This window comes from Rhipicephalus sanguineus, chromosome 6 (genome assembly GCF_013339695.2).
Source record: "Rhipicephalus sanguineus isolate Rsan-2018 chromosome 6, BIME_Rsan_1.4, whole genome shotgun sequence".
Lineage (NCBI taxonomy): Eukaryota > Metazoa > Arthropoda > Arachnida > Ixodida > Ixodidae > Rhipicephalus > Rhipicephalus sanguineus.
Window position 1 is genome coordinate 175,448,288 of NC_051181.1, and position 124,615 is coordinate 175,572,902.

Genomic DNA, 124,615 nt, shown 5'->3' on the forward strand with positions numbered 1-124,615 from the left:
CCACAGACCAACGGCCTCACCGAGCGTCTAAATAAGACCATCGCCGACATGCTGGCCATGTACGTCGACGTCGAACACAAGACGTGGGACGCCATACTTCCGTACGTGACCTTCGCGTACAACACGGCCGTACAGGAAACGACGCAGATGACACCATACAAGTTGGTCTACGGACGGAGCCCGGCAACGACGCTCGACGCCATGCTACCAAACGTGACCGACGAGGAAAACATCGACGTGACCACCTACCTACAGCGCGCCGAAGAAGCACGACAGCTCGCCCGCCTACGGATCAAGAACCAGCAGACGACTGGCAGCCGCCGCTACAACCTTCGACGACGCCACATGGAATACCAACCCGGTGACCGTGTATGGGTATGGACGCCAATACGCCGACGAGGACTTAGTGAGAAGCTTCTTCGACGATACTTCGGACCGTACAGGGTACTTCGACGCCTCGGCGCACTCGACTATGAAGTTGTCCCTGACGGCATTACGAACTCTCAGCGGCGCCGTGCGCGACCTGAAGTCGTCCATGTCGTGCGCCTTAAGCCGTTTTTTGCGCGTTAGCGAGCCTTGGGACTCTATTTTTTCCTTCGTTATTGTAATTTATTTGTGTATGTACTTGTTTTTTTTCTCTTCTATGTTCTTTCACAAGCATCGGGACGCTGCTTTTTCAGAGGGGGGCAATGCCACGCCCACTTCTTGTCTTGTTTTGATGTATTCTGGTTTGACCGGCAGGGACGGTTATCAACGCTCGACGCTGTCCGCGAAGTAGTGTTCTAGAAGCGTCGCGATTGTAGTAGATCGGTTTGTTATGATTGCGCCCCGCACGCGAATGTTCCAACTTTGACTAGAGATTACGCCGCCACCAGCGATATTGCTGGAAAGTTCGATAGCGCCTGTATAAAAGCCGACGCGCGTGACCGCTTGTCAGTTGATCGACGGTCGACGTTCTGTCCGCCGCTATCAGCGTATTGCTGTAGTTTGACTATCAGTTTCTCGGCCACAAGTTCGGCCAAATAAAGAGTTTCATCTCGGACGTGTTCACTGCTGCCTTCGTCGACGTCACGACTACGTGACAGTATGGTTGAACCCCCCCGAAAAAAATTTCTGGCTACGCCGCTGTTGTAAAACGACAGGAAAGGAAAATGCGTGCCGCTTTTCAAGCAGGCAAAGATCATCGGCCGTGCAAAAGAAAGGAAGGCACGGGAAATAATCGTAGCCTTGCATATTATACGATACGGGCCTGATAAGTGTATCAGTGAAGCTTCGTTACACCTTTACAAGAAAGAAGTTGAATTTCTTGTTTGTTAAGTTGTCATACACGATGCACGGTTATGTTTGATGGAGTGCATGCACTTTGCTGTTGAGGGAGAGAGGCGTGATCCAAATAAATCAGTTGTTAGTCTGCAAATGTAACTTAGCAACGTTGCTTGTTGGGCGAGTTGGAACGAGTCAGTCATAACGTAGTTCAGTGCAAAAAACAGGCAACAGACGAGTAAGAGGACAAGGACACAGCGCATTCTTCCAACTGAAGTTTATTGGATTGGAACGCATGTATATATACACACAGGGAAAGCAAGAAAAGATAAAAGAAAAAAGAAAAAAAAAGAAAAAAGAAGAAACAGGAAGTAAAAAGCGAAAGGTGAAAAGAAGAAAAGTGTCGAAAAGTGCGTTCCAATCCAATAAACTTTAGTTGGAAGAATGCGCTGTGTCCTTGTCCTCTACTCGTCTGTTGCCTGTTTTTTGCGCTGAACTACGTTATGACTGTTAGTCTGCGCTGGTCCCGTCCACTTCTTTCTTATTGTGGCCTGTATGTAGGCGCAATTTTATGTTTTCCAAGTCTTACCAACTAGCCCCCTACCGTATGCTTCTTGAGTTCGTTTCTTCTACATGGGGCTCTCTTCTATGTCAGCTTTCCTTCGAGGAGCAATGCGCTTTGTGTACCAGCCTTATCACTGCTACGACGTTCGAGGCAAGATTCCTGGACTATTCCCTAAGAAAGAATGTGCGCCCTCCCAGTGTTTCCGGACACTTCGACTTTCTGGGTTGCTCGGAAGGTCACTGGAAACGGATGGCGAAGATTCTCAGAAGCAAGCTTTGGAGGCACGTTTGCCTGCTGCAGGACTGACTGCAACTTGTATGCTTCAGTTGGAAGGGGGCGGGACTGACTGGATTCAAGCTACTGAAAGATTACAAGGCGCTGGCCGGGGCAATCACACAGTTCCTGTGGAACAGGTGTCGGCCGAACCTGCCAAAGGACCCCAAGAAGCAGGTTCGTGTGGTTCCTGTTCTTCTTGGAAGGGTGGTTGTCCCACCGGATGTTGATGAAGTTCCAAAGAGGGGTCCGAAGTTCAGCCTTGAAGTGTCGCTTAATAAACACAAGCTCCTGGCTTCAGCACATAGGATCGCTGACAAGGTGCAGGGAGAAGAGAGAGAGCAATGTTTATTGGACGGTATCGATGCCGTGCGCAATGCCTACAGAGAAGAAAAAAAGGACGGCACCTCTGTGCTGAAAAGAGGCGCGAGCTGCCTTAATGTTTCCGGGCTCGCCCTTATGACGGCTGATAAAGAAGGCGGAGTCATGGTGCTGCCACAGAAGTTTGACGAGAAAGCCTTGTTAGCTATAGGAACTTTAGCCCCGCTGACATGAAGCCAACGAAGGCTAAAGCGAAGAAAGTGTGAAGTCCAGAGCAACAAGGTTCCCGTACTCAAAGTGTTCTTTAGTGCCAAGAGCCACAAGGTGGAGTGTCCTTCCCGCGCTGTTGTCACGGAAAGAGGAACTTGGCAAGTAGCGGTCGGCCGATACCTGCAACAACATCTGAAGACCTTGTCCCCTGAAGATCCTTAGAAGAACAGCAGCTCGGACAACATGGTAGAAAACTTCAGAGATCAACTACCAAGTGTAAACTGTGGCTTCTGAATTGACATTGAGGAACTGTTTTATTCTGTTCCCCATGACAAGTTGTTCTTGGCGGTCTGCAACTGCACTGAACGTTAGAGGGTTGTTGCTTTTCAGAACGCGTGTGGGATCTCTGTTGAGGGATTTCTGGAATTGCTGAACCTGTATCTTTCTTCTACGATTGTTGGCTTTCAGGACAAGTTCTATGTCCAACAACGAGGCATGCGTGTACATGGCATCGAGAGATGAAAATTGAGAGGAGGTACACGGCATCGAAATTTTGTAAGAGACACTTCCAGTTTGCGAGTGGGACACCATTTATTATCCAAAGGAAAAGAAAGATGACAGTATTCTTGACATGGTAATTTAATTTTCATGGAATCCTGAAGCAAGGAATATTTGCAGAATCTGGATTCAGTAATAAGAGCTGTGTCAGGTACAGTGGACATCACAGTACCATCTAGGCACCACCGCGCCAGAGCATCAGCCGTCTCGTTTATAAATATGTCCCGATGACCTGGCACCCGTACCATCCGCACTGTACACAAGTTTTCAGGGATTATGAGTAAATGCATTTAAAATAGAGGACTCGGAAGGAGAAGCTGAAGTGAGAGATCTACATGCTGACAGCGAATCAGTAACATTCACAACTGCCGAATAATTTTCTGAAAGTTCCCGAAGGGCTAAAAGAATTGCTAAGAGCTCTGCTTCGAATATGGGAGTATAATCCGGGAGACGCAATGAGAATGACCAAGATAAAACCTTTGAGAAAATGTCTACTCCCGCTTTCTCTTCACTCATGGATGCATCAGTAGCAATAACGTTAACAATTCCCAACCGAAGTAGATGGTCCTCTAACAAGCCTATAAGATATCTAGAAGGTAGAAGTTTTGAATTAGATGGGAATATATCGTCAAATTCAATTTTTGTTTCGGCTAGTGTGTTATCATTTGAAACGATGTCGCGTATGTTAACATTTAAAGGTTCTAGCTGACCTTGCACAAACCAAACTTGGGGCTTATATATCCGAGACCAATGCCCATTAAAAAATGTTCTCGATTCAGAAATGAATAAAAACTGTAATCGTCTAAGTGAATTGCGTAAATTTTTAAATATGTTCTGACGGTAAGAATGCGGAATCAGCAGGCTAGAGTGGGGATTCGGGCTTCTTGATATAATGCACTGTTCGCAGCAAATTTCGGTACCCTTAGACAACTACGAAGAGCCTCTGGCTCTGAAAGAACCAAGAGATTAATTTTGTATGCTGGGCCCCCAGAGAATAAAACAAAGCCAAATTCTAGAATAGGACGAACATACATACGGTAAATCACAATTAGACTGTCCCTGCGTAGGCCAGTGGGGTGTCGGCCAAGTTTACGAATCACTCCAACAGCGCGAGTCGCCTTAGATTTCAATGGACACTGAAGAGAAACCGGAAGTTGAGCTTCGATGGTAGATTATCTTATTACGATTACAACGGTACCATTGTTACGGCGAGCAGAGCTGTCGTATGGTTTTCTTATTGCTACTACACGCGAGCAGGTTTTGCTCTCGTGAAGACACAAGCGTGCGGCACAGCGCCGTTACGAAAGATGGATGGATGAATGAATGTAAAATTTTATTGAACAATCGTTTCTTTTCTTCTGCTGGGAACAAAAGTGGTCCGCTGCTGTTCGTTGATGTTCTCAGTGGTTTGAACGCTATCTTTTGTTATCTGCGTGGACGACTTCCTCATTGCGGGGGCTTTTTTAGAGATGCGTGATTACTTTCTGTTCTTCAAAATAAACTAGCGTGGCATGGCATATCTGCCAAGTATATAATTGCTAAATGTAGTGCATGGCTACTTCGCATTGCACTAATAAGCGCCATTTTTAAATGACGCCCGGCCGATTCAAACATGAGTTGTGACCCTTGAACTACCTTACTGAAACACGCTAAACGCAAACGTCTTGCCAACATATTGCTCTAAAATGGCAAGTTGGGCGAGTTGGCGCGTACTCACGTCTCGAAGAAACAGCGCAGATGAAAAACGAACACAAGAAATGGCGGAAAGACACAGAGCGCTGCACACAGAACTGAAGGTTTATTGGGTTTTTGAATGTTTATTGGGTTTTTCTAGCGTTTTAGCGCGGTCTTTCACGGCAGGGCTGTGTGTAGGCCATCGTCCAGTCCAGAGAATCCTTCGGCGTTCGACGTCGTTCCACTGACCACGCTTTCTTTTGCAGCGTTAGCTACACTTGCCTAGCCGGAGCTTATTTCGCGTGGATCCTCATGAGCCATGCTGCGCATGCGCGAGGATCAGTGATGCCACACAGCTGGCTCACCGGAGCCGGCATCTCACGCGCTCTCCGCTGCTGGTCACGCGTTCGGGAGGAGTGCCGTCGTAGCCGCGGCAGACACACTGGCGCCGGCGCGCGCGTAACTCCGCCACCGCCGCGCGCGACTCGCCGCTGCTGGTCTGCGCATTCGAGAGGAGTAACGTCGTAGCCATGGTAGACACACAGGCGCCGGCGCGCGCGCAGCTATTCGCCTTCGCTGTGCAGTCGCCGTCTGACACTGCGCTGGAGCCGCTTGATAGCGCCTCTGACTGGCGTTTGCAGGAGGGTAACGTCATGGAGGCGCCCGTGTCTGTCTGTTCGTGTCTTCGCTTCGTCCCCGTCTTCTTTGCGTCATTACAGTTTTACCTCAAGTCATGGAGAAGGAGAGAACAAATGCTGCTCAACGGCGCAGAAGAGCCGAGAAGCTTATCTCATCGGATCCTCAAGTAGTTGCCTGGCAATTAGCGGTTCAGCGTACGACAAATGAACAGAAGAAGGCTAATAATCCTAGACAATCTGGAAAGCTAAGAATAATCAGCTGAACCTTTGCTAACGCTAAGTATATCCTGGCATAGCACAGCTAAGCCACTGCAAATTTTTTCAGCAATTTCTCAACACAACTGATTGACAACTTCTTTTCTTGAGCTTTGGCACTCGTGTTGTTAATCTTGCTTGCTGCTCGATATGGAAGCAGCAGGCGAAGCACGGAGAAGTGGTCTACATTCTAAGGCAAAATTACCCGAAAGAGGAGTAACGGAACCGCAAGAGGCGCGCGCGATGAACGGATAGACCGTTGAGGAGCCAGCGCAGAGGGATGCGTACCGTGTGCATACCAATTAGTCTGCAAATATGCAGGCCGTGTGCAGAGGTACGTTCCATGTGCAAACCGTTTTCAAGGGAACTAACTGTCATCGTCGCTCGGGTCATTCTTCCCACTTGTGTTCGTGCTGGCGTGTTGGCGGTTGTATTGCGCTCGGATAGTTGGCCGATCTATAGGAACTACGCCTCGGTGCCTTTGATATACACGTATGCGTGGATGAGCGTGTCATGCTGCTTTTAAAGGGACCGACAACTGATTTTTCTCGACCCAGTTTTTTACGGTGCGACAGGAAGCTTACCCTTCGTAGCCTTTGTAGCTGCAGTGGTTTATCCTAAAAGCACGTAGTTATTTTATAAGCAGTATTTTTCGGTCTGAAAGGCTCCAAACACGCTTGAAGGCTTGCTCCAGCAACGCTGAGAATTGATAGCGATGCCGCTAGTCCTTGTGAAACCTGTCGCTGTTCTGCTTTCGCAGGAGTTACTGTAGCTATGCTTAACCACCTTTATTTTGAGCTTGCAAACCATTTTTGAAAATAGCAAGCTGTTACAATGAGATGATGTGGCTTTATACACCTTCTCGGTATTTGTACAGCGTTGTGTGAGCCTGCTCCCAAGGTTGCGGGCGCCTGTGACATGGGTGGTTTGTCCCGGCATGGGATCATTAGGCCAAGCGAAGGCAGCGCCACTTTGTTGCATACAACTAACGCAGGCCTATATGTACATTTTTATGGAGTAATATCTTTTAATATAAAGAAATGAACAATATTTCAGTACTAACAGAAAAGTCATCGAACGCATACAGCAACCAATGGTCACGTGACCGCCTTCATCGGACCGTTTATGATATTGCCGCCAGAGGCGCCAAAGGTCATTTTTCGCGACTTTCAATGAAGAAATAAAAATATAAATCCACCTCTCACGAGATAAATAGGGTTTGTTTGAGTCAATGCGGCGGACAATCTTTCCATCAGTGCAGTCATCTCATTTCATGTTCTGAGCAGTTGTCGGTCCCTTTAAGTTTCGCTGCACCCATGAAGTCTGGAGCTGGTCTCAACACGTCGTGACGCCACGCTGTGTATCGCCGGCGTAGACACGGCACTGCGTCGCCACCGGCTGGGAATGGCGGCCGAGAACACAGTAGGCCTATCGGATCCATGATTTCACTCTGACTCGGGGTACAAGTCGGCGCTGGATTCTTTCACAAGTGATCGCTCTTAATTCTGCCGAACCTATCGCGTGCGCGAAACTGATCGCGATTGGCGGTAACGGACTCGATCGTGTTGTATTGGCCTCGAGGCCCACCACTGGAAACGCCGGCGCCACCGTCGGCGTGACGTGCTTGGCAGGATCACGTGGTCTCAGCGGCCGCGTCGGCTGCTTGTGGCGCACTGCCGCGTGCTTTGAAAGCGAGTTTCAAGTCCCACATGCGCTGCGGTCTGTTCAAATTCGGAAGTTTTCTCTCATTTTCTACTCAACTGAAACCATTGTAATAGAGTGGCTGCCTCCGAAGGCGACGAACATGGGGCTCTACCGCTCGGTGCCGCAGTGCCGCGCTTACGCAAAGGAGCCCAGTGTCCGCCTGCACTGGTAACCGCGGGACAAGAAATAGCGCGAATCATGGGTTGTAAAGCTAAGAACCGGCAAGTAGCCATCCGCTACGAGTCCTGTGTGCAACAAGCACTTCCGCGAGGAAGACATTTGTTACTGCGTCGGGCCTGCGATGTTCGGTGAGTAGCAGACAGTGCGCAATGAGACGATGGCTCGCGCGCGCTTCCCGCCGGCAGATGATGCTTATCTGACAGGATGGTAAAAGCGCCGCCTTTTACCACGTGCGATGCCATCTCAGGACCCTCCAATGCGACCTCTTGATCGTCGGCCCCGTGCTCAGCGTCCACAAAATCGGCTGCACATGCGCAAGTCATTGTTTAGATATGTTGAATTAAAAAACGGACAGGGTCCCTTATGCATTCGTTAAAGATGACTAGAAGGCGAAAGCCATCTTCTTCTCGTCAGTCGATGTACTGATTCTCCCGCGCCCCCTCCAAAAGCGTTCTGCACCTAACGCGGTTTTGCACGGCCTCCGTTACCGATCACGGAGGCAATGCAAAGCGACCATGACGTGTGAATACGTCATCATGTAACGTCATAATCACGCTACATATTTTGGCGATCTGTGACGTCATGATGACGTCATATGGTGACACCATCACGTCACGATTATTTTTTGCATCACTCGTGTTGACGCCGCCGACGCGGGACGCCGACGGGCAACCTTCCCATTTGATGAGGCATGCATTGCTTCATAAGCTACATAAATTTTGCATTGCCTCCGTGATTGGCTCACCGATGATCGGCCCACCGGCCAACCCCATGTATTTTCTTGGAGCCTCATTTATTTACGGGGGAAAGATGCCACCCTGTTGGCGTTAGACACGACACTGCTGCCAAAATTGCTGGGGTACACATTACTATCCTGTTTTGCGGCTGCTGGTTGCTACAATACCTTCTATTTTATTCACCGCTATTTCAAGTTCATGTGGGTCCTAGTTCACAGCCGACGTTTGCAGAACAAGTCCGGCAAACGTTACTGTATTTTCTTTCTTTTCTTAGACGTCGCATGCTACTACATGCTCGGTCTCGTAGACTGGTTCTCCTTCCACCAGCAATCTCGAAGTGGTGAAGCTTTGGCCTATGAATTTGTTGATGACAGAGAGCGGCAAGTTCACTGGAATCCAAACGGAACGATAATTAAGGAGCATTAAAAAAAGGCGTCGCATTTGCTCACGTTTTCTGTGAGCACCAAACGAAACGAATGTGCTGAATAAAGAAGCAGCTGCATTTGCCCGCTGAGAAGACCCATCAATACGCAGTGCGAAACAACTTGTCAAATGACATTGAAACGTACCCGAATTTAGACCGAAAAAAAAAAAAACGTTGAATCGTGGGGACGGCAGATCACAAAGTTGCCATGCGCACCGAAGCCGCAGTTGTAAGGAAATTGTTTTTGAACTGCTCTGATAGCGTCCGCGCAACAGTGGTTGTTTGTTTACTCACAAATTCTGATATTTTGCGGCCAAAAGTTCACAGCGCGGTGCCAAAACGCGCTCGTAGCAAAAGCGAAACCATCAGTATACGAACATACATGCAGAAGTTCATACATGCAGAGACACCGTCAGTCGTCGCGAACCCGTGCGATCGTTGGCTTGAGGCTTCTTTCTGTTATGCTCCGTTTGGTTATACAGGCAGTCTACTCTAACGAGATATTTCACGTAGTTTGCACTCAGCGAGTGACTACCTTTCACGCGAGAAGCCGGTTCAGGGGTACCCGACGCGGTGACAGCGTGAAGCGGGTGCTCGGTTTTCTGCAAAGAGACAGCGACTGTAGACTATCTTGTGCTTTCAGTTCGTCGAAAATGATTATTTTGACAGTAAAGAACACAGTTCATTTCGAAAGTACTTACAGAAATGCCCTGGAGGGCTTCCGCGAGGTGTTTTTGTAGAGCGCCGACAGCAAAACCTATGGGGAGCGCGCCGGCGGTATCCTGCCTAGCACGCAATCGAGGCGCGTCTGATAGAGGGCGACTCCGTAACTCCTCGAGGCCAATATCGCGCGCACGAAATGTACCGCGAGGGCCAGCTTGGGCGTCAGCTCGCCTGTGCTTTTTGACCGCCTGGATATCGGCCGCCATTGTCGTCAGCCGCCCGGACGGTCGCTCACCGATGATTCACCGTGGTGATGAGCTGCGAGCTCGCGATATTAGGCAGAGGCCTCGCCGCTATTTTGCGACTCGCCCAAAACGCTGTGCGGTCGCCGGCAACGAGCTCGATTGTATGCCGCGCGCTTGAAATGCACCGGCATGGGTTGGCAGCAAGGAGGTTATACTAAAACTTCTGGAGTGGCGGTCCCGCATACGCGCCCATGTATTGAAGTGAAGCCGCGGAAACCGGGCGGCGGTCATAATGCTCAGGGCAGAAGGAGGCGGCGTTTGCCTTGTGCCGCTGTAGTGTGCCTGTGCGCTTGCAGCCATGCGTTCCGTTATATCAATGAAAGCGCCTGTTACTTTTTCGTGGACGGTGAGGGGGTGGGGGGGAACGTTGGCGTGATCTAGATATTTTTTCCTTGACTCTTGCTTTTTTAAGAGTGTTAGAAAATAGTACACTGGGATATGAGTTCGCACTATATGTTTACACAGTTGCCTCACTGCAGAAGTGCCGCGTGAGGAGATACAGCGGAAATAAGTTTTGAGGGAGTAAAAAGTTGTACAACGCTAGCTGGTGACGAAAATAACAATATGTAACATATAATGCAATAAAGGCAACAAAACGGATGTTTACAACTGCGCTAGTGCAAACTGAAGGTGCACGGAACAACTATGTTTTTATTCACTTGTCGCGCACACTGCGCCAGATACATTATAAAGACTAAGAGGAATGTTGAATCTTGCAACGAAAATACAGTAACACTAACAACGAGTTACATCAACGAGTTACATCACGTCAAACAATGTCTTCCACTTCAGAGATTTTTGAAAATGATCTCTCTAGTGAGCAATGTGCGCACGTTTTTCTTGCAGTTCTTCTGGTTCATTCCCTTAGAGATGTGATGAATTCTTATTCTGATGTATAGACTAGCATTTTTTTTCGATAGGCTATAAATATGATTGTCAAGTTGGTCACAGTCGAGCAGGTGAGGTTCCAGCTGAACGAACAATTTTTTTTCAAACACTGCTGTTACGACATCGACCAAAATGCTTTCTGCTCCTGCATTTAGGGATTTCAGGTTCTTGCACTGATGCTGCAAAATTCTAAGTTCCTCTTCTGCAGTACTGCAGATCTCTAGAACATCCTTCGATGGAGCGGCAAGTCCCCCTCGGTTCTTTGCTGCTGTGAGGTCTGGGATTTCACTTGATTCCAGCGCAGCACAAAACTCCTCACAACTGGTGACAGCACACACCTTGCGAGCCACAAATCCCGCTATGTATGGTACCACAGAGCTAGAAACCGCTGAAAGGCTCTGAGGGAGATCTACACAATAAGTGTAATCGTGCTCGTCATCCAACGGCTCAAGCAGCGATGACCTCCTGTGTGATGTAACTGCTGTTGGCGACTCAGCAAGGTTCAAAGCAGTTGACATATTTAGCACAGACACCACATCTCGGCTGCAATTTCCAGCGTCAGCCGACATTACCTCAGTGTGTATGAGGAGGCGTTTATATGCGGCTCTGAACTGGCAGGCTGTGGGGTTGTTGTTGTATCCCCCCTTTCCTCTCACACAACCAAAAAAGGTTTCTAAATGATCTTGTGACATCTTGTGTGTCAAGAGGTACGTCATTTTCTTCATGGCCACAAATGCATCGAAAAGGACGTAGACACTTTGCATGCAAATGATGAGGCCGACGAACCCCGTTTTCTTTAGTTCATCTATGACTGGTCGTCCACTTGCATCCATCAGCCCCTTAATGTACTCTTCGGCTTTGTGGAAGAACGATTTCCAAGAAGCTGCATTCTGTTGCCGCGGTGGGGCTTTGAATGATCGCGCCAGAGGGTTCCTCGAGTTTAGAATGTCGAAGAGGCGATCGAAGATTCGAATGAACTCCGCTGTGGCATTGGCACCTTGAAACTGAGAGAGCTTTAGTTTAGACTCGCAAAAGTCGAGCAACAGATGAACTGAGGGTCTGAACAGCCAGACGAACTTTCATTTTTTGTTTTGCCCATTCCAGATGGACTTTCGTCAGCTTGTTTCTGAGGTTTTTCCCCCTTTTTTTTGTTGCAAGGCCCCAAGAGCTTCAATGTACGACCACTTGACTTTACGGCCTTGAATATCAGTGAGATGTCTTACTGATCCCAAGCAGTTAGGTACAAGCTTTATCATGTGGCAAGCATCCAGAATCACAAATAATTTGTTTGGGCAATCTTCTGAGCACTGGAATGAGGGGTTAAATCCCGGTGAACGGCAGCGGAGATCAGCTCCAAGAAAACTGGCCATAGAAAAGTTTGAGGCCGCTCCATCAGAAGTAAGTGATGCTGCTACGACGCCTATTGAAGTCAGGCGCGAAATACACTCTTTCGTCGCGCTCTTTCGGAACCAGAGAGAGAATCAACGAAAAAATACCCAAGGGGCACCTTCAGCCTCATATTCAGTGCCACCAGCATAAAAACACAAGCATTCGTTGCTTCTGGAAGGCTGTCATCTGGCATATCCATGCCAAGGTCAGCATATCCGAAAACCTTATTGCCCACAAGTTGAACATGTTTTTTAATAGACATGTCGTCAACCATTATGGCAGCAATCAGTGGCTCATCTCTTGCTTGTACTATGTTCTTGATAAACTCAAATGATTCAGAGGTGAAGCCAGGATCACCATTCACCGCTTTGTACCATTCGCGAAGAGTGCGCTGGTTTGGCAGAGCGTTGTTGAACTTCGCTCGCACATAATCATAAACCCTTGGAGAATAATAGTGCAGCGTCAGCGCAAATGCTCTTAATTCTGGGGGGTATTTGTTCGCGTTTTCGTTGACTCTTTTGAGAAGCTGCTGAATATCCGGATAAAATGATGCTTGGAAAACTTCCAACCCTTTCTCCGATAAAAGGTTCTGCTCCTTCAGTTGGTCAATCAAATCCTTAGAAGCATCAATGCGTTTTGAAAGCCTTCGTTTGTTCTGCTGCAATGTCTTGATCTTCTTTTTCAGCTGTTGTACCTCGTTCGCCGATTCATGCACTTTCTGCCTGTACCACTCCTTCGTGGGCGAAGTTTGCAGGGTGGACACTTCGGCAGCTTCATCAGTGACGGGCGCTTCAGGCGAAGGCGTTTCCCGATTTTTCGGAGGAGCTCGTTTTCTTTTTTCCTACGTAAGGAGAGGCATATTGCAAATGCGTCAGAAATTTTGGTTTTCGGAGCGCAGTGCGCATGCAACAGGGAGAAACTGAAAATCCCAGAAATGCGGGACTGGTGCTACATTTGCTACTTTCGAGAAACTAAGCGCTCACTTGTACAAAGCTTACTCACTGGTTTTCGTAGGTGCGCCGGAAACGCTGCAAACACGGTAGGGATGCTACCAGCTCGTAGTCGCGTTGTTTGCCCTGTCCTATCGAAGCAGTCTGCTTCAAAGTGCTGTGAACATAAGACGTCATTCTTCTTCGGCGTCCAACCTTCTCGCCTCACAGCGCGCTCCCATGCGCTGCGCAATCCGACGTCTTTGGGAAACCTGAAACGTACAAAAATGTTTCACAGTATTTCTTCGGTGCCCCGACTTAAAAGCGAAATATTTGTACAAGCGAATGCATTTGTAATCGCAAACATATAAGAGGGAAAGCGAGCGAGCGAAGCACGCGTATACTTACACGTGGAAAGTTATGCCTGGTGTTTGTTTCACGCGATTCGTGCAGCCAAATGCTGCGCAAGAGCCTACCATTGTCTCGAGAAAGGATCACAGCAGTCGCTCAGAGCCGTCTTGTCTGATTAGAGGCACCACACCCAACATCACTAGTAGAAAAAAAAAAAGCCCCCACCTCCCCGAAGGGAATTGTGAGGAAATGCGAATGCATTTCTTCCGCCGAGAGTACACGGCGTAGTAATTTTAATGGCGTAAATTAATGACGAGACGAGGATTTGTGCCGTAACCATTTATTTACACATTCATCAGCACCTGTTTGTGTTGTCATTGTACCTGACGGCCATAATCTCAGCCTTGTGGTCGCCGTTGGCGTTTCACAGCGGCGTCTCGAGCACACATTTCCGGATGTTCTCGAGAGGCGCCCAGCCAGCGAACGGTCGAGAGTGAGGCGCGAGCGGAGGGAGAGTGGGGCGCAGGGAGGAGAGAGAGCGAACGGCGAGAGAAGGAGCGGCGAAGCACTGCACCTACCCTCTCCTACACTCTCTCGCACCACATGCTCCGGTTGCTAGGGGCGAGGATAAGCGCGCGCGCCCGCAGCTGTTGCTATGGGAGTGGGAGTGAGAGCGGAGAGATAACACCTGCCGGCGCGCGGACAACGCCGCATGCCTGACATAGCCCGACTAAGAAATGCATTCGCATTTAAAAGAACGCAAAAGCCAGACACGCCACAATGCGCCCGTCCGCTTTCTGCCCTGGGCAATATGGCGGCGCGTCGGCGTCAGCCGCGGGGCGCCTCCGCCACTCCAGAAGTTTTAGTATAACAACGCAGGTGCTTTAGCTAGCCGACTTTAGCTACGCTTCGGAACTCTGCGGAAACTGGTCGCCATTACCATCGGCTTCCTCGACGCTCGCTCGCAAGCAGTTCTCCGCCGTTAGTGGCGGCGGCCCGCTTTCGCTCGCTGTACTGTCGCTCGCTTGAGCGATTTCGTGGAAATTAGACGCCGTTACCGTCGGCTTCCCCATCGCTCCCTCGCGAGCAGCCCGGCGCCGTTCGTCGCGGCGGCTCCGCGTTCGCTATCCCTTCTGCTCGAGATTCGCTGGCGGCTGCGACGGCTGACGGGCTTGCTCGAGCTGTACGATGCCGCTCGCAGAAAACTCGTTGACGGCACGGTGGTAGGCGGCGCCTCGGTGTGATGGCTGCTGAAGTTATTTTTCAGGGACTTTGATGGCTGCGGCTGCCGCACTTGAACTGCTGCGCAATGTGGCTTGAAATGCGTCTTTGATGATGCATGACATCACGGTGAAATTTACATGCCATATTTTAAACGTGTGTTTTTATTTCACCTTGCTTGTATTTGCCATGTGCGTGCGTCTTCTTCCTCTCTGTCACGTGTCGCCGACTATTTGCAATTATTTTGAGCTTTGCAGGAGTGAAAATATTTGCATGCCATGCTTTAGACGTTTGGTTTAGTTCACCTTGCACGTATTTGTATGTGCGTGCGTCTTCACCTTCGCTGTCACGTGAGACTAACTATTTCAAATATTTCTGTGCTTTGCAGGATGCAGCCGTTGTCCACAACGAGCAGAATGCTATGTGCGTTGGCGCGTACAATGACTGTCATCTATCGCTTCCGTTGGAGCAGCTTCACGAAAAGGACTGTACGAGATATGACAACGTGGCTGGACCTGTATTGGGCATTTTGCAGTGAATTCAATAAAACAAATCAGAAACTTCATATGTATAGTGAAAAATAAAATGTTTCATTGTCTCACTTTTGTCTGTCGTTGTCGCATTGACTGCGAAAGCAGTGACACACGCATGACTAAATATTTTTTCGCGTGTTCTTTTCCGCGGCATTTGTTGCTCACCGCGGAAGTGTGTTACCCAAGTGTGGAAGTGTGTTCCCAAGTGTGTTACCCAAGTGTGGTAGTGACGTCGGTCTCTGAAGTTTTGCTTCAGAAGCTGAAAGGCAATCGCCAGAGGTGTAGACACAACACAGAGAAGAAGCCTGTAGTAGTGCCGTATTGCCACAAAGTGGCTCACAATCTTAAGAATGTGGCCACTAGGTACCAAATCCCGGTTGTATTTTCTGCCCCCCGGAAACTGTCTATGTTGTGCAGGCGTGTTTGTAAAGAAAATAAAAAGCCGCAATGTGAAAAGAGACACCAGAAGTTTGTTGAGTGCAGCGTAGGGGTGGTCTACAAGATTCCACTCTCTTGTGGCAAAGTGTATGTAGGTCAGTCAGGCCGCTGTGTGAATGAGCGCCTTAAAGAATATGAGCGATACTTGCCGACTGCTACAGGTTCACATTTAGCTCAACACTGCAAAAAAATGCAATTATCAAGCCTTGTTTAGACTAACTACTATCTTAAAGAAGAGTCATGACACCACCGCCCGAGAATTATCAGAAACGTTTTTCATTCAATCATTGGGGTCGCAGTGCATTAGTGTGCCTTCCATAACCTTGTTTTCCACCGAATTTGTTTTTTGTATTCGCTATCATGATTGCGCTCAGGTGTCCAAGGTGTGGTGGTTGTGAGCACAGGGTGCACGGCGCATGTCCTACCGGTATCTGGTTGCTATAAAGAGTGGAGTGACGCAATAAACTGTGCCAGTTGAGAGTAGCGCTGTGTTCCGTCTTCTTGCTTGTGGTGTCGTTTTTTGCGCTAAAAAGCAATATGGACTAACTGCTAGACCCGGTGCCGTTAGTTCTTAAAGGGATTAATGGTTCTGCCCGCCCCATTAGTCCCCAAAGGGACGAACCACACACCCTTTTGCCTTAGAGTGTACCTTTCAGTGAGGGCGCCGGCAGCTTGTACGCTGGATTAAATGCAAATATGCTCAGCACGGCTGTCGGTCGCAGCAACATGCGCTCTTCCTTGAAGTCGCCCTGCTTGAAGTGAACGAACGAAGTGAATGTCCGACTTCACAGTTACTGATCTGCACCGCGGCACACAACAGGTATTGGGCGCCGCGGTTATCGTTAAATGTCCGATCACATTAAGCACTCACTGATAGAGCCAGCGCAACATAAAACGGACCTTTTCTACCTCGTAAGCAAGCGCGCGGCTGCTCCTTTCCTGCAAGAGCGTTTGCTTGCGCTCGCCCGAGCCGACGCCCCGATCGTTCGCTTTGTAGCGGCCGTGGTTTAGCGATGTGCAGAGCCCATGCGGTAGAGTCTCCAAACTCTGCATGTCACGCGTTCCCCTATTGAAAACACACCCATTCGACAGACAGACAGACAGACAGACAGACAGACAGACAGACAGACAGACAGACAGACAGACAGACAGACAGACAGACAGACAGACAGACAGACAGACAGACAGACAGACAGACAGACAGACAGACAGACAACGAACTTTATTGGATCCTGAGGAGTTACGACCCCCTAACGGGAGGCCGTTGTAACTGCTGGCCGCGCCCACGTAGAGGGCAGAACGCCGTGACGCTCCGCCCTTTCCTGGGCCCTCTGGATAGCCTGGGCTTGCTGTCGCAGTGCCGTGCTTCTGATGGCCTCCTCCCATTCGGCTTCGCTGGAGAGAAGGGTTTGAGGCAACGCGGGACATCGCCAGAGCATGTGAGCCATGGAGCAAAAGGTTTCACTGCAGTCGGGGCAACCGGGGTCAACGTCCGAGTACATCTTACTGAGAATGCCCCGCGACGGGAAAGACCCCGTCTGCAACATTCTCAGAGTAGCTGACTGAGCTCTGCTGAACTTCGGGTGAGGAAGAGGATAGACTCTCCTGCCAAGTTGGTAATGCTTTGTTACCTCATTAAATGTCAGAAGTGGATCATTCTGCCGAGTCCCTTCCTGCCCCTCCGGAGCCTCCAGACCGCCGCGGCGCGTGAGTTCTCGCGCACGATCGTGGGCCAGCTCGTTGAGGTTTGGGAAGCCCTCGAGGCCGCACTTTTTTTTTTTATTTAGCGGCCATGCTCTAGGTGTGCCCGGCGTTGTTTCTTTTTTTCATTTCTCATCGCGAGTCGGTACAGAAAGGGACCACTTTTTCGTGCGCGTCTCAAGGGCAGTTTTCAAATTTAAAAAGTCCGGCAGATCCCACGCACTGTGGGAATCGATGTAATACGAAGCAGCCAGCAAAGAGCTGCATACATTGCCTTGTTTGTCTTTGAGCCAAATGAAATTATTCATGCCATGGCATCTAGTTCACCATGTATCCTATGTTTGCCATACGCGCATGCACGTACAATCTGGTATATACCATGCCAATGAAACGTATATTCTGGTATATACAAAGCATGACCTGTCATTTATGTTCATCACGCACTCGTGTCATGCCATACCAATTTTGGTATAGGGTGATCTGTTCCAATAGTACTTTGACTTGGGCGAGTTGGTACATACTGGGATACATGCAGCGCGATTTAGACGAAGGCAGGAGACACATAAAAGACAGACGAGCGCCGACTTACAACTGAGTTTATTTGGACTTCGACGGGCCTTTTTGTATGCACCAAACCAGCCTATATCAACCATTACACAGATGATCTAGATAAACTACGACGAGAAAGGACACAATGATGCTGTAGGTAAAAAACCAAAAACAAAAATCTTTTCTCATGCCTACAAGTACGAAATGCCAACATTTCTGCGCACCTATATCACACAAGGCAAACTTATTTTCTTTTCTCTTTTTTTTGATATACAAGAAGGCAGAAAGAATCACATTTCAAAAAACACGCCCACAAAAACCTAGCCGAATACGCGCAGGGCGTGAAATACCTAACTTGTCCTGGTGAAGAGTGCAGTGGTATCTAAAAGAACAATGACGAACAAACCACAGAAAAGCACGTGAGGATGAACCGCTGAAATGACAACCTAAAGATCAGAAATCGGCGTCATTTAGTGAAACCAACAGCCTGCTTGCGCTCTTAGCGACACCGAGCAATACAAAAACAAAAAGCACACAAAATCAATAAATGATAACAACGGACTGACCAAGATAATTCAGAACAACCCGGCGCCGGGGTGACAGCCACGCACTGTGAAAATGAACTATTTACCTCATTTGTGTCATGGAAAACAAGCGTCAAGATGAACAGGTGACCAACAAAAACACGGAAAAGCAGGTGAGGGCGAAACGACACGTCAAACAAAACCATCTAAAAAGTCAACCTCAGCGTCCGTTAGTGTTACTGAAGGCGTGCTTACACACTGATCGGCAGCTTTCCTAATAAAAAACGCTTCAACAAGTTCGCGTTCTGTCCTGTCTTTGGCTCTTTTCAGAAATTTAGTACCGTTGAAATTTGGTGTGCAGCCACAACGCTTGCAGTGCTCGGCTAGAAAGCCACCAGCGTTATTGCGCACATTAAGGTTGTGCTCTTTTGCGCGCTCATTAAAACATCTGCCCGTTTTCCCTATGTACCGGCGGCCACAGCTCAGGGGAATGTCGTAAACGACATTCCCCTGAGATGTTGTTTTCGGGTGTCGTTGAAAACACGAGACGTAGTAAAGAAGAAATAACGCCACACTGGCGAACACGCACGAGAGTGTCACTCGTCAACGTCGTCTTCTTCTTCTACTGCATACCAGAACGCGCGTAGTAAAGAAGAAAGAATGCCACACAGGTGAACACGCACGAGAGTCTCACTCGTCAGCGTCTTCTTCTTCTTCTACTGCATACCAGAACGCGCGCTTCTCACGAGCTAGAGGTGGCTACTACAACGCTACAAACAAACGGAGGATGGACAGACCCACGGCATAAGGAGCTTCGCCCCTAAAATATATTTGAAGGTGGCGGCGCGGGCGTCCTCTTTTTGCTCACTGCAATGTTTTCGGATTTCACGGCCAAATTTAACGCGAACTATAAATGATGTGTCGAAATTTTCTTGGTGGTTTTAATACGCATCGCTGTGAATTACATCCATGTTTTTTTATGCCGTCCTCAAAAGGAAGAAAATGTAAAAAAATGGCAAACACGGCCGAAATCAAAAAAACTTTGTAAAGTTTGAGGCACCTTGGTGCCTTTTCTATTTCACACAGAGACTTCAAAACAATGTCAGGTATAGAAAACAGCCTTTGAAACATTTATACGCAAGACCATTTTCCGGCGGACCGCACAAAAGAAGAAAAAATAAAGAAGCGAGGTTTTTCAAAAAGTTGACTTTCAAAAAATGAAATAAAAACAACTCCGGTCTCGTTTTTGACGACAATTTTTTATCGAAGAGCGCTTATATCAGTGAAAACACTGTTTTATTATCATACGTCCTCATTTGCTTTGTTCACGAGATATAACGGGCCGAAATGACTCTTGCTGTGTGTGTGATGGTTGTTATCAGCTTGCATAGTGTGCAAATCTACAGTTTTAATTATTTGGTGCAGCAATACATTGCTCTGGTGGGTTTTCGTCAAGAAAAATGTATTCTCAGATTTTACTTGCGTCTAGCGTGTCCGAAAGTGGGCTGCCGCTGCCCTCTAAAGGGCTAAAGTGTACAGAGTTTGCAGCCTACAACCTCGCCTACGAGCATCAGAGGAAAGGTGGGCGCACTTGTTCAGGTAATCAATCGCTTGGTCTCATTTGGTCTCAAAAATGAACGCTTGGTCTTATTTCGAAGGGTAAACAAAGCAGATTTATTTGTGAAGGAAGCGTGGCGCCGCAGTGAAGCGGACTTACGGGCCCGCGCCCAGGCACGCCGCGAACGCTCAACATAAATTTTTGTTTCTCGCCTAAAACAAAAAACACACCGATTAAACTTTCACAAATAAATATCCTTTGTTTACTCTTCCAAACGAGACCAAGCGTGCATTTTAGATGCGAAGTATCTTAAAGGGCCCCTCACCAGGTTTGACAATTTTGAGCTGACGAGCGCAATGCACGCACTGGGCGTTCACGATCACGTCTGCCAAAATTTGCAACGCTACGCGCCGCGGAAATGGGTCAAATTTCAAGGTGAACGCTGCTTGCCCTTCTCCTCGCGGGCGCGCGCTTTAGAGAATGAGGGGATGACGTACATGAGAAAATGGCCCTACGTAGATGGTAGTGCTGTGACGTCGCCCCTCTACGTAGACGACTGTGCTCTGACGTCGCCAACAGTAACACGTGACACTACTATAATTATTTAATAATAATAATAATATCTGGGGTTTAACGTCCCAAAACCACGATATGATTATGAGAGACGCCGTAGTGGAGGGCTCCGGAAATTTCGACCGCCTGGGGTTCTTTAACGTGCACCTAAAGCTAAGTACACGGGCCTCAGACATTTTCGCCTCCATCGAAAATGCAGCCGCCGCGGCCGGGATTCGATCCCGCGACCTTCGGGTCAGCAGTCGAGCGCCATAACCACTAGACCACCGTGGCGGGGCCAACTACTATAATTATTTGACACGACGTGTAGTTTGTGTAATTTGTTGCTTGAATGGATGAATAAAACTTCAGAGCAATAATAAACCACACAAACAGACTGTGTGCGTTTTCTTTTTTAATTTTTACTGCGAAGTGCAGCGAGATTCGAGTCTAATCTTCCTCTGTTTCGCACGCGTTCGTGTTCTCGCGCTTTGCGCATCGTGCAGACGCCACCCTTTACACCGAAACTAATATTCTAGTGCGTTCCAGCGCTCATTAGGCTCATTTATCCTCCCGCGTCTAACTAGATTTTCATGCGGCACACCGCTAGTCTCGCGTCCGTACAAATGTTGCAGCTTTCGTGCTCAGTAATAGGCTGAAAGCCAAGTGATCGGCGAGGGCGCATTCGGCATAACTTGCACAGATGAAGCGCAACGAACGCCGTCACAACACCGCTCGCGTCTCGGGGGCTCGGGATGGTTCGGGCACGTCATGCGCTCGTGACATTTTGTGCGCATGGCGTGTTCATGCGTATGCGTTATGTGATCCTCCTGCTCGCGTGCCGAAGAGGGCAGGGAAGGGATTTGGCTTGCGAAGGCTACACGGGGCGAGCGGCAAGGGTTTGCAGCTCGCCTCCTCGCATCATGGTTTCGCGCCGCTACAAATTATTGTTTTTCTCAGCTTCTAACGGACCGATTAGAAAAATTCTTGTAGCATAATGTTCTTTATTGGTCTCGCAACAACTTCCTATGTCTAACTAAAATTCGTTATGTCACCTGGTGAGGGGCCCTTTAAGGCGGAGCTCAATCCGGTGGTGGTGGTGTGCGGCGTGACCACCCTTACTGCGCATGCGCATACCCTCTCCACTTTCCCTCTCCCCTTGCCCTCTCCACTTTACCTCTCCCCTCCCACTTCCCTTACCCCTCTCCCCTCCCCCTTTCCACTTTTCCTCTGAAACGCGGGCTAGACATGCCGAAATTCTCTCCTGCGCAAGGCCGCGATGAGCTCGAGCGCATGCGCGTCCCCTCCCTATCTCTCTCCTCTTCTACGCTGCCCCCCTCTCGCCCGCCTGTCGACCGCGTTCCCCGCTCGCCCTGTGAGAATTAACAGCCAGGCTAGATGGAAGATACGACGCGCGTAGCGTCCCTCTTCGCGTTCCACGACGCGAGGTCGGTAGCATGCACAACGAACGCCAACGGAACGCGATCGTGCAAGTGCTCCGGCTTGGTCCCCTCATGATCGCCTCATGGTCCCCTTTAGCGGGAGATGGTGTATTTACTTGAACCGCATCACCACTCTACACGTGCCTCAACATTTCACACATTTTTCAATGTTTGCGCCCCTTCCACTTCGAAACTACTGGCTCATCGACTTCAATACTTTTTTGACACGCTTACTGCCAACTATACAGCCATGTGATATATTTCTATTTCGTCTGTAATTTTCGTAGAATTTTTAAAAAATTATCAAAATTGGCGCACATTTGCAGCATTGCTTCACCACAATGCACATAGTGAGACAAAATAGTGGCCGTCAATGGGCGATAATAAGATAGTGCCATTCCTTTCCAAGTGAATAACAGATATTTAAGGTGTTCCGTGAAGTATTGTATTTTTTAGACTATTTTTTCGCAACCTATGTTTCACCCACTACGGCAAAATTCAAATCATTATAATGGACAAAAAAATTTTTTTATAAGAAATACTTTCCGAGGGCAAATAGTGCACTGATATGAACGTCCACAATTTTGTACAATACAATTGGAGAGGGTCGAGCGCAATGTTTGGGACGTTTGGCGTGGAATGACCCTTTTGTGAACGCGTAAATAATTGGCACAGAATACTCGGACGTAGCCATGGGTTGCGCGCATCACCTGTAGTCATGAATGAGTTTCCAGAACTGCTCACGCTTTCACATTTTATGACCAAGGGTGTCTAAGCGCCTTGCGCTGTGATAGTTAATTTGGAGACAAACCTCGTTGTCAAAATTAAGGATAATGTCACTTTGGCGCCATCAGTGACCTCTGCTGTTCTCGACGTGGGAAAGCACTTCAGTAAAGTGCCGACAAAACATCATCAATTTGGTAGCTTCGGCCACTTGTAGGTTAATCATGCCGCACTGCACATTTCCTGGCTGCTGAAACGCTGAGGTAAAGGTCGAGATGATACAGGAAGACGTTATCTGCGACGCCGAAAACACGTGACAGCCGGAAGCGAAATAAACGGCTCGGAAATGACTGAGCTAACTTTTTACAGATGTTGTTTAGGCACAGTGTGCGTCGAATGGAGAAGACGGTTAGAGCGAAGAATGCACTAAATGGAAGGGAAGCAAGCGGGCAGTGAGAAAGCAACTGCATAACAGCGCGCCTGCTAATTGTGGCATTTAGTTACGAATTAAGCTGGCCTGTCGCTGCATACAGATGCTTTGTTTGGTGTGCAAGGCGAGTTTTGACAAAGTCACCTAAACCATGTGCTCGCGGTGTCTCGCGTGCTTCTGATTAGCGAATAATGGCGGGCTAAGTTGAGGTTGTAAGCTGCAAACTGCTTACGCTTTAGCCCTTTATAGAGCGGCAGCAGCCCAACCCCGCACACGCTAGACACAAATAAAACCTGAGAATACATTTTTCTTGACGACAAGACGCCAGAGCAAAGTTTTTCTGCAGGAAAATAATTAAAGCTGTAGATTTACTTCCAATGCAAGCCGACGACAACCATCAATCGCACTGAACTGAGCACACACAGCAAGGGTCATTTCGGCCCGTTATATCTCGTGAACGAAGCAAATGAGGACATATGATATTAAAACAGTGTTTTCACTGACATAAGCGCTCTTCGATGAGAAATTGTGGTCAAAATTGAGACCGGAGTTTTTTTATTTTATTTTTTGAAAATGAGCTTTTTTGAAAAAAACTTTTTCTTCCACAAAACGGCCGGAAGCGCACCATGACAGTGTCATGTAAATCATACTGTACATGACATGCATAACATAATTCGCATGTTAAGATCTGTCATTTATGTTCGTCATACAGTCACATCGCGCAATACCAATTTTGGTGTATATCAAACGACCAAAATGGCCGCGAATGCACCATGAGCGTGGCATGTAAACCATGTCGTATATGACTTGCATGTCATGATTTTCATGTTACGACCTCTCATTTACTAATGAGACCTAACAGACAATAATTCCAAGGAAAGTATAGGGGGTGTTATTTATAGTAATCAGAATATAAATGTGAAGAAAGTAAAGTGGACGAAAAGATAACTTGCCGCCGGCAGGGATCGACTTGGTGACCGCAGCCATGGCGGCGAGTGTTCCACACTCGCCGCCATGGCTGCGATCGGCGCTGACTAACACTCCTAGGTTTAAATCCACATATATACTCCATAAAGTGGACGGGAGGATGACCGCCGCCGTAGCTCAGTAGCAGAGCATCGCACGCGCTATTCGAAGGTCGCAGGTTCGGTCCCTGCCGGCGGCAAGTTATCTTTTCGTCCACTTCACTTTCTGCACATTTATATTCTAATTATACAAGTAACGTCCCCTATACTTTCCTTGCCATTATTGTCCGTTAGTTCTCGTTAATATTGTGTTTAACAAAGAAAAACGAGCCCTTAAAAGTCACCTTCTTTCCTTCACCTCTCATTTACGTTCGTCATACAGTTGTGTCGCGCAATACCAATTTTGGTGTATATCAAGCAAAGGAAACGGCCGGGAATGCACCATGAGCGTGGCATGTAAATCATGACATACATGATATGCATGCCATGGTTTTCATGTTACAACCTGTTATTCATGTTCTTCGTACAGTCACATCGCACAATACTAATTTTGGTGTATATCAATTTAGCGAAACGGCCACCAGTGCGCCATGAGCGTGGCATGTAAACCATGCCGTACATGACATGCATGTCATGGTTTTCATGTTACCGCGTGTCAGTTATGGCCATCATAGAGAAATGCCTCGTCATATCAGTTTTCGTATATTTCCATTCATTTAAACGGCCGCGAGCGCACCGAGACTATGTCATGTAAACCATGCTGCACATGACATGCGTGTCATGATTTGCACGTTAGGACCTGTCATTATGTTCGTCATGAAGTCTTCTTACGCCATACCAATTTTGGTATATATGAAATTAACCCATATATGCCCAAAGTCAGAAAAATGACAAAAGAAATTTTTTCATCACAAAAAGTGTACTTCTACCCTCAAAAGAAAGCATAAGTTCTTTATTTACTGCCAGGTAAACGCAAAACTGTCCGACCACCTCTGCAGCAGCAACAACAAGACGCCGTCGATGACGTCAAGGCTTTTGACTGCCTATACTGTGAAACTTAGTGAAAGCGCCAGTGCGACTCGGACCTTCGAGACGGACTTCGTAAACAATCCGTTTGGATACGTGTGCGACGTGTGTGAAAGACTATGGCACATGAAAGACTTGACGCCGCTAAGTAGTGCCATGCGTGAAACGTTGAGTTTAGTGGTGGCGCCTGAGTGAGGTGAAACCGTAGCGAGGGTTTGTACAACGTGCAAGAACTTTCTCATTAAGCAGAACATTCCGCTCTTTAGCGTTACCAATGGGTGTCGATACCCGGCCATGCCGCCAGGTCTACCGGTTCTGAACGATGTGGCCGAACGTGTGCCATTGGAGCAGCAGTAAGCATGACAATCAAGCTAATGCTAGACAATCTGGAAAGCTCAGAATAATCAGCTGAACCTTTGCTAACGCTACGTATATCCTGGCATAGCCGAGCTAAGCCACTGCAAATTTTTTTCTTTGTGCCTCTTATATATATATATATATATATATATATATATATATATATATATATATATATATATATATATATATATATATATATATATATATATATATATATATATATATATATATATATATACATACCAATACATAGTCGCGACATGACGGCGACGGCAAAAATCCGCTGAGAGTGTCCATATAATTGCTATTGCAATAATAAGCTTACTGCAAGCAACCGCTTTGCCTGTTCTTCGTTGCCAAAGACAGCGTTTCGCACTTTGGCAAGGGTACAGGTCGGGCGCCAACATGTGTCGTAGTCTAGCAGGGATTCATTCCACTCGATTGTAAGCCACTATCATTATCCAGATCTCACGGCTGACTGTTCTCACTGATAACGCGGCATTAGCGCTGTTCTGATTACGGCCTGACTCTGCAAGACCAAAGCGGCGCGTTTCTTCGGCCGGTGAGTGGCAGACAGGGCGATCCATATTTTTTCCTTTACACTGGCTACCTCACAGTGAGCCTGTTTGAGGGCGCAGCTTACTGATGCGCGCAACAGTCTAGTCACGTGTCACTTTTCAGATTTCGGGGGATTTCTTTAACAACCGGAAAAAACGAACGCGCAGTTAGTACGTTGTTGAAAATAGCGCAGTTAGATGTCGTTTGAACATGTCTGCATATGCCTCATTGACATTTCGATAATGAGGTCAGTACTTGTGGAGTTGCAAATATGATTATGAATAATTAATTAAACCTCATTAACGAAAAAATAGTAGTGGCTGCTCCAGTCTACTAGGAACAATATGAACTAGGTTTGGTCTGCGTAACGCCGTTCTTATTTTAAATCGCGCTTCGTGGTAGTTGGGACACCCTGTATATACGTGCTAGGGTGCCACTACACCCGCCCGTTAGAAAGGGAACATCAGCAAGTCATCATCGCCATAATCATCGCCTCTTGTAGTGCTCCCTAACGTTTCACGTACAAACGATATGCTTCCCTCGTGGCGCCACTGTGGTAAGCAGACGGAGCGGTTATCGCTTGCGCTGCCGCAAGCAGCAGGCCATTGCGCAGCCACCACCATCGTCGCTCTCCTGTCGCTTTTCAAGCCGCCGCACGCGAGGCCGAATGCTAGGGCATCTTGCAGGCAGAACGTTAGGGATCACTGCAATTATGGCGCACAAGCGGGCATGTCACGCGGTATTTTTAGGAGCTGGCTCACGAGGTTCCTAAGCTGGGGCAAAGTTCCGCGCTGTAAGCGTAACCTTAGTTCCAGAAGCGACCGCTACAGGCGCAGCTCGCGCGAAAGAGAAGTCTTCTTCTTCTTGTCCTTCGAATCGCCTTGATGATGACATTAACGCAGGCAAAACCACACATAGCGTAGGCAACTGTAGCATGCGCACGCTCGCACGTTCAGCCACAGCTGCAAGGTCTGCGACCGCTTGTGGTTCAACAACAACCTGACCAAAATCGCTACTATAACAACGTGTGGCGTCTTTACATGACAGTAGAGGAATTGTACGGAGCATTCACGGTTTACCCGATTATCTCCGAGCCAGCTGCTCAATCATCATTCACTTCATGGATATGGCGTGATTGTTTTTGCATTTCCATTAATTTTATTTATTGACCCTAAGGGCCCGAGAACGGGCATTACATACGGGAGGAATACAATACTTTGTGCGACCAAAAAAAGGAAACCTACAATGAAAGAAGTAACAAGTACGGCAAAATAAAAAGTGCATTAACAAGTAAACATAATGCAAATACAATGTAAAAAAGGCAAACGCAGTTCAGCAATGCAAGGTCCGGTAGAGTGCACTAGTTTCAATCAATATATGTACAATCCAGCACAATTCTAGTACAATCATAGAATGAATGAAAATTTGCAATCAGACAAGACATATAATACATAGAATAAATGAAAAATTGGAATAAGAAAATTCAGCTACTTATGGAAGGACTTCTTACTAAGGTAAGATAGTAGGGCTGATTGGAAACTAGTTAATTCTTTAATGTTTGCAATGGTACGCGGAAGGGCGTTCCACTCGTTTATGGACAACACCAAAGGAGAGTGTATTTTTGAGTTCGAGCAAATAGTGGGCGTACCTTGTGATCGTGATCACATCGGGCCGAAATGTTTACGGCTGGATGGATGAATTTGAGCGAAAAATGACTGTAGCTAAAGTAAATGCTGTGTAATCTCGAATATTTTCTGCGTGTTGCGAGCGGTAAAATAGCTAGAGTTGTTTTTATGGATGATACACTATGAAAACGTGGAAGCAATAAACGTAGCGGCGTTACTTTGAATGGACTCCAGCAAGTGAGTAAGGTATGCGGATGCCATATGTTAGAAGCATACTCTTGGGATGGTTTAATGAGTGAAATAAATGCCTGCAGTTTAGTGTGTGAAGTAGCCAGACGCAGACGGCGTTTTAAAATTCCAAGCTTACGGAATGCTCTGCTGGTGATGCAGGATAACACCTAGGCATTTAATGGACGGTACCGTTTCAACGGTAGAGTTGTTTATGAGGTATATTTTCGGCATTTGATTGGCATCTCAAACGATTTTAACATGCTTAGTCTTGTCAACGTTAATTTTCATTTGTAATTTGCTGCACCATTTGGGAAAGTGTCGTTAATTCAGATTGCAGAGTTAAAATGTCGTTCTGGTTGGCTATTTCTTTATATATCACGCAGTCATCAGCGAAAAGTAGTACGGTAGACTGCATGTTAATTGACTTATCGTTGATATAAATTAGAAATAACAGCGGCCCTAAAACTAACCCTTGTGGAACGCCAGACTTGACCTGCGTCTGTTTGGATATGTAGTTTTCGATTTTAACACACTGAAATATTTCAGTTAGAAAGCCTTCAATCCACTGAAATCTTTTTTTATCGAGCCGAAGACTACTTAGTTTCGTTAGAAGACGTTGATGAGGGACGCGATGAAATGCTTTAGAAAAATCAATAAGAATTGCATCGATTACCAATGACCTATTGACGGAGTTGTGTAAGTCGATAACTAGCTCAAATAGCTGAGTGTTACACGATTTATGTTTGTGAAAGCCATGTTGGTTTTCAAAAGGTAGCTTATTGGATTGAAGGTGAGACATTATGTGGCTGTATAAGATATGTTCGAGCATCTTACAACAAATGGATGTCAGCTGAATAGGACGGTAATTGTTAGCGATGTGCTTGTCTCCAGATTTAAGGCAAGGAATGACATTCGCAATTTTCCAGTCATCAGGAAGGCACCCAGAATCCAGTGACTGCTGAAATATTAGAGATAAGAGGTAGGATGATTCTGCAGAATGATGGACATCTGCAGGAAGTAGAGAAACACTAATGCGTAATAGGTAGACAGAAAATGTTGTTGGACGTTTTGCAGCACGACCTTTTCATGGGAACATTTTGCCCAGCTTCGTTGCTTTATAAGTTAATTAATATAGCCTAATTAAACATTTAAGCAGAACAAGAAATACTGTTACTACATGCAGTAGTCAGCAACACGCATTTGGTGGTAGTGTTACTACATGCTGTAGTCAGCAACACGCATTTGGTGGCGTCGTCATAACGTGCGTAGGCATATTTTTGAACTCTGGCTAGAGTTAGCTGGGACACCCTCGTATCTGCTGCAAGAATGTGGCGGCGCCTGCAGGGTATGTGTAAGGGTTGTTCACAATGCGATCCTGGGTTAGATGCCACGTGAAGACCACGATGCTGGATTATGCATTGCCTCTCAGGGGCCTGCGTGCGGGTAACAGCAGATACTTGTTACCACGGGGCCGCCAACTCCACAATAAATATGCGCAGACGCCCCGTCGCAAAGGAAGACAGACGAACAGGCGGCGCATTCGAATATCGGTATAATCTGCCGTAGTGTCATTTTGAGAGTGTGTACATGATCATGGCGAGCGCCATGAAGACCAGCGTCCAGCCGGCCGTCACGCCCGCCGCCTGCAACACGTGCACGTTGTCGTACGTGTAGTTTCGCAGCATGACGCCGCGCATGGCGTGTGCCGGCAGGGCCTGCGGCACGGCCCAGCTCAAGGGACGCAGCACCTCCGGGGCACCTTCGACGGGCCACAGAACGCCTGCGCACAAGCCGCAGGTCATTTCATAGCAGGAACAAGAGACATCCGCCTAGAATGAGACAGGTTAGCAGTGTATAATCTTCTTGCTCACAGTGCAGTGCCCACAAATGGTCTTCACGCCTGAACTTTGCGTAAGAGAAAACATCAGCCAATCCTGACGCTTGACATATCATTAACAAAGTCGTTTGACCAATAGCAAAGCATAGCCGCCGCGGGTGTGGTTATGGTGCTCGATTGCTGACCCGAAGGTCGCGGGATCGAATTCCGGCCGCGGCGGCCGCATTTCCATGGAGGCGAAATGCTAGAGGCCCGTGTACTTATATTTAGGTGCACGTTGAAATACCCCAGGTGGTCCAAATTTCCGGAGCCCTCCACTACGGCGTCCGTTGTAATCATATCGTGGTTTTGGGACGTAAATCTCTAACGTATATTTTTAATGTCAAATCATATACCAAAAAGCAGACTAGTGAATTCGGCCCCTGGTGTTCTTGTGGCATTATATATTACAATTTCTACATTATCCTTTGAAAACCCGTATTCACAAAAACGTCTTGGCATAGAATTCTTGTATTCACAATAAATTAGAGCCTCATTGTAGGGAGCCTAGGAAGGGGAGGGGTAACGGTTACTACAGAAAAGAACGAAGTCACTAAAAAATGCAACAAAAGAAAGGTTGCAAAAACTACAGTCCATACAGTAAGTCCCTATAAGTCATAGGTCGGCAAACTCACTCATGAGTCGACTCACTCAGACTCAGATCAAGCCGTGAGTCTGAGTCTGAGTGAGTCCGGGTCAGTAATATTTGGGGGAGTTTGAGTCCGAGCGAGTCCGGCTGAGGAAAATTTTAGTGAGTCAGAGTCCGAGTGAGTCCGGTTGAGGAAAATATTCGTGAGCCTGAGTCCAAGTGAGCCCTAAGCACAAGATATATTTCTTGAGGGAGTCTGAGTGAGCTCCACCATCTACTGCCAACCTATTGTCCTGTCTACTCATCTTCAGCATTACTATCAGTCTTATATCGGCTTACGTTTATATCCAAGTCTATTCACACATGTAAACGCACGAGCGCTCATGCGCCACCTCAATATTTATTGATCAGAGGCGTGAATTGCGGGGGGGGGGGGGAGGTGCCATGTCCTCTCCCCGCAAACTCTTTCAAGGGAAGTTCTTGATAAAATATCTCATAGGAGTTGTGTATTTCATAAAAATGTCCTTACTGGATTGAAATCACTGATAATAGGTATTTGAAGGTACAAGATCAAAAGGCGTATCGTAGAGTATCGGTTATGTGAGAGATTGGCGTTAAAAGAGCATTGAAACCTGGATAGAAAAAGCTAATTTTACGCTCGCGGACACATGAGTCGACTCACTCAGACTCGGGTCAAGCGGTGAGTCTGAGTGAGTCCGGCTAAGTAAAATGTTGGTGTGTCCGAGTGAGTCCGATTGAGAAAAAGTTTAGTGAGTGTGAGTCCGAGTGAGTCCGGTTGAGAAAAAGTTTGGTGAGTGTGAGTCCGAGTGAGCCGTCAGAGCAAAATATATTTCTTGAGTGAGACTGAGTGAGCTCCAATTTTTTTGCCGACCTATTACAACACATGTATGCGCGCAACTCAGCTTGTTGTGAAGCCGTCGTGAGGGGCGCACACAGGTGTATGAATCGACAGACGGTGACTATTACTCTACTGATATGCCTGCCAGTGAAAGGGACACGGTGATTGGATCAAGTGAAACGTCTCATATTATTCGGGTAATGCTGGAAAGATTGTCGTAGTTACGCGCCGTCTACACGGGTAGTATTAAAGAAGCGTCAGGCAGTCGTGCAGCGAAGCCGGCTCGGCGATGCCAGTAAGCATTGAGAACAAAAGGCTTAGAGAATTCGTCCCACATTTCCAAGTCATTATATATTTCCGAAGAAAGCGCACATATTGCTACAAAACAGTTCTACAGGAACGGTTAATAATAATCGTTCGTGTTTAACGTCCCAAAACCACGATATGATTATGAGAGACGCCGTAATGGAGGGCTCCGGAAATTTCGACCACCTGGGGTTCTTCGACGTGCACCTAAACCTAGGTACACGGGCCTCTAGCATTTCCGCCTCCACAGAAAATGCAGCCGCCGCGGCCGGGATTCGATCCCACGACCTTCGGGTCAGCAGTCGAGTAGACCACCGTGACGAGTCTATAGGAACAGTTCTTTCAGTCCTTGTTCTTTTGTGCGCTATAAAAGTGAACATGAATTGCCGACATGTCCAGCTCTTTCGAGCTTGACACAGTTTCGTATGTAGTGACGCCTTGGTGTTCATTTAGTGGAGCACAGGCTTGGCTGCAGGCACCGAGAGAGTCTCGCCTGAGCTGTACGCTTAACTACGGCATGGCAGAAGTTCAGGCATCGGGACTCGAAGCCCAGATGCGTTCCCGCGGAGGGTGCTAGTCAGTTGTGTCGCCCCGAGTGTTATTCAAGATATTCGTGAGCAGGGAGGGTTCACGTGTAGAGCCATATTTACCTAACAATGCTGAAGGCCCGCACGAGCATTTGATATTTGAGATATGATTTATTTTCTGTACGTACAACAGAAAAAAAAACGAAGCAAAAGCAAAAGACTACATAGCGTGACGGAGGCTTTTTTTCGGAATACAGTCTGGCAAAAAATTAAAAAAAAAATGGAATAAAAAAAATTGGGCGACCATTAAGGCCAACTCCGGCGATCTTTTGGCCATGTCAAAGTAATGGTGATTTTATATTCCTGAGACACTCCTGCCACGGGCCCGATGGCAGAAATACTCGGCAAATTGGAGAATAATTTTCAATAAGCAAAAAAGCGCAACACCGAAACCGAAACCCAGCCGAGTGTACTGTCTACGTATGACGTAGACGTTGTTACGAACGAACCGGAAGTCGTGCAAGGCATGCCGGTCACGCCGGCGCGGAGTATGAAAACTGTGACAGCCGGGACGAGCAGGCGCACGGTGGAGAGGTGAGCACGCCGCGCATCAGCTGTAATGTCTGCGACTGACAGTGCCGCGTCTGATGCTGACAGTGTCTCGGCCAGCACAGCAGACGCTCGCTGTAGCGGCCGAAGTTAGCGGTGCAATCGGCTGCGTCACTTCCGCCGCCTTCCCAAAACTGACGTCACAGACGCAATGTTGCCAGTAATTGTGGGAAGCCAAGAGGGCGTTTGCAGACAATCTTTAAAATTCATTTGCAAACAAATTGCGCATGTCTCAGGCCTGTAATTTGGCATAAATGACGGAAACGTGCAAAGGAACGTACCGAGCGAATTTCATTGAGATCCATCAACCTCGAAAAATCGCCGGAGTTGGCCTTTAAGCTTCGCTTTTAAGAGTTCAACACGATAGCGAAATCCTGCCGCTAGTGTGCACTTCAGCCACTAAGTACATACTTATTAATGTGTATTGTTACACGCACGCACACAGACAAACACACGCGCGCGCGCGCGAATGGTACAGGTTTTCGATCTAAAGCACTTCCCTGTGCAAGAGTCGAATGGCCTCCGAGATACACGCCGCGCGCCCGCCATCTCGGAGGCCATGAAGAGTCGAGACATATTTCTCACAATGCCTCACAGAGGGCAGCACATTATGTAGCGTTTGCTGTTAGCTTGATCAACGCCTCCTCTAGAAAGCCGGCGTTGGCTTGATATGTTTTCCGCTAGATGGACGTAGTTGTTCATTTTTAGAGCTGTTTGAAAGTTTGCGTGTGTTTTTAGCGGCGATGGCTGCACTATTCCGGCCTTTTTCGACGTAGTTTGATGGCCTCGCCAATGCGCCAACAAATCGGCGAATGGGCTCGTTTTCGTCGTGACACCTGCCGAACAAAATGCGTTAAGGAGACTCTTTCCACAACATGGCATTTATGTAGTGTTTTTTTCCCGAAGCAGCTGCAAGTAACATCGTGGCTTTGTGGTAGGACACCTGCTTGCCATGCGAACGGCCCGGGTTCGATCATCAATGGGACCGAAGATTTCTATTGCTTATTTTATTTGCTTCTTTCTCGATTTTTCGGCCACGGACGATTTTTCGCTCACATCCAACGACGCCGTCACCGTCGCCGACGCCGACACCGACACCGAAATTTCTGCGACACGAGCTCTCTAACGCTATCGCGTTAACATGTCATACACAACTTAGACGCAATTAGATAACATTATTTTATACAAATACAATTAGCAAATTCTGATCCGACATATAATATCAAAAATATAAAAAAAGCAACAGGACAATAAATAGTAATGAAATACATAAAAAACATCGTTATCGCAATATATACAATAGGTGAGATAAGAAAAGCATCTGCAGACATACATTCCTAAGCAGCTTGAACAAACAATAAACTAAAAGCAACAACAAAAGGAGACAAAGAGTGTAACTGTATTATAAACAATTGGGACACAAAGCAATAAATAATCTAAATGTCTGTATTAAGCGTATTCAATGTAATTATAAAGGATAATTTCCTTAAACTTATTTTTTGAACTTTTCTTATTTATGTCAACTGCGTCATCCAGTTTGTTGAGGAGACTCGGTATTTGGTAATCAATATGTTGTTGACCGTAGGTTGTTCTAGTTTTCAGTGTTCTTGTAGTACGTGTACGGAGGTAGTACCCAGCACATCCAGAAGAATCGTACATGGGGTATAGTTTATTATTTTGGATATACAAGAATAACTTATAATAATATATTTGGTTTGCTTGTAATATGAGATATTTAGAGAATAACGGACGTGTGCTAAGACCTTGCGGCTGACCATATTATCCCTCGAATAGTCGTAGTACCTTCTTTTGTAATGTAAGTAATGTCTTATAGTTTTGTGCTGTCGTTGTTCCCCAACACAAGACACAACAACGTAGCCTGGAATATAACAGTGTTTAATATAACGCTTTCTTTAGTCGAAGTGAATAATGGACATAGTTTGTACACATATCCAACGCTTCTACTTAGATCTGCTGCTAATTTATTTATATGTTCATTCCAGGAAAGATCTTCCTGGAACTACGCACCCAAGGATTCCCAGTGTACCTTGACTCGTTCTAAAGTCTGACCCTCAAAGGAGATACTTAGACTTATATTTCGTGGCTTATTGATGGGCGCAAACATATATTTAGTTATACGCATGTTTAGCCGCAACTTGTTTACTTTAAGCCAGTAAGACAACTTATTTAGATATGTGTTTACAGTCCTTTCAATTTCAGAGATCGAGGAACCAGAAAAAAAATATTGGTGTCGTCAGCATACATAAATAATTTAGGAGATTCTGGAATGCCACACCGGTCATTTACATAAACTATGAACAATAGAGGACCAAGTATCGATCCTTGTGGGCCACCTTTGTTGACCCTTGCACGGGGAGATGTCTCTTGATTAATAGCGACATACTGATAGCGGTCTGTTAAGTAATTTTGAATTAACCTATGGGCAATGCCACGGACACCGTAGTTATTAAGTTTTTCTAAAAGAACACTATGGTGCACGGTGCCGAATGCTTTGCGAAAATCAACAAAAAGTCCAAGCGTATATCGCTTTTTCTCAAAATTGGTTAGTATCTCGTTTTTTTATACTAAGTAATGCAAGCTCGGTGGATTTACATTTTTGAAAGCCAAATTGGGCGTCACTTATTACATTGTACCTCGCAAAAAAAATTTTGTAATCTAATAATAATAGCACTTCCAAAAGCTTTTGACAGAATCGTTAGTACCGATATCGGTCGGTAGTTTGCAATCTCTTGGTCAATACCACCCTTGAAAACCGGGCACACGCGACCTATTTTTAATTCATCAGGAAAGACGCCGCCAAAAAGAGTTAAAGTAACAATTTGTGACAACGCAGGTGATATAACATCAGTGACGTATTTTATTGGTATGGGTTTAATAGCATCATAAGCTGCAGCGCAATTGTTTTTAATCTTTTTATTATTTCTTCGGTTTCATGACATGAGATAGTGTGCAGAACTATGGAGTTACATAAGCGACGGTCGTTTACAGGCAATTGTGGATCCTCGTCATACCCCACTTCATCAAAATCACAAATTTTTATGAAGAAGTCATTCGTTGCCGTTGCCACCTCTCGGTGACCAAGGCCACTAGAATTTTCCAGAACCCTAGGAATGTGGCTTTGTTTTAATTTACCAGAACGATTTCTAACCTCGTTCCAAATTTTGCTCGGATTATCACTTATTCTAGTAAATAAATTCTCATAATACCTGAATTTAGCGCGCCTTATTTCACCATTTAGATGTTTTTTGTATTTTTTGAACTCACTGAGTAATTTGATATCTCGTGTCTTTATAAATGCATGGTGCATGTTGTTCTTCTTTGTAATTTTTTTTAAATAGCGCATTGCTTATCCAAGGTTTTCTAATTATCTGGCGTTTTGCGTTCTTCACAGACACCGGGAAAGCTTCATCATAACATTTTATGAGTTTATTAATGAATAGCTTGTATGCTGAGAGGTAGCATTCCTTTCTTCTAACACGTGGTTCAAGTCTGTTGCGATGCCGGAAGATTCCAAGCGTCTGAGCGTTGATCCCACGAGACCACCCTTTTTCATTGCCTTTGCAAGCACCATTGGAAGAAGGAATGGTGCAAAAGATCGGCAGATGACCGCTTGTATCTACTGCCAGCGATCTAGCAACGCAAGAAGGTGGGGGTGTGTTCGTCAAACGTATATGAAGTAATGTCGCTGTCTGTGTAGTTAGTCGGGTTGCCTTAGAAATTACGTTATTCCAGGCAAAGGAATTTGCCAGCGCTATTAACTGCCGTGAAATTGCATCCTGAGACAGCATATCGACGTTTACATCGCCCATTACCACAAATGGAAAGCCAGTAGGGCACAAGTACTCAAAAACGTCTTCAATGAATTTAGTGAACTTTACACCCCGAGGGTGGCCTGTAAACGATCACAGCGAATGTTTTTTCTAAGCGAACCATGAGGCACTCTACAACTTCATTCATCACGGAAAATTGGGGGACAACTTCATGATTTAAGGATTGTTTAACGTAAATAGCCACTCCACCACCTCTGCCAACGGGACGCACTAGGCCATTGTAAGTGTAGTTATCAAAATATGGTGGATCTTCGCCTACAGTTAGCCAGGTTTCAGAGAACAGCAGCAAGTCAAAGCTAAATGTAAGGGAGCTAAATATATTGAGGATCCTATCCGTCTTGCGGCGTATGCTGCGTGTGTTTAAATGAAAAACCTTTATGCGCCTGCGCGCAGCCCCAACCAGACTATTCACAGAACTGCTATCATGATAGTCATCATTAGGCATTGCTATATCAGTGCTCATCTTAAACGATCGTCTATCAGTTTATGCATGTTCCAAAAAAATAGTTGTTCACTCTGTGGCAGTTCCACCCCCCTCCACGGTCATCTTGGCGAGGTAATCTGCGTTTCTCATCTTTAGTACAGGCGAGGTCTCGTTTCTACGAGCAAAGATCTTGCCCCCCGATGTCCAGACAAATTTCCAACGGGTTTCCTTCCTTCTCTGAATGGCTAATCCAAGAAGCTTTTTTCCGTGTTTCGTCAAGTGCTCATTGACATATACCATATACTGCAGAGGACGTTTGGCTGCCGAGGTCCTTGCTGTCTTTCTTTGATTTGCTTAGCATAGCAAGCTTCTTTGTCCTGCGTACAAATCGGACTACTGTGTTAGTTTGGTCATGACGAGCAGTCGGTACTCTGCGACAGATATCCACGTCAGCTGCAGTTATTTCCTCTTGACACCACAGATTTTCTTAACCGCATCAAGGGGTTCAACATTGGATGGGACACCCTTAATTTCCAAATTATTTGAGCCCTGATAAGCTTCGACCTCCTCTATTCTGCGATATAGTCTGTCATTTTCAGCTTTGAGCTCTTGGTTTTCTTTTATGACAGATTGAACATCTGCTCCGAGTTCTTTCACTTCATCTTTTATATTTCGAAGTTCCTTTCTTAGTTCTCGTCGTAAGTCTTCGATTGCTTTAGCAGTATCGCGCGCATTCTTCGACATGGTTAGCCATCATAAATGCGTTCACTTGCAAATGATGAAACAGGAACAGCCGAGGTCCTTGCTCTCAAACCATTCATTAATAGCGAGGAGCTGTGGGAGACTGCCCTGCGCAGCTCCGATCCTACCCTCCAGGACCGAGCCCTGAGGTGGGCTGAGGAGGTAGCGGAGGCCCACCACAACTGGTAGTCTGACGTTATGCCACACGAAGTGGTGACGGACGCTTACTGGGACTGGATCACAGACCTCCCTCTCTCCCCTCCGGCTCCTCCCCTTCCTTAAAAAGGGAAATAAAGTTTCTTCACTCACTCTGTCCGCAAAAAAAAAGAAGAAAAAAAAAAGACCCGAAGAGATTCGTTGACGAGACCCATCACAATTATTTCTGGCTTTCTATATGTTCCTCATGTTGAATTCCAATGGCCGAGTCGGAGCAGCCGAAGGTCTTCGAGAGCGAGCACTCGACTCTGGCGTGGAGAAACGCATCCAAGTAAGCGATCGGAACAAAACCAGCGCCGCTTCAGCAAGGCGGAAGCGGAAGTTCTATATTTAAGGTGCCGACTCGCCCAGGGCCATTCTCGTGCAGTAATTCCTTTCCGCTGTCGAATTATTTTGAATAGACCATTCTCAAGCACACGTGCGCCACCAACGGGCGTGCAAGCGCTTATGGGAAATGTGTTTACGCTGTCCCAGGATGAGCGCGCGGGCCTCACGCTTTAGCTCTCCGCCTGCGCTATGCCAGCACTCTTCAGATCAAGTGAATTTCGCAAGGTGCAACATATCACTGCGTAATTTAATCATAAACTACTACTGTGTTTAGCTGCGACGGCCTCTCTACAATTTCCAGCGTTCTAGCGTTTCCGCGTGTCACTGTTGGACCAGCTGAGCGGTTCCGAAACACTTTTTTACAGTGAAAGCTGGTATGAGATCACAATAACAGCCGATTTTAATTGCATAGTTGTTCGCCGCACCGCCGGCGTCCGTAGCTGCTATCGCACACAATGGGGAAAAAATATCCAGGATCCAGTGGGATTTGAGCCCATGCCCTCTGCGTGGCAGTCGAGTATTCTTCCACATAGCCACGCCGGTGCTTGAAACCCCGTCGCAAGACGAACCAATACAGGCGCCATGTCGGGCAAGGAATCACGTTAACAGATGTAATATAGCGTGGTAGAAGAGTACAACAACATCCAAGCGTCACACAATGCGAATTGCGTACCGAGTGGGTGGTTTAAAGCTTCCCACCCATTACAAAGGGCTCAACCATAATTCATCGACATCAGCCACAGCCTCACCACAGCGCACATAATGCATCGTAGATATGAGCAGGTACCTCGCGTCTCCGCAGAATGATGAATAATGGCATAGTGGGTACTTCCCTACTCAGCAAAAGTATGATTATTTATGGCGTAGTGGGGGCCTTGCAACTGTACTTGCAGTAGTCGCCCAAAGAGAGTTTACAACGGTATCTACAAAGTCCGCTCCTCCAGCTTTCACTGTGACTGTGCTGCGTGTTCCGCGCAGGACTGGTATTTATTTTTTCGGCGTCAGTGTGACCTAAGGCATAAATTAAATATTTACACAACTCGGTTTCCTAGGTGAAGTCGAGGAGCAGTAGGTGCAATTCGCGGACCCATTTGGAATCAACGTCCTTCGACGCCGTCGACGAACATAATGATAGGTAAAGAAAAGATTACGCGAGAGAGTATAGTCAGCATTTAGTAAAATAAGATGAATTCGATAGACAGCGTGCGCGTCGGCCGCACCACAGGTAAATGATAAGTTTCTATCACCTTTCGTTGACACTAACTGTCGATGTTGAATTCTACAAACGCCGGTTGCTTTTTCGCATGTTGGCTCACAGGTGGTCATGCCGCAGATATGTATAGTCGTGAGCAATATAAGATGGGGCACTGAAATTACTTTTTAAAGCCCGTGCGGCTAAACGCAGTTGGCAAGCGCAAAAGTGTCCGGGACACTAAATTTTCAAGCGGAAAGGTATATCTGGCAGTTCAATACGTCACACGCATATCAACACATTACAAATAATTGTTGAATAAACATGAATTCGGTGTTCCAGCTCATATCGCTTGCATTAGTATACGTCTCGTAGGTATCGGCACGTAATAACGCGCATGCCGCTTAAATGCTGCATCCGATATACATCCGTTCAGTAATACCTACACTGACGGCGTTAGTCCTACTACATTTCATGTGCTAGACACAACATTAATTAACACTAACAGACTAGATAGCCAAAAAAAGTATAGGTGATGTTATTTTGTAGTAATTATGACGTAAATGCCAAGAAAGTAAAGTTGACGACAAGATAACTTGCCGCCGGCAGGCACCGAACGCATTATTCGAGGGTCGCAGGTTCGGTCCCTGCCAGCGGCAAGTCATCTTTTCGTCCACTTTCTTCAAATTTACATCCTAATTATACTACAAATAAAAGCCCCTATAGTTTCCTTGGCTTTCTTGTCTGTTAGTTCTCATTAATGTTATGTCTAGCAAAGAAAAATGAGCACTAAAGTTTCCCTTCTTTCGTTCATTCAATGCAAGGGTCTCGTTCAGGCAGACTGGATGCCTTCAGGTAGTATTGTAGGGATTATAGGCCAGCTGCTAGCTCGTAAAAAGATCACGTGCTTTGTGACGCTAGCAGGCAGAAAAAGAGTGTGCGACACTGGCCGTCATGGCTACTAGCGGCGCTGACTAACACTCCTAGATTTAAAACCCCACATAAACCCCATAAAGTGGACGGGAGGGTGACCACCGCCGTAGCTCAGTGGTATACATATATAGAGCATCAGACGCGTTATTCGAAGGTCGCAGGTTCGGTGTGGATGCAGAAAGAAGATGAAGAATAGAAGAGCCGGCCCGCAGCATGGGCGACGCGGGTCATACGGCAGCAGCTGTCTCTGTGTCGTTCCTTTACGGATGCAAGGATAGTCGAGAAGCGGCGACGCGTTCTTCTCCCGCGGAAAGTTGAGCTACTTGGTATCGAGCCCAAAAAGGACACGATTACGAGCAGGGTTGCCAGTGGTGGCTACTTTTCGCCAAATTGGCGAATTTGAGAGGCCCGTGGCGACCTAAAATTATGAATGGCGACATGGCGAATTTTTGGCGATTTTCGGCTTAGGTCTCCGCAGAGTTATGCATCCTAAGCTCAGTGTCTTCCCAACAAATTAGCGGCAACATTCTCTGTATTTTTCTTGGTTTTAGATCCACGAGTAGAATGTGCACATTACGCGTCATTCGGTATGTCCGTCCTGTTACTCGTGTGTTGCAGGAGGTGCTGAACGTTCCCCAGCGACATTCTAGCAAAGTGTAAGTCAGCGTACTGCCTTGCAAACCGCAAGAGGTCAGTGTTTGATTATAAGTTTATGGCTTTAGGTGCTTTAAGCTTCTCTAAAGTTTCGTTTCTGAAGGGGCTAGACGACGGGTTGGCCGCGTGTTCCGACCATTTGTTCCGCGAAAGCTCCAACTGTTCTGAATAGCTTGGCGACTTATTCACTGTTGCAGTACCCCCAATTCAGCTCGTAAAGACTGTTTTGGAATAGCAAAGGGAGGCCGATTCGCGGCTATTCGTGCAATAAAAAATATTTATTGAGGCATTTTCTACTGTTCTCGGTGAGCGTGTGCGATGAAAACCATTGCTATATAACATTTTACATGTTTTGCCTCATCATTAATAACGCATCGGATTGACGCATGTAGGTATAGGTGACTATAAGAAAGGGTCGGTGGCGTCCGGTATCATATTAGTTCACACTGAAAAGGTGTAAGACTCACTAATGATCGGTTCCTGTAAGAGTTCTGTCGTGTTACCTTCAATAAACCTTTTAATCCTTTTAATTCATATAAGGGTACGTAAAGCTGTCTACAAACAACGCTTTCATAGTTTTCGCCCAAGGTTTACCAAACATTTACCTTCGAAACGGGCGGACAGGGATGGAAGGATGTCATGAGCGTTTCATTCATTCACCCTTGTGCCACCACGCACATCTTGCGGCTAGTCGGAGAAGCTGCACCATGCACTCGCATGGTGAAGTGGGCGATACGACTGGCAATGAGAAACACCAATATAATTTTAGGGTCTTGGATATTGCTGTATTCTACGGGGCTATACCTGAGTGGAAATTTTTATTACTAGGTATACCACACACATATAGAATGGCGACTTTTTTGGCGAAATTTGTGAAAAAATGGCGACTTCTGGCGACTTTTTGCTCGTCGTTTGGCGACATTTACTCGAAAGTCAGTGGCAACCCTGATTACGAGCCTCAAGGGGCCAAGGTCCTTCTCGTCCCCATCATGCTAGGGGTCCTGGAGTCATGCCCTTCTTTTCGTTTCGTGCTCCCTCGGCGCCATCGAGCAGCAGGCGACGGAGCAGCCGCCTCGCTCGGCGTACGCACTTGTGCTCCGGGGGGCTCTGGGATTGCTTAAAAATGGTCTGTGCCAGCTGGAGTTTCAGCGTCACAGTCATTATGCGATCAATCGCTCGCGCCGGAACTGGAGCTTTCCGACTCGGAGTTGTCGCTGTTGAGTAGATGAAACAAAACCGCACGCTTTGCCGAGCCGTCGATGTCGTCCGCCATTGCCAAAACTCGCGACTAGGAGGCGCTGGCCGCGCCCCCAAGCAGGCAATGGAAATGCGCCCCGCTGAGTTCCTGTCGACTTCGCCGATTTTGGCGGAGGAACTTTTCATGGTCCACGGAGTGACACACTTGACTCCCGCTCTCACTGCCATTGGAAAAAACTTGCTCCGACTCCGCCACTGAAATTTAACATTATTCGCTTTCATGGTTTTGCTACCAGGCGCCCTCAAGTGCATGTAATACCCAAGTATGGTCTTAGTACATGTAACTAACTAACTAACTAACTAACTAACTAACTAACTAACTAACTAACTAACTAACTAACTAACTAACTAACTAACTAACTAACTAACTAACTAACTAACTAACTAACTAACTAACTAACTAACTAACTAACTAACTAACTGACTGACTGACTGACTGACAATCAGATAAATAAATAAATAAATAAACGCCATTGAGTGACGCTCGAAGTCCCACACGTTCAACTCAAATATAGTTACGAGGATATCAGGATATTGTTATTCGTGCAGTATCGATATATGGTAATAGTGATTAGCATGTGAACACGCTAACAGTGCGGCTGTGACTATACAGGGGTTGTAACGTAAGCTGTACAGGACCTTTAGTATGTAGGTAAAATAAATTATGGGTGCACACACAGTATTGGACATATGACTTACTATTGTCACGTGGTTTATTCACGTACAAACGTGAAGGAACGATGAGGAACGTCGAGGAACGTCGAGGGTCCAAAATCCAAGCAAGCGCAAGCTCGGGTCGCGTGGCTACCACTCACGATGTGGCTTGCTTTCTTGGCTGCTTCGTCGTCGTCTCGTACTCTTCACTACATTGGCCCCTGGTGAATAGCGGAGTCATCCTGGCGACCTAAGGCGTTGTCAGTATAGCGGGGTCGTAATAGGGCTTCAGGCGGCTGACATGGACGATTTCCCGACCACGACGACGTAAATCGTGGGATGCTGTCAGAGGCTCAACCTCATAATTGACAGGAGACGTGCGAGAAAGAATGCGGTAGGGCCCCTGATATCGGGCACGCAATTTCGAGGAAAGGCCAGGAGTGCTCGATGGGATCCAGAGCCAAACGAGGTCACCAGTCGTGAAAGTAGAGAGAGGTCGGTCGGTGTCGTGCCGTAGCTTTTGGTGGCCTTGGTCCTCGGTGGTCAGCGAACGGGCTAATTGTCTGCAATCTTCGGCGTATCTGGCAACGTCAGAAATCGCAGTATATTCAGACGAGTCCGGCGTATAGGGAAGCATAGTGTCCAGCGTGCAGGACGGGTCGCGTCCGTATAAAAGAAAGAAAGGTGAGAAACCGGTGGTCGCGTGCGTTGCGGTGTTGTACGCGTACGTGACGAACGGCAGGACGGTGTCCCAGTTGGTCTGGTCTGATGCCGTGTACATTGTCAACATATCACCGAGTGTGCGATTAAATCGTTCCGTGAGGCCATTCGTCTGCGGATGATATGCGGTGGTCATTCGATGAACGATGTTGCACTGGACGAGCAAGGCCTGAATAGCGTCAGACAGGAAAACACGCCCTCTGTCGCTCAAAAGTTCACGGGGAGCACCGTGGCGAAGGACAAAGTTGCGTAAGATAAAAAACGCAACCTCTCTTGCGGTAGCCGTTGGAAGTGCTGCAGTCTCTGCGTAACGGGTGAGGTGGTCCACGCCAACAATGATCCACCGATTCCCAGAGGAAGTCGGGGGAAGCGGGCCATATAAGTCGATGCCGACGCGGTCGAATGGACGTCCCGGACAAGGTAGAGGCTGAAGTGGACCGGCTGGGCGTTGAGGTGGAGCTTTACGCTGCTGACAAGCAGTACAAGCACGTACGTACTTGCGCACGAACGTGTACATGCCGCGCCAGTAGTATCGCTGACGCAAGCGGTTGTAAGTCTTCAGAGCGCCAGTGTGAGCGCTTTGCAGGTCGTTGTGAAAAGCAGTGCAGACTTCTGTGCGCATGTGGCGCGGGATCACTAGCAACCACCTCCGACCGTCAGGTGCGTAATTACGGCGATAGAGGAGGCCGTCGCGGAGTGCGAAATGCGTGGCTTGACGACGGAGAGTTCTTGACGCCGGATGAACCAATGAACCAGTCAGAAAGTCGACGAGTTCGGAGATCCACGCATCCTTGCGTTGCTCCGACGGCATGTCTGCGAAGTCAAGGGGCGTCAAGACAGCTGACGTGGCTGACGGCGAAGCTGTGTCAGGCTGTAACGGTGAGCGGGATAGCGCATCAGCGTCCGAGTGCTTCCGGCCGGATCTATACACAACACGAATGTCGTATTCCTGCAGCCGAAGCGCCCAACGACCGAGGCGGCCTGAAGGATCTTTCAGAGATGAGAGCCAACAGAGCGCGTGATGGTCCGTGACTACTTCGAAGGGGCGGCCATAAAGGTACGGACGGAACTTGGTCAAAGCCCAGATTATGGCGAGGCACTCTTTTTCAGTGACTGAGTAGTTGCACTCCGCTTTCTTCAGGGTTCGACTCGCGTAAGCAACAACGTACTCGTCGTATCCTGGTTTCCGTTGAGCCAGTACAGCACCAAGACCGACACCGCTGGCGTCAGTATGGACCTCCGTAGGCGCATTAGGGTCAAAGTGACGGAGTATCGGAGGTGACGTTAATAAGCGCCGTAGCGTCATGAAAGCTTCATCGCACTCTGGTGACCAAGCCGACAGGCCGTTAGAGGCTGTCAGTAGGTTGGTAAGAGGTGCGATGATAGAAGCGAAGTCGCGCACAAATCGACGAAAATATGAGCACAGCCCAATAAAGCTTCGGAGTGTCTTGATGGAATTGGGCTTGGGGTACTCGGCCACGGCACGAAGTTTAGCGGGATCCGGAAGAACGCCTTCCTTGCAGACGACGTGACCTAGTATGGTGAGTTGGCGCGCAGCAAAATGGCACTTCTTGATGTTAAGTTGAAGGCCAGCAGAGGCGAGGCACGTGAGAATAGCGCGAAGACGAACTAGATGAGTCGGAAAATCGCGGGAAAATACAACAATGTCGTCAAGGTAGCACAGGCAGGTATTCCACTTGTGGCCACGAAGGATGTTATCCATCATTCGTTCGAAGGTAGCTGGGGCGTTGCAGAGTCCGAAGGGCATCACCTTGAACTCGTAAAGCCCGTCGGGAGTAACGAACGCAGTCTTCGGGCGGTCAGGGTCAGCGAGTGGAACTTGCCAATAGCCCGATCGTAAATCCAAGGACGAGAAATATTCTGCTCCTTGCAAGCAATCGAGGGCATCGTCGATGCGTGGCAATGGGTATACATCCTTCCGAGTTATCTTATTCAGGCGGCGGTAGTCGACGCAGAATCTGATAGAGCCATCCTTTTTGCGCACAAGCACGACAGGGGACGACCAGGGGCTCTCAGATGGCTGAATGACTCCGCGCGTGAGCATATCATTGACTTGTTCATTGATAACACGGCGCTCTTCCGCCGAAACGCGATATGGTCGTGGGCGTAAAGGGGCATGACCACCGGTGTCGATGTGGTGCGTGACGCTCGTTGTGCGACCCAGAGATGGCTGACCGCAGTCGAAGGATGAGCGGAACTCTTCTAGAAGGGCCAATAGTTCGCGTCGATGGTCCAATGATAGATCCGAGGACACAGAAGGGTGAAAAATGTCTGACTTCGGAGTTGCCGCAACAGGGGCTGTCATGGCATTCAGCTGGTGGTGAAGTGGGGCTTCAGCGAACTCCAGAAAGCGAAGCAGGTCAACGGCATGTATGCTTCCCAAACATTCCCCGCGAAGTAGACGAACGGGCGAGGTGCGCAAGTTGGCAATCGGCATGATGGTAGCGCCGGATTCGACGGTGAGTACGGCAAACGGCAGTCGTAGGGCGTGGCGGCGGAGAAACAGCTCTGACGGGGCGAACAGGACAGCGCCGTCAGGAGCGGCCGGACAAGTCAAGGCGACAAGGGTGGACGTGTTTGGGGCTACGTCAGCGTCGGCAGCAATGACAAGTTTACATGCGTCAGATATGGTAGGCCCCGAAACAGAAGATTGCAGCGGCGTAAGGGCGACTTCTGCTCGGGCGCAATCTATGATGGCGCGATGACGTGAAAGGAAGTCCCAGCCGAGGATAACGTCGTGAGAGCAGGACGGCAGCACGAAAAACTCAATGACGTAAAGTTCGCCTTGAATATTAACGCGCGCGGTGCACACGGCTGAAGGCGCTATGAACTGTGAGTTCGCAGTGCGGAGCATGAGACCTGAGAGCGACGTGGTCACTTTTTTTAACTGGCGGCAGAGGCTCTCGCAGATTACGGAAACGGCGGCCCCGGTATCAATTAGCGCTTGGGCCGTGGTCCCTTCAACATTAACGTCGATAACGTTTTGCGGCGAAAAAGACGGAGGCCTTGGGCAGTTCGCTTCGCATGCAGTTCTTGCCTCCGGAACTGCAGCGATCAGTTTCCCTCTTGCGCAGCAGGTCGGCGACGCATAGGTGACAGGGAGCGTCGCCGAGGGGACGGTGACCGGTGGGTGTCGTTGGGTCGTTGATCACGGGCATACTCCTGTGGCGACCGGGACGACGACGCGACCGGCCTGCCGTCGGCGTCGAAGTGAGGAGGGGCGTAGTTTGGGGGCGACCTGGACGACGACGCAACTGGCATGCCCACGGCGTCGAATGTTGGAGGAACCAGGCGGCAATGGCGAGCGACGTGGCCGGCGAGGCCACAGGAGAAACAGATGGGCCGATTGTCCGGGGTTCGCCACGCGTCGGAGCGGCGGAAAGACGGAGCCGAGGGGTTTGGGATGGGCGGCGACGAAGCATACACGGATGTTGGCAAGACACGGGGCGGCGTAAGTGGCCGAGGTGGAGCGTAAGGCATAGATTGGTGATACGCGGTGGTCGCCAAGGCATGGGACGGCATCAGTGGTCGAGGTGGAGCAGAGGGCATAGGCTGTTGAGGGGGCCGCGCAGCAACGGCGGCGTAGGTAAGCGGCGCAGTGACGGGCGGTTGTTGGAACATGGGTGGGAGAGCCTCAGCAACTTGCGTCCGAATGGCTTGTTGAATGCCCGGAGCCAGAGGATGCGCCGACTCGTGAGTGAGCGGCAGTAAGGACAGCTGGCGTGCGACTTCTTCACGGATGAAGTCTTTGATCGTGGGCTGGAGAGTCGGCTGAGCGGCCGGAGGGGCAGCTAGCTGCAAGCTGGAGAGCGTGTCGGGGGTCGGGAGGGCCTGACGGGCGATCGCGCGCTGCCTGCGCAATTCGTCGAAACTCTGACAGAGGGAAACTAGCGCAGCGACTGTGGTGGGATTCCGCGCGAGCAGCAGCTGGAAGGCGCCGTCCTCGATGCCCTTCAAGATGTGGTTGATTTTGACCTCCTCAGGCATAGCGGGGTCGACGCGGGTGCACAGATGGAGGACATCCTCGATGTAACCCGTGTAGGTCTCACCCGGTTGTTGTGCACGCTGACGCAAGCGCTGCTCGGCGAGAAGCTTGCGAGCCGCAGGCCGTCCAAAGACGTCCTTGATAGCAGTCTTGAAAGCTGACCAAGATGGAAGCTCGGCCTCGTGGTTGTGATACCACAGTTGGGCTATGTCGGCAAGGTAGAATTGCACATACCCAAGCTTCATTGAATCGTCCCATCTGTTGCTGGCGCCGACTTTGTCATACCTCGACAGCCACTCGTCCACGTCCGATTCACCGGAGCCCGAGAAGATGGGGGGGTCCCGCTGAGGATACACGGCGCCACAAGTGACGTGGACAGCCGAAGGGCCAGGCTGGGAAGGAGTCTCGGTGGCCATGTTGGTATCACGAAGGGGGGGAAGCTTACGGGAGCGAAGATCCAGGGTCGTAGGGGAAACCCACGCACCTCCACCAAATGTCACGTGGTTTATTCACGTACAAACGTGAAGGAACGATGAGGAACGTCGAGGAACGTCGAGGGTCCAAAATCCAAGCAAGCGCAAGCTCGGGTCGCGTGGCTACCACTCACGATGTGGCTTGCTTTCTTGGCTGCTTCGTCGGCGTCTCGTACTCTTCACTACACTATATATACCGGTAGCCATGAGACACACAGAAGTCGCAAGGAGCTAGTGTAGAGTGGAAGGACTCACCTCCCATGAGCAGTGCCAGATAGAGGGCGGCCATCGATAGCAGCAGGGCCGTCGCCTCGTCCTTGGACATCGACGAAGTCAGGAACCCTGCAGTCATGGGACATTTGGTATATCGCTTCAAAGCCGAGGAAGTGAATATAAGGGACACACGAGAGCCAGCTCACTAACTGCAGGTGTAGTGGAGGTGTCGTTGTCGTCCTCATTATCATCACCCGTGTGGAATAGAACTTTTCGAACCATTCCGTACGATGCTAGGGCACATGGGGATAAAATAACGCATTTAGTACTCAGAATAAATGGAAATAATAATAGAGTAATGTAGAATGCAACAGGAAGGAAGCCACAAATATGTCGTAGACTAATTTTACCAATTTTCTCAACCACTGGTAGCATGCATACAGCATATATGACACGGACCGACCTTTCCCTTTAGCATATTTCTCCATTATGCCGTTGCGGGATGAGTGACAAGGCGTCGCGGGTATTTATGAAAGCGGTGATGGCTTGCTGGCATCGTGAGCACGGCTATAATTGTGGCGTTCTTTTCAAAAAGAACGATATGCAGAAACCCAAACTGTGTTAAATTTCACGGGAGCGTAAAGCGTGCCTAAGTATCGGTAACTTCTGAAACAGTTGGAATCAAAATGGGGAAATTCCTGATTGTAGCGTGAAATCAATAAGGCAGTTTTTAATCAAAGATGAGATAAATGCTGCATCTGTTTCAATCAAACTGAGCCACATTCATTAAACCAGCACTGCGTCAACAATCGTGACCAAAACACCCAACATGGTCTCCTCCAATCTGTTACATTTGTGTCCTCGTTGCTTTGCTATCGTGTTTACGTGCCACAATCAGTTTTTTAGGGCGAGTTGGCACTTCCTGAAGCACATGATGTTGTAAGGCAAAACTCGAATATAAAGAGTAAGAGGGCGACTTTCTTTCTTCTTTTTGCCTCGTAGTGTTCCTTTTCGAGTTTAGCTCAACAGTATCATGTCCTTCTTTCGCTCCAAGAGGGCATATTTGAAACAAAAGACATATAAAATCAAGATATTGGGCACCAATCTATTCCTTGAAGAATAAGTGATCCGAAACAGCACGGCACAGAAAGAGCTCGGAAGAAGAATAAGAAGAGCTGGAGCACTTTTCCAGGCCGCCAATAGATGCCAAGAACAAGAAAGCGCTGCCGACAGTCCAGAGTAGTGCGCCTTTTGCCACGAAGGACCACTCGCTCTTCAAGTCTAGTCATCGCCATTACGCCCATGCGACGAGGACATGTTATTTTTATCGCAACATATTGCTATACCGTACATTCGAATCGTTTTAGATTTATTTTACGAGCCAATTAAAGCCTGAAATGTTCCAATCTATAAGAGCCAAATACAAAGTTTACTCCTGAATGCCGACGATAGTGGGCTATACAGATTTTAGCCACAATAGAGATTTCAGGTATTTAAGGGACATGAACACACTGGCAAAACATGGTTGGAGCAGGCCCGACCATACTGGCAGTAGGTAAAAAATGTGTTTTTCTCAGTTTCAGTTAAAGTGCATTTGGCTCTTTCAGAAAAAAAGATGGTTGATCCCTCTGTTATAGGAATCGGCATAACACGAAAGTGAAACGTGTCGTCACAGAAGTAGTTGACTGCTTTAGTGCATTGGTATATCAGAGCTTGTATAACGTCTATTGTTGTTTGGCAGATGTAGCACCGCCTGATGTGAGGCGCGTTCATGTAGCCTCCGTTATGTGTTTGGCGGTAGCTCATTGGCCAAACGCCCGCCAGCCATCGTCGAGGACCGAGAGGTCATGGGTCCGACTCCTGTCAATGGAATTCGTTCTTATAGTATTTTTTCCCTGCCATTTGATGGCGTTCATTTTGCTGACGTATTTCCGTCACGGAAATACGTCAGCAAAAGAGTAAGAAGGCGACTCCATTATGCAAAATTTTCGTGACGTCATGAAAATCTTGGTGGACCCCGGCCCAAAACACTTTCGTGTTAAAAAAAAACGCCACGTACAAACATTTGGTCAGCACGTGTAGCGTACGCGGCAAAAACCCTGAGGTAGCGGAAGAAGTGGCGATCGCCCTAGCCATCGTTTGCCCCGGTTGCAGATATATACTAAGTGACTCGCAGGCGGCGGTCAGAAATTACGCACAATCTGTCATACGCCTCGTATGCGCTACAGCATTCGTATACAGAATTCCAACTAATATGATAATTCACATGACTAATGTATATGTTATAAGGCCCTGGAAATTATATTTACAATCCGAATGCTACGCACTGTAGGTAGTGAGATGATGACTACAATATCTGCAACAACGTAGTGCCCGGTACAGTGTTGGCCAACACACGATTTTTGTGATAAATAAGGTTTTCTGCCTAAAGTGACACGTGTAGGATTGGCAACAGATATGCACAAGATAATAGAGGAGTATAGTTGAAAATCACGTGACGTTCCAATTGCCGTTAACCTGTCTACGTTCAAGTTGTCACGTAAATGGAACATAAGGTAACGTATATACTGTCCCTATGCTTATGCACATCTCACAATGTGCACCGTTGTGCTTATGCAGAGTCCGGTCATTGTTGAAAAAACGCACCGTTCGGTTTATGCCACGGATCGTCGTAGGAGGTATGACGCAAGGGCCGGAATAGAGTTCCTAATGTGTAAATGTGTGCCTAATAAATTATTTCAGTCTCTGTAACTGCCCCAAAAAATTGTGCGGTTATGCTGCTTGTACTAGCGGCTGAGCGTTCCCTTAAACAGTGGGCCGGATTGTACACATTGGAAGCTGTACCAGTATTGAACGTACTTATTGAAGCTACTCGTTTGCGTGACTCAAGAGTGGATCGTACTGTACACCTTAAACAGGTGCCCCACTATTGAGCCCAATGACTGAAGCTAATCGCGCTGCGTGACTATGTCCCTTCGGAATATAAACCCTTTTCCTGTGTTAACCCACGGAATTCTGCATATCGTACCGAAGTTCATGCCGCAGAGCGCCATGAGCACGGGTATGAAGAAGGCGGCGCCAAGGCTTCCGCGCACCGGAGTGTCGAAGACGCTGACGAACACCACCAGCATGAGTACCGTCTGCATGTACGCCATGGACATCTGCACCACCGCGTGGCTTGTGATAACCTCCACCGGCGTCACGCCTGCGCACCCAAAGCACATGGCCGACTAACAAAGAAGATGCACAACTGAGTTACCGACGCATCGGGACGCAGGTTTGCCTCCTAACTTCTGCGTGCTTACGCCATCCGAATGCTACGCACTGTATGATCCTTTGCCCAGTTTCTGTACTATATTTCATTTTCCCGGATCGCTGTCACACGCGCGTTTCCTCTCAGTGTCACAAAAATTTATGCGAGAATATATAGAGGTGACGAAAACACCCAGGTACCAAGGTAGGTATGACGTTGCGTATACCTTCGCACGGCCCCGTCGTTTAAGGGGACCCTAAACCACCTCCGATATTTTTTCAGACATTTCAAGTGAACACGCGCATCGTGTGCAGAATGTTGTCACAGTCAACGATGCCACACGTGGCAACGCTACAAGCCGCGGGCGCGCCACAAATTCCAAGAAACAATCCCTTCTCCTCTCTGGGCCTTTCTGGCCTCTCCAGTGACGTCTGCGACGCTAACAAGTTGAATCTGTGATGCTCTCTGCAAGCGATGCTGCGATTGGTCGAACAAGAACCTACGACTTCCGGTTAGTCTGCAAGCAGCTTCCCGCACTCCTTGCTGTTCTTCGTTGTGCTGCCCGCGTGTGCGCGATTGCGAATCGGCAACTGCGGCCCGTAATGCAACTGCCAAATCGCTAATGTAACAACAAAGTCACGCCTAGCGGTCTGATAAGCTGCGCGAACTGAATCCGGCAGTGTTTTGTGATGACTTTCGTGCATCAGTGTGCGGTGCTTGGCTCCTCATCTCGAAAGGAGGTTCTCTGCCACGCCGTGTCGCCGTACGGGTCCATCATGTTGCCGATTCCTTGAAGGCACGCGTGCAACACAGGATCGATTCAGATTCGAAGTTTATTGCCACATAGTTACAAAACATGTATAAACAGCAAGGATGGTGGGATAAAAGCTGCGTAGAGGCAGCTTCACTGGACCCAGCTCCCCGTACAATAACAGCAGAAACATGACAAGAATTCCCACTTGTCGCAATATTAAAATAGAAATACACAAAGCAAAGTGATAAAAATCAGCAAGAAAAACACATTTTCAAGAAACAAAAAAGCAAGGTTGACATTCATAATATTAGTTGAAGCAATGCGTTTTTAGGAACATAACGTATGTTTTCATCGCATAGTCTATATTTATTTAGTGTGGAGGGAAGGCAGTAGGAAAGTGTTTGAAGACCATAGTTTGTGCGTGGTCGCGGAACTGCCCAATGTTCGGTGTGTCGGTTTAAGCGAGATGATTGGTTGGTTCACATTCACATTCATTCACAATATCATTTATATATATAACAAATAAAAGTGAGCCCAGTATGCGGCCCTAAGGCACACCATGTCTAATAGGTTTAAACGAAGAGTGATGTCTATTTATCGCTATGCATTGTTTTCTATCTGTTATGTAACTTCTAATTAAATCTGAAACAATTCCGTGAATGCCGTAACAATTTAATTTACCTAATAAGGTTGCATGATTTATTCTGTTGCAAGCTTTTGAGAAATCTAAAAATACTCCCCGTGTTAGTTTTCTAGCCTCAATATTTGTTCAAAATTATTTCTTTTAGTTTAAGAAGAGCAGTTTCAGTCGAACAGCCTGATCTGAACCCACGTTGTGACGACGTTATTACAGAATGCTTGTCAAAGAAAGAACTATTTCTGAGGAGGATAATTTTTTCTAAACCTTTAGAAAACAAAGGACGAACCGCGGTCTATAATTGCCTCTTTCACCACATTTGTGCGCCACAGTTACCCTTGCAACTTTCATCTGTTGAGGAAAAATGCCAGACGCTAATGCCATGTTGTAAATGTGAGTGAGACAAGGTGTGATTAGGTCAATGACATGAAGGATTCGTGCAGTCTTTAGCCCATTCACAGCCTCACTTTTGCTTCAGCTGAATTTTTTGAACACGTTTAGAATTTCATTATCGTCAGTTTCATACAGATACAAAGAATGTGTAAGGGGGCTGTGTAAATACATCAACGCATCTTGATCATGAGTGCTTTCAGCCAATGATAGAAAAATTCGGCAGATCCCACACATTGTGGGAATCGGGTTCATGCGAAGCAGTGAGTGAGTACTTCTATGCTGTGTTTTATGGCTTTGAGCCAAGCGTTGCTTGGTGGATCGACGTGTTTTTGTAAATGTAGTAGCTGTGTGCAGATCGTGGGCTTACCAGGCACGTCGACAACACTGGTGTTTGAAGGGTAACTTATGGTGCGACGTAACGTCAGCCCTCATGTTAGAGTATACATACGTCAGCATTACCGAAAGAGTGCACTTTATGGTGCAATCATGTGAATATCATACGTAACTTTTGTGAATGTATTCCTCCGGGGTCGAGCAATGCTTCAATATAGCTTGCTGGACCACAGGAATACAAATGTAATGTTTATTAGACTGCTATAAAAGCGGAGCCAACACTGGAACCACAGACGTTAATCTGATATGACACCTGTATCGTAGGAGTACATATATGTAGTGCTTATTCCTTTCTTGTAAAATTAGATTACCGATATTACGCCTGCGTAGGCTGTTCTTCCAAACCAATTTCCAGACCAGGCGTGGCTCTGTGGTAGAATACCTGATTGCCACGCAGAATGCTTGGGTTCGATTCCTGCTGGGATCCTAATTTTTATTCTTTCCATTTGACGGGTCAATGCTGCCGATGTCCAAGTTTCCCTTAACGCTCTCGCATTTATATTACCAATGTCTGTTCCCGCCGTTCCTGGGTAGGTAAACTGTAAATCACCTGTGGCGCATATCCGCACACCGCGGCCCGTGGTAAACAGGTATGTGCCACACGTGTCTGGAGGAAAGGGTTTGACGACGTACGCGACAGGATTTTCAAGTTATTCATGTCACGACCCGACAGTCATATTCCTCAAATCCTCTTACCATCCCATGCCAATTTTGGTCTACACCTAGTTAAGGAGGTGATCATGAGAGGACGTAGGCGGCTAGATAGATAGATACGTAGATAGAAACGCTCAAAGTGCCAGAGGTTCGCTAAGAAATACTTCGAATTTAAAATATTCATTGAATTTATTTGCTAGGTCTTCATCTTTAAAGCTCTCGCTTTCTACTTTAAGCTCATTAGCAGTAGAGGCGGGCCGCGATCGTGACAGGACAGAATTCAGCTTATTCCACATCTGCTTTACATCCACAATGCGATCAAACATGGAGTAGTAATAGTCACGCTTGGCTTGTTTTATCAACTTAGTCAAGTTATTACTGAATGTTTTTAAAACACTTTCAACACGCCAGGGTCACAAGTACACACATATAAATGGCACAATGCATTCTTTTTCTTTATGATTTGGATTAGCTAAAAGGAAATCCATGGTTTACGAGCTTGTTTTGGTTTTTTTCCTTGCTTATAAGGAAAATGTTTCCGATATACTGAGCACAAGGTATCAATAAAGTGGTAATAGGCCTCATAAGAATGGAAGCTTGAGCGAGTTGGTATGCGTTCATCTTTGTGGAACAGCGCTCACGAGACGACGACGAAGTAAAAGAAGGCACAGGACAGGCGCTGACTCGCAACTAAAGTTTATTAGGAAAGACACGCATATATATAGGTGATGTGCAACAACAAAACAACAACTAAAAAACACCAAAAGCGAAAAAGACCCAAACAAGTCTCAGGCAAGTAAAAGCAAACAAAGCAGGTATCATACTCTGCAGGTGCTGCAAAGGTATGAAAATTCTGAGTCACTCAGCGAAATCGATGGCATGCTAACACACATATCTCCTTTTCTTCTAATGTGGAAGGCCTCGATCACTTCCCTTGCTACCTGTTCTTTATGATGCGATAAAATCATTGTGTCACAGAAGAAGGGTGCGCAGCCGCATTCGTGGCAATGAGCGGCGAGAGAAAATGGCTTTGTTTCTGTCAATGATCGTTCGTGTTCACGAAGACGAACGTTAACGCATCTTCCGCTTTGGCCAATGTGCCTTCTTTTACTTCGTCGTCGTCTCGTGAGCGCTGTTCCACAAAGATGGTCATAGGCCTTTTCAGGTGAAGAACAAGACATAATGTCATTCGAGCTTAGCAAGCTTATTTCTTCACGAAAGCAAGATACGGATCACGGATTGATGTCTTGAAAGTAAATATCTCTTTCCACGGAATGTTTTTGTTTAGCTTGTACACTAGTAATTAGATATATTGGCAAATGATCACTAATCGTAATACTAATCGTACCATGATGTAGTATATGAGCAGTATTTGTTATAAATAAATCTATTAAAGTAGCTGTAGTGGCTGTTACGCGAGTTGGGGTAGCTATAACATTCGAGAGGCTGTACGAAAGAAGCAGGTAGGAAAAGTCGGTTTGTTTGTTTGAGGTTGTGAGCATGTCGATGTTCAGATCCCCTCCAAGCATTACCATAGAATTGTGTTTTCATTTACGAACCTAAAGTATTCGTCTAAGAAGTGGAAAAAACTATTGATGCTGCCGTGAGGTGGTCTGTAGACAACAGTAATCAGAATTTTTTCAGATTTCAAGCACATGACTTCAAAATCTTCGCAGCTTCGAGAGCAATCATCAACATACTCATAGCTGATACTAGCTTCAACATATATGCATACGTGTTCATGTGAACCACATTATACCCATCTGTATCCACAACATCGGCATCACTGGAGCACCAAGTTTCACTTAGCATAATGACGAAAAACTTTGATTCTCTTCGTTCAGCGAACTGGGAGCACAGAAAAAAAAACACAAAGGACGAAGCGAGGAACCACATAAGACGAGCGCTCGTCTTATGTGGTTCCTCGTTTCGTCCTTTGTGTTTTTTCTGCGCTCCCAGTTCGCTGAACGAAGAGAATGAATTACCAACTGGCCTACCTTTCGATCCTCCTGCAAAAACTTGAACCCAAATTCATCAAGAAAACTGCAAAACTCGCCCTCTTAGAGTCGATACACACATATCCGCCAGAATTGCGGTTAATTCACAGGGACGGCTACACTTCACAGCCATTTTGAAGCCGATTGTTCAATAAGAGCCAAAAATGAACATTCCAAAAAAAAAAAGCAAAGGAACAGCGGCATGAACATAAAGGTTAATAAAACTATATGTAAAAAACCAATTTTTGACGAAAATGTTACAAAGTAGAGCTATTTATGCCTGGTGCCCCCATGAGCAACACTATCACAGGGATGAATACGTAAACGTAACAATGGTGCGGTACAGGCTATAAGGCGTAAATAAACGGTACTGTTGAAAAAGGCGAACTTGATGAATAGTACCCGAGCTTCGTTTAGTCGGGCAGAGTGCAGTGCATGTAGATCAGGAATGAAAGCTAAGCTCAAATCCACAAAATATCGGTAAATGTAATTAGCTTTCCGAATAAACATGCCTTTTATTATCCAGTGAAATGTCACAGGAACCAAGAAGAACCACAAAAATGTGTATGCCTTGGCCCCATTTTATCAGTGGGCACAAAAAGCGTGAGCTCAATCAGGAGTACAGGGCACTTAAGTACCTCTGCCCAGGTCACAATATTAATGAGAACTAACAGACAACAACGCCAAGGCGTTCCTTGGCGTTATTGTCTGTTAGTTCTCATTAATACTGTGTCTAATAAAGAGAAACGAGCCCTTAAACAGGCATCTTCTTTCCTTCTGTCCAGGTCAGCATCACAGGCACTATGTAGGACAGGCGATTGCTCGGATTTGCGCGTGAGGATCTTCCCCTGCGACATTCAAACAAACTTCCATTCTTTTTCACGCCTCAGTTGTCGAGCTTTGCCCAACAGTCGCTTATTCTCAGCGCACAGGTGCTCGTTCATATAAACAGGGCTGTTCGTCTCAAAGCCCAAAGTGCCAGTGTTGAGCCGGACGTGTCGTGCTGCAGAGATAAATCTGTCTCGAGCAGACCGAGTCGTGAACATTATGATGACTTTTGGTTTGTTCTTATAAGGAACACGATGTGCAACATCCATGTCATTTTCAGTTATACTTGTACTGAGACACGTGGCAATCTGTCCCACACTTTTTTTTCATATCTTCATTAGAGACCAAAGGCAGCCCCTTCACTTCCAGGTTCATGTTTCTACCGTACTGTTTCGTCTCTACTATTTTTCTTTTTGCCTCTTTCAACTCACTTTTTAGTTGCTCATTTTCTTGTTTACATCGTTAATTCTCAGCCGCGACCGCAGTGAGTTCGCGACGGAAAACGTCGCGAACTCACTGCCTTCGTTTATAAAGCCAATGGAGTCACGGATGGTTGCAATTTCGCGGTGAATTTCTGCATTTGAGCCCGCAACCCCGCTAGCGTCTCATCTTATGTCCGCCGCAAACGCCTCAAGCTTAGATGACAGGTCAATCAAAACCTTAGCGACTTCCTTAATAGTACCTCGCTGCTTATCAGCAAGAGACTTCGTTACATCGCACAAGCTTCCAGCATTTGAAAGCGCCCTAGCCTAGTGGTAACACTGACTCATATACGATGCACTGGGACACTCGCGGCAGCAACAGCGGCGATAGGAAATGAACTGTGCAAGAGCACAACGTACTCTAGACAAGTTGATTAGATGACGCGTGTACGTCGCCGCTGCTACTGCCAGGGTGAAACCAGCTGTACGGTGAAAACACCTCCCCCAAGACAGAAGCGATAAGCCGTAGTTACAGCAGCCTCAGGCAGATGGCGGGATGCACATAGCAGTCGTAGGGAGCCTACATGACCGGCCGGTCATGTATGCCCCCTAAGCAGTCGCAGTCCTGGTAAAGCCAAAAAGCAGCAGTGGTGAGTTGGTCAAAAATCTTGTATACTTCGAAATTAGCCCAGTCCAGGGGTCCTTACAGGTATAAGATGAGGCAACAGCCTCTGCAAAAATCCAGACAAATTGATTAGATGACGTGTGTGCGTCGCCGCTGCTACTGCCAGAGTGAAACCAGCTGTACGGTGAAAACACCGCCCCCAAGACAGAAGCGATAAGCCGTAGTTACAGCATCGTCAGGCAGATGGCGGGATGCACATAGCAGTCGCAGTCAGGTATAGGATGAAGCAACAACCTCTGCAAAATTCCAGACAAGTTGATTAGATGACGTGTATACGTCGCCGCTGCTACTACCAGAGTTCGTAGGGAGCACGGGTCGGCACGGCAACAACAGCGGTTACCTGAGGAGCACGGAGTTCACGGAGTCGCGGCAACCAGAAGTGCACGCTGTTTCGGAGAGCGCGTCAGCGATGACGGTATGTCACGTGAGATTGTCAGGGGCACTCGGCGAGGAGGGCAAAGCGGCTTTGGGAGACCAATCGACGAGCGGAGGGTAGCGAAGGAAAGAATGAAACGGGCGATCGCTGCGTTTCGATAATCAAGCACGCGAACTTCGCTATTACGGCACCATTTCGAAAAATTCTCACGGCTACGTGTTCGTTGTAGACTGGTGCACAACTGTTACACCACAACTAAATTTGGACCTCTGGGTGGTTTGGGGCCCTTTACGACGAGTACACGGAGCGGTTGAAGAGCATTAGCGATAATTTTGCATGTAAACTTTGACAAATTACTGATAGTGCTTGTGAAGGTTGCCAGTAGGCATGAGAGATAAATTAAGCTCAGAATAACAGAGAGCTGAGCTAGTTGGTAAGTATTCATTTTAAAAAGACAGGGCGTGCAAACACGGACACCAGAAAGAAGTCAGGACACCACAAACGCCGACTAACAACTGAAGAGACGCACAACGGCTGAAAAGAAAGAAGGCACGAAAACTTATCTGCGCATGCCCATGCAACAGGCGAACCTATCAATCGGCACGCGTGGCGGTCTGAGCCAACCGTCGATTAACTTGCATAAAGATGAAATGAAATGCCTTAACTGTTATCTTCCACGTAGACCGCCACGCGTGCCGGATTGATAGGTTCGGCTGTTGCATGGACATGCGCAGATAAGTTTTCGTGCCTTCTTTCTTTTCCGCCGTTGTGCGTCTCTTCAGTTATTAGTCGGCGTTTGTGGTGTCCTGACTTCTTTCTTGTGTCCGTGTTTACACGCCCTGTCTTTTTAAAAATTAAGCTCGTTCGACTAACTGGCGACGGTGGCGTACCAGCTACGATGCAGCGTCCACGGATTCCTTCCTGGTTCTCGGCCACGAGCAACAACGCCGTCAGAGACATGGACAGGGCGAACAACGTCCTGGCGGCAGAGAAACGAATTCAACTCAGAAATCACATGAAGAACCAACACCAATGCGCACTGCCAAAAGCAACTTTGCAGCGTATTAACCGACTACTCGTAACGTTTTCAAGACGGAACTACAGTCGAATCCGACTATATCGAACTCGGGTAAATCAAATTATCCTTTATATTGAACTAAATTCGATAACGGCAATGCTTTAACGTCAATGCATAGGAAGATCTATGGCTACATCGAACAAAAACAGCCGGTACACTTGATATTTCGAACATCGGGCTGTGCGAAACTCCCCGAGGAGTTGGCTTTCCCTCAGAAAGCTTAACGCGATAGCGTTAAAGAGCTCGTTTCGCAGAAAGTCCGATGTCCGGCTCGGAGTCGGTGGAGGCGTCTTTGGTTGTGTGCGAAAAAACAGGGTTGTCCGTAAACGAAAATTCGAGGTAGATGCAAATGATAAAGAACCTTCAATTAGAGTGGGACCGGGGATTCGAACCTGCGACCCCTCGCTCCGTGGCGCGATGCGCCTAGCCGCTCGGCCACCACGCATACATCCTGTAGCGTACTAACTGCGAGCTATTTATATACACCAGGGATCGGCAACCTTTTGAGGCAGAGGGCCGAGTTGCATGAAGCCGGCACGGCGGGCCACACGGCAAATCGAAATGGGGGAGGGGGGAGGGAGGGGTGTTTTGTAGGCAAACAGAAAAAATCAAAATGATGCACAAAACTGGAATAGAAATTACGGTTATTTTCAACACGCGTCTCACAACATTGCAATTTATAAACATAGGTGGCAGGAAAAAAGAAAAGCTCCAACTCTTTCAATGCGACTTTTGGTTCTGAACATTCTTAACCAACTCCACGTTAAGGTTGCTCACCAACAGACGCAACAATTGTGAAGGTGTTCATCGGCTGGCTATTGGGGAGGGGGGGGGGTATGTTTTGACGCCGTGCCGGGGGCCGCATGCATAATACAGCCCCGGGGAACACAGGTTGCGGACCCCTGATATACACAATTTAGCGTTAGTGGTACGCACATCTCGGAGGTTCTTCAGCGGCTGGACTATCAACAGCGAGATGGCGCAAAGGTCCCACGGGCGCGCTCTTAAACGGCATCGCCCCGCCGAGTGGCCGTGCTTCGTCGCGCCGCATGGATGGATACTGGAGCCGGAGGGCGTCCGCACTTTGGCTTTCCTTGCGGCACGGTTTAGGTCTCCACCGAGAAGCGAAGCTAGGCTGGCGATTGGGAAGGCGATACGAACACGGTCCGGTTACGCTATCGCGTGTTCTACTCTTGAAAGCGAAGCTCAAGCGACCTTTTGGATTTTGCTCACGGAAATGGACTTTCTCGCATGCATTTGGGAGACCGTGCGGTGCAGCGCGCCTCGATGGCAGTGTTCCTTCGTACGTATCGAGGCGCCCTAGAGCGGTGTGCTTAGAAGGACGCCACAGGGACGAAGTAGAAACTAACGCCTGCCATCTCGTGGTTTTCGACAACGTGATTCCTGGTCTCTGCGTCGCCGGCACGCCGCTCGCTTCTCAGCTCGTTTTGTTCACACGATATTGTAGTGGATCAAACCAACGAAGTGACTGGCGCGTATAGGAGGGTCTAGTGGAAGAGAACGAAAAGGATGGAGTTGTGTTTGATTATGTTTGTCTGAGTTGCTCTTGTACGTTACATTTGGTGGCAGCGGTGACAACGGTAACCCATGCTTACACGGAGCAAGGCTTCCGCTGCGACATCAATAGTCGCTGGTTCAGCGATGAACCCTATGGAGGACGATACGTCGTCGCCGGCCGTGGGACCTGCTGTCCCGACTACGGAGGGAAGCTTGGCAGAGGCCGCGGGAGCCCCCGTCTCATCAAACACCCCGCCACCCGCACCCCGTCAGCCTCTTCCGTCGGAGTTTGATGTCCAGGGCGCACCAACTCACCCTCCACAGTCAAGCACCGGACCCAGTCTACCTATGGCAGATTGCCTGCAAGCCCTGGCTTTACAAGGTGAGGCCGACAGAAGAGCCCTCATGCAAGATTTCGAGACTCGCTTTGCTACTCGCCTGCTATCTCTTGAGACCGCGCTTGCCCAGCGTACCTCCACGGCAGATGACGTCGTCGCAGACCTGGCTGCACGGGTCTCTGTCATCGAGGCACAGTCTAACCGTCAGCAACGCGTGTCTACACCGGTCGAACAAAACAACATCGGTCGAGCTCAGTCTCGGTTTTTTGGAGCACACCTTCTACCACCTACCTTTGATGGTACCACATCGTGGGCAGCATTTCTGGTGCAGTTCGAGTCTATTGCTACCCTAAACGGCTGGACAGTTCAAGACAAAGCCCAGGTGCTCGTTCTGCAACTCCGTGACGCCGCGGCTGAATACCTCGAGTACATTCCCCAAGACATCCGCTCGAACTATGAAGCACTGGTGTCGGCGCTCGAAAGCCGATTTGGTGACCGTCATCTTCTTCAGCTCTACCTCACACAACTGAAACACGTCCGGCAGGGTCGGCGAGACCTTCAAGAACTCGCTGCTCACATCGATAGCTTGTCCCGGAAGGCCTTGTCGGGTTGCCCTACCGCAACCATGGACCTTATTGCTGCTAATTTATTTATTTATTTATTTATGATACCTCAAAGGCCCCTAAAGGAAGGGGTTTTACATGAGGTGTGGGCATATCTACAAAAACAGTTCTTCTATGATGCGTTTGAAGATGGCTGGGTCGGAATGAAGCACTGCCTTGGTGGGAAGGTCATTCCAGTCCCTTGATGTCTGGTTGAAGAATGAGGAGGCATGGGAGACAGTGTGAGCTCGAGGGGGGTATACGGTCTTTTCGTGGTTGATCCGGCTTGAGTGGCGATGTGCGGGAGAAATGAGATCGGCTTGGGGTGGCTTGTGGAAGAACTTTTGAAAGAGAGAAAGGCGAGCGACTCGACGGCGTGATATAAGGCTGGGAAGGTTGGCTTGGGATTTGAGTTTCGATGAGCTAGAGTTGTAGGAATAGTCCGAAAAAATGAAACGCAGGGCACGGTTCTGTACTGATTCAAGCATGGTAATGTGATTATGTTGGTATGGGTCCCACAGGGCACTTGCATATTCGAGCTTCGGTCTTACTAAGGAGCAGTAGGTTAGAAGTTTGACTGAGGAGGGTGCTAATCGGATATTACGTCGCAGGGAACCAAGAACGCGATTAGCAGAATTTGTTATGCTGGTTATGTGGGTGTGCCATGATAGGTCAGTAGCGAGATTAATTCCTAAATACTTGTAGGTGTTAACAGCGGATATTAAAGAGCCACTTATTATATAATCGCGAGCAGGGTATGACTTCTTTCGATGAAAAGTAAGAAGGGAGGTTTTTGATGCGTTTAATGACATGAGCCACTTGCGGCACCAATCTTCAATTTGACTGAGGTCAGATTGTAGGGATAAAACATCGTTATTATTGTTAATAGGGCGGTATAGCACGCAGTCGTCTGCAAACAATCGAATCCCGGAAGAAATGTTAGTTGGAAGGTCGTTAATGTATATGAGAAAGAGCAGGGGTCCGAGGACTGTTCCCTGAGGAACCCCGGATGTAACAGGTGTGAGAGAAGAAGAGTGTTCGTTAGCGTAGACAAACTGCTGACGGTTAGACAGAAAATCACGTATCCAGTGAAACACAAGATAATGAAGGTTTAGGCGAGAGAGCTTTAGGAATAGGCGGTTATGGGGTACTTTATCAAAAGCTTTTTCAAAGTCCAAAAATAGCGCGTCAACGGGGGTGTTAGTATCAAGGCTAGAACTGATGTCATTAATGAAGAGAGCCAGTTGAGTGTCACAGGAAAGGCCCTTCTGGAAGCCATGCTGACTGGGATGAAAGAAATTAACAGAGCTAAGAAACTTTGCAATGTGTGAATGAAGAATGTGCTCCATTAATTTGGAACATACACTCGTTAGTGAGATGGGACGATAGTTTCTCGGTGATGCTGGGTTACCTTTTTTGGGCACTGGGATGACCTTTCCCACCTTCCAGTCATGTGGCAGGGTACTAGTGGAAAGTGATTGCTGAAATATGCAAGAGAGAAAGACACTGGTGATTTCCTTTGTACTTTTTAGTATTTTTGTGTTGATGCCGTCTATGCCAGCTGATGATGTCATCTTTAGGTTGTCGATTAAGGCAGCGATACCAGCAGCCTCAAAGGTGATTTCCTGCATTACTGAATATTCAGTCGGGGACAAGTAGGGCAATTCGCTATCAGGCTCTTCGGTGAATACCGAGCAAAAAACGCTGTTCAACACGCGTGCCGTATCATGTAGTGGAATGGGTTGATCATTTTCGTCACAGAGTGATAACGTTTTAGACGCGCTTGGGTTGATAAATTTCCAGAACTGCTTGGGGTTAGTGTTTAGCATGTTCGGTAACGTTGAAGCAAAGAAGTTGCGTTTGGATTTTGCGGCAAGCGAATCGAACAGTTTTTCAGTGGCGCGGTACTTTTCCCACGCTTGTACTGTGTTTGATAACTTAGCGGACCGGTAATGTCGCTTCTTTTTGTTTTTTAAGCGCTTTAGTGCCACACTAAACCATGGTGTCTGTGGACGCTCTGTTACCGTTACGGTAGGGATGTAAGTACGAATGAGATCGTGCAATTTGTTTTTGAAAAGACACCAGTTTGTTTCGACTGGGCGTTGTGAGAAGTCTTCACAAAACCAGCAATAGAATGCTGCAAGTTCCTCGTTAATGGCCACGTAGTTGCCTTTATCGTAAAGTGTTAGTTTTTTCTTAACGTTTTTTGATCTTGGTGAGTGAAACTGTAGTGTAGCATTTATTATAGCGTGGTCACTTAGCCCAGCCAAGTACGAAACGGATAAAACAGTTTCTGGGTGCGATGTTAGTAAAAGGTCGAGGATGCTTGATGAGTGAGCAGTTTTTCTCGTAGGGGTGTAAACGAGCTGTGAAAGTCCGAATGTTAGGCAGGAATTAACGAAATCACTTTCCGCGCTACATTTGGACAAAGTTAACGACAAATCAGACCAGGATATTTCGGGAAAGTTGAAGTCTCCAAGAAGTATAATTGGGAAATTGGGATGAGTGCCATAAAGTGAATTCAAAACGTCGTGTTATTCACCAACAAACGACCGGTCTGCGTCAGGTGGGCGGTAGCACACACCGATAATGGCGGGAGGATAAAGTGCTTTGCAGGATACAAACAGTACTTCTAAGCTACTGGAAATTTCTATAACGTTACATAACAACCTGCTGTGAGCCGCTATGAGCACACCGCCTCCTCGCCTACCGATACGGTCGCAACGAAAGACATCAAAACCAGGAAAATAGAGTGCCAACTCAGCATCAGAAATTGACTCATTCAACCAAGTTTCGGTTAGTACGACGAAATCGCATTCGGTAGTTTCTATTATGTGAAGTATTTGGTCTCGTTTAGGTATGAGACTTCTTATATTGGTGTAAATGAGTTGAACGGGAAAAGTGTTAGTAGCAGAACGTAAGGGAGTGCACGGCCCCCGTGATTCCGAAATGTGCTCGGAACACTGCAGATTGTGACGTGAACTCGGTGTTAGCTATGATGGTCGCGGGATGACGCTTTCCGAGATTTCGTCGTACACATACGTGACGCCATCGATGATTAGCTTGTTGTAACGAAGTTTTATCGGTTTATTTTTTGCTTTGGCAAACTCGGCCAATTTTTTTCGTGCGAGGCGTGTGCCCGGTGAGAAATCTTCGCTGATACTGTATGGGGACCCTCTGAGGTTTTTGGAGCATGACAGTACACGATCTTTGTCTTTCCAATTTGCAAAGCGTACGATTATGGGTCTGGTCTTGGTCGGGTTGAAACGGCCTATCCTGTGAGCCCTTTCAATATCTTTTGGTGTTATCGGAACGCCAAGGTTTTCACTGCATACGTCAATTGCTGATTGTTCTGACTGAGCCCATGTTTCATTTGCGCTGTCCTTGAGACCAAAGAATACAAGATTGGATCTGCGGGCGCGATCCTCAGAGTCATCTACTCTAGCTGTAAGACTGGCAATTTCACGCGAGTTCTGCGTCGCGATTGCCTGTACTTCCTTAATGTCGTTCTTCAGGGAAAGGAGGGATGCGCAGTCTGTCTCAATTTTTCCAAGTCTTTCAGTGATAGTACCGAGAGTTTCGTCATTTTGTGCCAGTTTGGTACGGAGACACTTCATCTCGGTTAATAGCGCAGCTTGACCTGTTTGGAGATCTCGCAAGGCTTGCAAAATATCGGAGGTTGCTTCCGGAGCAGGCGAGCGGGTAGGGGGACCAGGATTTTCCTCAATGTCGCCAGCTAAAAGCAATAGTTCTAAGACAACAGATGCACATTCATAGGCAATTTTCGCACAAGTGGGGCTCGGCAGCACAATCAATGCCATATAACGAGTACGCGATGCATACAAGGAATAGCGATTGTTTACCTGCACAAGAAACAGGCGGGGCGTGTAAGCGTTGGCCATCGAAGCGTTGCTACCAAGCCCACTAGTGCGCACGTGGTCGATGCAAGACTTTATAACGCTGGTCGGTGACGTCAGAATCAGCTGGGTGCCACGAACTGCTGGACGGTGCGCAAAAAGTTGATAAGGTGGCTCGATCACGCTGGTCGCGTTGTCGTGACGCCTGTTGAAGGGTGCGGAATCCGGGAACTGTGAAATGGTCTGGTCCGTGGCGGGACTGTCGACGCTGCGTGGCATTTCCAAAGACGGCAGCACCACACTTTCGCCAGCAGTACACGGTGGACCAGCAAAACAGGCCAGGAGATAGGCCACGTTGACCATCTGCACAAGAAACAGGCGGGGCGTGTAAGCGTTGACCATCGAAGCGTTGCTGCCAAGCCCACTAGTGCGCACGTGGTCGATGCAAGACTTTTTAGCGCTGGTCGGTGACGTCAGAATCAGCTGGGTGCCACGAACTGCTGGACGGTGCGCAAAAAGTTGATAAGGTGGCTCGATCACGCTGGTCGCGTTGTCGTGACGCCTGTTGAAGGGTGCGGAATCCGGGAACTGTGAAATGGTCTGGTCCGTGGCGGGACTGTCGACGCTGCGTGGCATTTCCAAAGACGGCAGCACCACACTTTCGCCAGCAGTACACGGTGGACCAGCAAAACAGGCCAGGAGATAGGCCATGTTGACCATCTGCACAAGAAACAGGCGGGGCGTGTAAGCGTTGGCCATCGAAGCGTTGCTGCCAAGCCCACAACTGCCTTTGTTGACGCCATCAATAACAGAAACGTCCAGCGCTTCGTCCGCCTCGCTCGTCCGATCGACGTACCATCAGCTCTAGCCGTCGATCTTGAGGCAGAGATACAAGAACGCTCGCAAGCAGCTGAAGGTCCGTACCGGAGGCCAACCTACACGGACGTGCCCTCCGGGGCCCGAAATTCTCCTGCTCGGCTACACGAGCCTACAGCGATGTTTCGCTGCTACCACTGCAACGACGTTGGGCATTTTGCTCGTAACTGCCCTGGAATGTCCAAGTCACTGCCAAACTCGGTTGCTCGTGCAAAGTGTCCCTTGGGAAACTACAGTGCGGGCCGCCGAGGGCAGGACCCCGCATGATGACTGAAGCCCCTCTCCTTTCACTTGGCCCCTTCACCGAGATGCCAACTCTGCCGGTGAAGCTTGGAGATCCGCCGCAGCGTGTTGAAGCACTTGTGGACACAGGGGCTGCCTTCAGTTTTCTCACGTCAAGTTTCTTGTTTGGAAGATTTTCGGTGAACCCTGCACAGGTCGATCGACCCCATCTCGTCCTGGCTGACGGAGCTGCTCTACCTAGCCTAGGCGAAGTCTACTTGAATGTGTGTGCGCTTGGGAAGAAAGCGAGACATCGGTTCCTTGTCGTCCCAAACCTGTGTGTGCCAGTGATCTTAGGCTGTGATTGGTGTGCAGCGTTTGGCGTTCGTTTGCAGTTTAGCGGCACTGATTGCACCATTGACCTGATATCTACCACGTCGATACCACCGCCAGCAACTCTTGCAGCCTCCAATAAAGCTTGTCCTTGGCAGTCGTATTTCCCGTTACATCAAGTAATTTACAGCACTGTTCGCAAAGTCTGTTCCGTGCTTGCTGGCAACTACCGCATGATGAAAAGTCTGGTTACTAAATTTTCTTCGCAATTCGGCATTCCAAACACGAGGACGTGCATGGCCGTTGGTGCAAACAGAAGTGAACAACCCGAAGTTGGAAAATCATCACCTCTTTTGCATCCTGTGATTACGGCAACTTCAGTTACCATACCCTTGTCGTCTGCTGCGTGGGTGCCCGTTTACAGCCACGCCAAGTCTTTTGCCGACACGGACATTCTTGTAGAAAGCACCGTTTGCTCCCGGCCTGGAGGTGAATTCGCAATGCCGCGGGCCCTTCATCACTGTTCCGGCAATACCTTTGCAGTGCTTGTCTTCAATCTGTCCGACAGTAACCTGCGCGTGCCGTCAGACACCGTTCTCGGTACCTGTACCTACCTTGAAGCCCCGTCTGTCGTGGCAGTAGTGCAGCCCGGAGCACCTTCCTCACCAGCTACTTCGCCCTTAGACTGGAATGAATTCAACTTCGGTCCCAACTTAACTCCGTCACAGAAATCGGAGATTCAAGCACTTCTACGAAAATTCCGTAACTGCGTGGCCATGTCACCCAGTGAGCTCGGCCACACTCCCTTGGTGCAGCACAGAGTCGATACCGGATCTGAAATTCCTATTCGACATCACCCGCGGCGAGTCTCTGCCTCTGAACGCGCAGAAATCGCTAAGCAAGTGGATGACATGCTTAAACGTGGTATCATATCGCGCTCGTCGAGTCCCTGGTCGTCCCCCGTAGTACTCGTCAGAAAGAAAGACGGCACGATTCGTTTCTGTGTGGATTATCGACGACTAAACAGTGTCACCAAACCGGACGTGTATCCACTGCCTCGTCTTGATGATGCCCTTGACCGCCTGCATGGTGCCAGTTTTTTCACTACGCTGGATCTTCTTTCTGGCTATTGGCAAGTGGAACTAGACCCAAATGACGCTGAGAAGACCGCCTTTACAACTCCCGACGGACTATACCAGTTTAACCGCCTGCCATTTGGCCTCTCCAACGCTCCCGCTACATTTCAGCGATTAATGGACCGGGTTCTTGGGCATCTGAAGTGGTCGATGGCTTTGGTTTACTTAGACGACATCATCGTTTATGCTCCTACGTTTCCCGAACACCTCAGGCGCTTGGAAATGGTCCTGCGTGCTCTACAAGACGCTAGTCTTTGCATTAAGCCTTCAAAGTGCTTCTTCGGCTTCTCGGAAGTTACTTACTTGGGACACGTAGTCAGCGCCAAAGGCATCAGCCCTGATCCGACCAAGCTCCAAGCCATCGCCTATATTCCGCCTCCCACCACGGCTAAGCAGCTGAAAAGTTTCCTAGGCTTTGCTTCATATTTCCGGCGCTTTGTCCCTGACTTCGCTTCCCGCGCAGCACCTCTCAACGAATTGTTGAAGAAAGAAGTTCGCTGGAAATGGGGTCCCGATCAAGAAGCTGCCTTCCGCGACTTCCAGGCTGCCCTTCAGGCGCCACCGACACTCGCGCACTATGACGAGAATGCGCCGACTATTCTACACACGGACGCCAGCGGGCTCGGCCTCGGAGCTGTTCTCTTGCAACTTAACGAGGACGGCCAGGAGAGGCCGGTCGCTTATGCTAGCCGCCGGCTCAGTGAACCAGAGAGCCGATACCACGCCTCCGAACTTGAGTGCCTGGCGGTAGTTTGGGCAGTCGAAATATTTCGCCCGTACGTTTATGGTAAAACCTTCACGGTCGTTACCGACAACGTCGCCCTTCGCTGGCTTCAAACAAAAAAAGACCTCAACGCTAAGTTAGCCAGGTGGGCTCTAAAGCTGCAAGATTATACCTTTTCCGTTGTCCATCGGAGTGGCGCTCGCCATCAGGACGCTGACTACCTTTCTCGCCACCCGACAGCTCTCAACGGCACCTCGCCAGTCACCGCAGTGCTTGATTTACGCGCCACACAACCACAAGACGCAGAAATCCTCGATATAATCCAGCGGTTGTCCGGGGAAGTACGCACTCCCAAGCGTCGTCGTGAAAGTCTCGCTGCGTCTTATGTCATCCGAGATGGAATCCTTTATCACCGAAATCATCGGGATGGGTCGTGTGTGCCTGTCGTGCCTGCAGCCATGCGACAATCGGTGCTGTTCATGTGCCATGACACCCCGACTGCCGGTCACCTCGGGCTTCACAAGACGCTGGCACGCATCAAAGAGAGGTTTTGGTGGCGGCGCATGCAGACTGACGTCTCCCGCTACGTTTTGTCGTGCACGGTCTGTCAGGCACGGAAGGCCGTCACAAATCCGCCACCGGTCCCCATGCAACCTATTCATCCTCCGGAAACGCCTTTTGAGATAATGGGACTTGACCACATGGGCCCGTTTCCACGTACGTCGCGCGGCAACAGGTTCCTCATCGTTGCCACGGACTATCTTACGAAGTGGACCGAAATCAGGGCCGTCCCTAACTCTTCGGCGCAGCACGTCCTCACGTTCATAAACGAGTGCATCGTTTTTCGACACGGTACACCACGCTTGCTCATCACCGACCGCGGCACGGCCTTCACGTCGCGTGCATTCAGAAACCTATTAAATAACCATGGAATTCAACATGCAGCGGCCACCCCTCAGCACCCACAAACAAACGGTCTGGTGGAACGTACAAACCGTACCATAAAGGACATACTGTCGTCGTACGTGAGTCCTAGTCATGACAACTGGGACGAATACGTTGCCGCAGCTGTCTTCGCCCTCAATACGTCACAGCAGGAAATCACACGGGAGTCACCGTTCAAACTTGTCTACGGAAGGACGCCAAGGCTTCCGCAAGAGAGTTTCTTTGGTTTGAGCACAACGGCGCACCACCGTCCGGACGACACCAGTACTGCGGAGCTCCTTCGGAAGGCTCGCTTTAGAGCGCACCTGGCCATAGCGCATCACCAGGCGAAATTCCGCTCGCCTTCCCTTGAGAATTACACCCCTTTCAAACCGGGCGACCTAGTGCTGGTTAGACGCACCCAGCGTGCTCCACAGCGCTGCCAGAAGTTTATTCCCCGGTTTTCGGGTCCATTTCGGGTGGTGAAAGCCCTAGGCCCTGTTACGTTCCGCTTGGAAGTTATTCCAGAACTGGGCACCAAAAGCCGAAACCGTGTTTTTCCCGCCCATGCAAGACAGATGAAACTTTATGTGCCGCGTGATTTTTGTATTCCCGCCTCTTCGTCTTCAAGCTCCGACTCTGGGGGAGAGGGGGTGGCGAATGTAGTGGATCAAACCAACGAAGTGACTGGCGCGTGTAGGAGGGTCTAGTGGAAGAGAACGAAAAGGATGGAGTTGTGTTGGATTGTGTTTGTCTGAGTTGCTCTTGTACGTTACAATATATATTGTAAAACAGAGGAAAGTGCTGCTCTCCGCAAAGCTGGCGATAATCTGTCGGTGCTCGTCGGTGTTCATCTGTGTCTCCTGTCTTCGTCTATATCGCGCTGCATTAGTCCAAAAGATGACCAAGTCAAGGTATTATTAATTGGCGATAATCAATACAGTCGAACTTGGGCATCCCAAGAAGCACGTTGAGTCAGACACTGAAAAACAAGGCCGACATTAAGGCCAAGGCAGACGACCCGCTTCCGGCGCTCGACGATATGTGCAACCGCGTATGAAGTTTTTGAGGCGCTAGTAAAGACGATAGTCTTTCTTGGGGAACATAAACGCCGAAATTTTGGTCTGTCTTTCTGTTTGTCTGTCTTTCTGTTTGTCGGCACGTCACCCGATTCAGCCACCCGGCCAAAGTTGAACCACTTGCTTACCGCCCGCCCATCTTGAACTGGTACGGCTGTTCATACTTGTGAACGTTGTCGATCAAAAAGTAAATATTACGCATATCTGAGGCGCAACATCATTAGGTAAGTATTAGATGGTGTGTTTCTTTAATAGAAAATACATAGATACGCAATTTTAAAGACCCTAGTTTCTTAAGCTGCGCTGAAAATGCGACTGCGCTGAAACTTGTCTTCCTCCGTGCCCTCTGCACAAGCTCATGTTGTGTTTCGGTTTCGGTTCAATATTGCATTGTACGAATGACAGGGGGCGCCGCTCTGGCATTCCTGTTTTACCTAAAGTCCCTGAAACTTCGTAAAGTAGTGACATACGTGCATAAAAGCGCGCCTCCACTCTTTTCTCCCTCCTCTGCCCTCTCCGAGGCTGACGCCGCGTCGGCATTGGCCAGCTGCCGTCACGTGGGACTGCTCGTAGCGTTCGTTTGTTTACAGTCGCTCGCGACTGCCATCTTCGCTCTCGAAGCGCGGGCGGCGCGGGCTCGCTGGTTCTCAGCGCATGTGTTTTATGGATACCCGCTTTCCATTCCGCGTTCGTTGTGCTCTGAGATACCTTGCACACAAGACCGACGTCACGGTTGGTTGCCATGGGCTTCTGCTGCGCTTTCGGATGCCGAAACAAATCAAGTGAAGGCAAAAAGCTGTTTATGATACCGTCCGGGAAGCGTAACGAGTTGCGAAGGAAGGCTTGGTTACACCGAATCGGAAGATAGAACTTTCGGCCGACGTTTTCGACTCGACTATGCGATGTAAGTTGCTATCCTCTCACTATAAGTACTCGTCGAGGTTCGCGCAGATCGCTGCGTGCTATAACGCCGTAGACACGTCTCAGTTAATTGGGCAGTACGTCGCTATTCCTCACACGTTTTATTGCTGCTTCTGCGGGGTCTGTACTCAGTGTTTTTTTTTTTTTTGAAAATGTGATTGCGAAACTTCAGAGATTCGGTGCAGTTCTTTTGAAGAAACAAAGTTGCCGTGTGAAAGCTCACATTAGGTGTGGTACTCTCTGTTGTTGCGTGCTCGTTTTTTTTTTTTGTTTTTTTCCCCGAAGCAAATAGCTTTCTCTGGCTCTTTGACGTCGACAGATCCGCCGGTGGACTTGCGATAGAAGGTAGATAGGCAAAGCGTGCGTGTCCAACCGAGTCGCAGGGTGTATTCATCGTTTAGGAACCTCACGTACACGTGCTATTTAGCGCGAAGGTTTACGTGCCATTTCGTGTGGAGGTTTATATCCGCGAGTGGCTTTCCGCCGCGGTGGAGCAGAGGTTGCGGTGCTCGGCTACTGACCCGAAGGTCGCCACCGACCGCGGCGGTCACATTTCGATGGAGGCGAATAGCTTGAAGCCAGTGTGTCGTGCGATTTCAGTGTTCGTATCAGATGGTCAAAATTTCCAGAGCCCTCCACTACGGCGTCTCTCATAATCATATCGTGGTAGTGGGACGTAAAACCCCAAATGATATTAATATCCGCGAGTGGAGCGCTCGCGAAGGAAACGTTTATGGTGGCAGGCTAGTTTATTCGTTCGCTTGCTCGTTCATTGAGCAGCGAGTATAGTTCGTGTGTCAAGTACGTCTACGAGGCACACTTGCGCACTATGGTTGGTGCGTCTAATCTCTTAACAAATCAACCAACGCTGTCTAAATGTATCGACTGGAAATGATGTACGCCTTCTGGCGCATTCTTCTTTCAATGAAGCTCCGAGCTCCTGCTTGCACTGACAGTCATTTTCTAAATAAATAATAGTCGCCACTCTTAATACAGCCAACACCCATTGCCCATGTGTTTCTTGCACTCTAAAAACTGTCCGCACCCTTTGTGGAGTCTTCTTGCCCCTCACCAATAACCGTCCTCTGGCTAGTTTGCGCTTCCTTTCTTGAAAACTCGGCGCTAGGCACTTTCCTATCAAGCATGCTTTTACAGCGAAAGCTCTTATGAGATCACAACAAGGGCCGTTTGTGGCGCCGTCGTTGTCCGCTGCCATCGCCGCCGCCGGTGTCCGTAACCACAATTGCTCGAAATAAGAAAAAAGTTCCAGGATGGAACGAGGTTCGAACCTGGGCCCTCTGCGTGGGAGCCCAGCGTCCTACCTGAGAGCCATGCCGGTGCCTGAACCTGTTTGCAAAAACACCCTATACCGGCTTTATGTCGGGAAGGATACCACATTAACATATGTAATGTAACGTGGTAGAAGAGTAAAACAACAACCAAGCTTCACACAAAGCGAATTCTGTAACCAGGCGTCACACAATGCGAATTGCGCAACGAGTAGCTTGTTGAATGATTCCAACCCAATACAAAGGGCTCTGCCATAATTCTTCATCGTCATCAGCCACAGCATCAACAAAGTGCACATAATGCCTTACAGGTGTTTAGCAGGTACCACGGTTCTCCGCAGAATGACGAAAAATTGCATAGTGGCTGCTTCTCTACTTCACAAAAATTATGATGATTTATAGCGTAGTGCGTTCCTCGCAAGTGCACTTCTATTGGTTGCCAAGGAAGCCCATAAGGTTCCCATGATTAACTTCCTCGGGGTCTCAATAAAGTTAATTCCCTCTCTCTATCTCTTTCTCACGTTAGCGTATGTTATAAAGCGTGGTGGGAGAGTGACATAACGACCGGGCGTCACACAATGCGAATTAAGTAACTAGTGGGCCCTTTAATGCTTCCAACCCATTACAAAAGCTCAGTCGTAATTCATCGTCATCAGCCATCGTATCAACAAACTTCTCATAATGCCTTACAGATGGTACCTCGCTTCTCCGCAGAATGACGAGTAATGTCGTGGTGGGTGCTTCCCAACTTCACAAAAATTAAGGTTTGTGGCGTAGTGGATACGTTGCTAGTGTATTGTGATCTAGTGACTCTAGAAATGCCGCTCTTCGAGCTTTCGCTGTGACTGTGCTGCGCTTTCCGCGCAGACCTGGCGTTTTTTTTATTAACACGCACGGCATTCGTGACCTGAAAGTACGGCGCGCCCGGCGATAATGCAAGGAAAGACACGCGAGATTGATAGTTATTGTTTCGGGACAGAAATACGCCCCATAGCACGCCCTTTTTGTGACGTTGCTAAACAGTTAACAAGAAATAGCGAGCGCAAAGATTTGGTGAAAAAGAAAAAACAAGTGAGCCAGATGCTGGATATTGTTTTGTGGGAAAGAGATGCCTCAAATACGCCCTTTTGTATTGCAGTGTACAGTGCTACATAATACAGGCACGTATTGCGGCGTCAACTGTATTTACCCAACCGATACTTCGGAACGGCTACCTCTAGTGCGTACTGGCAGCCTCAGTGCATCATTGGTATGCGCGGCGAATTCGCCTCGCGAGGACGACGTGTACGACGTATAGGTTTCAGAAGGCTTCATGTAGAGCGGGACATTAACGTTCAACATCACACATGTCCTTTACAAACGTGCCCTAACATCTCCTAAACAACATATAATTTAAAAAAAAAAGGATACAAAGAGCTAGACGGCTAGTGCGAAGGCTTAAAGGGCGCCGCCTGGCAAGCGCGCGCTCCCTTTGCGAAGCGTCGTCTGCTATGCAAGAGCAAGGTAGGTGGCGCCATGCTCGAAAAGAGAGTGCGAATGAGAGGAGAACGAGGAGGAACGCGAGCGGAGGAGGAAAGTGTCGCTACTTTACGAAGTTTCAGGGACTTTAGTTTTACCCAGGCGATGTGTAAATAAGAGAGTTTGTGGAGAGTACTCGTTGAGTGCGGACGTTTCTTCTCCTTCGGCGCATCGCGCCAAACAGCGTGTTCGGGCTGGCCGGCGTCCCCACCGGTCGCGTTTTCTCTCTTGCAGTTTGGCCGCACGCAATACTCGTTCGGCCTCTCTACATACTTGGCCTTTGGCGGAGGTCTCGTGTAGAACGACCGGCACAAGACTATCGTCTTTCGACGACATTTGCAGCGAAGCATGCAGATACGCGGCCAATCTTTAGACCGATACCGTATTTTCTCGCGTATTACCCGCCCCTGCATGTAACCCTGCATGAAAATAATACAATAAAAAAAGGAAAAAAGCACGTATTGCCGTGAAGGCGTGTTCCTTACGTTATTCCGAGGCAGTACCGTAAATCCATCTTCCGCACCGAAATTCGCGCCGCAATACTATAATTTCATTAAAAGTTGTATATCGAATTGCTCGATATATTGAACTAATTTCGGTTTGTTGTCCCCCTACGAGTTCTATATAAGCGAGTTGACTGTATAAAAGTTAATTTGCGTGATCCACAAGAATGCGCACTGCATTTGTTCACCGGTTCACCGGTCAGCGCTACTCGGCTATGCCACTGACAGCACCTACAGGTAATTAGCGGCCTGTATATAAGAAGAGAATTGGATAAGTTTGGCAGGGATTCATGCTTATAAAAAGGCCGGCCGTACGAGGACACGGGAACAAAATTGAGAGGATGATATAGATGCATGTTGTACGGTTGGTTATTTTTTTGTGCGTGAGTCTCGTAGGCCATCGTTTTTTAACCTTGAAGCGCATCTGCACGCCACGATTTCGTGATGTTGTATCATAATTCCATCTACGCACAGAATTGTCCATTCTATATGGAACAACTAAACTTAAAGAGTGCGTTGCAAGACCTTAATGTGTTTTTTGGTTATGCGATAATACTTTTAGACTCCCCATGTAGAAAATATTTCACCGAAATAATTCATCAGAGCTGTGAATGTTGGAGTTCGCAGCAGCTCTAGAGAACGGATTACCGTTCTCAACAACCACATACTTCACCGATGCCGATAAAATAAGAGCATTATAGAGTATTAATGCCATCTAGGGGTCGTCGGAAGTAGGTTTTTGATTGAGATAATAAGAATTTGCATAAAAGTAGTAATGAAATTTGCTAAATTTCGAAATACAGGCATATGCTCTTGGACCTTATGCCTTCCAGCTGTGGCGCGGTTAACATCGAGCCAAGAACACATTTTGCAAGATGAAAAGCTTTAATGGAACTGATAAAAAAAAAGAAAAGAAAGAGCGCGAGCGGGCGCTGCCGCAAGGCCACGCGTCAGCTCGTGAGGAGCCTCAATGATGATCCTTAGTCTTCTGCTGCGAGGGATGAAGAAAAGGAAATCACAACAGTCTCCCGCGCCGACAGATGACGTTAGTTGGCCTTCAGTGGGTATAGTAGCTCTACGGGACGCTTCACCACAGTGCCGTCGGGCAAGCGTAGCGAGCAAGTCCTGACGATGCCGGCCCGTCCAGCACTCACTTCTTCTATTCGGACCAAGCTCCACAGTGGCCTTGGACGCTGTTTTTCTCCGAGTAGAACTACATTGCCTTTCTTCAATATGTCACTTCTTTTTGCTTGGTTGGATGTGTAGTTCCTGAGTTCATTAAGGTACTCTTTGAATCAACGAGACCACAACGCTTGCAAGTCATCTCTCTTGCTCCAAAGCTTCTTCAGTTGATTGTTGGTCGACTCGGTGTTGATTTTGAGGTCGTAAGGTGGTAGCGTTGTCAGTCTCCTTCTGACGAGAAAATCTGCTAGAGATCTGCTGGAGATAAGTGGTACGGCTCATCCTCGTCATTGAACACATAAGTTAAAGGCCCACGACGGCTTCCACTTCCGTTAGTAGAGTAACCAACTCCGTCTGACTGACAAGACGTTGCCCAAGCATCTTCAAGCAGGTCTTCACAGAACGTACGGGTCTCTCGTAAAACCCGCCCCACCAAGGCGTGCTCGGGCAAATGAATTTATATTGAATCGTCGAGGAGAAGAAGAATGCGATTTCATCAGGGTGTTTATTCATTAGTCAGAGCTTCTGTAGACCTTTGAATGTTTTGACGAAGGTTCGTGCATTGTCGCTGTACATTGTTTGAAATAGGCCACGCCGTGATATGAATCTCCGAAGTGCGCAAAGAAAATTCGCTGTCGTCAATTCAACTAATTCCAAGTGAACACCTCTTGTTACGGCACACGTAAAAAGAGCGATGTAAGCGCGCTCGTGGCGATGCCCTTTGATGTACAGTGGGCCCGCAAAATCAACTCCACTCACTAGAAACGGAGGGGCTTCATTAGAACGATCCTGCAGCATACAAGGTGACACCTGCTCAAATAGTTTAGACTGGAGTCGTTGGCAGATGACACACCGTTGTATTTTTTTTCACCAACTGTCCTGCTTGTAAAATCCAAAATCGTCCTCGAACATGAGTCAGAGTGTCTCGGACTCCTCCATGGAATACCTTTGCGTGAGCATGATTGATGATTAAAGCACTGAGGCGAGAGTCTTTCGGTAGGAGGATGGGATGGCGAGGACCGTACGAGTCGTCAATTTCCTGAGCCTTTTTTTGTATCCGAAGCAGCCCGTTTTGGTCTAGGAACATTCGTAATTTTCCAACGGGACTTGTTGAAGGAACTGGGTTCTCGTTTGCGACACAATTTGCTTCATTACAAAAGTGAGCTCTATTCTACACGAAGCAAATAGCATTCCGCCTGTTTAACTTCTTCAGCAGACAGCTCCTCAAACTTGTCACTTTCCTTCTTCAACTTCTTGACATAACGGAAAACCCATGCAGTCACTCTTACAAGTTTTGTGAGGCTGCTGAATCGTTCGTTATCAATCAGCGCTGGCACCGCGTTAACAGCGTGGGTATTGACTTCTGGCCCCTTCTCCGCTGCCTCGAATTTTCCGTTTTCGAGGTCAATCTTTCCTCCGAATTCAGGCCAGAACTTGTGAGACCTAGCAGGCTATCCAGGTCCATACCACCACAACTGTGACTGATTCAGTTTGTGTACAGTCAAGCATCGAGTGACCAAATCTGCGGGGTTTTCTTTTCCGGGAGAAAATCGCCATTGAGTCTATTCTGTCAAATTTCTGATTTCTTGCGTTCGGTTCCACACAAACGCCTTCCAGTTAACGGGATTCTTATTAATCCAGCAAAGTGTGATCTGAGAATAGGACCAAAATGTTCCTTCACCGATTGCAAGGTCGCAATTATTGATGATATAGGCGTACAGGCGTGCGGCAAGCAAGGCCGACATCAATTCCAGCCTCGACAGGGTGACCGTCATTCACAGCGCAACTCTGGGCTTCGCCATTAATAGGATAGTGCGGACGGTACCACTTCAATCGACCGTACGAAGGTAGGCTGCAGCCCCATATTCCGACTCACTTGCCTCGTAAAAGATGTGCTGTTCTGCCTCTTGGTAAGGGCCTTCGCTGCCGGCTGCTAGAAACTTTGGAATACTGATGTTATGTAGTATGGCTACCTCATTGCTCCATTTGATCCAGACACCGGACAAATGGGTGGCATGGTCTCATCCCAGTCGAGGTTTTACCTCCATAGATCTTGTAAGACGATCTTCGCCCTTACTTGAAAAGGTGACAGAAACCCCAAGGGGTCGTAGATCCTTGCAACAGCTTGAAGCGCAAAGCGTTTGCTAAATCGATGCTCTTCTATAAATTGGCTGATTTCCCGGGGCTTAAACGAAAAGATATCCGTCTGTTTGTTCCAAGAAAGTCCCAAGACTTTCAAAGGTCCTGAAGGTGAGCAACTTGATTTTTCCGGAGAAGTGATTCCTTGTTAAGAGGCGTCAGACAAACAGGGTCGTTGCTGGCCCATTTACGAATCTTCATGGAAGCTTATCTGAAGATCTCAATTACCTCTTTGTGCATTTGAACAGCTTCTTCAGTGGTGTCGGCGCCAATGAGAAGATCGTTCATATATATGGAGTCTTGTAATAGCCGGGCTGTCGCAGGATAGCGATTTTCTTCGGACCTGAAGTGGTGCTTCAAGGTAGCAGTCAGTAGGAAAGGACCTTAGGTAGCTCCAAAGGGCACTCTAGTCATTCTCCAAACTTCCACTTCCGGTAGTGGGCTATCTACTTGGGGTGAAGTCTTGAACCACAAAAAGCGAAGCGCATCTCTCTATGGTTCTCCCAGGCCAATTTGTAGAAACACCTTCTCGACATCGGCATTCATCGATATTGTAGGTCGGAAACGAAGCAGTAGCGTCACTACGTCGGGGTTTAGATTTGGGCCAGCTTCCAGATTATCGTTCAAGAACTTGAAACCGGATTCGTGAGACGATGCGTCAAATGCGATGCGTACCTTCGTAGTAGATTGGTCCTCACTCGATGTGGCATATAATACCATGGTCCAAGCGGACGTTCTTCCTTTGGCGGTACCTTTTCAGCATATCCTTCATTGAGGTACATTCGAATAGTCGCATCGTATCGTTTTAAGAGCTCACTGTCCTTGTTGAGCTTCTCATCAAACTGTGTAGACGTTTGGTTGCCACTGCGTAGTTTTCGCCCAGGTCAACCTTTTCCTTCCACTGTAGCACGACTTCGTATCGATTGTCTTTCTTCTTGATGTTGTTCTCGAAGTTTGCCAGCACCGAATTGGCGACCGTCGCTCCTTCGTATTCGGCCTTGATACCGATACCTTCTAGATCCCAGAAACGAGTCAAAAGTTTTGATATCTCTTGCTCTGTGACTGTTGCTCGAAGGACTGCAACACTGGCACACTGGATTGCGTCGGCTGAAACGGACAATTGGCCTTGTACAGTCCATCCTAGTCTAGTCTCGACAGCTTTCAGCTATTGGTACACCGGCTCACGTTACCAGTTACTAGATTCCAGTAATAGTCTGATCCAATGAGGATCGCAATCTGTTTGTCTTCTACTCCTTGTAGAGAGAAAGCTTGCGTATCCAAGTGCAACTTGTTCATTGCTGTTAAAACGTTTTCTTCTTGTACCGGAATGCATTCAGTGCATATCGTGTCCACCACCAGCGCATCGATGGACATTTCTTATTCGTAGGGAGAACCGATACGCGCACTCTCTTCATGGTTTTCCATGTGTTTTCACCACCGAACACGCCTACGGTCAGCGCTTCCTCTTCTAATAGTTCGCAGCTAAATCATCCATAAGCTTTGGCCGTAGTGAAGCTCCGCTGACCATCGAAAAGGACTCGATAGCGACCAGATGATTTGGCGCGCGATATGGTGGCCGTCAGAGTATGCAGCATTACGACTGGGGTTGCCTGCTGGGAGACTAGATTGACCGATGCAGATATAATCTTCTCCTTGTCATTTTTGATGTCGCCCGATGCGCAGACTGATGTTGCGTGCCTTCTAGCGCACTTGCCACATTTTAATCGGCTTCTGCAATCTTTAGCCGTGTGGCCCTGCTTTAGGCCACAAAAGCTTCGTCCAGCTTTTTAGAGCATCTCCTTTTTTGATCGAGAGGCTGATATCCTTTTTATCACAGACTTCGGCAGAATGCTTTTCAGAACGGCAAAACAGGCAATGTCGTGGACTACTAGTTGAGCTTTGTAGAGCAGCTGTCGTAGAAACGTCTCGTGGATGGCTAGGTTATAGTACCCCTTTCTTTGGGGCGCGACGAGGTTTCTGTATCTCTTGTTCAGCAACAGCTTCCCGACAAGTGAGTTGAAGGTCGAAGAATTCCAAAAGCATTTGAAGATCGTTATCTTGTGGAACTGCTGTACGGGCTGAATTGCATTGTGGATTCGAAGAAGCTGCGGCTGATGATGATGCCTTGCGCACCCCGTGGAACCGCAGTACCATGTCCGTTGGTAGGACTCTTAGTAGTATTTCGGGAAGCATGGTGTAATAAGTTGTCGAGTTCGTGGCAAGCGCCTTGAGGCTTCGAATATGAACTTGTGCCTTGTCATAAAGTTGCCTTAGCTGACGGACGTCTTCTGACGACGACACTGGCTTTAGATCCAGCAAACCTTGCAGATGGCCTTGCACGATGATCTGTTCATCTCCGAAACGCTTCCTTCAAATTTCAATGACGTCTTTACAGCATTCTGGTAGCTTGCAATCTCGGTATGGCCGAAGCGGCCGCTCCGGTAACCAAACTGCTTAAGTAGTTGAACTTGTCAGCTGTGCTTAGCTCATTGTTGTTGCGGACGGCGGATGTAAATTGCGTCCAAAATCACGGCCACAGTCTGCGGTTCCCGTAAAATTTTTGGAGTTCTAGTTGGAGAAGCTTGCTTTTGCCAGACTGTAACGGGTGCACGTTCGTAGGGCATTGGGTTGGAGGCGAAAGACATTCATACAGCTTGTCTCGTAGGTTCGCTGTCAGGGTAACAACCTTGTCGCGGTATTTTCCAGCGTCTACCGTCTCACTGTCCAACAGGTCGTCTGGCATCTCTTCAAAAATCGCCTCATCCACTTTCTCTATCTGACCATAAAATCAGCTTATTCGACCGAGGAGTACACTTACTGCAGCTGCCGTGACCTCTTGATTTCCTCGCAAGTATCCTTCCGCATCAGATAACAAGACATCTAGTTGGGACCGCAGGCTGTGACGTCGTCTAAGGTGTCATTCCATTCTGCCGCCCACAGTCGGAGTATCTTGCCGAGATCGCAGGCGCTGCGTCTTCCGAGGTGTCGCGGCTCCTAACGTCGATAATGTTGGCGTCGTCTAAAGGTCCCGGGTTTCCGGCACCATGTGTTGGACCTCTAAGCCTTACAACTGCGGCGCGGATAACACTGAGCCAAGAACACGTCTTGCAAGATGAAAAGCTTTAATGGAACTTATAAAAAAGAGAAAAGAAAGAGCGCGAGCCGGCGCTGCCACAAGGCCACGCGTCAGCTCGTGAGGAGCCTCAATGATGATGGTTAGTCTTCTGCTGCGAGGGATGAAGAAAAGGAAGTCACAACATATGCAATGTACAGCAGCGTGACTCGGCAGCGAAAAACGATATTGCCTCGCACGCTTCCTTTTTTTTTATTTTTGTGTAACCACTGCCTTGTGCAGGCCGAGCCGGAATGTCTGCGAACATTCCCGATTATTTTAGACTCTTCCGCTTAGATCACAACGCGAACACTGGAGTTCATTCTGGAACTAAGACGGCCACCAGCCATGACGCTGAACTTGTCGATGCCACGTGTATACATATAAATGCCGACACACCTTACAGCCGATCACATTATTCGCCGACCAACGGCTCTGTGCGCCGATATCGCTGCACTTTGAGCGTTGTTCTTTTTCTGAGCACAAGCTCGCCGGCTGACCTTAACCGGCTGCGACTGCTTTCTTCACTGTCACAACCACGTGCATGATTCTGCGAACAGCACCTTACAAGCACCTCAAACCGAAGATATACGCGTATCATAAATCAGTCGATGCATATTAATATATGTGGATAGGACTTTGATAAAGCACTCGTACACACTTCAATACTATCGCGCAAGCTGGGAATTGATATATATTATCTGTGTACATGCGATACTCTTAAAGGGGCCCTGCAACACCTTTCTTTGTTATATTGGAATAGTCCCATTATTGACGTATGACTCTTCACGAGCCACATGCCGCAAAAATTTTTCGAATCCGTCAAGTCTAAGTGGTGTTACCAAATTATAGAGATCACGTTCCGCAGCTTTCTCTCTCAACTCAACGCAGCGAGCGCGCGGAAAGCTGCGCGCGGCGTGAGGGGAGGGAGGGAGGGCGGAGGTGCGAGGAGGCGACGTCAGCTCCGGCGGCATTTTTTTCATTTTTTTCTCTCTGGCGTCTCGGCGCAACCACGTGGTCTGTGCCGCCACTTCCGGTCGGCTTGCGTCGTTCTCGTCGAGCGGAGTCGATCGCGCTGTGTATCGCGCGTGCTTGAAAACTGCGCGTCGGTTTGGTAATGTTGGGTGTGCACCTCGAACGCCGTAGTGTTTTCATCGCTCTGCCAACCATGGAAGCAAACGTGCGCGCTCGTTTGGAACGAATGACAGCTGAGATCGGTTTCGGCCCATACTCCGATACACCGCCTCGTAAGACGGCACTGGCAGACGACCCCGAAGCGCCGCCATTACCGGACGCCAGCATTGTTATCGGAGACACGCTGCGCCCGTGCCTCGGTCGGTTGTGAGAACGTGCCGACGATGCAGTTCTCAGCTGACGAGGCAACACTCGAACGGCTGCCACTCTCAACGGCAACCGGCGATGGTCAAAAGCACAGAAATATTCACGTTTTTGACACTGCGCATGGCGAAGAAAACGGAACCACGCAACTACGAGCAGGCGAGCTGTCGGTGAGACCGGAAGTGCTAATATTAATGTTTGTTCGGTGTTTTTAACGCTATAACATAATATAAACGTACATATTATCTACTTATTGAACTCAAAATTAACAACGAAAGTAATAATGAGGGTGTTATCGTGATTATAACATCAGCCAATGGTGGAACTGCGGACAATCGCGTCATATTTTGCGGACTAATACATCATTTGTCGAGAGAAGAGGGAGCGATTTTCAGCTGACTTTGAGAATTTATTGTAAATTCCAGGCCGTGCGCATCGCTATACTATTTGGCTGGCGTGTTCTCGGGAGCCTCGACTACCGATCGGCAGCGCTTTTTGAGCATGCTCGAAAAGTGTTGCAGGGCCCCTTTAAGGATGCGAACAATGAAACTTCTTGGTGCAGAGTTCCTTATTATAAACTTGATGCTTTGATTTATTAAAGCACTGATTCTCAGAAACTTTTGTTAAATGTTTTAGGCTTTAGATAAAAAATGCCTTCTTCCCCCAGGTACTGAAATATAACGCAGTCTGTGAATTCAAGAAAAATCCGTCAAGCGGCGGTATCAGTAAATCATTTGTGTGTTTCAAATGTATTTGCATATTCGACATCCGAGTTGACACCAGCCTCAACGTTCTTTTAAACAGAGTTAAGATACTTTCCATGTGTCACAGCCATGTACGAATGTAGCTTCACATAACTCAAAGCACGGCGTCGATTTGTGGCAGAAAATGACATTACCTGCGCCTGAGACCATAGAGGTGGACAAGGCGCTACTTTAATGCCATATTGGAAGGAAATCTCTGCGTGGTGATAGCGAGTAGAGCATTAGTTCCACATGGACACGGCGCACTGCTTTGGATGCAGTATTCGAACGTGCCCGCGGAAAGGACGTTAAAATACATGCGCGTACAATCTCACGTCATTTTCTTTTTTGCGGGCTAGCTCGGAGCCGTAATATGAAGGTCAAAGAAAGCAAAAAAAAAAAGAGCGAGAAAAAAAAGGGGGCGGCTGGTGTCGGAAGGGTGCGGTAATGACGACTTACGCGACGATGATGCCAGGGCTCATGAACTCCCGAAACGTGAAGTCGAAGGCGCCGTAGAAAGGATCCGTGAACTGCGCATGAAGTGACGTGCAGCTGTTACAGGAAAAACAGTTGCAACACTAACGGGCTAAGAGGCGGAAGGCTACGGAAGATGAGACGGGGGGCCGGACGCACAATGCAAGCACATCATCTAAGCTAGCGTTCATAAATGTTTTACCGGCAAACGAGAAAGGCACAAAAAATGGGAAAGTTTAGAGCAATCTTTTTCACGGGGGTGCGGGGGGACAATTATATGTATGCTCGCGCCTGCGTTTGTATGTGTGCCGTATATGCACATGCAAACTTGAAAAATGTCGTGGAGGTTTCAGACCCCCCCCCCCCTGGCTGGCCACGCCAGCGCGTGGCCAGCCGGGGGGGGGGGGGGGGAGTCTGAAATCCAGCGGCCGTGGACCTGCAGTGTGATGCGTTGTATCAACATTTGTGTTAGATTAGTTGACTTAGTCGGCGATTATATGCGTTGAGCAACAAAGCACATAGCAAGTGCATTCACGACATTTTGCTCACGCTGTCAACGTATCATCTTTCCAATCTGTCGCTGCGGTGCGCAGAAAGGAAGACTGAGAGGCAGCAATACGTCTCTGCATGCACTCACCCGTATCGTCTGGAGGGAGAAATTCAGGCTGGTCAAGTTGTAGGACAGCACCTTCAGGTACCTCGTGTGCGCCTCGAAGATCTCAGATTGCAGCGTGTTCCGTATGGTGTAGTCTGCGCAGAACAACAGGGACGCGTCTTTTTTTTTACACGATCTCCTTCAGCGCTCACAGCACAGCGGATATACACATTGGCTTGTTTGTACAATATCATCTCGCAGGTCGTCAAAGATGTGGAATAAAATAGCGCAGCCGTTATTTTGTACGATGCAAACATGGACAAGGTTCTTTTCCCCCGTCATCTGTCCTGACCTTACCCCATCGTCCAGTGTAGGGTAGCCAAACGGCCTTGCCCACGTCGCACTGCAATAGCCAAGGGATAAGGGGATGGGGAGCTGCGTCAGAAATAACTACCTCGTCCCTCCCACGAATTTTTCACACCCATCATAAGCGGATATATTGCGCACAAACACACACGCGCATATCCGCACGCACACGCGTGGAAAGCCTTGTAAATAATGACATAAGTTTTCTGAGCTTCATAACCGTCTTCTGCCTGAAGTTCGCACAAACTACGGTAAGTTCACTACCACATTTACGGGAATCAAGCTGTGAAATTCCCTTCCTTACATACTAAAATCATCAACCACAGAACACGCATTCAAAAACCAAGTAAAGAAACGTCTTCATCCTAGCAACTGTTTTTCGATTGCAGCGATAACAACTGCTACGTGTTATATTGCTCTTATGTTTTGTAATGTAGCTTGCGATTGTTTGTTCTTCAGGGTTTCCTTTGCCCTTTTTTGCCTTGTTAAACATATATGTATTTTTTTTGCTTTCGTTTTTTTCGCACTGTCCATTTTCTTTCTTACCAAAGATACCGTAACCGCTGAATGATGTATATTTTGTTTTTTCTCCATGTCAACATCATGTATGGGAGCCCCCCTGAGAGTTTCTAACTTTGGGGCTGCTTGTGTATTACCAGTCTTGTACACACTTTTCTGTAAACTAACATCGTTGTTGAATAAGCTTGAAACTTGAAACTTGTTCTCACGCGATCGCCTTGTATGTGCTCACGTTACCAAGCATAGTAGCATTAGCCACCTGACAAATCAAACAGAAATTGGTTCTGAGGAAAGTAATACCCCTGTCACACAGGGCAATGAAGTGCACTTTGAGGGTGTGCACTTCGCCGCTAGTGTCATTTGCACGCTGTCACACGGGAACGCTTTGCAGCGAGTGACACTCGCTGCAAAGTACACTTGCCGGCAAGTGCGTTCGCCAAACTCACTTCGCTGCGACGAAGTGTCCAGCCCCGGTAGCAGTGGCTTGGAAACAAATACGCTGTTGCAAAACGCGCCGATCATGATATTTTTAAACCACCGTTTTCGTTATTAGGAATACTACCATGTATTAAAACAAATCATACTAGAACAAAAAAACCTCGCGACTCTCGCCCTCGGGTACCCTCGGGCAGTTTGCCACGTCCTCTAGGGGGATGAGGGAGCACATGCCGTGCAATGGCCGCATCCGTCGCTTTGTTTACTTCCTTGCGCATGTGTAGTTCAGTCATTCTCTAGTCATTTGCGATAGCGTGTACCACGAGTGCCACTTCCACGAAGACAACGTGTACCGACGCAGAGACGCGAGCGCTCATACGCCTTTGGGAGGAACATTTGAGGGACCTTCGCCGTGCTAAGAGGAACTTGAAAATATTGGCCTCGAGGAGTTATGGAGTCGACCTCAATCGGACGCGCCTCGATTGCGTGCTAGGTAGGATACCGCCGGCGCGCTCCCCATTGGTTTTGCTGTCGGCGCTCTACAAAAACACCTCGCGGGAGCCCTCCAGGGCATTTCTGTAAGTACTTTCGAAAGGAACTGTGTTCTTTACTGTCAAAATAATCATTTTCGACGAACTCAAAGCACAAGATAGTTTACAGTGGCTGTCTCTTCGCAGAAAACCGAGCACCCGCTTCACGCGGTCACCGCATTGGAAACCCCTGAACCGGCCTCTTGCGTGAAAGGTCGTCACTCGCTGAGTGCAAACTATGTGAAATATTTTGTTAGAGTAGACTGCCTGTATAACCAAACTGAGCATAACCAGAAGCCTCAAGCCAGCGATCGCACGGGTTCGCGACGACTGACGGTGCCTTGCATGTATGAGCGTCTGCATGTATGTTCGTACTGATGGTTTCGCTTTTGCTACGAGCGCGTTTTGGCACCGCGTTGTGAACTTTAGGCCACAAAATATGAGACTTTGTGAGTACACAAACAACTACTGTTGCGCGGACGCTATCAAAGCAGTTCAAAACAATTTCGTTACAACTACGGCTTCGGTGCGCATGGCAACTTTGTGATGTGCCGTCCCGACGATTCAGTGTTTTTTTTTTTTCAGTCTAAATTCGTGTACGTTTCAATGTCATTTGACAGGTTGTCTCGCACTGCGTATTGATCGGTCTTCTCAGCAGACAAATGCCGCTGCTTCTGTTTCTTTATTCATTGCATTCGTTTCGTTTGGTGTTCACACAAAACTTGAGCAAATGCGACGCCTTTTTTTAATGCTCCTTAATTATCGATCCCTTTGCATTCCAGTGAACTTGCCGCTATCTGTCATCAACAAATTCATAGACCAGCGCTTCACCACTTCGAGATTGCTGGTGGAAGGAGAAGCAGTCTACGAGACCGAGCATGTGGTAGCATGCAACGCCAAGGAAAAGAAAGAAAATACAGTAACGTTTGCCGGACTTGTTCTGCAAACGTCGGCTGTGAACTAGGACCCACATGAACTTGAAATAGCGGTGAATAAAATAGAAGTTATTGCAGCAACCAGCAGCCGCAAAACAGGATAGTAATTATTTGACGAGTACCCCAGCAATTTTGGCAGCAGTGTCGTGTCTAACGCCAACAGGGTGGCATCTTTCCCACGTAAATAAATGAGGCTCCAAGAAAATACATGGGGTTGGAGAGGCCCGACGCGAGTTTGAGAGTGGCACAAATAAATTTGGGCTTTTTAGCTCATAGTGTTTGCGTCAGGGGAACGCAAGCTTGACTGAAAAAATGTTATTGCCAACATAAATGCAGCACACAGCCGCAGCATTTGGCTCTCGCTAGTCCACCAACAAACGTCGTGTAGCTTATGAAGGCGAAAGCCTTAGATGCCTCTTCAAACGGGAACGTTGACCGTCGGCGGCGTCAAGACGAGTGACGAAAAAAAATCGTCACGTGATGACGTCACCATATGACGTCATCATGACGTCACAGATCTCCTAAATTTGTAACTTCATTATGACATCACCATGACACGACATAACGTGATGTCACATGATGACGTATTCACAAGACATGGTCCCTTTGCATTGCCTCCGTGATCGCCCACCGATCACGGAGGCAATGCAAAACGTCGTGTAGCTTATGAAGGCGAAAGCCCTAGATGCCTCATCAAACGGGAAGATTGCCCGTCGGCGTCCCGCGTCGGCGGCGTCTACACGAGTGATGCAAAAAATAATCGTCACGTGATGGCGTGACCATATGACTTTATAATGACGTCACAGGTCACCAAAACATGTAGCGTCATTATGAGGTCACATAACGTGACGTCACATGATGACGTATTCACACGTCAAGGTCGCTTTACATTGCCTCCGTGATCTGTCATGAAGCCCGTGCAAAACCGCGTTAGGTGCAGAACGCTTTTGGAGGGGGGCGCAGGAGAATCAATACATCGACTGACAAGAAGAAGATGGCTTTCGCCTTCTAGTCATCTTTAGAGAATGCATAAGGGACCCTGTGCGTTTTTTAATTCAACGTATCTAAACAATGACTTGCGCATCTGCAGCCGATTTTGTGGACGCTGAGCACGGGGCCGACGATCAAGAGGTCGCATTGGAGGGTTCTGAGATGGCATCGCACGTGGTAAAAGGTAGCGCCTTTTCCATCCTGGGGCCGATAAGCATCATTTGCCGGCGGGAAGCGTGCGCGAGCCATCGTCTCAGTGCGCGCTGTCTGCTACTCACCGAACATTGCAGGCCCGACGCAGTAACGAAACTCTTCGTCGCGGAAGTGCTTGTTGCACACAAGACTCGTAGCCGATGGCTACTTGCCGGGTCTTAGCTTTACAACCCATGCTTCACGCAGTTTCTTGTCCCGCGGCTACCGGTGCAGGCTGACACTGGGCTCCGTTGCGTAAGCGCGGCACTGCGGCACCGAGCGTTAGAGCCCCATGTTCGTCGCCTTCGGAGGCAGCCGCTATATTACAAGGGTTTCAATTGAGTAGAAAACGAGAGAAAAATTCCGAATTTGAACAGACGGCAGCGCATGTGGGACTTGAAACTCGTTTTCAAAGCACGCGGCAGCGCTTCACAAGCAGCCGACGCGGCCGCTGAGACCACGTGATCCTGCCAAGCACGTCACGCCGACGGTGGCACCGGCGTTTCCAGTGGTGGGCCTCGAGGCCAATACCAGGCTACTGAAACAAACCCACGTGACCGGATGGATGGATGGATGCTATGAGCGTCCCCTTTATAACGGGGCGGTGACATGTCTGCCACCAGGCTCGAAGGATAAAAAAAAGAAAAAAAAAGAAAAAAAACTTCCTTGTTTCATGTTGTCCTAATGCCTTATCTACATTGATTAAATCTATGTTATTATAACAAAAAATATAAATTCACAGTCCATCTCTCTGCCTCTTAAGGCAGAATAACCTTTTTTCCCCCAATTATTTATTTTTGTACTTTATCTCTACTTTTCTGCCACCAATACTCTAACCGTCTCTTACTTATTTCTATCGCGGGCGTGTTCAGCTTTCCATTGTTGTCCCTAAAACCCAAGGCTTCATGTAGACTCGTGCCCACACGTATACCTGGGTGAATATCGCCACATTCAATCAGTACATGTTCCATCGTTTCCTTAGTTCCCCGCAGCATGTACATAGTTCTTCTTCGTTACTGAATCTCGCTTTATAACTGCGCGTTCTCAGGCAGCCCGACCTTGCTTCAAACAGTAAAGCGCTTCCCCTTGAATTATCATAAACCTTTCCCTCCTTATTTCGTTTTTTTCCTTTTCGGTAGTTACTCAGAGCCGGCTTCTTTTCCATCGCTGTCATCCAATAAGTCTTCTCCGCCTCTCTGACCTTCCGCTTAATGCTCCTTGTTGTCATATCGCCCGCACTGCCAGCCGTATATTTACTGGTGAGCCTCCTAGTTCTTTTTCTCCACTGCGTGTCAACGCTTTTTCTATACAAATACCTGAAAACCTTCTCTGCCCATCTACTCTTCTTCATTTTCCTCAGCCTCTCTTCGAATCTCATTTTGCTCTGCGCTTCCCTCACTTCAAAGCCTGTCCATCCCATATCACCCTTCACCGCCTCATTTGTCGTCTTCCCGTGAGCGCCCAAGGCGAGGCGGCCCACCGTCCTTTGATTTACATCCATTCCTGATTGCACCTCTGACTTCATGCACACCACTGAGTTCCCAAATGTAAGCCCCGGAACCATCACACCCTTCCACAGCCCTCGAAGCACCTCGTACCTATTGTATCCCCATAAAGCTCTGTGCTTCATAATTGCAGCATTCCTCTTTCCCTTTGCTACCGATGCTTTCTCTTGTACCTCCATATATCTATCCCCCTCATTTACCCATACTCCGAGGTACTTGTACTCGCTTACCCTCGGTATTTTTTGGCCCTGTATTAAGACCGTATGGTCTCCGTGATCATTGAATATCATCAATCCACATTTTGTTGCACTAAATCCTAGTCCTAGAGCCTCACACTCCCTTCCGCATATATCTGCCAGTCGCTGTATATCATCTTGACTGTGCGCAAATAAGACAATATCATCAGCATAAAATAGACCTGGAAGCTTCTGCTCAACCATCGCTCCGACCTGTTTGTGTGACAAATTAAATCCAATGTTGCTACCTTCTAGCGCTTTTTCCATCCTCGCCATGTACAGCATGAATAACAGCGGGGACAAAGGGCATCCCTGTCTCAGCCCCTTGCTAATTTCAACGCTGTCCTTGCTACTTATTCCTTCCCATTCTATACAAACTGTATTTTCTCGGTATATTTCTCTCAAAAGCTCTACACAGTCGTCACCTATGCCCACTTCCTTCAATATATCCCACAAAATTTCCTGATTAACGTTGTCATACGCCCCGGTGATATCTAGATAAGCTACGTATAAGGGCCTGTTTTCTATTTTAGATATTTCTATACACTGGGTAAGAACAAACAGATTATCGTCTAACCGCCTGTCGATTCGAAATCCATTCTGAAGTTCTCCCAAAATATCATTTTGTTCTACCCACGCTTCTATTTTTAATTTTACTGCCTGCATCGCCAACCTGTATAGCACCGATGTAATGGTTAGCGGTCTATACGAGCGAATGTTATCCTTTTCTCCCTTGCCTTTATAGATTAAGTTCATTCTACTTTTTCGCCAACTGTCTGGTATTTCCCTCTCCTGTAAGCACTTTTCTACGGCTTTCAGCAGTGCTTCTTTAGTGTTATGTCCGAGTTCGTTAATGAGGCTGACGGTAACCCCATCTAAGCCCGGAGTAGTGCGCTTAGGAATTTTTCCTTCGGCCTTCTTCCAATTGAAATTCTCTAGTACTACATCTTCGTCGGTTGCTTTCCTTTGCGTACTTTTACTCACCGGGGGAATCCCCTGGGGGACCTTTTTAAACGAATCGGCTGTTATCTTTCGAATGTAACCTAGCGCTTCATATCCTTCGAATTTATTTCCTCCTTCATCTACCATATGTTGTTGCATTGTGACAGACTTCCTACCCAGCGCTTTTAGGTGGCTCCAAAATATCCTAGGCGCGGCCTTCTTCTTTTCGCGAATCTCTGTCATCCAGCGTTCACTTTCACCTTTAATTTTTGCCTCGACTAATTTCTGCACAATGGATTTTTGCTCTAAATATATTTCCCATATTTGGTTAACTTCGTCCTGTGGCCGCTTCTCCTTTTTTGCCTGTCTGTGCTCCCGTGATGCCTGACGTCGCATCTCGATCGCTTCCCGGATTTCTTTGTTCCACCAACTTTTTGGCTTTTTCTTTCCTTTCCAACAAATAGTTTTCTTCTCTATTTCCATTTCTTTCGTGATTACATGTAGCAGCTCACTATACTTCCAGTCTTTGCCTGGTAGTTCGTCTACTTTTTCCTCGACTCTTGCGGCTATATTTGTTATTTGTTTGTCATTTAGATACGAGCTGCCAAACTTTGATTCTATGTTCTTATTTTCAGTTTTATATCCCATTTGTAATATTATGCGTTTATGATCACTACCCAAGCTGTTAATGCCTTCTTCGTCTATTCTCATGTCTCTAAGTTTGTCATATATTCCTTCTGTCATGAGACAGTAATCAATGCTCGATTGCCTGTTTCCGACTTCCCACGTGATCTGCCCCTCACACTTAGGCCCCACGTTAACTATCTCAAGACTATGTTGCTCGCAGAGATCTAGCAATAACTTGCCATTGGTGTCTGAATATCCGTCAAGGTCATGAATGTGAGCGTTCATGTCCCCTAGAAGGATTATTTCGGCATCATGACCAAATTCTTTAATATCGGTGCTTATGCATTTCACTATCTCCAGATTCTTTTCTCTGCAGTTATTCCCCGTCCACAAGTAAGCTACACCTAGCCACGTTTTCTTTCCACCTACTGTGCCCGAAACACATATGTGCTCACCGGTATGGCAAATTGAGGCGCCATCTATTGACTGGGATCAGAATTAAAATCTGCGTTCCGTCTCTTTCCTCCCAACTCTCTTCAACCCCCTCTCTGGCGGGATCAACTCCCTTTCCTGCGGGAGGCGCGCTTTCCGCCGCCTTGCTGGCGCCGCCGACTTTGAAATCCGTTAGAAAGTTTCGTGTCTGGCGTTGGTAAGGCATGTGTTAGCCGTCGTCGCTCGTCCGTTTCATGGTGCTCGCTCGCTGTGTGCTTGTGCGACGCGATGTTTTACGACTCGGGCTGTTCGTGCATAGTGCTTTGTTGCTCGAATACTTCCAGAACAAGTCCCGGAATATATGTGCCGGCCCCCGAAAGAACGACAGGTGAGCGTGCCTTTTGAGTCACGGTTTTCATTGTGTCAATTTGAATTCACGTCCATACCGAGTAGCTGTTCACTGCAGCGGGGCTTCAGTTAATGTTTTCAAAAACGACTGATTTGACAAGGGCGCGATGCTGCGTTTAAATCGTTATACGAACAAGCAGCGGACATGAAACCCATGCGACGTAACTATAGTTACAGGTTTACTACTCTCACAGAACCGCGTGCTTGAGTGTGTGCTTTGCATTTGTCTCCGGTTAATTACTCGCCATCGCCTATAACCACGTTTGTGAGACATTAGATAGATGTATGAAAACTTGTGCTGCTCTGAGACGAACAAACGAGTTCACTTTTGCACGAGTCAACGGCGCTCTTTATCTGATTGAAACTTGCCCTTTTCTTCAGGTTGTATTTCGGAACGCAACACAGCTGATCGGTGCGCCCAGAGAAAAGCTGAAGAATTACATAATCGGCGCACTTCAAGAAGAGATGCCATGAATCATCCGATATCAGCCGTTCATTTTCTCCGCGTTTATCATCACTAGTTATATGAAAATCAACGTTTTTGGAAAGGTAGTCAATAAAGTGCGGCCAATATAGTTGTGTTATATGTGGAGTTCATTTTGACATCTTTAAAATGATCTTTACATTATTCTGTTTTTAGGTATTTGAACTGCTTTCATTGTTTTTGCATTCCAGGAATGTTCAATTTTGTTACGATAATTTTGTGCAATATCGTGCGCATATGTCAGAAGCTGTTCTGCACTTTTGTCAGTATAAAAATTGTGTTTTTGAATATGTGCCCTAGTGCTATGTTCTGTTTTTTATATTCCACTGTTCTTTAAGTTCTTAACTTTGCCGAGAACTTTCGTGTTGTTTAGTGATCATGAATACGTGTATGTTACTCTCCTGTTTATAACTTCTGTTAATCTCTTGAGCCTATATCGCACCACATATTAAAATGTTGATTTTCGGAAACGAGGGCAATAAAACGAGACCAAAGATATTTTGTGTTGAGTGCAATTCATTCTTTTGCGTTCTGGCACATGCTGCACGACTGCAGTGTTTGCAGAATGCCTGATTGCAAATTGCGCACATTCAAACGCGCAACGAACGCGCGGCGCAGTACGCGCAGCGGATGCAAAAAAAAAAAGAAAGGAAGAAAAAGCGCCCGGCGCGCTGCACGGCGCAGCACGCGGACGAGGGGGTCATAAAAGAAAGGGAGAGGGAGCCCGCACACGCAAACAAAACAAAAAGAAAAAAAAAACCAGGCGCGCGCGAGGGAGCTAGGAGAGGAGGCGCGGCTGGTGTTAGTGTTGCCATGACGACGCATACCGTGTGCGCCGCCATTCTGCCGTTCGAGTCTCTGAATCCCAGCCGCCAGGATAATAACTGAAGGGGCGTTTGGCGCTGCCAGCGCTGACGTCATGAATTAAGGCGTCCTATGGGAGGTATACGGAGTAACCTCCCCCTGCCAATACACAGCGATCGCAGAGAAGCTGCAGGCGCTTGGATTCGAGAAAAGCGCGAAGGATGTAAAGAAAAAGATTGGGAAGTAAATAGAGGTAAGCCTTTGAACCTGTCACGAATGCTCCCCGAATCATATGCTGTCATGCATGTGGTACACTACAGCCGTTGATGAATGTCTGTTTGATATTGCTTCTTTGGTACCGCTTGAAGGGACCATTCTGTCTACACATTGTTCCTTTTGAGGTGGCTGTCGTTAGTCGCCAATTTTCAGTCAAGCGTAGTTTAATTGCTCTAAAGAGAGAGAGAGAATCAACGTTTATTAGCTATTTCTATTAGCAAATAAAGTGGGTGGGGCCCTTCGTCATGAGCTCCACTGGCTATAGCGGCTCGCCGGGCGTGGTCCAGGGTTACCAGTTCGTTTCACAAGGCCTGATCCGAGAGTCGCACCTCCCACGACCAGTGTGGTAATGTGTGTGTTTTTTTACGAGCGCGGAGTTTGCCGCAACAGGACGCGAAGGACAGCTGTACGTAACGTATGTCAGTGTTGGTATCCCTCCGCACCAGGGGCACTCATCTCGATATTCGGAGGGGTGTATCTTAAAAACTAATGCTATACGAAGTGAGGCTCGCCAATGGATACTCTCAGTTTGAACAGCGCTCCTGTTGCAAAGGCGGCCGAAGCAGCGAAGGGAACTAGCGTGCTTCAAGTGTCGATCTGTGACACTTGATAGTTCGCGCTCATCTTCTGTTTGTTCGTTTAGCGGCGTCCCTTGAGCTCGAGTGGCTTTCGTACGCTCCGTAACATGAGCGCGGACATCACGGTGAAAGCTCGAAACATCCCTCTTGCCCTCACCACGAGAAAACCACGCGAGCAGACAGTGGAAGGGCAAGGTTCTCCCTGCACAAATATAAGAAGCGACCGAGCTCGCCGACGCGCTCCTTGCGCCATCTCGCTGGTAATGAAGAAACGCTTACAAGCGTCTGCCGTCTCTGAGTCCTGCCATCGGTAAAGGGTGTGTATATAACGCCCGCCGTTAGCTACCTGTAGGATTTGCGCTTTCTGGCGTAGTGATTAGCGCCACGCGCTGCGGAACAATAGGTCGCTGGTTCGATTCCCCTCTTCGGAAGCATTTTTCTGAATTCTTTTTCTTTGCGACTTTGATATATATATATATATATATATATATATATATATATATATATATATGCATACTTACACATATACGGCGAATGACGGCGACTGCAAAATCCAGCCGAGACTGTCCATATAATTGCTATCGCAATAAGAGTGTGTGTAGGCTGGGGTACGTGTTCGTCTGCAGTCGGCGCCAGTCTCTCGATTGCTCTCTGTTCAGTTTCGGGTGAGGTGGTGCCATAGTGCGTTGCTCCAGCCGATGAGCCTCGAGGATGTTGTTGGTCGCCCGTCGTCGTCAGCGACGATGGTTTCGTCGACAGGCGCATCCATCGCTCGGTACGTACTTGCGCGAGCGAGTCGGTTGGCCCGTTCATTCCCGGGAACACCCATATGTGCCGGGCACCAAATGATGCCGTGGTCAGATGTGATGTACGAGCCCATGATTCTGAGAACAGTTAGTGGTAGTGTGCCATGCATGTAAAGTCGACATGCTGTTTGTGAATCCGTGAGGACGGTGGAGTTTGTACCTCGCTTGTCCGCATCTGTGATGGCCAGGGCGATTGCAGCGGCCTCCGCTGTTGCCACGGAAGAAGTGCGTATCGTTGCTGCTGCCACCAGTTGTCCTCTATTATTTGCCACTGCCGTGTACGTGCGAGACCCACTTGGAGTGGAGCCGGAGGGGCAGGCGTGATAAATGTATCGCCGGTTCATTGTTATATTGCCTGAAAACGATTAATACGATACGCGTTCGCCTTACCCGTAGCGTCTGCTTCGTGAACTGCAGAGGACGTCTCCCGCTTTGAGTGCCGGCATTGAGGGATCCGATGACCTGAGCAGGGTTTTCTCTCTCTCTACTTTGTTTACTGCGTTCAGAAGAGGCTTCCTAACCTTCGTGTACTCTTCGGGCAAGCGAGCTGTTTACTCTCTCCTGTAAATTGTTTTCGTATTTGCGCGAGGCGTTGTTCTTACACGGCGACTGATATCAGATTTCACGTCGGGAACATTTGCGATGCAGGTATTGCCTTAAAGGGCCCCGAACTACTACCAGCTTCAGTAAAGACAACTTTAACGTGACGCATGCCAATGCATTATTTCGTGCTTACATACTTGCAGATTAATCAAACGGAAACAGACTGGCACATGGTCAGGGGCCATATGCTGGCAATACTACTGGGATATCCACCGACTTTTAGGAACGCTGCCACTGCATGATGAGAGCCTTGCTGAAACAAATAGATGGTTGATCCCTCCGTCATAGGAATCGGAATAACACGAAAGTAAAATGTGCCCTTACAGAAGTAACTGAATGTTTACTGCACATTGATATAAGAGAGTTTGCACAATGTATATTGATGTCTGGCAGCTATAGCACCATTTAACGTGGATGCACCTACTTTGATGATTGGTGGTACATCTCCATCTCGACGACTAACGTCCACGTTAAATGATTACACAAAACCTTGTGGTAGCTGTAGTAGTTAACGGTGAAAGCGTAATCAGAGAACGAGGTGTGATAGCCAGAAGAGCGTCCCATATTGGACGCGGAACTTCGTCGCCTTCCCGCGGCATGTTAAAATTTGATTAAACACCATGGCCGGACTAGAGGGAAACGCAAAGCGCGTCGTGCCCCCCCCCCCCGGCCGTGATATTTCTCTGGGCGAGCGCGTGAGCGGGGAACGCGGTGTAACAGCCAGGTGAGGCAGGCGCGCGTCGCAGAGCTATTTTTGGTTTGGATTAGCGTTATGCTATGAGCGAGGCCGACGTTTTTACGATGCTTGGGCTAAGATCGCCTCCTCGCGGTGTGTTAAGGCATTGACAAAATTGAACTTCTATTGAAAACGCGCCGAATGGGATGGACGTGTAACGCGTCGCAGGTGTTAATCGCGGAGGCCACATTAATGACGAATTACTTTACCGCTCCCAGAGGGCAACATTACCCCGCCGACCGGGAGAGTGGTAGATATAAAAGGCGCGTTTGTAAAGCCTCTGGAGTCTGTGACTGTGGCGCTGTAGATAGCGTGCCCGGCATCTGTTGTTGTGGACCTAGCGGTCGTGGGTTCGATGCCCGTTAACGGAGCTTTTCTTTGCCATCAGAACGTGTAAATTTTTTCGACGTCATTTCCGTGACGGAAATACGTCACTGAAGTCTTGGTGGACCTCGGCATAAAACACTTTCGTGTTAAAAAGCGGCTTTAGCCAGGGTTCCCCAGCACAGGAGGTGAGTGTGCAAGTAGCTTTTGGGATTTATCCTCATCAGGCGGCACTTATTTTGATTAATTGATAATTTAATCGTTCAAGTTTATTGCTTCTTCATTGCCATTAACACAAGCGTAAATCATGATCAGGGGCGTTAGTCGTCGGTACGGAGATGTGCCACTAGGCGTCAACATGACTGCGTCCACATCAGGCGGTGCTACATCTGCCAAACAACAATAGACATTATACAAGCTGATATACCAATGCACCAAAGCAATCGACTACTTCGGTGACGCCACGTTTCACTTTCGTGTGATACCAATTTCTATGATAGAGGGATCAACCATTTTTTTTAGTGAGGCACGTTATGGGGCCACTGCTGAAACATAACCATGGAACAAAATCTCTATTTCAGGTATCAGTCATTCTGGAGGTCGGTACCGATGTGTTTCTCGAATTTTGCAGTAAAACAGCGCCAGCGAAAACAAGCAACAAACGAGGAGTAACGACACAGCTAGGGCACCCTGTGTACGCGTGGTTACTCCTCGTCTGGTCCCTTGTTTTCACTGGCGCTGTCTTACTGCAAGTGTGAAACAACTAGCCCAAAAATACGTCTTGACAAGTTACTTTCTTGAATCCCACCACCAAATCCCCTTCAGAAATGACATGGGAAATGCGTTCTATGACAGCGTTAAATGACATTTGTTCAACCCCCTCTGCACCACCTTCTTCACTCTAAATTTGGTGACTGCGGCCCGCCAGCTGATGTGAGTTTGAGAGCCCTGGTATACGCCGACGACAGTCGCTCGAGGCGGCGTTGGTATCACCAGAGAGGCGCCGGACAATGTCGCAGATTTTTCGGTATCATTTGCATAAGTCGGCAAACTCACTCATGAGTCGACTCACTCAGACTCAGATCGAGCCATGAGTCTGAGTCTCAGTGAGTCCGGGTGAGTAATATTTTGGAGTCCGAGTGACTCCGGTTGTGCAATTTTTTTGTGAGTGAGTCCGAGTGAGCTTGAGCGCAAAATATTTTTCTTGAGTGAGACTGAGCGAGCTCCATAATTCTGGCGACCCATGGTCCTTTATACTCAGCTTCAGCATTGCTATTAGCATTGCACGTCAGCTCACGTTTATACTCAGGTCTACTCACACATACCTCAATGCGCTAGCGTTCATACCCCATCTCAATATTTATTGATAGACATGAATAACGGAGGAGGGGGAGGTGCCTTGATCCTGCCCCCCTGCCCCGCAAACTCTTTCACGGAAAGTTCTTGATAAAAATGATTCGTGTGAGTCATCTCTTTCAATAAAAATGTCCTTACTGGAGCGCAACCACTGATAACTCGATTTGAAGGTGCGAGATCAAAAGGCTCCAAGTAGAGCATATTGACGTGAACAGCGCGTGTAATGCACAAGGACAAAGAAACGACGAGGACTAGCGCTGACTTCCAACTGAAATTTATTAACACAAACATAGAAAAACGAGAACAAGTAGGCACACGTGATCACCGCTCATTTGAATTGCGCATGACGGCAGAAAAGTGGTGTATGTATCGGTTCGTGCATCGCTCCCATACTAAGTGACTTGTTTCTAGCCCATGTTGATAGGAAGCTTGAAGCGAGATTGGAAGGAACCAATGTGGCAAAATGCTTCCGGTTCGTGGACGACTATCTTGTCTTGTTTGAGTGTAACGATGCCACTTTTGGGTCCTTGTGTCGCGGCACTTTGCCAATTTTTGAGGATTGCCTCGACCCGCTTGTCATCACACATGAGCTCGCTGATGAGGGAGTGCTCAAATATCTTGACTTAAAACTGTTCTCTTTTAACTGGCATGTGTGCTGGAAGTACGAGCCCCGCGCCAAAAAACCTCTCCTGCCGTACACTTCGGCACACAGTAAACTTGTTAAGAGGGGAATCATCCAAGCATGCTTGCACAACGCCCTTGTTAAGTCCTGCCATCACTCCATTCACGAAAGCTTCTTCTCGCAGATAGGTAGTTGAAGGCAGCCGGCTATCCCCGTCACCTTCTCGTCTCTGTTGCTGATAAGCTGCGGGAAAGGTTCAAGCCGTTGAGTAGGTCTCCTGATCTTCAGGCACCAGCGAGAAATAAGGTGGCGGTTATCCCGTATAAGCATGCCATTTCTCACAAGCTAAAAAAGATAGGTGAAAAGGCGGGCATCTCAGTCGTATTTTCGGCACCGCACAAGCTGTCCGAGTTGAGTGTCAGGACCAACCCTCTAAAACGGGATCAAAGCGCATGCAAAATTAACCACAAGAATAAATTCGTTGACTGCTCTAGTAGCGTTGTTTATAGCATTCCACTCTCATGCGGACAGACTTATATCGGCCAGACGGGCAGGTGCCTTAATGTACGTTTGCAGGAGCATAACCAAAAGGTACGCAGAGGGACAGAAGGTTTCCTTGCAATGCACTGTTCACAATGCGGGTGCGCTCCAGCGTTTGATCACACACAGATTTTAGCTAGGCATCGTCAGGATAGCACGCGCATAATCATTGAAGCTGCAGCCATCGCTAAAGGCAATTGTATCAGCAAACCTTCAATCGCCCTCACTGAAAAAGAAATAGATTACCTAAGTTCATCCGGCCAGATAACCTAGACACACTCCGGTTGCTTCTCCTGACGTCTTTTCGCGGTTGAGTGGTTTTTGCTTATTAATTCTTTTTGGTTCTTGGTTCCCTCTCCATGCATGCCGTCATGCGCAATTCAAATGAGCGGTGATCACGTGTGCCTACTTGTTCTTGTTTTTCTATGTTTGTGTTAATAAATTTCAGTTGGAAGTCAGCGCTAGTCCTCGTCGTTTCTTTGTCCTTGTGCATTACACGCGCTGTTCACGTCAATATGGAATACCAACTAGCCCGGTCACACACCTTGCTCCAAGTAGAGCACCGATTATGCGAGATATTGGTGTTAAAGAGTATTGACACCATGGTAGAACAAGATAATTATACGCTAACAGACTCGTGAGTCGACACACTAAGACTCACCCAAACACAGGTCGAGCCGTGAGTCTGAGTCTGAGTGAGTCCGAGTGACTGATAGTTTGGTGAGTATGAGTCCGGTTGAAAAAAAGTTTAGTGCGTCTGAGTCCGAGTGAATCCGGCTGGAGAAAATTTTGGTGAGTCTGAGTACGAGCGAACCCTTAGCGCCAAATATACTTCATAAGTGAGTCTGAGTGAGCGCCGCATGTTTTGCCGACCTATGATCATTTTGTTGTGCAGTTCGACGGTCGAGCACTGCAAATGCCGGCGAAGGGTTGCATGGAAGGTAGTCTGCGTCTTGGTGACATAAACCGCTGCGATGAACGACCGTACAACTCTAGCCTTCTAGTTGGAGCGCCTACCAGGCAAATTTGGCGTTTAGGTCTTTTTTTGTTTGGAGCCAGCGAAGTGTAACAAAATGCTTGCCGTACACGTAAGGACGAAACCTCTCAATGGCCCAGACTACCGCGAGGCACTCGAGTTCTGAAGCGCGGTACCGACTCTGCGGTTCCCTGAGGCGGCGACTGGCATAGGCAACGGGCTTCTCGTTCTCTTCATAGCCGGGCTGAAAAACCGCCCCAAGGCGAAGACCACTGGAGTCAGTGTGAATTACTCTAGAGGAGTCCGTTTGATAGTGCGCAAGTGTCGGTGGAGCTGTAAGGGCAGCCTTAATGTTCTGGAAGGATGATTCCTGGTCGGGGCCCCAATGTTACTCCTGCTTCTAACACGAAACTGTTTTATGCCGGTGTCCAACAAGACTTCAGTGACGTATTTCCGTCACGAAAATGACGTCGAAAAAATGTACACGATCAGATGGCAAAGAAAAAAAAGTTCCGTCAACGGGAGTAGAACCCACGAACTCTCGGTCCGCGACAATAGATGCCGGACACACTATCCACTGCGCTATGGTCACATACTCTGGAGGCTTTACAAACGCGCCTTTCATATGTCACACTGCTCTCTCGCAGTGCTCTTGGTCGGCGGGGTGGTGTCGCCCTCTGGGAGCGGTAAAGTGAAGCCATGCATCATGACCGTGCCCTCGCGATTACCTCCTGCAACGAGTCGTTGCTACGCGTCCGTCCCATTCGGCGCGTTTCGAATAGGAGAGGGGTAATTTTCTTAACGCCTTAAAGGGACACTAAAGGCAAATAACAATTTATGTCAGGGTGAAAGCTCAATAATGTATGACAACTTCTAAAACGGCAATATTATCAACAGCAGTGCCTTACTTACCGAGAAATTAAGCTAAATGTATCACATGATGGGCGCCACGAGTGGGACATTTTCGAAGTGATCCCGATGACGTATGAGAGTCTGCCTACAATAAATCGCTAGTAATCAAACCAGCTGCAATAAAAAAGAACCTTCCGTGCATCGAAAGACGTAATAAAATGCTGTTTGTTCGTTTCCGTTTGATTCATGGAAAAAAGAACCTCTGTGGCTTTGCCATGGTGAACGGCGCGCGTGGTTCAAAGGTTCCGTTTTCGCCGAACTGCGCTTCGCCAGGCGCCTTGCTTCGCTCACGCGGTCGCGTCTCAGTGGTAGTTTCGGGATCGCGTACTGCCGCGTGTGTTTTGCGCGCTCGTGAAAGTCGCTCTGCCAGAAAGTTCGACAAAATGCCGCATGCATGGGATATTGCCGGATACCCGAATGGTGCACAACACCAGTGCTGCAGCAAGGAAACCGATGTGTCTTTTCACTGGGTGCCGCGAAATGAACCCTTACGCTCAAAGTCTCGTTGTCAAGTTCTCCGTCCACATCCATTGCGGCGATTGCGGAAAGCTTCGATGGCTTCGATGGCCGTTGTTGCTGCTGTGGGTGCCGCTACTTTCGCTCTGCTGGCACTAGTGTCGGCGGCCGCGCAGTAAAGGCGGGCAACGTTGGGCACGGCAGCAGTGACATATGAAAGTCTGATTTCAGGTGGGTGATTTGAAGTGCGCTTACGCGATGCGGACCACTAAAGCGTGATTTTACTTCGAAATAAGTACTTCCTCGGCATAAAAGTAGCACTACGAGGTTTCTGGACCGTTATTTCAACAATCAACGTCGACTTAATATTTGCCTTTAGTGTCCCTTTAACACAACGCGAGGTGGCGACCTTAGCCCAAGCGTCGACCTCGCTCCTGAGACTCATCCATGCCAAAAATAGCTCTGCCGGGGTTTCGAACCTCCAACCATGTATCACTCGTTCTTCAGGATACTAACGGCTGAACACAAAGGCATATGGCCTTGGGTGAAACGCACGGGACGCCACACGTGGCGAAATTAAAATTATGAGAGACGCGGACCATGCTGCATCGTTGCCCGTTCTGCGTTTGCGTCGTATTGTTGGCGACCCACGATAGTTTTCCGTATTGGGGTTGTAGCGCCTCGTCACTCGTGGTCAATCGGCCAGGGAAAAGGAAGAGCGTCCCGTGGCTCGTGGTGGCGCGAGCTAGTGGGAACGCTTTGGCTCTTGTAGACTTATGCCACAGGAGGGAAGAAACCATAGAGTTTCTTACAATAATACCTAGAGGGGAATCTGGCGCTAGTGTCTACGCGGGCTCCTTGAGCGGCGCTTCAACCACAATGGGAATGATGGGAAGTACAGGCTTCGGATTTGCTTCGGATGGATTAGGTTCTTGAGATTCGCGACGCTTGTTTGCCGAGTGTAAAACAAAGTGATATGAAGTTATCTCCAACTAAAACTTGCTTCATTCTTTTGTGCGTAAAACTTACTGCAAAAAGTTTGCGTGACCGTGAGATGGCACTGAAAGCTGGACAAATTCAACCACCAGGGTACGCATTGCTCTGCAATTGTGTTCCAGATTTGGCATCACAATATAATGAATTATTTTCGTTACAACACTTAAAACAAACGCGCTTGTATTTCCCTCGTCAGTGCGCATTATCTATTTATGGAAATAACAGTACCGTATTGAGTGAGAAACACTTAACGTATCGTCTGCTGCGATGCCAGGTGCGTCTGTCCAAGTGGTCTGCCCCCAACGCATCTCTCGTTTTGTTGTGAAATGAAGTCAGAGGAGCGTGACGGTGCGTCGACTTAGCTTCGCCGTCGTTTTGCAGTCGATTTGAAAGAGTTTTGACAAGTAGCGCTTATCATAAAACGTGAACTCTATTTTCTGTACTGGCATGGAACGCTACATCTATGCGGAGTGGTGAGTGCACGATGCGTTGCTAAAACTGTCATATACAACCTGTAAAGCTGCAACATCGCAGCAAACCAAGATATCTGGTGGTCTTCAGCCTCTTTGAACAACAAAGGCACTGCTTGAGTGCTTTGCAACGCACCCCACTACCCAGGCCTCGCGAAGAACGAAACTAAAACTCTAGAAAAAGATCCGTAGACAGTTCGCTAGTTAATGAAATCGAATCCGAAGCCTGTACTTCCCATCATTCCCATGGTGGTTGAACGATCGCAGCGCCAGTTTCCTCTCTAAGTTATTGTATGAAACTCTATGGAAGAAACGAGATGGCTGAATCAGAATCACAGTAGATATGTTACGCCGCGACCAGAATCCTGAGGCTAAAACTACGGCGCAAATGCACAAGACACCAACGAAGGAAAGAAACGTACGACGCAAGCGCTGACTAAAACTGCTTTATTTCTTTCATACTCCAATGCAGATATAAGCCCAAGGCAAACTTACCGCAGATGCGCACACAATAGCTCTAAACCAAAACGTGTAACAAGGATGATAGTGTATTGGATGCGCGAAGACAGGAAATCATGTTCAGATGGGCGCAGGGACAAATAAGTAAAGAAGAAGTAAGAAGGACAAAGAAGTGCGTTTGCGCTGTAATTTTAGCTTCAGGAATAATGAAGCTTTATCTTAGTGGCCAGAATCGACACCCGCAGGGAACGCGAGCAGTGGCTTTACGTACCACTGCCAAGCGCCGTCTTTATTAACGCGATAGCGTTAGAGAGCTCGTGTCGCAGAAATCCCGCCGTCGGCGTCGGCACCGTTGGTGGTGAGTGAAAAATCGTCCGTGAGCGAAAAATAGAGAAAGAAGCAAATAAAATAAAGAAAAAAATTTTCGGTTCCCATTGAGGATCGAACCCGGGCCGTTCGCGTGACAAGCAGGTATCCTACCACAAAGCCACGATGTCACTTGCAGCTGCTTCGAAAAAAAAACTACATAAATGCCATGTAGTGGAAGAAGTCTCCTTAGCGCATTTTGTTCGACAGGTGTCACGACGAAAACGAGCCCATTCGGCGATTTGTAGGCGCATTTGGGAAGCCATCAAACTACGTCGAAAGAGGCCGGGATAGTGCAGCCATCGCCGCTAAAAGCACACACGAACTTTCAAACAGCTCTAAAAATGGACAACTATGTCCATCTAGCGGAAAACATATCAAGCCAACGCCAACTTTCCAGAGGAGGCATTGATCAAGCAAACAGCAAACGCTAGATAATGTGCTGCCATCTGTGAGGCATTGTGAGACTCTTCATTGCCTCCGAGATGGCGAGCGCGCGGCGTGTATCTTGGAGGCCATGCGACTCTTGCTTTAGATCAAAAACCTGTATGTACCATTCGCGCGCGCGCGTGTGTGTTTCTGTGTGCGTGTGTGTGTAACAATACACATTAATAAGTATGCACTTAGTGGTTGAAGTGCGCACTAGGGGCCGGATTTCGCTATTGCGTTCAACTCTTAAAGGCAAAGGTTAAGGGTCCCCCAATTTTTTTTCTTCTCTTGAGGTCGCGCACTCTGCGGTTTTGTTTGCCGCCTAAAGCAAGGCGCTGCAGGGCCTTGGCGCAACGCGAGCGCAAGAGTCCGAGATGGCTTGCGTTCTGCGCATGCGTCCTGGCGGCTCGCATATTTCTTGGGTCCCCAATTCTAAAACTGTCTAGTGCTTCGCCGGAGTTGAGATGTGCGCCTTCGACTTGTACTTTGACATACACGGCGTGGTCGACCTTGCTCGCGCGATTATCTCTTGAGGGGAAGTTCTATACGTCTAGTGCTTTCACCACAATGTTTGCGGTGAAGTTATGTACCACACGAAGATCACTTTGCTCACTGCGGCGGCCGCGTTTGCGAAAGAAGTGATCTGCTGGCTAGGAAAGGCAAAGTAGGGGTTAGTTGATGTAATAACTGTGACAGTTCGCGCTCGTCCTATGTATACCTGTGCGTTCTTTTCGGGCGTCCTTAATCGTGTTTGAGCAGCGCGCTGCAAGTGTTGTTAGCTCGCACTCGCTTTGTGTGTTTTCTTTTCCTGCGTCCTTTGTGCTTGAGCAGCGCGCAGCAGGTTTTTAGCTGCTTGCCGTTCTTGTGTGACATTCCAATTTCTTTCTATCGCATTCATTGATTCGCCCTTGAGGTGAAACTGTGACTTTTGCCACAAACACCGTTCAACTATTTTATTTAGTAGGTACGAGCTTGGTAATCACTTCCAAATTCATTTTTTTTACTTTTTGAGCCTGTCGTCTTGCTTGCCTTGCTTCTTTTGTGAGCTGTCGTGCAGCTCTATCAGCAATGTACCTTCGATTGTGGTCAAACTTTCCCGGCCGATTGACTGCATTTCGGTCAAGCTTCAATCCTAACTATTTCAGAATTTTGGCTAGGGCGATACTGACATCATTAAACGAAAGAACAACATCCAATGTCGCGATCCTTAAGACTCTGAAGCCTAAACAACGGCAGCAAGGACTCTGCGATGCAATTCCCATTAGCTCAACACTTGCAGCGCCCAGTTTGCACGCGCAATTCGGTCTAATTTCATCACAAACAATATTCATATCCATTAGATCCTGCCCGCTGTCACCTTGCACGCGATTCGCCTCGAAGGACGCTGAAAAGGCTGAGAGGTTCAACGATGAAGAGCTTGCTGGTTGAGCGTTCTGCACCTCAGTACGTCGCCGGCATTTATCCGCATTTACAAGAGAGTTGTATTGGTTGGCTCGAAATTTGCACTTGCTGAAGACCTTCTTTACGCTCAGCATCTCAACTTATCGACAGGCACAACAGACACAAGGTGTAGTGAAGCTAGGAGCTGAAAGTGTTCGAATAGACGCGCTGCGAAGAACAAGTGCGAATAAAAAGGCGCACAGCGTCTTCGGACTGCCTTAGAAGTTACCCGACAATTTCTTATACACAGCTGACTCCAGACAAGCATTCTGGCTTTCGTACACGAAGTTTTTTTTAGAAAAATGGCCCGTAAGCACGGAGCGTGTACGAAGGGCTTGTCCTGGGATACTTGCTTCCGGAAGAACTGGCTTTCAGCCGCAAAAAATACTCTGTAAGAAAATCACAAGTGTTGAAAATATTCACAAAGGTACACACTTCCCAAAACCTTGTGCCCTTAAGCTGGCCACAGAAACTTTGGTGTGTTCAATGTGTACACAAAACTATCGTCATCATGAACTGGCACGCGTTCTCTCCATTCTCTTTACAGTGAAGCCGTTTATGCTGTCAGCAACTTGTGGTCCGTCGTGCAAAGCTCCTCAGGTGGGTACGCGCCACAGGAATCGGACAAGCCCCACTACCGTGTAAAGCAGTTGCGAGCGTTAAACGAAAACTGCTCCAGCGAAGTGGAGCACGTGAAACACGTGAAAGAGAGAGAGAGAGAGAGAAAGAGAGAGAGAAAGAGAGAAAAAAAAAGGCGAAGTTTGCACTAAGCCGCAGGCTTGAAACAGTGAAGCCGGACGATTCTGAAATCTAACAAGACAGCCAATAACGTAGAAACAACCTAACAACAACTAACTGAAGCCCAGCAACGACCTAGAAGCAATTTAGAAAACAACATAGCTAAGGGCCTAGCAGCTACCCAGAAGCATAGAAGTACACGTTGCAGGGGCGTAGCCAGAAATTTTTTTCGGGGGGGGGGGGTTAAACCATACTTCATGTATGTTCGTGCGTGCGTCTGTATGTGTGCGTGTATATATACGCAAGCAAAATTGAGAAATTTCGGGGGGGGGGGGTTTGAACCCCCCCAACTCCCCCCCTTGGCTACGCCCCTGACACGTTGCTGGGCTAGTCGGTTCATGTCCAAGTACAAGCCACAAAGTATGGCTGTTTCTTGCGCGAGGAAATAACGAGAGAAGGGGTCCAGGGGAGCGCATTTGCGCTCCGCTGGACCCCTTCTCTCGTTATTTCCTCGCGCAAGAAACAGCCATACTTTGTGGCTTCTACTTATACCTAGAAGCAACCTAGCATCACATCGCTAAAGGCCTAGCAAATACCTAGCGACAACCTATCACCTAGCTAAAGCCTGCAAACAACCTAGAAGTAACCTAGAAACAACCCAGCATCACATATAGCTAAAGCCTACAAACAACCTTGAAGCCATCTAGAAACAATCTAGCACCACCTTGCTAAAGCCTAGCAACAACCTTGAAGTAACCATATTAGACTTCAGAATCGTCCTGCTTCGCTGTTTCAAGCCTTGCGTGACTTAGTGCAAGCTTCGCATTTTTTTTTTCTCATTTCGAAAGTACATATCTGCACGCTCACCGAAATAAACGTTGTTGAAGTTAGCACTCGTCTTCGTCCCTTCTCTTGTCCCGTGTCAAATTTTTGCGCTACGTGAACATTTAAGCATCATCAACACGCCCAACTTCACACTCGCGTCTTAGATTTCGTAGGCGGACAGGTATTGGCCGCTATGTTCGCAAACTAATAAAATTGCTGGTGAACTAGAACTCAGGTTCGAATAATAAGACGCGTTTTTTGCGCAAGTAAACCTTATTATAACTATCATGCAACAGGAGGTCTTTCTCCTAAAGGTCGAATCTCCAAACTCTCATTCGTAGAGACACACTGCTTCCATGCCTTTATTAAGTACCGAGTACATAGATTACCAATCACTTACATTGCTTTGACGAAACCCGGTTTACGCGGCGCTTACCAACAAAACCTGCGAGCCAATACGTAGTTCAACTAGCAGCGCTGCCTGTGGCTTACATTGAATTATTTTCATATTGTCATTGTGAAGCAGTCATTTTTTTACATCGAGCGCAACACAATTCTCTTCAAAGTAGGCTACGTTTCAAGTACGCATTTTATACTATTTTTAGGCATATTTTATTGTAGTTCTACCTGTATACATAGTCGTGCTGCTTACGATGCCAGCGTCTCCTAAAACCACGTCACGATTTCAGTGTTAAACAATCACAGATTCACGGCAAGGGCAACAAATTGGAATGTTATACGAAGTAAAGCTAGCAGTTAAAGCTGAAATATGGGCTAGTTGGTTTTGACCTGAATAGATATTACAGCGGAATAAACCAGGGACAAAGAAAGATGCACACAGGACGACCGCTAGACTTCAACTGAAAATTTTACTCCCGACACATGACATATAAATTGATACAACAACAACAACAACAACAACAACAATCTAAACTGATTGTAGCGTCACCATTCCGTCATCAAGCTACGCGGGCCAAGCTACGTGTCGCACATTCCCCCTTGCAAGAAGCTCATCTCTATTTTTTTTTCGCACCTGTCTGCCCCCCTGTGTATGTACAAATACACAGCCTCACAAATCTCTCGTCAGATCTGGCCACGACCCCGTCCAACACCCTAGCCGTCGCCCAGTGTGCATTAATCTCTCTCTTTTATTCCTCTGTAATATGCACTCAAGGCTAGTCACTCACTCCATTAACATGCGCCCTGGCGTAACTCGACAAAACGCTGGCTTAAGGAAACCAGTCTGCTGCAATGGGCGACTATCAGTTCATCGCAAATCGTGCGGTGAGAACGCAACACGTACTAAGGTACTAGCCGTCTGCCGATCCCTGCACAAGACACGGCGCGCGCGACTGCTGGCACCCACGCCAGGCAGGTCAATGTACGCAGTTCCTGCCGAAGGCACGCAGCCCTCCCTCGGACACCGTGAGGGAGACGGCCGGCGCGTTTCGTCTCCGCTTGAGCCGCCATCGCTGGCAGCCTTCACACGATTTCACTCGCGCATAGAACATACGATGTGCGGGGTGATGTTATCGATTTAGACTTTACATGGAACATCCCGGCGACGGCGATGCCAAAAATGCACACGGAGTGTCCATACACTGCGTGGAGTTAAATGGCATGTAATACTTGAGACCACGTACTCGTGTGACAAAAGTCGCATTGGCGAACCGACCGGTCGTCCTGATACCACAGCCCCATCTTCATTTTATCTCGGAAACTACAATTTCAGGAGCTCGAAAATTAAGAACAAGCCCTTAAGGGCCGTGTTCCTGAACGACAGACACCTGTGTAACGGCAGTTACCAGCGTGAAGTAAAAGGTTACCAACCGCATATCTGAGCCGAGATATTTCGACGAGTGGCACTATAACCTGCGGCCGCGCAGAAACGGACGTCTGCATGACTGAACACCTTTGTGGACTGCTGCTAGCATTGCCGAAGCTTGTATCATCGCTGCCATTCCAGTGATGTCACGGCACGTCAGCCTCGCACCCGTTTGGAGGGCATTAGCCTGTTTCGCGTAAATGTGATGGGTGCATTGCAGCGTTGTACACGTGTACTTGTACAGGCTACATGAATTGGTCAACCAAATCGGACAAAGGAACCTGCTCGGCGTTTGTGCCAAATTTCAGCCTCTGCCTCTCCTCACCGGAAGACATGCACTGCCTCTGCTGCGCTGAACCGTTTCTTCCTGATCCACCTGGGCTCATTTTTAACACGAAAGTGTTTTATGTCGAGGTCCATCACGGCTCCACTGACGCATTTCCGTCATGTATATAACGTTGTAAAATATAAAGACTAACATATGGCAAAGAAAAAAACTAGAAGAAAAAGTTCCGTCACCGGGAGTCGAACTTACGACCCCAAGATCGCCAGCGCGCAGCGCGAAACGACTCCGCCACACACGGCACGCTCTTCGTCGTACTAACGGCGTGCTACTTATATACACCATTTGCCGGTGGCGGTACTCAAAGATCGGTGGTACATCAGCGTGTTTTCGTTATCACTAGCGAGATATGGTGCGAAGAGCTCGAAGAGCGCGTTTTAAAGGTCGTCGCCCCACGCGTTGAGATGAGCGTGCGCCTCTAAGGGCGTGGTTGCTCCTACGCGCGCGCTTATCTTGTACGTCTTGCGCGCTCACCGCAAGTTTGCGTTAAAGTTACAGAGAGCACGAAGGTCACTTCGCTCACTGCAGCAACCGCTTTTGCGAAAGGAGCGCGCTGCTCACAAACAAAGAACAACTGTCACAGTTGTTAGTCCTCCTTTGTGTTTGACCAGCGCGCTTTAACTGTTGAGCTGTGACAATTGTTAGTTCGGGCTCATCCCGGCATTTTCGTTTCGTGCGTCCTTTCTGCTTGAGCAGCGCGTTGCAAGTTTCGAGCTGCTTGCTGTTCTTCGCGTGACGTTACAACTTGTTGCTATAGCATTCATTCCTTCGCCCTCGGGGCGAAACAATGCACAACAAACGCTCAACTACGTCTGTGAAGACATGTTTTACTTTCATGTTATACCAATTCCTATGACAGAGGGATCAGCCATATTTTTTTAGCATTGTTCTCACCCTCGACCTCAGCTCTTGGCTTATCGCGGCCACCTGGAATATACAATGTTCGACCAGTAGCGATACTCGCGATTGCTACCTACCAACCTCGTCATGAGATGTTGAACGCTCGACTACGAGGCTGGGTGCGTATGTTTGGTTTTCGCTCTTATGTATACTTATGCATACTTAAAGTCGTTCTAAAATAGCAGATACGACGCGCCATGGAAGCTACGGCCCCGAATTGGTAAATTTTTAGGCACAACGGCGAGTGTGCTCGCGCTGTTCTGACCGCAGCAAGCAGCTAAAAAGCGTACTGCTGATCGTATATATTAAATGTCCCAGTTTCGCTACAAGGCCGAAAAAATGAATACGATGAAAGAAACTGGAATGTTATACGAAGTGAGGCTAGCAGCCAACTCATTTGGCATCCGACTTGGCGTTACTCGACAGAACGCTGGCGTAAAGAAACGTAGCCGCCGCGGCGAGCGAAACGACCTGCGTGCTGGATCCCGCTTCAACGTGAACCGAGTGATGTGAACACAACACGTGGGAAGGTATGGGTCATCTGCTGATCCCTGTCAACAGAGAGCGCGCACGACCAATCCCGGACGTTCAAAGTACGTAGTTATCCGCTGCACGCAATCTTTTGTTAGCCATAGACTGACGTAGTTGTTTAGTTCGATGTTTCTTGCTTTCATATTTCTTTGGTATATATTTTCATAGCGTTCTATATTTACATATTTATTTAAGTGTTGTTTCTTCTAATGTAGTCAAAACAGAAACTTGCAAGCCTTAACAGCAATCAGCTCTGCGAGAATATCAGTAAATAAGGAAATCTACTATAATAATAATAATAATAATAATAATAATAATAATAATAATAATAATAATAATAATAATAATAATAATAATAATAATAATAATAATAATAGTAATAATAATAATAAATTCATAACAGCGGACCCCTTCTTCCCTGAAAAAAAACCTGGATCCGCCCCTGATTCTGGTATGCCACATTTATACGTACAGCACGCTGTTTAAGTAGTTCGCCCTCAGCTACTGCCTGCCTTTCCCGCTGCAAGCCAGTCTCGGAATACCCATCGGGGAACCTGCGCTGGAGTTTCCGCCGACAGGCTGCGCCGCCCTGCCGTGCACGGCCGGAAACACTCGGGCATACAAACAAATACGAGTGGCTGCTAACGTGAACCATGCCGCCGTGCGCGATCATCAAACGAGGAAAAAGAAGCGTCGAGACCGGCGGTATTGTTGTATCCACAAATGCCACAATCAAAAATGTCTTTAATAACTGAAAAAAAAAATAGTCCAGAGCATAGTTGACTCTCTTTGGCCTTGCTTTCCACCGATGCACATGGGTTGGGGCTCTGGAAAACATCACAAATCTTTTATTTGAAACTGGCCTTGAAAAAGTCAGAGGAAGCTGTCGTCACCGTCAGTAAAGCGAAGGAAACCAGAGGGATGCACATGTACACTTTTCGCTTCGGCTATTTACTTTTCGAACATACATAAAAAATAGAATACACACAAAAGGTACTGTCATCAATATTACATCGCTAATGGCTTATTCGATATTCAACATCGCTAAGTAAGAGTCCAAATCACAAACTAATTTCGCTTCTGCACGTAAAAGACAATAAAGTCCGAATTTACTCCTTTTGTGGCAGTTGGCGTCCGGTGTTGCACTTGACCCTTGCTGGAGCCCTCGTAGCATAGCCGGGGGAACGACTTAGAACCAGGGACCGGAGCGTAGCCGATGTTGGTTCTGTCCAGCTCGAGTCGCGTACGTCTTCCTTTCGCCCAAGCCAAGGTTCGACTGCCCCGAGCTCTAGGTCGTCTTCGTCGAAATCCCTCTCCCGAGATTCCTTGGGGTCAATTGTGGGAGAGGAGCCTTTCCTCCTGCCGCGCCGGTGCGCACGGTGTTTACATTGAACTTTGCGCGGCGCCGGGACCGTGGGGCCCGCGCAGGGGGCAACTTCACGTTCTGCTGTAAGATACGGGGGGCCCGCTCACGGCGGCGGCTTCGAATTCGCACTGTCTGGCGACGTCTTCTTTTGGCGCAAATTCACTTGGCATTTGGTTATTCAACGAAGTCCATTTGAATATGCACACTCATGACAATATCCCCCCCTCTTAAGAGTTTTACCGTGAGGAAAAACTGCTCACTGCCAATACAACTAATACAATGCATATGCAGCAACACTTGAAACATGGAACATCACTCAAATTACACATTGCTCCCATAAGCATAGATATTCACTCACCAAACACAAAAATGACAAAAAGAAAGACGCTGAGCAGTTTAGGCTAGCCTGCTCATGAAGTCAGCTCCTACGTTTTCCTTGCCTTTGATATTGAGTTCGGGACTGATAATCACTTTCTCCGATCCCATGCTCTTTGCAAGGTTGCACGTGGGCATTTCTGCGACCTCTTCCTCTTCGCTGATCACCATACAGGCACTTTTCTGATTGTTAGGGGGGCTTCTCTCTTCGTATTTCTTCAGCATGTTTATGTGAAAAATCTTTTTGCTTCCATTTAACTGTAGCTCGTAGTCGACGTCATTCTTCTTCCGTGTCACCGGAAATGGTCCTTTCCATTGCATGGTCAGCTTATTTCTGTCACTTGGGAGTAAGATAAGCGCTCTTTCTCCTGGCTTAAGCTGTCTGTCTACCGCCTTGCGGTCGTAGAACTTCTTGTACTTTTCCCGGGCTTTATCCAGATTCTCACGCGCCATCTTGCAGGTCTCCTCTAATCTCTCTCGAAGTTCCAGCACATAGGCATACGTTGTCTTCAGTTCAGCTTCGAGCTCTTGGTTGGTCCAAAGTTCGTGAAGAATGGCTAGTGGCCCTCTCACGGTTCTGCCGTATAACATCTCGAACGGTGAAAATCCTAAGCTTGATTGTGGGACCTCTCGATAGGCAAATAACAGTGCAGGTAGGTACCTGTCCCAATCAGCGGGCCTTTCTTGACACATCTTCTTCACCATATGCTTAATAGTCCCATTGAATCTTTCTACCAAACCGTTACACATGGGGTGGTAAGGCGTGGTTAGCAGTTGCTGAATGGACATCAGCCGGTTGATTTCCCTCATTAGGTCGGATGTAAAGTTCGACCCTCGGTCGCTGAGTATCTCCTTGGGAACTCCATACCGAGCGAACATCTCCAGCAGTGCCTCTGCAATCTCCACAGTATTGATAGTCTTCAGAGCCACGGCATCCGGGTATCTAGTTGCCATATCCACCAAAGTTAGTACGTAGCGGTTGCCTTTCCTCGATGACGGGGAGATGGGTCCGATGACATCGATCGCTACTCTCTGGAATGGGAGTTCGATGGTGGGCATGCTTCCGAGGGGCGCTTTTCCCACTCGTCCTTTCGGTATAGTTCGTTGACATATGTCGCAAGATTTGACGTAACGTTTTACGTCGCTCTGCGCGCCAGGCCAGAAAAATTCTTCTGTTATCCTGGTCGTTGTACTTTTCGCACCTTGGTGTCCAGCCATGACTGCGTCATGCCCGAGACTCATCACAGCGGCTCTCAAACCCTCCGGTACAACAAGTTGCAGAATTTCTCTCCCTGTGCAAAAAGTGCACTTTCTGTACAACAAGTTATCTCGGATGAGGTACTCAAACGTTGTTCGACCCCTCTTCCTCTTCTGAACTTCCCCCACCGTTTTGAAACAGTCGGCGAGTGATCCGTCCTCTTTCTGCTGTTTTGCTACCTCCGCAGGTGTAACTTTCAGCGCCTCCGCCGCAGGCACCTTCAGCTTCGGTGTTTTTTCTCTGTTTGCAGTGGCCGCTCTAGTTTGCACCGCCGATGAAACCAGGGGGTTGCTTATTTCCAGCTCCTTAACCTCTGTTGTCTCCTTACTTTTTCCCTCCTTCGGGTTTTCTTGAGGGGGCCGTTCCTTCGTTTTTTCCGGTTGCCCGCATCCCTGCGTATTTTGTCCGGTTTCGTATGTCGCCTTCCATTCCGGATCTGGGTCATCTACCTGTCTTACGCCAGGGATATTTCCAAGAATTAAGTCGTACAAGGGCTCTTCCACGCACTTCGCTGCCACTGCTCCGGAATAGTACGGTGTAGACACGCTTATGATGGCCTCGGGCAGCCACCTCACGGTACCGTCAACCAGCGTCACCGGCGTTTGCTCACCTGTGAGCTCTTCATCCTTGACTAGATTTCTTTTTACAAGGACGGTATTCGTTCCGCTGTCCCTCAAAACTGAGACACGCTCCCCGCGAATATCTCCGTCTACCACTGGCATGCTGAGTCCACAGCCGATCACTGGCTTCGCCATTTCGGTTCCTTTGATCGTGTCACATTCAGTCTTATCCGCATTTGTGACGTCATTGCCTGCCATCCATTCCTGCCTAGGGCTCACGACGCATGCAGCCTTTTCTTGGGTCCTAACCCTGCAGTCTTCGGTACTGTGACCCCTTCTATTGCAATTCTGGCAAACGAGCTGGGCCTTCCCCGTTGCTCCTCCAAACCGACAATCTGCCATACGGTGTCCTGTTCTGTTACAAATAAAGCATCTAGGAGCCGGTCTGTGCGTATTTCCCTGCGATCTCTGCTTCGTCGTATCGGTGCCTAGCGATTTCGGTGCCTCTTCTTTCGCTTTTCCCAGGTTTCTCAGGCCCTGTGCTTCCATAAACTGGTCAGAGAAGTCCGTCAATTCCTCCACTGTCTTAAGCCTCCGCTCCTTTAGGAATATGGCCAGCTTCGGGTGGCAGCAGGACAAAAACTGCTCCTTCACCATTAGAGCTTTGATTTCTTCGTACGATTTTTCCGTACCTGACATCTCGATCCATCGGTCGAGATAACCTGACAAGCGGGATGCAAACTGTTTCCCTGTCTCTGAATCATTGGGCTTGCTGCCTCGAAACCTTTCTCGGAATCCCTCGGCCGTTAACCGAAACCTCTGTAGCAGGGTGACCTTCACTTTATCATAGTCCGTCGACTCCGTCGCGGGCATCCTTCCAAACACTGTCAGTGCCTCGCCAACCAAACAAAGACTGAGAGCTGTCGCCCATTCGCTTCGTGCCCATCCTTGCCCCGAGGCTATTCTTTCAAAGCGATGCAAATACGCATCCAGATCATCGCGCTTATCGTCAAACGTGGCCATCAACTTCCTTGGACATATTTTTGTCGCTCTCGGCACCTCTTCACGGGCTGTCGATGAGGGTCTCTCTTCGCTCCCTGCTCGTACCTCTGCCTCCGCTGCACGCAATCGCAGCTCTAGCAATTCTTTTTCCTGAACCGCCTTTTCTATTTGCAAGGCCGCTTTTTCTTTTTCTAACGCCGCCATTCGTACGGCTCTCTCCTCTGCCTCTCGGGCCGCTTCGCGCGCTGCTGCTCTCTCATCTCTAAGCCTCTGTGATTCCTGCTCATATAGCTTAAGCATCTCTTCTTTGCTTAGCCCTAAATTCCCAGACATCATCATCAACTTTTCCAAGTCCATCGCTCTGGTTTCAGTACGAGCGCAAGCGTACCGACATTCACGTAAAGACAAAGTGACTGGTTAGATTGTATCCTGGCAGGCTCGCCAAATTGTCGTCACCGTCAGTAAAGCGAAGGAAACCAGAGGGATGCACATGTACACTTTTCGCTTCGGCTATTTACTTTTCGAACATACATAAAAAATAGAATACACACAAAAGGTACTGTCATCAATATTACATCGCTAATGGCTTATTCGATATTCAACATCGCTAAGTAAGAGTCCAAATCACAAACTAATTTCGCTTCTGCACGTAAAAGACAATAAAGTCCGAATTTACTCCTTTTGTGGCAGTTGGCGTCCGGTGTTGCACTTGACCCTTGCTGGAGCCCTCGTAGCATAGCCGGGGGAACGACTTAGAACCAGGGACCGGAGCGTAGCCGATGTTGGTTCTGTCCAGCTCGAGTCGCGTACGTCTTCCTTTCGCCCAAGCCAAGGTTCGACTGCCCCGAGCTCTAGGTCGTCTTCGTCGAAATCCCTCTCCCGAGATTCCTTGGGGTCAATTGTGGGAGAGGAGCCTTTCCTCCTGCCGCGCCGGTGCGCACGGTGTTTACATTGAACTTTGCGCGGCGCCGGGACCGTGGGGCCCGCGCAGGGGGCAACTTCACGTTCTGCTGTAAGATACGGGGGGCCCGCTCACGGCGGCGGCTTCGAATTCGCACTGTCTGGCGACGTCTTCTTTTGGCGCAAATTCACTTGGCATTTGGTTATTCAACGAAGTCCATTTGAATATGCACACTCATGACAGAAGCACATGACAGCTTAGGTTGCGTAAGCATCGCGCCGTACATTAAACATACCGTTTTTACTCGATTGTAACGTGATCACGATTGTAACGCCAGGTGTGACATTTCATTACGTCCAGGAAGAAAAAATAGAATTTCGATATTTCGATATTCGATTGTAACGCGAGGGTCGACCTTAGGTTGCAAAAATCTAGAAAAAAACTCGTGTTACATTCGTGTACAACGGTATTATACGTCACTGTCACGTGCACAGCTCTACACCGGTTACAAGTCCATGACCGCTAAAAAAACCGTTGTCTACGCATGTTCCATTGCTGATCACACACTGCATGTCAAACTCGGAACCACCACGAAGTCAATTAGCACTAGGTTCCTCAAAGGCATTTTTTTTAAGTATCAGGCTTAGACGACGCCCGATCGCAAGTTTGCAAACGGTCTGCAGACGATGGCGAGTCGACGTCGTTAAAGCACGAGACCTGCGACATGTTTGTATTTCCGCTAACACCACTGATCTCTACTTTACACCGGCCTTTTTACATTTATTTCGCGCTTCACAGTCAACTTCAAAAACGTTGTTTGTAAAGACTGCGATACGAACATTTAGTGGGCACATGAAAGCCGTTAAAAATTTTTAACGGCTTGCATGTGCCCAGTAAATGCTCGTATCGCAGTCTTTACACCGTAAAGCAAGGCGTGCAGCGAATTACAGCTTCTGTAATATAGTACGAGAGCTGTAACTACAGATTACGTAGTTGTGACATGCTCGCTCAAAACAGCTGTCACTCACTGGGCTGAATGTTCTCAGTGCTGCCTGAGGCACTAATTTTATTTCAAAGCGGGCGCACAACGAGCGCGCTGCATACACCGTCAAGCTTGCTAGCGCTATTTGAACACATTTACCTGTAAGTTTACGTCGTGCGGTGCTTGACACTTCGCCGAAAGGTCACAAGCACTGTCTCTTCGAAAAACAGCTTCTTCCACGTCACAGGCATACTTCGCATTGGACAGCTTCCGTCCTTTCGATAGCACACTCTCGCGAAGGTACCCGTCCGCACACATCAGCGGAGAGTAATCGGTGGCATCGCTGCTCGCCCGCTTCGCCACAGTGCAGCGAAGTGTCCCGATCTTCGCTAGTCTTGCGCGTTCCAAAGTACCTACAAAACGACGCACATCGAGCAAAAGCCGCGGTAGTGTCGAATGACGTTCAGCATGCGTTTGAACGTGCCACGAGGTATGTGAGGGCACGTTGAAACGTGCCGTCGTACGCCTCGCGGCGGCTTTGTATTACTGGTTGTTTCTCAACTAGCTCGCCAGGGCGGCGCAGCTTGTACATTTCAGGTGCGCCACCTGGGCAGCGCTGGCTACCCAATGTCCAAGGTATATGTAAACTGGTAGCGTAACTTCCGTAGAAGCCCACGTGTCAAGCCGGTGGCTAGTTGTTGCAACAGTCGCCATCTATGTGAGGAGGGGACAAACACAATTAAAAAAAGAAAAAGACGACGTCACAACCGGAAGCGGAAATGACGTCACGTTTTAACGCGATGGGCGCGAAATTATGAATTTTTTTGACAGGGCGCCGCTTCTTACTTTTTTTTTTATAGCTGCACGTTCTTTTTCTTATCACTGTGACGGCTCCATAATGGAAGCCTGCAAGGTAACGGGAAGACGAAAAAGACAGATTTGATAATCAAGGTGTATTTTATTGGCGAAATATTGCAGTTGAACAGGATATTACCCCAAAATATATAACACAGAAATCAGAAGTAGCATAACAATTCAACATGCACACAAACCTTGCACACGTGTTGCTCTTGAATCCGTAGACAGCGCAGCGTTCCTTCGCGTAGCGTGGCGGACTCATCGTCCCGAAGGGCGACAGCACGCCGGCCGTGCGCTGGCAAAACACAGTCACTGAAACGGTTCCCGATGGCTGCGATGGGCTATATTACCTTCTGCCAAGTACCACGACTAGAAAACAACGGTTATGCGAGGAAATATCTACGGACGACAGGCACAAACCTACTGCGCAAAAACGAGCGACGCCATTTGCATCTGAAAATGCGCAAAACCGTTGGCCCATGTTACCAGACTGCCTGCATGCGCCCGCTATTTCTGAAAATAAACCCTACGGACGACAGGCACGAACCTACTGCGCAAAAACGAGCGACGCCATTTGCATCTGAAAATGCGCAAAACCGTTGGCCCATGTTACCAGACTGCCCGCATGTGCCCGCTATTTCTGAAAATAAACGAAAAAAATTGGCCACTCAACCACATACCCAAGACTAAAGTTTGATTAAAGTAATCTACTATTTTAATTCGTGACAAATAAAATTAAAACTAATGAAAATAAACGTTTAATTAATTTTTTTGTTTTCATTATTTGTCCTCCCCTCACCTAGTAGCGCTTTAATCGTCACGCGGGTGTTGATGTTTGTCGCAATAGGTTTCCGACCACTTTTCGTTCCGACTTTCGCGACCTATTTAGATTGACCTTGTAGCGTCCGTAAACAATTACATGCTTTGGTTTTGCCCGAGATTATTATTTGACTGTAAAGACCTCCCTGGCTTCGAAAGTATTTACAAAAAAAAAGGTGGCTGATCCCTCTGTAATAGGAATTGGTGTAATAAGAAAGTGAAACGTGCCGTCACAGAAGTAGTTGATTGTTTAGAGTGCATTGGTGCATGAGAGCCTGTACAATGTCTGTTGTTGTTTGGCAGATATAGCACCGCTCGATGTGGACGCACCCACGTTGACGCCTAGAGGCACATCTCCGTACCGACGACTAACGCCCATGATCATGATTTAACTCTTGCGGTACCCGAAGTTCTTAACATACACGTGGAAACCGCATATGGCGAACCCCGCGCAAATATGGCATCAACAAGCACATAGTAAACACTGATACGAGTACTCGATATGCACTCCTTCAAATCGTCGTGAAACGCGAAGAGAAACCCTACGCGCGTCGCATCTTCCCTCTAGCCTGGCCGTTAATTTTCACTGGGTGAGCGGGGAACGCGGTGCGACAGCTGCAGGCGAGCGTCGGAGAGATATTTTTCGATATGGATGGATGCTATAAGCGAGGATTGGGCTAAAGCCACCACCTCGCGGTGCGTTAAAGCGTTGACGAAATTACATTTTTATTAGAAACGCGCCAAACAGGACGATCGGTATGGTATGGATAACATTATTGATGTCCTGAGGATTCAGTCCAGGACTGCATGATGCGGGCCGCTCCCATGTCGGGACAGAGAGGCCAAGCCCTTCTGCCGCCACAAGGAGCAACGGCGCGCTTTTTTTTTTTCGAGCCTGGTGGCACACATGTCACCACCCCGTTATAAAGGGGACGCTCATAGCATCCATCCACAGACGGTTTCAAGATTGCGATAGCAGGAGCACGTGGTGTACCCCAAGAAACTTCCGGTCACCTCATTTGTTATTCTGCAACACCGAAGCGTAAAGCGTTGTTTCAAGTTTTTTCAGAGTAAGGCAATACTCTTTTTCCACTTTCACATAAAAGAAAGGCGCTTATAGTTAAGGACTAACTCTTTCAGTGTCGTGTGTAGCTTAGAAGAATATTTAATTGAAATATTTTGCTAGACACAGGAAGAAAAGTGTTGAAACTCTACGGGCTACTCGCCAAGGCTTTTGTTCCCCGCCAATTCTGCTAGCCAACGCCAGCGCACGAACCCGGAAGCGGCCCAGGGCCTGTGAAAGTGTGAAAGATAAAAGTCGCGTTCATGTAGCCTCCGTAATGTGTTTAGCGGTAGCTCATTCAAGTTGCATACAGGAACCTTGGCAGTGAAAACGTGGCCGGAAGACGGAGGGATTTATGTAACATGGGGAAGCATGTGTTTCCTGTGTAATAAGCCTGAAACTATTGAACATGTAATCCTTGATAATGCTATATTCTTTTGGGAAATATTGCAGAGGACCTTAAAGATAAAATTACCTCTTAATAGCATGGAATTCGCTTTTTGCCCTTTGTGTTATGTTCCGCATTTGGATGTTATCTTTTTACTGTGAGCCCTGTTGTAGGGCTATTACAGGAGTGGAAGGTACAACGTAAAGATGCTCGCAATGTACGTACAGAGGCAGAAGAAAAAAAATACTTTTTGAGAAAATATGGTACAATAGGGTATATCACACTTTTGATGATCCATAACATATTTTAGAACACTGAAGTACTAACAATAACGAACATATCAGACACTTGGAAACAGTTGAAAATGGTACAGCAATAATTAAGGAAAACACAAAGCATACACAAGAGAAATTGGATACCTAAGTGCGGTCATGATTTCAGGTAGTCATTAATTCTGTCCAAAAAGACGTCTACGGTAGGCGAGGTTACAATGTCGTCGGGTAACATGTCCCATTGAGCAATGGCTTTACGGAAAAAGCTAAACTTGAAGCATTTATTTCGGGCAAACGGCGGGGGAATAAACATACTATGACGATGTCGAGAAATTTCATTGTGTTTAATTTCAAAGTATTGGTCGTGATTTATTTTTATCTTGTTGCGTATAATTTCATAGAGGTACTTCAATCGTTCGTAAGAGCATCGGACCTCGAGCGAGGAAAGGTCAGCCCGTTTTCACAACTCAGAACGCGAATGGCATCGCTGGTACTTGTTACAAATAAACCTCGAAGCAAGCCTTTGCACTCTGTCCAGTTTGATTTTGTTTGATTGGGCATAAGGGTCCCAACTATTTTTGCGTACTCAAGAATAGGGCGTATCAATGTTTTGTATGCTAGGCTTTTAATAGCTGTAGTGGTATATCTTAGATATCGCATGAGCGGCCAGAGAGCCTTATTGGCTTTAGAAGATACATTATCGATGTGAATATACCAGCGGAGGTCATGCGTAATTGTCAAACCAAGATATTCAAATTCTTTGACGTTCATTAGAATCTGGTTGCCAATGGAATATTGAAAGTTGAAGACATTTTTTTTGCGAGAGACGCACACGTATACTGTTTTATTTAAATTTAATTCCATTTGCCAGCTATCACACCAGTGTTTAATTTTTTGCAGATTTGCATTCAGTTCAACTTGTTCTGAAGGAGTTCGTATTTCTTTATACAATATGCAGTCATCAGCATATAGCTTGACTGGCACTGTGAGATCGCGGGGTAGGTCATTTATGAAAATTAAAAACATCACAGGCCCCAAGACGCTCCCCTGAGGGACTCCTGAGAGGACAGGGCGCATGGTTGATTCTGAACTCCCCAAACGGACGAATTGATGGCGCCGTTGAAGGTATGAATGAAACCACTGGGTTATGGAAGCGTTTTTGAAAATGACAGCAATTTTCTGTAGAAGTTTAGGATGTGACACCCTATCGAAAGCTTTAGAAAAATCTAAGCTTATGATATCTGCTTGGCCTCGAGAGTTTATGGTAAGGGCGAAGTTGTGCACTAGTTCGATTAACTGACTAATGGTTGATAGGCCTTTGCGGAAATCGTGTTGACGTGGGTGTAGCAGATGGTGATGGTCGAGATAGATCAGATGATTAGCAACAATGTGTTCGACTACTTTTGAGCAGGTAGAAATCAGAGATATTGGCCTGTAGTTTTTAACATCAGATTTACAGCCAGACTTGTGTGTAGGTATGATCTGCGCATGCTTCCACTGACACGGACAGCATCCTGTGTTGAGCGATGTCTGAAAATTGAGCTTCAGGTATTTCGCAACCCAACTTGCGTATCTGTACAAAAATTCGTTGGGGATCTGATCGGGCCCAGGACTTTTCTTGATGTCGATGTGTAACAAAATATTTAGAATTCCTTCTTCTGCAATTTCTAAGTCCTCGAGAGGAGTACGTACTGACGTATCAGCAAAAGAAACCGCCATACCATTATCTCGGGTGAAAACAGAGGCAAAAAAGGAATTACATTCTTCGGTACGCGCAGTGTTATTCTGGGAAGCCAGTGACGCTGTTGACCTTGTGGGCGGATTGACTTAGCGCCAAAACTTTGCGGGAGCCTCTTTCAGAAATTTGGCAAGTGTAACGTTGTAAAATCGGAACTTAGATTGAGTAAGTAAGTTTCGTAGTTGTTTGCTTAAGCTGTGAATAGCGCGTTTGCTTACTGGAGAAGGATTAGTTGAAAGGGCTTTTCTTTTTCGCTTTAATTTCCGCTTCACGTGGATTAATTCTCTCGTGATCCAAGCGTTTCTATTTTTCGATACTTTTCGCACCGGAATAAATTCTTCCATGCAATGCGAGACCACGTTCGAAAAATACGCCCATAGATTGTCTGCAGTTGCCCCGGACTGATAAAGTGAACAGATCAGGTCATGCGAATTTTCGAGATATTCCAAAACGGCCAGGTCGTCGGCCGCCTGAAAGTTAGGAACAGTTTTGACGGAATTACTTGCCGAGAGATTAGATGTCAAGTTCAGTGCGAGTATGGTAGCCTCGTGATCAGATATGGCACCAGCTACTTCGCAGCTCTGAACGAAGGGCATCACGTGATCAGACATAAAGATGAAGTCTAGAAGCGTCGCACGGGTCTCCGATTGCCTGGTTGGTTGAGATACAAGTTGGTTTAAATTGCAGCAAAACGCAAGCTCCAAAAGATGCTCGCTACTCGTCACTTCAGTGTTACCTTGGGAATAAGAAAGCCAGTCAATGCCCGGTAAGTTAAAATCGCCGACTAATATAATGTTATCATGGTGTCTAAAATTAGATTCCATGTAGGTTTCAAGTTTTTCTAACACACCTGCTGGTGAATTGAGTGTTTCGTGGAAATTGTTGTCAAAGTGCGTGATATGTATAAGACGACTGACTGTGATGAAGATGTGATATCTTTGTTTGATGCATTAACGCACATGAAACGGGTATGATGTGGGATTGTTAGACTGTCTTGACCTGTAGTCAAGAAGGCGATAAAGAAAGAAAATTTGGCGG

The 124,615-nt window shown here is 47.8% G+C and overlaps 1 protein-coding gene across 1 annotated transcript; it reads right to left on the bottom strand.

Annotated features, from left to right (window-relative positions):
- Positions 1-29,331: 29,331 nt before the first annotated feature.
- Positions 29,332-61,270, bottom strand: LOC119395548 (ABC transporter G family member 23-like). The gene is made up of 5 exons (XM_037662528.2): positions 61,239-61,270; positions 59,473-59,561; positions 51,219-51,395; positions 48,233-48,319; positions 29,332-29,543 (listed from the first exon to the last, which is right to left on the bottom strand). The coding sequence occupies exons 1-5, from the start codon at positions 61,268-61,270 to the stop codon at positions 29,332-29,334; spliced, it is 597 nt and encodes a 198-aa protein (XP_037518456.2).
- Between the last annotated feature and the right edge of the window lie 63,345 nt (positions 61,271-124,615).

Bases quoted from the DNA above. Each gene is read 5' to 3' on its own strand.
- LOC119395548 (XM_037662528.2), bottom strand. From the start codon at position 61,270: ATGGGTTACCGTTGTCACCGCTGCCACCAAAT. The intron at 51,396-59,472 runs GTACGCCACCGT...TTGGGTGCGCAG, and splicing joins TGGACGCTGCATCGTAGCTG to GCGTGACGCCGGTGGAGGTT. The intron at 48,320-51,218 runs GTACGATATGCA...CCATGACTGCAG, and splicing joins GCTCTGCGGCATGAACTTCG to GGTTCCTGACTTCGTCGATG.